This window comes from Impatiens glandulifera, chromosome 4 (genome assembly GCF_907164915.1).
Source record: "Impatiens glandulifera chromosome 4, dImpGla2.1, whole genome shotgun sequence".
Classification (NCBI taxonomy): Eukaryota; Viridiplantae; Streptophyta; class Magnoliopsida; order Ericales; family Balsaminaceae; genus Impatiens; species Impatiens glandulifera.
In genome coordinates this window covers 3,730,568-3,856,013 of record NC_061865.1, presented here as the reverse complement: position 1 = coordinate 3,856,013, position 125,446 = coordinate 3,730,568, and the positions used below count along the sequence as shown (strand labels likewise).

The 125,446-nt window shown below is 33.2% G+C and overlaps 8 protein-coding genes and 1 non-coding gene across 10 annotated transcripts; 3 read left to right on the top strand and 6 right to left on the bottom strand.

Annotated features, from left to right (window-relative positions):
- Positions 1 to 7,878: 7,878 nt before the first annotated feature.
- On the bottom strand, positions 7,879 to 8,528 carry LOC124934479 (U1 small nuclear ribonucleoprotein 70 kDa-like). Its single transcript, XM_047475017.1, has 3 exons — positions 8,522 to 8,528; positions 8,266 to 8,449; positions 7,879 to 8,014 (listed from the first exon to the last, which is right to left on the bottom strand). Exons 1-3 carry the CDS (start codon positions 8,526 to 8,528, stop codon positions 7,879 to 7,881), a joined length of 327 nt encoding a protein of 108 aa, XP_047330973.1.
- Positions 8,529 to 9,691: 1,163 nt separating this feature from the next.
- Positions 9,692 to 12,119, top strand: LOC124934478 (aspartic proteinase A3-like). The gene is made up of 12 exons (XM_047475016.1): positions 9,692 to 10,018; positions 10,119 to 10,200; positions 10,306 to 10,406; positions 10,496 to 10,599; positions 10,681 to 10,849; positions 10,926 to 10,965; positions 11,085 to 11,149; positions 11,229 to 11,348; positions 11,429 to 11,572; positions 11,653 to 11,775; positions 11,868 to 11,956; positions 12,035 to 12,119. The coding sequence occupies exons 1-12, from the start codon at positions 9,692 to 9,694 to the stop codon at positions 12,117 to 12,119; spliced, it is 1,449 nt and encodes a 482-aa protein (XP_047330972.1).
- Positions 12,120 to 17,351: 5,232 nt separating this feature from the next.
- Positions 17,352 to 37,769, bottom strand: LOC124936126 (ABC transporter C family member 12-like). 2 transcript variants are annotated; one of them, XM_047476588.1, is made up of 28 exons: positions 37,754 to 37,769; positions 36,843 to 37,325; positions 36,206 to 36,384; positions 36,019 to 36,058; positions 34,420 to 34,576; positions 33,801 to 33,915; positions 33,635 to 33,715; positions 33,500 to 33,524; positions 33,319 to 33,375; positions 32,248 to 32,313; positions 31,233 to 31,307; positions 30,582 to 30,689; positions 30,032 to 30,166; positions 29,792 to 29,898; positions 29,604 to 29,697; positions 25,189 to 25,356; positions 23,587 to 23,727; positions 22,615 to 22,815; positions 22,412 to 22,510; positions 22,136 to 22,288; positions 21,576 to 21,961; positions 21,274 to 21,454; positions 20,780 to 21,103; positions 19,480 to 20,236; positions 19,072 to 19,193; positions 18,199 to 18,444; positions 17,736 to 18,123; positions 17,352 to 17,585 (listed from the first exon to the last, which is right to left on the bottom strand). In XM_047476588.1, the coding sequence occupies exons 2-28, from the start codon at positions 37,176 to 37,178 to the stop codon at positions 17,467 to 17,469; spliced, it is 4,860 nt and encodes a 1,619-aa protein (XP_047332544.1). In that variant the 5' UTR covers positions 37,179 to 37,325; positions 37,754 to 37,769; the 3' UTR covers positions 17,352 to 17,466. The 2 variants fall into 2 exon arrangements, with proteins under 2 accessions (XP_047332544.1, XP_047332545.1); XM_047476589.1 differs by having other exon boundaries at positions 22,615 to 22,812.
- TRNAC-GCA lies at positions 23,231 to 23,302 on the top strand. Its single transcript has one exon. It is a non-coding gene; the product is annotated as a tRNA-Cys (tRNA).
- A 7,866-nt stretch (positions 37,770 to 45,635) lies between the features above and the next one.
- On the bottom strand, positions 45,636 to 62,021 carry LOC124936129 (ABC transporter C family member 12-like). The gene is made up of 27 exons (XM_047476592.1): positions 61,882 to 62,021; positions 60,990 to 61,472; positions 59,049 to 59,227; positions 57,904 to 57,943; positions 57,076 to 57,232; positions 56,400 to 56,514; positions 56,226 to 56,306; positions 56,082 to 56,106; positions 55,225 to 55,281; positions 54,773 to 54,838; positions 53,818 to 53,892; positions 53,068 to 53,175; positions 52,715 to 52,849; positions 52,469 to 52,575; positions 52,270 to 52,363; positions 51,904 to 52,071; positions 51,177 to 51,317; positions 50,294 to 50,494; positions 50,103 to 50,201; positions 49,834 to 49,986; positions 49,273 to 49,658; positions 48,580 to 48,760; positions 47,994 to 48,317; positions 46,668 to 47,424; positions 46,275 to 46,396; positions 45,880 to 46,125; positions 45,636 to 45,809 (listed from the first exon to the last, which is right to left on the bottom strand). Exons 2-27 carry the CDS (start codon positions 61,323 to 61,325, stop codon positions 45,651 to 45,653), a joined length of 4,512 nt encoding a protein of 1,503 aa, XP_047332548.1. The 5' UTR covers positions 61,326 to 61,472; positions 61,882 to 62,021; the 3' UTR covers positions 45,636 to 45,650.
- Positions 62,022 to 90,385: 28,364 nt separating this feature from the next.
- On the top strand, positions 90,386 to 91,388 carry LOC124934477. The gene is made up of 3 exons (XM_047475015.1): positions 90,386 to 90,480; positions 90,586 to 90,712; positions 90,843 to 91,388. The coding sequence occupies exons 1-3, from the start codon at positions 90,386 to 90,388 to the stop codon at positions 91,386 to 91,388; spliced, it is 768 nt and encodes a 255-aa protein (XP_047330971.1).
- Positions 91,389 to 97,551: 6,163 nt separating this feature from the next.
- Positions 97,552 to 115,516, bottom strand: LOC124934805 (ABC transporter C family member 12-like). Its single transcript, XM_047475307.1, has 29 exons — positions 115,263 to 115,516; positions 114,511 to 114,901; positions 112,870 to 113,048; positions 111,709 to 111,748; positions 110,984 to 111,140; positions 110,345 to 110,459; positions 110,171 to 110,251; positions 110,027 to 110,051; positions 109,349 to 109,405; positions 108,888 to 108,953; positions 107,973 to 108,047; positions 107,155 to 107,262; positions 106,784 to 106,918; positions 106,539 to 106,645; positions 106,341 to 106,434; positions 105,988 to 106,155; positions 105,293 to 105,433; positions 104,365 to 104,565; positions 104,174 to 104,272; positions 103,922 to 104,074; positions 103,346 to 103,731; positions 102,625 to 102,805; positions 101,978 to 102,301; positions 100,663 to 101,419; positions 99,219 to 99,340; positions 98,813 to 99,058; positions 98,177 to 98,564; positions 97,946 to 98,084; positions 97,552 to 97,756 (listed from the first exon to the last, which is right to left on the bottom strand). Exons 2-28 carry the CDS (start codon positions 114,844 to 114,846, stop codon positions 97,972 to 97,974), a joined length of 4,854 nt encoding a protein of 1,617 aa, XP_047331263.1. The 5' UTR covers positions 114,847 to 114,901; positions 115,263 to 115,516; the 3' UTR covers positions 97,552 to 97,756; positions 97,946 to 97,971.
- Positions 115,517 to 117,334: 1,818 nt separating this feature from the next.
- LOC124934476 (two-component response regulator ARR22-like) lies at positions 117,335 to 117,880 on the bottom strand. The gene is made up of 2 exons (XM_047475014.1): positions 117,695 to 117,880; positions 117,335 to 117,514 (listed from the first exon to the last, which is right to left on the bottom strand). The coding sequence occupies exons 1-2, from the start codon at positions 117,878 to 117,880 to the stop codon at positions 117,335 to 117,337; spliced, it is 366 nt and encodes a 121-aa protein (XP_047330970.1).
- A 1,945-nt stretch (positions 117,881 to 119,825) lies between these two features.
- Positions 119,826 to 124,543, bottom strand: LOC124934360 (hydroxyproline O-galactosyltransferase GALT2-like). The gene is made up of 7 exons (XM_047474884.1): positions 123,161 to 124,543; positions 121,937 to 122,169; positions 121,254 to 121,544; positions 120,985 to 121,113; positions 120,721 to 120,894; positions 120,304 to 120,411; positions 119,826 to 120,196 (listed from the first exon to the last, which is right to left on the bottom strand). The coding sequence occupies exons 1-7, from the start codon at positions 124,041 to 124,043 to the stop codon at positions 119,987 to 119,989; spliced, it is 2,028 nt and encodes a 675-aa protein (XP_047330840.1). The 5' UTR covers positions 124,044 to 124,543; the 3' UTR covers positions 119,826 to 119,986.
- Between the last annotated feature and the right edge of the window lie 903 nt (positions 124,544 to 125,446).

Below are 125,446 nucleotides of genomic sequence, written 5' to 3'. Positions count from 1 at the left end.
GGTTCATTTTTATTAAGTGGTAAGCGTGCCCTGACCCTCCCACATCCAAAACCACCTGCTCGAAATTCTAACATGCTAACTCTGACAATGTGGTGTCATCCCAGAAAGAGTTGATTGTAAATTTTTTTTGATAAGGATGTCGTACACCATTTACATAAACACCATCTAGGTATCATAACTGAAAGAAAAAAGGGAAACATGTTAGTGAATATTTAATATCTATAAAACATATACTAGAGAGTACTTATAAGTGAATATAATATTTACCAATAAAAAAGTTAGAGGTCCATCAAAATATGATTGTTTATCTTTTGCTTCATTTGTTTTCCATTTTTAGGCACTTTCAACCAATCCTTGTAGTGTGAATTTGCACCAGTTAAAGTTCTTTATGTTCTCAACATCCATTAAGGATTTGAGAATTTTGAACCTGAAATAATATAATACATGTGTAAGTATTCACAAATACAAATGGATATATAATAGATTTGAAAAAATGTTTACCTGGATCGTAAATTTTGAAATACACATAAAAAAATTTAAGACAACGAAGTCAATTTTGAAATCGTTGTCTGCACTTGTGTTATTTAATATCTTAGGTATCATAAAATTTGTTTTAGGAGCTGAAACTGATTCATTTACGCTCCATCTGACCCTCCAAGCCCTCAAGAATGAATAATAATCAGGGTCATATATGTCCATCTCAATGGACTCAACTAGGTTCATTGGCCATCTAAGGAGGTTCAACACAGACTGGACAATGTCTTCATCGATAAGGATGTGATCACTGTTGGCCAATACTAGAGAACTCTTATTGGGGTCGAAAATGCTCACTACGTGTTTCAAAAAATGAACAGGGCACTTGGAGACACCCAATGTAAGAAGAGAACCAAACCCGATTTCCTTCCTAGCTTCCTTTTGTTCTTCACTTAGTTTTTGAATCATGTTGAAAAGGCCACTCGGGGATGTTATTGTTTTAAATACTACTTTCCTTTTTTTAGTTTGGGGGATTTGGTAATTCTTGATCGAGAGGTGTAGCTGTAGCAGTAATAGTAGCGGTAGAAACAAGAATAAACAATGATTCATCAGTTTTTGATGACTTCGTCTTCGTCTTCCTTTCATATTGATTCCTTATAACCCCACAACACAAAATGTTCAATAAAAAAAGAAAAATTAGTAATTTACAAATTAAATGAAATAAATTGGTGTAATAGTAATGAAAATACTATAAACACAATATTAATCAAAATAAACTACCACTCCGATTTATCATCAGCGTTGTTGTTAGATACAAGGACGATTTCGTTAATGCTGTTATATACTGCCCAAACGATTTCTCGGGCGTTGGATACTTCCACTAACATGTTGTTGTCGTCGTTTTATGACATTTTTGCAAAAAATCTTTGTAGCGTAGAAAAATAGTACTAGGGTTTTAAATTTTAAAGTTGATCGCGGAGAGAGAAAGTGAATAGTGGGAGGAGAAAGTGAATAGTGGGATTGCAGCGGGAAAATTTTGTTTTTATTAATTAATTGAGTAATTTAGCTTCACTTAAATTAACTCCTATTAGCGCATAAATGAAACAAACATCACTAGGTAGCGTTTGTTTCACGACTCTTTTAAGTGCAATAAATAAAAATGAAAAAAGCTTCACTAAGTAGCGTTTGTAAACAGAAATGAAGAAAACTTCACTAGGTAACGCTTGATAAGCTGAAAATACATAGTGAATCAATGTTCACTGGTTAGCGCGTTTGTTTCTCTACTCTTATTAGCGCAATAATAAAAATGAAAAAATCTTTACTAGGTAGCACTTGTAAACAGAAATGAAGAAAACTTCACTAAGTAGCGCTTGATAAAATGAAAATACATAGTAAAACAATGTTCACTGGTTAGCGCGTTTGTTTCAGTATTTTTAATACTCTAGTAGGGTCTACATGAAGGAATAAATGTTTTTACTCAAACGCTTAAAGGTCTTTACATTAACGTGTTAGAGGTTTTCCATGAAATTTCTTAAAGGCATATAAACTGAGTGAAGCAAGGAAACTTCACTCAATAACGCCTCTCTTCATTCTGTTTTACATGACGAGTGAAGCGAAGAAAACTTCACTCAATAACGCCTCTCTTCATTCTGTTTTACATGGCGAGTGAAGCGAAGGAAGCTTCACTCAATAACGTCTCTCTTCATTCTGTTTTACATGGCGAGTGAAGAGAAGGAAGCTTCACTCAATAGCGCCTTTTCTGATGAACCCGAAATGAAATTCGGGTTCCGATCCTATAATACACATTATGTTTCCCCTTTACTTGAGCAATTTTCATCCAACAGTTTCATGATCCAGCCTAATTCTTCTGAATTTTTGAATAGGATTTAAGGAAATTATATTATCTTTCCATTCATTTCAAAAATATCATTTATAAAATTAAATAAATATTAATTTCTTATAATTTTCTTTTGTAAGTTACAAATAAAGAAGAAAAAAAGGCAAGAAAATAAAAAGAATAAGATAAAAGAAATTTATCTTGTACAAGTTCCTTTTTTTCGTATTGAGGCAAAAGAGTGTAATTTATAAAAAAACTATCAAAATTGTAATTTATATAAAAAAAACTATTAAAACCGCTATGAATGTTAATAGTAGCGTCTAAGAGACCAAATATCACAGATTAAATTCTCACTAATAACTTTTTAAGTTAAAAGAGATTGTGTTAACTTCTTGTATTAAAAGAAACTAACGTAATCCCTTCACATACTTGAAATAGATAGACCCATAATAAATTGGCTAGAATAAAGGAAATCATATAGCAAAGAGTATACCAATATCCAAAATACAAATGAGATAGATTTTTGTTGTCCATAGTGAAATTAAAGCACATTTACTCAGCTGAAGCAGTGTGAAAGTATAAAATAGTAGACTTTGAATATGATCTTTCATGAAGAGGCATTTTTTGTTTTCCTTTGGAGTAGATGTATAATTCCCTTAATAAACCTAAGAACTGTTTATGAACAATTTTTTTTTTGGGAAAAACGACTTAGCGTCATTTCATTAAAAATTCCCAAAAACGGGAAAAAAAACCACGAGTTTAAGAGATCATTCTAGACAGGCCTAAAATGATTTTGAAGTCGTAACATTCTGAATAAAAGCTAAAGAGCTAAAAACGTAAATGAATTATTTGTTTACAATGCTTTCAATTCTAGTGAGTTTAAAAAACGGTAAATTCCAGTTCCTGCAGATATTTTAGTTCTGCTCCGTGCTTGGAATTCTTCTTCACGTTCCCGCGAGGGCGCTGCAATCCGATACAATATCTTTCCATAACTCGTCAATGCTCCTGCAGGTTCTGTCATATACCCTTGCATTCCGTTCTTGCCAAATGTTATACACCACTGCTCCAAAGCCACACTTGAACACGCTTGTTGCAAATCTATTTCCCTTGGCTTTGAGTAGTGCTGCTTCTTTGATTTCATTCCATTCGCTCGAGAAACTGGTCAGCTCCAGGATTTTATAGAATCTGTCCCAAAGCTCCGAAGCAATACAATAGCTCCCGAATAGGTGATCTATGATTTCTTCATTTCCTATGCATAGAAGACAAACCCTTCTGTTCTTATTTGGTTTATATTGTTTCATATTTATTATTTGGTTCGTTCATATCATATTGGTTCATATTTCTGGTTCATATTTCTGTTTCAGGGAAGTTTCGCTAAGTGCTTAGCGTTTCGCTAAGTGCTTAGCGTTTCGTACGGATGGTGGTTCACATCGCTAAATAGTATCAGAATCATGGTCTCAAGAAGCTAAAATATTATTCCAGCACTCTAGAACGATCCGCTTTCCAGTAAAATATTATTCCTTTCAAGAAGCTAAAGAAAAATGGGAGCAGCCAAGGACCTGATGCCTATGCTAACTTGGTCATATAGGAAAGGATTTTAGACTAATTGGAGAGGCTATTTTTTACTTATTCTAATCTCTTCAAAAGTTTGTTTTTTAATTGGTAATAGATTTTGTATATATGAGAACATATAATATGTAGTTCACAGTTGTAATTGTAATTTTTTAGTTCATGTGGTAAAAAAGAATAATATGTTTGATAAGACTATTTGTTCTTGGTACAATTTCATTTATGCAGAGCTCTTTTATTCATTGATAGAAGTGAAGTTCTAGTTCTTTATACTATTAAGATAAAAACAAGATCTAAAGAGGCATTTCAAGATTCAAATTTATGTAAGTGAACCCCATATTTGAAGTAATGTTCTTATAAAAACTATTCAAAAAAGGTGTGATATGCACTTAGCGAAACGCTAGGCACTTAGCGAAACGCTAGGCACTTAGCGAAACGCTAGGCACTTAGCGAAACTTCCCTGAAACAGAAATATGAACCAGAAATATGAACCAATATGATATGAACGAACCAAATAATAAATATGAAACAATATAAACCAAATAAGAACAGAAGGGTTTGAGAATATCATGGAAACATCCTTAGAATCGACACCTTAGAATCATCCTTCACATGACCTGCATGCAAAATAGGTTTAGGGTTAGGGTTTGAAAGAAATAAAGATAGTGTAAATCGATTTAGGTTTAGGGTTTGAAAGAAATGAAGATCGTGCAAATCGATTTAGGTTAGACCGCCGCGTCTGCCTCCGTCGCCTCCGTCGCCGCTGCCGTGAAAGAGAGAACAAGAGAAGAGAGAGAAAGAAAATGAAAAAAATGAAAAAATTAGAGTATTTATACTAAACCTAATTCACTTAGTACAAGGATAATTTCGTCAAAAAAAAAAATACCACGAACGCAATTTAATTAGTAAATCATCACCAGATCAAATAACCTCATCTTTGAGGTTATTTAATCAAATTTAAAAAAAAAATCAATAAAACAAATGTACATGAGAGATATATGCGGACCTTACAAGAAAAAAAATTCACTTTAGTCTTTAACTCTGTAATAATAAAATATCATTTAAATATAAGTATTATAAAAAATTGATTTATTTAGCTCTTAATTTTTATTTTTAAATTTATATATTTATTAATTAATATATTTTTTTTTCTTTCTTTTACATTAATTAAATAATTTAAACAAATTTTTTTATTATTTTTATATTATTTTATTATTATTATTTTTTTATTTTATCTTTATTTTTTTTATCAGTTTTTATTTCTCATAAATCTTAAATTCTCATTTTTTTTAAACTTTAGCAACTTATTTATAAATTTTATGTTTTACTGTAATATTTTTTAATTTTTTTTTCTTATTTAATTTAATATGAACAAAGTTGAAATTAATAATTTTTTATTTAAATTTTATTCATTACTTATAGTAATAGTAAGTAACATTGTTTTGTCTAATATTTGATTTTTACGTTTTTGGTATTTGATGAATGAGTTGCTATTATTATCTAAATATTAATTAATTTATTTTTGTATTAAAAAATTTTTATTGTTGAAATTATAAGTCATTGTTATATTCAATCATTGGTCTAACCAATTTTAAAATAATTAATAATCAATGTGTTAATATAAGAAAAAAAAAACATAAAAAAGAAGAAAAAATATATAAAGTTAAAATAACTAACGTCCAATTCTTATATATATATATATATATAATTAAAATAATCAATAGTAAATAATTAATAAATATATAAATTTAAAAATAAAAATTAACCATGATTTATTAAAATAGGCTTAATGAGCCAATTTTTTATAATACATATGTTTAAATAACATTTTATTAGTATATAGGTCTAAGTAAGTTTTTTTTCTTATTTAAAATACACTACATTGCTTCCGATTTTTTGTCATTAGATCTCTACTTTTTATATCAATATAACTTAGTCAAATTATATTATTTATATTAAATTATATTATTTATATTATAGATATGTCATTTCAATCTCTAATATTTTAATTTTTTTTATCATAAATCTAATAAAAATTAAAAATTATATTAAGTTTACAAAGATTATTATATATTTTGAAATATTTTATGGACTAGTTAATATTGTTACATATTGAATATGTTTTTGATAAAATGTATAATTATTATATTTATTTTATTTTTTGTAGCGTCACTAAATTTGAATTTTCATTGGCCTCCCAACTTCGAGGCCGTTTTTGGGCGCAGTATTGGTCGAAGTCAAAGCGGGGCGAGTAAAACATGGGTTAAACAGACGCGAAACAATCAAAACTCGGTCTTATCGATCAAGTTTTGGCCGAGTTATCTTCGTCTTTTAACTTTCTATCAAACCAAAACTGAAAGTTTTGATATAAAACTAGAAGGCTCAATCGAATCCAAACAAATGGGACTTAGTCTCCCCATTTAGAACAAGTTTGCTATATCTCAAGTCAAATTTTAAAAAATAAAATATACATTTGATTTGATTTCACTTGTTTAATAAGCTTTATAATATTATTACTTTTATTTTTATAATATAATCTCACTGTAATATATTTTATTTTAATTAGATAGATAAAGTTAATGAAAAATAATGTGTGTAATTTGAAAGGGAAATTGGACGAAATGACCCTAAAAATTGGGTTATTTGTTTCCGTGGTCACCCAATAATAAATTTGATCTGGTGACCACTTTATTTTTTTTAGACGAAATTACCCTTTTCGCGTAACGCGAAAGGACTTCGCGAAACGCGAAGTGAAACAGTGTGAATATATATACTAAATTTTTTTCATTTTCTTCATTTCGTTTCTCTCTCTTCTCTCTCTGTTCTTGTTCGTCGGCGGCGGCGAAACGGCGGCGGCGGCGGCGAAACTTCGGCGACAGCAACTTCGGCTATGCCTTGAATCTACAAAGATAAGAAACCTTAACCTTGAATCGATGTTTATAATACAGATTTATGCTCTTATTTCCATATCTTAATTTCAAACCCTAACCCTAACCCAAATCGATTTATGTTCATGTTTCTAATATCTTCATCTGAAAACCCTAAATCAATTTATGTTCTTATTGTCTATTATCTTCATTTCAAACGATTTATGTTATTTTTAATGAAACCCTAACCCTAAATCAATTAAATCTGTTCATATTGGTTCATATTTGTTCATATTTGTTCATATTTGTTAATATTGGTTCATATTGGTTCATTTTTTGTTCATCTTATTGTTCTTATGTCGATAATGATATTTGCAGATCATATGGGTTCCGTTTCACGAAGGGCTTCTCGTTACGCGAAGGGCTTCTCGTTACGCGAAGGGCTTCTCGTTACGCGAAGGGCTTCTCGTTACGCGAAGGGCTTCTCGTTACGCGAAGGGCTTCTCGTTTCGCGAAGGGCTTCACGAATCTAATCTTGGGCGAAGATATTGAAAGAAATGGGTCGGAATTCAGTGAAGAAGTACTTACAGCAAGACGAAAATCGGCTAAGTGTTATGGATGAAGGGTTTTCTCAATAGTCAATACAATTGAGTTGTTTTCATTTAGGTGTTCTATAATTATATGTTAAAGAGTTTGTTTGTAGAATTGCATTTTGATAGGGGGGAGACATAGAGAAATTGAGATTGGACTTGGATAAACTTCCCTTCATATTAAGGGACTTTAATCCAATTTGTATTATTAAACCTAATCCTAATGGAAATTATAATAAGTTTCATTTCCTTAGATACTCTAATTAAAAGGAAGCTTCATTTCTTTTGTCTGTTTTATTTTTATAATCAGATATATATGAAACTTTTCTAATTATTAATGTAATATTGTACTTTCATCTCACCTAAAGAAATTAAATGATAAACATATTTTTGTTATTTACAATTTAAGATAGAAATTTAAGATAAAACTCACCAAAATGGAATGTTTTTATCATTCATACTCACCAAGAAGTTTCAAACTAGACTAGAGAGTTATCATATATATATCTATAAAAAACAAAAAATGGAGGAAATGGTATCGTTAACGACATTCATGTTCATACAATCCCTCCACTTCATCCTCCGGTTCATCACGATCCGTTGACTTCTCATAAGATCGCTCACGAGATTTCTCCCTATCACCCTCTCTATCTCTTCCCTTTTCACGGGATTTTTCCCTACACATGATGGGAAATGAAAGTGAAGAAAATTATAAAAATTATGCAGATTAAAAGATCTCATATTGTCTACTTGTTATAGGTAGTGGATGCAAGTTCTATTAGATATACAACCATCATTGCATTCTTTCCTCTTCAAAATTTAACTCAAGTTGTTCAGCAAATACATTGAGAAGGTAACATATAAAGAAAAAATTCACATAGAGTTTCTAAAAAGGCTTGTGAAAGTAAAAGACATCCTAATCAATTACCTCCCCAATTGTTTTTTATTTACATCTTCACCTCCAATCCTGGTTGTTCCTAGACCCCTACGAAGTCGACGAGGTTTCCAGTTTGGAACTGTTCTACCTCGTTCAACATCGACAAGCACTCTTTTATTATCAATCTTTATTCCATCAGCTTGTTTATATGCAGCTATAGGAAACACATGTAGGGCTAGGAATCAGGAAAAGAAATAAACACACACATATAAAATATAACATCGATCTATACAAATTACAGACAAACCTTTCATGCCTCTTGTATGCACATACTCTATGAATGCATAAAGGGAAGCCCTTCGCGAAACGAGAAGCCCTTCGCGTAACGAGAAGCCCTTCGCGTAACGAGAAGCCCTTCGCGTAACGAGAAGCCCTTCGTGAAACAGAACCCATATGATCTGCAAATATCATCATCGACATAAGAACAATAAGATGAACAAAAAATGAACCAATATGAACCAATATGAACCAATATTAACCAATATTAACAAATATGAACAAATATGAACCAATATGAACAGATTTAATTGATTTAGGGTTAGGGTTTCATTAAAAAAAACATAAATCGTTTGAAATGAAGATAATAGACAATAAGAACATAAATTGATTTAGGGTTTTCAGATGGAGATATTAGAAACATGAACATAAATCGATTTGGATTAGGGTTAGGGTTTGAAATTAAGATATGGAAATAAGAGCATAAATCTGTATTATAAACATCGATTCAGGGTTAAGGTTTCTTATCTTTGTAGATTCAAGGCATAGCCGAAGTTTCGCCGCCGTTGCCGTTCCGCCGCCGCCGCCGTTTCGCCGCCGACGACGAACAAGAACAGAGAGAGAAGAGAGAGAAACGAAATGAAGAAAATGAAAAAATTTTAGTATATATATTCACACTGTTTCACTTCGCGTTTCGCGAAGTCCTTTCGCGTTACGCGAAAAGGGTAATTTCGTCTAAAAAAAATAAAGTGGTCACCAGATCAAATTTATTATTGGGTGACCACGGAGGCAAATAACCCAATTTTTAGGGTCATTTCGTCCAATTTCCCATTTGAAAAGGTCGGTATAAATGGACGGATTTAGGAAATATAACATCTTGATTCATTTGCTTTATTGATGCTTTCCCCATCGTCACTAACACGATCATACAGTGAACGCAACCTTTTCATTAGCAAAAACTACTTTGGGAGAACAATTTCATATCTATAAATGTCGCCATCCATCACTATATATAAAATGCCGTCAACATCCAAATCATCGTTCTACTTCTCATTCGTTTTGCTAGCTACGTACACGGCGCCGTCTGTCTGTCGGTGAGTAATCTTATTATATACATTGTGTTAATTATCAGTCGTTTTCTGCATTATCATTCTTATATACATTGTTGCTACTTCTCATCTTGTTTTGCAGGTGATCCAGCATGGGAACAAAGTTTAGTGCAGCAGCAGTTATCATTATTTTTCTTTCATCCCTCCTTCTTCAGCTGGTGTATTATACATCCTACGGATTCGTTAGAATTGGACTGAAAAAGTTTAAGTTAGATGAAAAAAACCGGATTGCAGCTCGACTTACCACGCAAATACTGGATTCTCAAACTGATCATCGCATCGACACTTTGCTAAAGAATTACATCAACGTGCAGTACTATGGTGAGATTTCAATCGGTACACCACCACAGAAATTCACTGTGGCGTTTGATACAGGAAGCAGTGATATGTGGATATCTTCTTCAACGTGTTCCTTATCTGTAAGTTTGATCATCATATTTATACAATGTATATATATCTTTCATACAAATTTTAATAGGGGAGAAAATTGTGTTGAATTTGCCTATGTTTCTACTGCAGCGTTTTTTCTATGCCCGTTGTTCAAGAACATCTAAAAGGAACAAATACTATGCCCGTCGTTCAAGAACGTATAAAAAGAACGGTTGGTGTATGTTGCAACTTTTATAGAATTAAATTCATGCAAAAGACTAAGCATGAAGGTGATATTGATTTGAAACATAATATATAATGTTGTTGTTTTGCACAGAAACATTTGCTAAGATGATACACTACTATGGTTTAGGTTTAATTGGTGGCCACTTTAGCCAAGACAATGTTTTAGTTGGTGGTTTAACAATCAAGAATCAGGTTATATATACAACACTAGGTTTTCATAGATTTTCCAAATCATAATTTCTTTAATACTAATACTATACTTAAGTTTACTACAACCATAGGACTTTACTGAAGCAACAATACTGTCCGGTTTTGAATTTTCCAAATTTGATGGCATTCTTGGCCTTGGATTTCGGGTGCTAGCAGATGATGTTGTTCCAGTATGGTATGCACTATCTTATTTCAAAATAAAAATTGTTGTGATATTTCTCTTCGGACAAGGAGCAGTAACCTCTCATATTTGCAGGTACAACATGATGAAGCAGGGTATGATTCGAAATCCGGTGTTCTCATTTTGGCTTAATCGAAACACAAAAGAAGAGGAAGGAGGTGAACTTGTGTTTGGTGGGATTGATTCAAGGAATTACAAGGGGAACCATACTTATGTCCCTATGACCCACAAGGGTTCTTGGCAGGTTGGAAAATTTATATACATATTTTAATTTGTATGGTTGTTTCTTTTATAACCTTATAATGTGTTTGCTCTTGTAGTTTGATATGAGTGATGTTTCAATCAATGGTCAATCAATAGGTAAGCTGTTTCATTAATCATTCATAAAAGAAGAGATAATATTTAATGGGAGGTCATGTTGGTGGCATGAAAAAAAGAAGAGTACATGTCATTTATTGATTATAGAGTACATATTTAAGGTGTTTGTAGATTTGGTTGTTCTGCAATTGCGAATCTTGGAACTTCATTGTTATCAGGTCCAACGGTATGTGAAACTAAAAAAGGGTTTTATTTTATTGTTAATACAATGGCCGGTAAATAATAAATTATTTTAATAAGTGTAGGATGTGATTAACATGATAAACCATGAAATTGGAGTCACCGGAGTAGTAATTAATCATGAATGCAAGTCAATCGTTGAAAAGTATGGAGAAACCATTCTGAACAAGATCATAAAAAAAAAGGTTATTTTTGTTGTTAAAATATGAATTTCCTTAAAATACACAAATTATAATGTTTATAATGTTGTCTTAACTTTTAATAGGATAAGAAAATTTGTTTCCAAATTGGATTATGTCCACATATAGATATAGATATGTGCAGTACTTGTGAAATGATAGTTGCGTGGATGGAGAGTCAGGAAGTGACTATGGAAGCAAAAAATAAGATTTTAAACTATGTTAATAAGGTAAATATTTATTATTCTCACTTCAAATAATTTAAATTAACAATAGAATCAAATAAATTATAAAAAAATGTTTACACCAGCTCTGTGATTCACTGCCAAGACCATCTCAACCAACCTCAGCTGTGGATTGTTCGCGAATTTCCTCAATGCCTATAGTTTCGTTTTTAATTGGTTATAGAAATTTTACTCTCACGTCTAAAGAGGTAAACAAATGTACTCTTATTTTACCTTAATTGTTACATATTTTGTGTTCTTATTGAACTTGTTGGTAAATATTTAATTTGTCTTGAATTAGTATATATTGAAGATTGGAGAAGGTGACGCGGAAGAATGCAGAAGTGGCTTTATTTCCATAAATGTTTTTCCTCTCAAGGGACCCTTCTGGTTTGAAACAATCTTTTTGTCTTTTCTTGCTAAAAATGAAAAATGTATTATGAATTTATGATTAATGTGTTTATGAAGGGTTTTGGGCGACATATTCATGGCTCGTTACCACACTGTATTTGACTATGGAAGATCCAGAATTGGATTTGCAGTTGCAGCTTAATAATAATAATAATAATAATAATAATAATAATAATAATAATAAATGCATATTTGTTAACTTCATTTATGTTTACAAGAATATATGGGTCAAATTTATTCCATTTTACAATATTTATTTTGTCTGTATTATCAATTAAAATATTCTTTAAAATTAAATATACATTAATTAAATCTCTTTTATTTCTTTTTAAGATAATTAGTATATTTTAAATTAGAATAGTCCCTCCTTGTAAAAAAACTATGATGGAGAATTGTAGGTCAAATTTATTATAAATTTATTAAAATAAATATATTACACAAATATTAAAATAAAATATATTAAATAAAACATATTTATAAATAACTAAATAAAAGAATAATTTTACTAATTTAACTATCAAATTTTAACTAAGTGATAATTTTAATTAACGAATTTTAGAGAATTGATAGTGAAAACTCTCAATTTAAGAAATTGAGTAGTTAAATTAGTTAAATATTTTATTTTTATTTTTATTTATAATTAATAAATTAACGACGTTTGAAATCGTTAAAACAAAACACCGCTATATATAACTTTAGCAATAATAAATCCTCGATTATGAGGTTTAAAATAATAGTTTTAAAATTTTTATTGCCCCAATAAAGGTCTCAAACAATTAAGTCAAAAATATATATATATATATATATATATATATATATATATATATATATATATATATATATATATATATATATATATATATATATATATTTTACCAACATTAAAATAAAATACATTATAAAATAAATTTAACAAATTTTATTAATATATATATATATATAATAATGCTTAATTTTAAAGTGTGAATTGTCGAGTCGAAAGCTTGTGAGAATATGTATGCTTGTGAGAATATGTATGTAGAGTAATGGATACTCGGGTCGGGTCGTTAGTTGACACGTCCATAAACTTGAAATGATTAAATTTAAAAAATTAAATAAAAAATGTGATAGAAAAGTCTCAAACATGCGATTTAACTATATAAGTTTAACATTTTAATCAATTAAACTAATAATAATACTTTATATTTTAAATTCAACACATTAAAAATATAATTTCAATATTTTAACCAATAAAGCATAATATTTTAAATATATATATATATATATATATATATATATATATAATATTCCATATATATAATGAGAAATGATAAGGATGAGAAAGTTAGAATCGAGAATGAGAAATATATGATGTGGCACAATTTGATTGACTGAAAACAAAAATCTCTCTTTTCACATTTTTTTTCCCAACCAATAACCATGACATTCATTCTCTCATCACTTTCCTCAATTTTCCTTCCTCTATCGCTTCTCATGAACTTTTACAAATTATATAATATATATTTTTTAATTAAGGAGAACTATCGTGACATCCCTGTTTCAACTTAAAACGTTTAAGTTGAAATCAAATCAAATCCGTGATATTTTGATCACTTAAGCCAACTCTTATAGCGTAGTTAATGGGTACAAGTATAAGTTATATCAAAGTTTATTTTTAAATTATTTTCTCTACTTTAATAATATATATATATATATATATATATATATATATATATATAAAATAATGAATGTGTATTAATTAAGAATGACAAAAATATTTTCTTTTAATTTTACTTTATATTGTTTTAAATAAATAATTATATATATAGATAAATAATTTTATTTTTATTAATTATTTTATATTTATATAATTATATATTAAATATATATATAACACCTTATTTAAAAAATTATTTATTTTATATCTATATAATTATATATTAAATATATATATATATAACAATTTATTTAAAAGTTAATTCATAATATATTTATATAAAAATGTATTAATTTGTTTCTCTTTATATTCAAATAATAAAGAGTGATAGTGAGAAGGACTGAGTATTGAGAAAATTTTATTTTATTTTTAATATAAATTGAATAATTTATTTTTAATTAATGTATAAAATTATAAAAATAAATTAATAATTTTTAGTGATATAATGATTAAGTGTTCATAATTCATAATAATTAGTAATAGTTGGAGCTCGTTATAATATGATGAGATAACTGTGGTGTGGTGCATAGTTCGATTGGGAAATAAAAAAAATGTTAGTTAGCCAAGATGAAATGTCACTAATAATAAAATAGTTCGGTTATGAGTATATATTGACTTATATTATAATATAATTTTATTTGAATGTCTTGTATAATTTATTTTATTTTCATACATATTATTTAAGTTAATCTTTATATTATTTAGATATAGAAAAGTTAATAATTGAATGAAAAAGATGGTAATTTGTATATGTTTCACAACGGAAGAAAAGAGTAGGTTTTGTCTTGGCTACTCCTCATATTCCAATCTTGTGCACTAATGATACTTTAAAACCAGTGGCTATTCTGGATGAAAGAGTGGTGTGGAAAGAAGGAATAAGTATGGATCAATTCTTGATTAGATGGTCTAATTCCTCCGATGATGATGCAACATGGGAGGAAGAATCTTGGCTGATGGATCATTATCCCGATTTTGTGCTGTCAGTGGGGAAAACTGCATCTGATTCTCAGCTTGTTCGTGGTTGAACAAGATGATATGTAGAGGCTAATTTTACGAAAATAATTGAGAATTAGGGCTGTAAGCCCTAGAATAAGCTGGCGGGTATAATTGTCAGCATTTATTTTACAAATAAGTTGTTTTATCAGTAAATATTTTATATTTTAGTAGTTGGACAACTATAATTGATTTTGAAGGGAAAAGAAGTTGGGTTGGACATCTGTAATTGGTTTTGGAGGGAAATGAAGTTGGGTTGGACAACTGTAATTGGTTTTGGCGGGAAAACTTGGAGGGAAAAGAAGTTACAGCATTTGAATGATTAAGAAGGCAACAATCTGAGAAGGCAATTCATTCAATTAATATTTCAATCTAAGGTTAGTAATAACTCTCTCTCCTCAATTCCTATTCTCCTTTACAATTCTAATCTCATCTATCTGATTGCAGAATCTGTAATCACAATTCTCTCATTATCTCTTCTCATCCTATCCAATCTCAATCTCTTGCTAATGTATTGTTCTGTCCTAGATCTAAACATTACTGAATCCTAATTCATATTTTATCAAATTGGTTACGTGGACTCATACTATGCAGGAGATAAAGACTCAAGGAAATCAACTTACGGTTTTCTATTTTTTGGTGAACAGTAACTGTATCATTTGGAAGAGTCAATTGCAATTTGTAGTGTCTTATCAACAACAAAAGTCGAATATATCGCAGCAACTGAAGCTGTAAAAGAAGCAATGTGAATTCAGGGTCTGCTGCAAGAACTGAAGGTGTTCGAAGGACCTGCAACAGTGTTCACAGATAGCCAAAGTGCACTACACTTGTGCAAGAATCTCGTGTTCCATGACAGAACAAAACACGTGAATATCAAGCACCATTTCATTCGAGAGAAGATAGCACAAGTGGTGGTTTCAATCAACAAGGTTGAAACAGAAGATAACCTGGCTAATGTTAGAACCAAGGTACTACCTTCAGACATTATTTGGTTTTGCTTAGAGTTCAAGAGATGTAGTGCAATGAAGGCTTCGAGCAATGAAGTGATGAACATATTCGATTTCACTAGAACAAAAAACGACCCTTCAACCCAAGGTGGAGATTGTTGATATTGAGTTGATGGGTCAGACCCAATTAAATAGGCTCAATTAAATAAAGTGTCAAAGGCTTAAGTTTGTTAAGTTAGTTAGGACAAGTTGTTTATATATAAACGAGTAATTCACACAAGATGGTTAGAGATTTCATATGTATGAGTGATATATATAAAGAACGAGGTGTAACTGAAACGTTTTGATTGTGATAGCAAAATTGAGTTCCTAACAGAGCTCGACGGAGACCGTAAACCATAGACCATTTTTTGGGTCAAACTCCGATATCAAATTTTGTGTTGTTTTTCTGATTTCTTACAGTTAGATTTTCCAGTTATTTGATTGATTGATTAGGAGAGAAATTCCATACATCCAGTACTCTGGACCATCTTAGAGAAACCACTGCCTTCATCTAACAATAGATTTGCCAAAGAAGTTAAAGAAAATCTAATGCAAAGTCATTTTTTTTTATCAAACAATGGAGCAAAGAATCATTACCTATCCAGCTTCTAATACCAAAATCAAGTCACTATCCATGATGGTATTTAGGCGGTGAGCAATGATGAGCATTGTGCAAGACCTAAACTCTTCTCTAATGGTACTCTGTATAAGAGAGTCTGTTCCAACATCAACAGCGGCCGTGGCCTCATCAAGAACAAGAATCTTTGATCTGCTCGATAATTCCCTAGCAAGACTAAGCAATTGCCTTTGCCCAACACTAAAATTCTCCCCTCCCTCTAAGACCTTCAGTCAAATAAACATAACTTACATGGCACTAATCCACACGTTGAAAGGTATTCCAAATACGTTTCAAAACTGGCTCCTGTGCAAGCAATGAGGGGTGGAAATCATGAAGAATCATGTGAGATGATAGAAGAAAGAAGACAAGTTTTTGTTTGATTGGTGGTTCAAAAGAATGATGTTCTTATTATTGTTGTTTGTTTGAAAACGACTTGTGTTCCCAATTCCTTTACTTTGTCCTGTAAAGACTCTTGGGATAATTTTATTTTTTAATAAAATGGTTCGTCATTTTCCCAACAGAAAAAATAGCAACTAAGCATAATAAAAATGTTCATATTCAGATTAACTTATAAAGGTATTAGCAACTTTTTTATTCAAGGGTATTAGCAACTTTTTTATTAAATTAATATATATAGAGAGAGAAATGATACCTATCACGAACTCTGAAATCGCGACTCGTACAAACTTCGTTGTTATACAAAATGGACCTGGATGCTATACAAAAGGGACTTCGCTGACCAGGGTCTCCTTTATATAACAATAGACCAGGGTCCCCTTTATATAACAACAAAATCCCTTTTGTATAAAAATCAGATTCCCTTTTGTATAACAGCGAGATCCCTTCGTTGTGCGAGTCGCTATTTTCATAGTCGTGATATGTATCATTTTTCATATATATATATATATATATATTTAAATGGTATGGAAATAAAGAACCATGACTTTGCAGAGTGCAGACACATGTTATTGTGTTATAACACTAAGCTAATAATATATATTTTGCTTTAGAAAAAAAAAAATCATCTCCTTTTAGAAAAACAAAAATTTGTTGCTAATTATTTACCAATGTTGTTTAGAGAATATAGCAACACTTTTACTGTTAAATTGACTTGACAAATAACACTTAGTAGTCTTATTACATGCCAGATTATTATATTATAATACAAGTTTGTTTAAATTCAAAATAAACATCAGATTATCATCTCCCTATCAACATGTTCCAAATCTTGTGGTTTGTCCTCCAAAAGATTTCTGTAAGCTTCATCTATTATTAACCCATTTTGAGCCAATCTGCTTATTATATCAAATCCTGAAAATGAAATCCATAAGATACCAACCAATCTCAAAACTAACAAGAAAACCCATTTATAAACACTATTTAAAGCTGATTTTGGACGAGAAAACATTGATAAATTATCTGACCGAGAGGTTGATTTAGAAGAAATAATATTAGCCGTACCTCGAATTACTTTATACAGAGATGACCACCAACCATCTGTAGGCAGTTGGTGATCTTCCAAAGTTGTATTAATAACTTCATTATGATTGCCCTCAAGAACCTCCTGTATTGTTGTGACAGCATCCTTTGTCCTCTTGAAGATGTTGTTTTCATCGTTTACTAAAAAGGGCTGAAGGCTATTATGTGAAGAAGTCAGGTTTGAAATAAGGGCGAATTTCGCTGCAGCAGCCCATCTCGAAGAGGCTACAGAGTTTATGATGTCTTTACTACTTCTGAGGGCTAAAGTTCGCAAATATTCTGCATTTGCATCTCCAGTACTCTGGACCATCTTTGAGAAACCACTGCCTTCATTTGACAATAGATTTGCTGGAGTATCATACTCTAATACCTAAAAAGACATTTAATGAATTCCTCAGGCAAAGTAATAAAAAAAAGAATCAACAATGGAGAAAAGAATCATTACCTGTCCAGCTTCTAATACCAAAATCAAGTCACTATCCATGATGGTATTTAGGCGGTGAGCAATGATGAGCATTGTGCAAGACCTAAACTCTTCTCTAATGGTACTCTGTATAAGAGAGTCTGTTCCAACATCAACAGCAGCCGTGGCCTCGTCAAGAACAAGAATCTTTGATCTGCGTAACAATGCCCGGGCAAGACTAAGCAATTGCCTTTGCCCAACACTAAAATTCTCCCCTCCCTCTAAGACCTTTAACCACAGTCAAAGAAACATAATAAATCATTTCTTGCACAAAAATAAAAATCAAAGCAGATAAGTAGACAACATCATCATTTTCAGTCTATGAAGTTTTCAAATACAATGAACTTGATAAATATAAGATTGATCAAAAGAACTAGCTTTGATTAGATAGTTTTCTTTGCCAGGGAAGTATTTGTAGATAAGGCTCTATACAACTTCTACAAGTTTTAGTGCTCCATTGATTCAGCTGTGATTGTCAATGAATAAGTATATTGAATAAGCTGAATCAAACAGGCTTAGCAATATTTTTTTCTCTCTATATCACCAGAACGATTTGCGAATAAGCTTAAACATACATACGTGATTAGTTTAAGCTGAATCAAACTAACACTTATATGCATTTTAGATAATCTCCATTCTGAAAGAGTTTCTTACAATAAATTGAAGTCATGCAAAATGAAAATCTGAAAGTATTGCAAAATATAAAGACCTTATACTAGACCTTTTAATGCATCATAAGTATATGCAAAGCACAATAGTTAGTATGATAGCTAGTCAGTAAATTTGATGTATAACCTTCCAATCAGGATGGAAGTATTATCAGAGAAAATTGAAGACTTTAAATTAATCTAGTACCTCAGTATCCAGACCAAAAACATTCCTTCTAACGACATCCTTTAGACGTGCTCTCTCCAATGCCTCCCAGATATCAGCATCATTGTGTTCACAGAAAGGATCCAGATTAAATCTAATAGTCCCTGGAGAAACAAAAACAAAGGTGTGATTGAAGAAATCCATTTAAGTACAAATTGATGTTCATTGGGAAAAACAGAGCACACTTTCAACAAATGTAATGCATGATTATTACACATCATTCTTAGTCCTTTCAGAAATATTGAGTTGCTATTAAACAATATGTCTTTTATCCCATCTGGGAAGTTAAAAGGCAAGATTTAGTTTCAGAGAGACCATTATTTCTAGATATATTAGAATAATTAGCTTACATATTTTAAGAATTCTACTATCTTATCATAAATCACGCACCTGAGAAAAGGACAGGAGTTTGTGGTATAATACTCAAAACGGAGCGCAAGTCAGTCAGCCCAATCTCTGATATATCACAATCATCAATAATGATTCTTCCTCTTTCAATTTCTACAATCCGGAATAAAGCATTAAGCATGCTAGACTTTCCAGCACCAGTTCTTCCAACAATCCCAACTTTTTTGCTTGACTTGATATGGAAAGTGAGCCCATGTAAAACAGGTGGAAGACTAGGCCGATAACGAAGTACAACATCTTCAAATGTGATGCAACCTTGAGAAGGCCACCCAGGTGAAGGGCGGTTATTTTCAATGATGGTTGGAGCTTCTGATGGCAAATCTATATATGTGCCAACACGCTCAACAGAATTTAGACTATTCTCAGCCTGGCTTGCTTGTCTTAGAACATTACTCAGGAGATTTGTGATGTCAAGTGTATAACTGAGAAGCAAACCCATTGAAGAAGCAAATGCTAATGGGTTGTCTGTACTTCCATTCTGCATTACAGCAAAGGTAGCTATTAACCATATCATAAGACCTCCCAAGCTTTCCAGCCTTATGTTAAGCCAACGGTTTGAACTTGAATTGACAAGGGTAAATCTAATATTATTATCCATAGATCTCCCATTAGTTTTGGCCATTCGATCATACGCTTTATAGGCACCAATAGTTGACAAACCATTCAGTGCTTCTCCAAATTGAGCATAAACAGGAGATCTGCTGATGGAATCCAAACGTTTTATTTCTCTACTTGTGGCCTGCAGAACAATTTCGCTTGAAATCTCGGAAGTAGGCGTTAATTTTTTTTATAGGAAACAAAAAGATGAAGAGATCAGAGGAGTCGCAAATGACAACATTATAGGAACATGGGATGCGTGAAATAAACATGCAACATGACAAAACATTTAACTCCATGGAATCCCATTCATATCATAAGTATCTTGTTAAGTTACCTTTTGTTTTCTGAGGATCTGAAAGCATAATTGACACAATGAGGAGGTACTCGTTTTACTTTTTTTCTAATTGTTTAGTCTTTTAAAAGAAGTGAACAAAAGAGAGTATCAAACAAAGTACATCCTTACAAATTTATGTCCTAGAAACTTTATTGGCTTTATGTGACTTGCAGATTCCCCCCTTAACCCATGCAGAACATGCCAAAATATCAAAAATATTCATAACTCTTTTTTACACGCTTAACAATTTTACAAAGTAAAGGTCGCTGATTCGTCCCCAACTTCTCAATTCAATACACAATTTTACAGTGTAAAACAGAAAACAAGATTTTGCAAAGGAAGACTAACCTGGTAATATAAATATGCTGCATGGAAAAGAATCAGAAGTGGCATGATAGCCCAAAGTGAAATGGTGCTGACAACACCAATTAGCACAAAAGTTGATAGGAGCTGCCACACTTCACCCATAAACATATGAATCAACATGGCAACATCACGGTCTATATCACCTGTGTCCTTTGCGAATCTATTAATTACTCGCCCAATAGGATTTGTATGGAAGAATACCATGGGAGCCCTTAAGATGGAGTGCAACATGGAGTCATGCAATCTTCTAGCTGCATGAAAACTTGATGTTACCAACCAAAGTGAGTTTGCCAGTATCACAAGTACCTGGTTGCATCATAAGGAGTTAATAACATGAAAATACTGAAGTACCATTCCAACTTGTTAAGAGTGTTCAATTAGATTAGATGATAGAAAGATAGTATGTTGCTCTGAACAGGACTATAGAAGTCATTCAATGTTCATATATCAAGAAAGAAACTTGATAGGAATAATACCTGCCCAATGGATAGAACAGCATAAATCAGGATGTAGAAACCTGGCCCCTTACTGCTTGATGAGCCTTGCTTTGTCCAAACACTTAACCATATGCTACTTAGAATCCGGAGAATTTCTATCACTATGTATAAGATAAAGAGTATCATGACAATCCATGAACCTCCTAATGCATCTTTAAACCTGAAATTAGAGAATTTCAGGCATATTAATAATTTTTTCATGAATACACAATGTTTGAGGCTCTCACAAACTAATTGTAAGATGATTGTGGAAAAATAATATTACTGGAAATGTATATCACCTTGTCAAAACTTTAAAGCTGACAACACCAGTCTCTCTTTCTTCCTGCTTAATTAGAACAGATTTACCTTCTTTCCTTTTATTCGTAGATGTCATGCTTTGTGGAAAACCATTCTCTATTTCATTAACAATGGATGTAACAGGCTTATGTTCCAGACTTATATAATCCTCCGCACTATTTACATGTTCTTCCATTTTTCCCGCATTTGCCATAAGTTTTTTAAACAGTTTGCCAGTTCGAGATAACTCCTCATAAGTTCCCTCTTCTTTGATCATTCCATCAGATACCAAAATTATTTTATCTACTCGAGGAAGAAAATGTAGCTGGTTTGTGACAAGAACCCTGGTTTTTCCTTGCAATCCTTCACTAATGCATTTGTTGAAAACCTGGAGGAAAGTTTGAAATTAGATCAAGATGAAAGGAAAAAAAACAAAAAAAGAAAATATTGGCAATTTAAAGTAAATAGAACAGTTTAGGATCAATATACATTATATAGTGCCTTAAAATTACTGTTTAAGTCAGTTAAAGAATAGGTAATTATTTAGTCCTCGAACATTCACCTGCTGACCAACATGAGCATCAAGAGCACTTAAGGGATCATCGAATACGTAAATATCTGCATTTGAATACACAGCCCTAGCCATAGAAACTCTTTGCTTTTGACCCCCACTAATGTTGACCCCTCTTTCACCAATCTCAGTCAGATCATGACCCTGTGAGGATGTTAATTTTGGTAAAACAAACAGATGCAGCAATCAAAACAACTTTTATAATCAAATAAACATTCTCTTATTTCCCAATAGAACCAAATAAATTAAATTTTCGCAACACTTAACTGGTAGCAGATCAAGATCATGCTGCAGTGCTGTTACATCTATTGCCTTCCAGTATCTTGAAGTATCAAAATCTGATCCAAATAATATGTTCTCACGTACCTGTACAGGTAAGATACATTTTGTTGGAAAGACATGCATGTTAGCACAAGAAATCGTAACTTAACTTAGAAACCTTGAAGAATATAAGAAGTGACTAGACTCACAGTAGCATTGAAAATCCAGGATATCTGAGGAACATAGGCAATAGTTCCCCTGATGACCACACTTGCATCTGTTACAGCAGGAATCTCCCCGAGCATTGCAGATATAACCGATGTTTTTCCTTCACCAGTACCACCAACAATTGCAACGAGACTCCCAACTGGTATGTCCAAATTGATATTTGATAATGTGGGATTCACCTTCTAAAGATAAATAATTAAAGAGAAAAAGACCTAGTGTTATTAAATGTAATGTAGACAGTAGTATAGCACTCCAAGATCTTAACACACATAAAGACATAGAACACATTATCATTTTCCATGTACGAGCAAACACTATTCTGTCAAGTCATAAACACTTGTGAATCTTTAAACATAGGAATACCTGTAAAAATAAACTCCTATTCTGTTTATTTATTTATTTATTTTTGAAAAATGTCAATATTTTGTTAAAAAGAATGCAAGATGCATTCAAACGTTACAAAGAGATAGGAAAAACAGAAAAAAAAAAAAAAAAGGAAGAATTTTAAATGTTAAATCGGAAAATTAACTCTTCACATTTCCGGAGTTCTGCTTATTCCTTATAATAATGATGATGCGTAGAAATTAACTTATATAAGGGTCCATAGCTCAGTGGTAGAGCATTTGACTGCAGATCAAGAGGTCACCGGTTCGAACCCGGTTGGGCCCTTTTTATTCAGTTTTTTTAACAATTATTTTTTTATTTCTTCAAAAATGATAATGCATACTTAAGGAAAAGGATCTGAACATTTTAACTATAATAATCTAGCCTTACAATAGAAACCAAGATGTCCACAATTGTTTAAGGTTAAAATGAAGACTTCATAGTGGAACAACTATTAAGATATTCAGAAAACAGTATTTCTACTGAACTAACTATTATTTTGTGGATGTTGAAACAAACTTCGATAAAACTAGAACACGTAGAAGAATTTAGGGATGTGAAAAAAGTACCTTAGAATCCCATGAGAAGTATCCATTCTTGATTGAGATGGCAGGAAATTCAGGATCAAGAGGTAGATTAGGCAAGAGAGCTTTCTCTTCAGAAAAAAGTAGTTCTTCCAAACGTTGCAAAGATACGTATGAATTAACAATCTGCAGCAATTACAATATCCACATCTTAAGAGGCATTAGTGAGTAAGAAAACCTTCTCTTTTGCATTCAGCTTGAAGAACTTATAATATCATGATAGCACAATAAACTTAAATTGAATTTAAGAAGTATAAGCAGAAAAAGGTTAATGCCTCAGTATAGTACACAAGTGAACATTCATATAAATAAATTAATCAACACAATCCTTTTTAGGGTAACTGTTCAAATTATCTTTAAATTTCCTATTGAAGCTAAGGATCCCATGATAAAATTGAAAATAAAATCTCCATGGATAAAATATCTCTGCCGTTTCTCAAGTTTCCGAAATACAGAAAATCTGATGCATATAGATAAACCTATTATATTGATAATGACAAAAAAAGATTACTATTCCTTTGTTCTGTGAATAAGCAACTTGAAACATAAACTACACGATTAAGAAAAAAAAGGAAGAAAGAAACAACCAAAAGACCTTTTTTTTATGAAAAGCCCAGATATATTTACAAGTGAGTTGAAAAGGAATTCTAGTAGGCTATTCTAGAAGACATCTAATCGTCTAAACTTCCTCGGAATAAAAGAAAATAAGAGACATAGAGAGCAAATAATGTTTCTTTTTATGAGGAAGTAAACATCATGTAAGGTAAGAACATCCTTCAAGTTTTCATCTATTAACTAACAAAAGACACTAAAAAGCTAATAAATAATGTTCGATAAATTAATAACCATTTTGTTCTATAAATGTTAAAAGCTTTGGTTTAAACTGTTTATTTATATTGAATCAATATTTGGTAAAGATTAGCCTTCAATTAAATCATCATTAGACTATAGCAACCATCTTGAAATATACTTCTAATTGAAAATTTTACAAAAAGAACCTATAAGAATCCAGCAATTTGGTTACTTAAAAAGAAAAGCACTGTAATAGTTTTTTTTTTTAAAAAAATGTCAACTTTTATTAAAAAGAGCGCAAGATACGTTCAAACATTACAAAAGAGAAAGGAGAAAAAAAACGCAAAATTTTAAATGTCAATAAGATAAAAAAAATTATCATCCCGTAAAAGCACTGTGATAAGTTTTGTTTAATCTGGTTAACAAGTTTGTTTCATTGCATGATAAGTTTCTAAAACAATTTGTACAATTGATTGGCATAATGGAAAGTGGAGATATTTGTCGATTCAAAAGACAGCGCCCCTGATAATTGCACCTCTAGAACTATCACATATCTACTCTTAAGAATGGTCTTGAATTAGTACTTCATTACTAACATTTCCTTCTTAAGTACTACTACCAACTTGTCATTAAAATCCAACGGATTGGGGTAATAAGCTACCAGTTCAAATAGATGGCTAAGAAGCTAAACACACAGGGCATATATACATACAATCACAGATTTCTGTCTTAGTTGAAGAATATAAAATGTTTACATAAGCGAGGAATTATCAATAAATTCTTAAAAAAACAGACCTTTGTTATGAAACTGGGAAGCATGCCTAGAGGAGACCCAAGAAGTTGAAATAAAGAAAGCGATGTGAAAGCCTTTGAAGGTGTTAAATCTCCACCAAGCACCATGAACGTTCCAAATGATACCACAGTAACAAAAACTGGAATGATACTAAATAAGAAGAAGTTGAACTGTAAAACACAAAGAAAATTAGTAAGTTACAGGTAAACGAGACTAAACTACCACTAACAAAATAATCAACTAATTGGACCCACAAAGTCCGATGGAAGAAACTAATACATCCAATAATAATTTTATAATTCTCATTAGTTACCAAGTTCCAATGTAAAAAAGAAAAATACACTACATCCTTTAGACTCAAGAAAGATGATTTCCATCGTAAAGCCTAAGGGGAGAACTTGTGAGTTGAAAGAATGCAAGAAAAACATCACTTCAGATGATCATATCATGGCTCTATCTCTCATTTAGAAAAAGAAAATTGCATTTTATACCAATGTGTCTCCTTCCATAGAAAAAGAGATAGACTCCAAAAATGTTTGAATAGGCTGGAAGAATGGAAGCAGGTCAATCAGATGCATCACTATCATAAGCACAAGGATCGGGATGGGATTGCTTTTGACTTGATAGGAATCTAATTATTGTATTTGGTTTTTTGTTTTCCTGTCTCTTCTTCCCTCATTCTTGTAAGAATTGACCGCTCCATCATATTAGTTTTTAATACAAGTTGACCCGTTTTTAAAATAAAAATAATAAGCACAGGGCCTAGGTTGCACCAGCAGTAAGCAGTATTAGACAAATAAACATATAGTTCATTCTAATAGGTATCCTATGGTTCTGATTTCACAAGACTATCTACCCCACCCCCAAAAATACCTAAATATCTTATCAACAGTCACCTTGTAGCTAGTTAATCTTGAGTCCGATCCAGAGGATTACACTAGCAGCTAACGGAAAAGGAAAATTGTTGAAGTTTGCTTTAAACTACTGTTATTTCCCCTTATTTTTAACATTTTAGTTTTAGTTTATAGTGTAGTGGGTGGTTTCTAGGAAAATTTCTAGCAGATCATGTTCATGTATTTCCCTATTTTTTAGCTCGATTATCTAGTCATTTGGTTATATTTAAATGATTTCAGCTTAAGGAAAATCAGTATGTTATCCCACCAAGGTAGCCCAGTGCTAAGAGTCGGCTTAAGAGACTAAAAGGTCACGGGTTCAATTCCATCTGGAAGCGCTTTGAGTTTAAGTGGGGAACCATGGATGTGGGTTGTCATGTTATTCTCTTTTAATTCCCAAAAAAAAACCCATTATGTTTTCCCTTTGTTGAAATTGAGTTGATGGGTCAGGCCCAATTAAATAGGCCCAATTAAATAAAGTGTCAAAGGCTTAAGTTTGTTAAGTTAGTTAGGACAAGTTGTTTATATATATATGAGTAATTCACACAAGAGGGTTAGAGATTTTAGAGGTGTGAGTGATATATATAAAGAACGAGGTGTAACTGAAACGTTTAATTGTGATAGTGGAATCGAGTTCGTAACAGATCTCGACGGAGACGTAGACCATCTTTTTTGGGTCGAACTCCGATATCAAATCTTGTGTTATTTTATTGGTTTCTTGTTGTTATATTTCTTAGTTCTTTGATTGATTAGGAGGGAAATTTCCTACACCCTTTCATCTCTTTTTCTACTTTAAAAAGTCATTCTTAGTTTGAAATAACCAACAAATTGGTAAAAGAATTCAGAACTGTCTTCTTGAGGGTCCTATGAGGTGTAACTGAAACGTTTAATTGTGATAGTGGAATCGAGTTCGTAACAGATCTCGACGGAGACGTAGACCATCTTTTTTGGGTCGAACTCCGATATCAAATCTTGTGTTGTTTTATTGGTTTCTTGCTGTTATATTTCTTAGTTCTTTGATTGATTAGGAGGGAAATTCCTTACACCCTTTCATCTCTTTTTCTACTTTAAAAAATCATTCTTAGTTTGAAATAACCAACAAATTGGTAAAAGAATTCAGAACTGTCTTCTTGAGGGTCCTATGAGTGAGAGAAATCCACCACAACATTTATCTTTTTCCATGAATTCAGATATATTATTTACATCATTAATACCACCTGTGTTCAATGGTAACAATTACCATGTCTGGGCTACTCGAATGGAGGCTCATCTGGATCCAAATGATCTTTGGGAAGTTGTTGAGAAGGAGTATGTAGCGGCAGAATTACAAGCTAACCCAACACTGGCACATATAAAGAATCATGAGGAGAATAGACAAGGAAGTCGAAAGAAAGAGCTACTCTGTTTGTTGTTGTGCAACTGAGATTTTCATCAGGATAATGAATAAAGTCAACATTTAAGGTCTGAAATTTTCTAAAAAATAGTATGAAGGAAATGAAAAGATTAAGGGGATGCATGTCCTTAATTTAATTAAGAAATTCGAGATTGTGAAGATGAAGGATTCAGAAACCATCAAGGAGTACTCTAACAGATTAATCACAATTGTCAACAAGGTAAGATTGCTTGGCACTGAATTTATTGATTCTAGATTGGTTCAAAATGTGTTGGTAACTGTTTCTTAAAGACTTGAGGCTACCATTTCCTCATTAGAGAATATTAAGGACTTGTCAAAAGTCAGTTTTGCAGAAATCTTGAGTGCCTTGTAGGCACAAGAACAAACAAGATTGATGAGGATTGAGGGGTTTGTAGAAGGAGTATTGTTAGAAAAAGTGCAATCAAGCCAAAGTGAAAAGGGAAGAAGAACTGAAAAAGCAAGAAGGAAAGTGCAAGTTCAAATTTTCAAACACAAGTAGAGGTTCTAAACCAAAATTTTCTCCTTATAAGTTATGTGAAAGAAATGTCATGCACTTTTTAGATGTTGGAGAAAGCCTTGCAAAAGTAATCTGCAACAGAAGAATGTGGCTCAAGTGAACCTTCAGCAAAGAAATGTGGCTCAAATTGCAGATCAGGAGGAGCAGCTCTTTGTGCCAACTTGTTTTTGCAACAAACAGCTCAAGTAATAACTGGCTTGTGGACAGTGGCTGCGCCAACCACATCATATTTGATCAAGGTCTCTTCAAGGAACTTGACACATCATTCAACTCCAAACTGAAAATTGGCAATGGGGAGTACCTTGCAGTCAAAGGAAATGGACTGTGGCGGTAGACAGTTCCTCAAGTACTGTGTTATTTGTGCCCGACACCAATCAAAATTTATTAAGTGTTGGTCAGCTACTCGAAAGAGGTTTAAAGATGATCTTTGAGGGAAAAGAATGCCTAATCAAATATGCAGATGTGGTGAATGTGTTTAAAGTCAGCATGAATGTATTTAAAGGATATGGCCTATTTCCTTGGGATGGAAATCATTCAGAAAATTGATGAGATCTTCATTTACCAGAAAAAGTATGTCAATGAGATCTTAAAGAAGTTCAAAATGGAGGATTACAAAAGTATGGCTATTCCTATGTGTCAGAAGGAGAAGTTGAGCAAGCGTGATGAAACTAATAAAGTTGATGAGGTTCTCTATAGAAGGTTGGTTGTCTTATATACTTGACAACAACCAGACCTGATATACTGCATGATGTAAGTCTTTTGTTAAGATTTACTAATTGTGCAACTGAAACTCATCTTAGAGCAGCTAAGAGGGTCCTTAGATATGTTAGGGGAACACCGGACTTAGAAATTAAGTTCAGTATTCAGATAGTGATGAAGCTGAATCTATTGATGATATGAGAAGTACTTCGGGTTATTGTTCAGGAGTGTTATCAATTATCATGGTACTGTAAGAAGCAGATTGCACAATCCACAACAGAAGCAGAATTCACTGTTGTTACTGTTGCTGCAAATCAAGCTTTATGACTGAGGAAAGTGCTAATTGATCTGAGCTTGGGACAAGAAGATTGTACAGAGGTGTTTGTTGACAACCAAGCTGTAATTTCTATATCGAACAATCCTGTTTTTCATGGGAAAACCAAACATTTCAACATTAAGTTGTTCTTTTTTTAGAGAAGTGCAAAAAGAGGGGTCTATTAAGCTGAAGTACTGCAAGACTGAACTTCAGTTAGCAAACATGTTCACCAAGGTCTTACCGAAGAACAAGTTCGAGTTCCAAAGGGAGAAACTTGGCATCTACATCAACTCAAGCAATGAGAAGTGTTGAAGTTTGCTTGAAACTGCTGTTATTTCCCCTTGTTTTTTTAAACATTTCAGTTTTAGTTTGTGGTGTAGTGGGTGGTTTCTAAGAGAGTTTTTAGTAGATCATGTTCATGTATTTCCCTATTTTTTAGCTCCACTATCTAGTCATTTGATTGTATTTAAATTTTTCAGCTTAATGAAAATCATTATGTTTTCCTTCCACCTTTTATTCTACTTTAAAAAGCATTCTTATTACTTAGATTGAAATAACCAACAAAAATGCTACTTTACCGATCTAAGAAACTGTGCTTTCTGTAACCATGATAATTCATCTCCTCGCAGACACATAATTTTTGACTGGAAACTATTCTCCCAAGCATAACACCTGAAAATTAGATAGCACATGTTAAAAATCATCACTGTTCTCAGCAGGATTATATAAGCTTAAAAGGTAAAACCCAAGTCAGGTATACGCATACTTGACAGTGTCCATTGCAGCCAAAATTTCATTCATCAAGTTGACTCTCTTGTCAGTTCGTTGCAGTCCTTCTTTTGTCAATTTTTGTATTTTGTTTATGAAAAATGTCTGTTGAGATAAGCCACATTTCAAGTGAAAGAGCAAAAAATGCAACTAGATGAGTATTTTAGTAGATAAAGCATGGGAGCAATTACTCAAAGCAAAAACTCTAGATATTAAGTGGAAGGTGAAAGTTCATTACCTGTAATGGGAACACCAGAACCAGAATTAAACAGCCAAACAGTGAAGCAGCACCTAGCTGCTGATATAGAAGAAGCAAAGCCATGGTGATACGAAATGGAAATGACCACATATTATGAAGTTGTTGACATACTTGCTGCAGAAAGTAGACGTAACTTTAGTTAAATTCAAACATCTGAAGAGGGAGAGTACTTTCATAGGTCTCATTATATAGGATTTTCTGCCCAATTAAACACAGGAAGCACCATCTTACATTAGTTTCTATTCCCATATTTTTGTTTTCATCCTTTACTTACATGTTTCTATTCCCATATTTTTGTTTTCATCCTTTACTTACATGATTGATTTTCCAGCTCTAATTTGTTTCTCAAGTTTCCTATAAATTCTTAGACCTAGGTAAGTTTTTAGTTATTTGGTGATTTAGTTTATCTATTCCCTTTTTGTACTTCAGACACTACATTTTGAAATCATAACGACTATAAGGTTTGAGAGATGGAAAGGTGTAAATTTGTTTAATTTAACATAAGCAAAGAATCTAGGGAATATAATACCTGAAGAGCATTAGCATCTGTGGTCATCAGATTCATTGTTTTCCCCGTTGAGAATTTCTTGCGGCTTTCATGTGTTAGTCTCAATGTTTTGCGGAAAATAGCAGCCACCTAGAGGCCAAAAGCGTAATGTTTAAGATAATCCAATACAGTTGCTAGCAAAATAAGGAGTTTAAACATGAATTAGAAAGCAAATTTATGTTAATCCCTTTCGGTTGTAACAATTCAGAAGCATAAACATGAATTCATATCTTGCAAAAGCAAATAAACTAGAGAATAGCATACATGAAGATGAGTTTTTGTTCGATTAATGGTTCAGAAGAACGATTGCTGTTTGTTTGAATGTTTGGAAATGAGTTGTGTTTCCAATTTCTTTACATTGTCTTGTAAATACTCGGGGGTTTAAGTTTTTTTAATAAAATGGTTTGCCATTTTCCCAAAAAAAAAATGTCAGCTATTGAAACTGAAAATTATTTTTAGTTCAGAAAAGAAGTTCTACACAACTTGTGCAACTGTAAACCATTTACATAAAGGTTACAAATTATAATCTATATCCTTTTGAATGCTGGGAGAAGTACCACAATGGCCCAAAATGGAAACAGGAATGAGCAAGACACATAAAAGGAAGCCAAAGAAATCAATGATGAAAATTACCAGTGTGGATCTTAACCTGAAGCCAACACGCGAGACATTCTGAGTATATTGACCTTCACACAGCACTCCAAATAACTGAATCAATTTGAGTCATTAGATCAACTTAAGTATAGGAGATTGACATGCCACTTCTAATATATTAAAGAAGATGATCAACAACAAGTTTAACTGTACAGTGTTCCCAGTAAACATGAATAATAAATGTTTTTTTGAAGGATAAAAAGGAAATACTCATGCCAAATATGATGTAAAAAGAGTATTTTCTGCCAAGCACCAGACATAAAGACTCTTATGTCACCTCCATTTGTCCAGTGGTAGTCCCTATCGGTTCTGGTTGTTAGTTATTAATAAGTAATTCCCATTCTAGCCCATGAGGTCATTGGTGTTAACTTTTAAACCTGTCACCGCCATGCTCTGTTATTCTGCTACATAATTTTTTGCACTATGTACACATGCATGGATTCATAGGGGTTGCAAATCAGTGATGTAAGTCCGATAACATTTTTCTGGCCCATCTCCAAATAACTTAATTTTCAAGTAAATTTTAAACTTAACATGATAAAAAGTTTTGGACAAATCATAGTCATTTCTCTTTGGTGATGGGAAAGGAGAAATGATTGGCAGCTTCAAATATAGTAATGGCTTAGAGAGCTATCTCGATATGTACAATGGTAAAATGTATATCTATAAAATCCTCTTAAGGTAATATTTTCAGAAAGACAAACATTTATATCAATCGTTGCTGCAATTTATTTTATTCCGATTTTGTATGTTATGATATACAATAGGTAAACACAAAAAGACACATATATTTAGACCTAATAAATGCTTCTTTTATACACATGATAGAGTTGCGAGGTACAATACTTTATGAGCAAGTTACATATTCCGGAAGCTACAAAAAGAAATGACATTGATGTATGAACTCATTTTTCAAAACAGGAAGTAACTGTAAGAAATAACATTATATTGTTAAGAACCAGAACAGATAAATATGATGAGATGGAAATCATACCACACTAATAAATATTGAGAAGGCATAAGCGTAACCAACCAATGTTGGATCACCTTTCTCCATTGACTGTAAACAGTAAGAAGTTAGTCTTAAATGATTAGGGAGCCTAGTATAAAGATAGCTTGAAATACCACACAAAAGGTACAAAAAGGCAGGAGAACATCATAGGCTAGAAACTTATAATTATTGGGATCCAGTAAAAAGATTTTGATATTGCTGATTGTAAAATTGGTCGAAGATTCTTCTTTGAAAACAAATTAAGAAAATTTGATAGATTTGATTTATTAGCAAATTTTCCTTAAATATTGGATTGTATAATAGAGGATACTAGTTTTAATTCTTTCAGAAGTAATACAACTACTCTTTTCACAAGATTTTTTTAATCTCACACTGACTACTATTAAAATTGATATAGAAAACCAAACAATCCATCCAACACTTTTAGTTGTTACTTTGTACCTATTATATCAAGATAATGACCTAAGCATAGATTTATATTAATATATCTATAGAAGACCAGTGATTTAAACTTTGAAAGTCAGGAGGACAAAGATCTAGAGATAAACAATGGTATCATTACGGGTTTATGTAAAACACATGCATTCCAGCATATAATGATGCACCAATGTCAATAATGTAGGGAATTTCCCTCCTAATCAATCAAAGAACTAAGAAATATAACAGCAAGAAATCAATAAAACAACACAAGATTTGATATCGGAGTTCGACCCAAAAAAGATGGTCTACGTCTCCGTCGAGCTCTGTTACGAACTCGATTCCACTATCACAATTGAACGTTTCAGTTACACCTCGTTCTTTATATATATCACTCACACATATGAAATCTTCAAATCTCTAACCCTCTTGTGTGAATTACTCATCTATATATATAAACAACTTGTCCTAACTAACTTAACAAACTTAAGCCTTGGACACTTTATTTAATTGGGCCTGACCCATCAACTCAACTTCAACAAATAACATTCTAGTTTCAAATGGGAGAGATACTTGAAGAATTGTTCTTAATAACATAAGGAAGAATCGTGGATTGCATATGAGAACGGTGCTAACCTGTAAAAGATGGTTCAATAAAACTGGACCCATCAACTGAGCCAGGTCACCACCAATCTGCACGACATTTAAGAAAGATTAATTAGGCATACTTAGGGATTGAAATGACCTGGGAATTGATTTGGCTCGTCCAGATTTCTATTTCCTTAATGCCTTCTATAAACACAGAAATTGGTCTTACTTTAAAGAGGCCTCCAAGCCAAAACCTGCAGGAAAAGTTGGGAACATGCAAGATATCACATGTTACAAAAATAGAAAGATCCTTAACATTGCAGAGAAGCAATATAACTCTGGAAGAGGAGAAGTCAATTAATACCTTCCACCAAGACTATAGTTTAAAGCTAGCAAAAGCCTAGGTTTGGGTTTCTTTAATTCTTCACTCCAGCAATAATGGAACCTAAAACGTCCCCAAGGAAGATCAAAAAAATATGGCCAACCTAGTGCTTATACGTACAATGAGAACATTTATATAGATATCAAACCTTGTAAACAATGTTTCAGTTTGATCCCATGCATCTAGCTTCCAAACATCATTCTCTCTGAGAGGCCTTTTATACCCTTGTTTCATGAGAGGAGTCATCCAACTAAAAAAGATGCCTATCAAAAAAATCCCAATTTTCTATTGTTAATCTTAGTAGCCAGAGATTTGTGATCACCTCACTTGTGATCATAAAGTAACGTCATTCTTTAAATTATTTGATATTTAAGGATTTAAGAAAGGGATGCCCTATAAGGCATGACCTATGTGCATTAGAGTTATACTTTTCTTCCTTGAAGTATTGTCCTATTGCTCTTAAGACGTGCTTAAATTAATAAAGAATGAGAACCAAAGAAGGGTAGAAACATCATAAAAAGATACAACAACATTGTGCCAGATTTAACCCATCTGACGGTGCTGCATAAGACATCAGCATAAAAGAAGTAAATGAATCATACACATTGCACAACAAGCATTGAATTTCAGTAATCAATGCAAACTACCCCAAGACCTTCATGCTGCTTATAGATGCTTTATTCAAGAAAACAGCAAAAGTATTTCATAATTTGCAAAAATGGTATAAAAAAACTATAGTAATGCTCAGTTGTGTTGTGTTTGCTTACTCGAAAATATGTTGGCATGCCTTTCTGGACAAATATGGTCTTCCCCGTGTAATATTTCATATTTGGCATCATCAGGGTACTCGGTCGATAATGGGACATATTCAGGATAAGGGTTCAAATGAGGAACATAGGAAAGAAGAAATGCACCGAAAAAAACCTACATGGAAACAATAGGTATCAATACAGCTTGAAATTTTTTTTGATCGTTATCACAACAATATATATAAAATGGCCCTTCTTCGAATAAAAGGTATCAATACAAGTCCATTTTTCTCTCAAAATGTAGAGAACAAAAATGAAAATATGTTTGGAAAGAAAAAAGAGACCCGTGGTAGATGAAGCTAATGGACTTGTATCAATCCAAAGAAGGGGAATTTGTACAGGATGAAAAAATGATCAATCTATTTGAAATTCATGATAATAATATATAATGTTGCTATACTTCCCTTTTACTTAGCTTATTATCAAATTTAGATGGTTTTGCAAGCAGCTTACATTTATGTGTCCAAAATTCTCTTTGTTTTAAGAGTAGATTTCTTATTGCAGTGTTGTGTTCAATTCTCCTTTCGCTTGTGAAGTTCCATAGATGATGAATTCAAAAGGTTTTTAGCTAAAAGTTTGTGCATTTTCTAGTGGTTAGTAACCAGAAAATTTGGGCTATTTTCCATTTAATGCCTTTGTTGATGTTAGCGTTCTTTCCTTGTTGTGGATGTTGTCACTGACTAGCGATTTTGTTGATGTTTCAAAAAATCCAAATTATAAATTGGATTTGAAAGGAGTTATGAGATTGAAAGAATTCTATCATATATTATAATAATATTTTTAAAGCTTGTATAAAAAAGTCAGTTCATAATACAGCATAGGTACTTCAATATATAAATTGATACCTCAAGACATTAATAGTAGATTTCACAACATGATTACCTAATTAGTTAGGTTTTAAGTTGATTTATCTCGAAAATTAAGTTTATTGAATTTATCATTATCTTTGCAAGCCTGTGAAACATATCTCATTCTCTAAATCAAATATGCATAAAATCAATCTTTTTCTTAATGGCTTGATTTGAACCCATGTCATTCTGTACCAAGATAAAATCTTCAATCACTAAAACGATCTGGGGGTCATAAATAAAATATATATTTGTAACCTGAACCAAAACAAAATATAAAATATGAAAGAGCAGAACATGGAAATAGCTGAATTCCACACAGAAGACGTCTCAAAAATTTGAAGCAGATATGCAAATAAAAATAGCGAAAAATAGTAAATGTACCCAATTATGTTCGTCACGTTTACTGCATTTTATAATCATGATCTTGGTATCAGACTTGACATTTTTTTTAAAACTATATACTCCCCAAAGAGAGAATTGAACTTAACATGCAGTTATCGTAATAAAGTCAGTTTCTACCTAATCAATGAAATGTCTAGACAACTTGTATGCAGTTCACTAGAAGAGTTGAAAATTTAACAGCCGGCGATATTGAGCAATGTATTCTACAACTTAATCTGATTGAGAACCTTCTTAACCACTGTCTTTAATAGCCATACAAAATTAATGAACTATAAAATCATTAAAAGATAGTAAATGTACAAACCTGGACACATAGTTTGGCAACATACAAGTAGAAGTTGGATCTGTACAAATAAAAAAGACAGTGAGTATTTATTGCCATCAAACACCTAGTTAGTTATCTGTGCACGAAACGAAATACATCAAGTTAAATCAGAACACAAAAATGCTAAGTACGTCATTAGTTGTCTCAATTATAAATAAAAACTAACCTCGGAAAGAAATCTGTCACTTGAAGAATGAGGCTTAACATGACAGCATCACCAACCAAAACATAAACAACTCCAAATCGGACATACCAGCGAAATTCCTTAATGTATACTTTAGTCTCTGTAGCAAGCATCACTAACATGGTGCACCAGGCTATAGTTTCAGTGATCAAAGAAACTACCTGAAAGAAAAAATTAAGTGATTATACAAATAGAATTGTATACAAGCCACCCTTATGACGTGGGCTCTTGTTATCGTGGCTGGTGTTTGGAATTATGATATTCACTATTTTGTGATAAACAACAAGAAACTATTACTTTTGCACATACTGTGATTTATTTTGTGCATGAATTAGGACTTTAAATTGACTTAAGGAACTCTTGGCATTGTAGTTATAAGAAAATTTTGGTTTTGTAATTAGAATCCACTACCCATAGATTGTCTAAGTTGCAAATTTAATGTAGATTCTTCTCACATGTCATTCCCAACGTTTGGAGTGTACAAAAAAAAATATTATTGCACAAGAGATGCACAATCTAATTGACTCAATTTAGAAGTGGAATTCTTATTTTAATTTGATAAAACCTATCACAGTATGCCAAAACATCTAAGAGACATGAAATGTTAATGAACACATACCTCAAAAGGTGCAAAATCAGTTTGTTCCTCCAAATTAAACATTGAAATTCTCATGAGCAATTTGAACAATGGCTCAACAGTACAGTATCCTGCCAATAGACCTAACACATAGTTGCAGATCTTTGATCTTAGGCAATACCTCTGCACTTTAATGCTCGTCATAGTCAGCCAAATACGATACGAACATAAGCCCAAAAGAACTAAATGAGTGACAATGATTGCAAGGGAATCGATCCCGCACGGTGCATATGCACCAAAAGTGCTATTTGTCTCATGTGCCCAAATACCACCATATTCCACTGGGCGACAAAACCAAACAAAAGGATGAAAGCCCATTTCTAGTTTTATACAATAATACTCCTCAACAGAAGCACATAACTTGATATTGCTTCATCTTGATAGTTTAGTAATTTTCCAGATTTGTTGCAGCGACCACTTAGGCTCCAGTGACAGAAATTCCTTGTCTGGGTGCTGTTTATATTCCTGTTGAGGAAGGAAAAGGCATTCTCATCATTAGCAATACGAGATTGTTACATAAATTCACATCACACAGATCATATGCCACTTTCCACTTATATAGGATGGGCATTAGTAAAATGAACAACCCAATTGCTCCAACAACTGTCTTTTTAACATCGCATGCATGAAAGTAGAAAAATGTTCAAATTGATAATTTGCATTTGAGCTCTTTCTAGTTGTTTAACTTAGTTTGAATCAGAAGTATCGTTGATTCTCTAACTACAATACTTCTAAAAATAGACATACATTCAAATTATCAGTTCTTTTGACTACAAAGCTGATTCGATTCCTTTAACAATGCAACAAGAAACGCGGAAGCAAGAGAAATAGGTAGAAATACGAGACGAGACGAGACGAGACTAATGAATAATGAAACAGTAGAATCGAATCACCTCTGCAACTGAGTTCTATGATAGAGAGTGATTCATAGTTGGTGAAGAAGTTGAATATTTTATTCAACTGAGGAAGAACGCCAATGGAGACCGACTTTTAGCGGGATCGTCGTCTCCGATTATAAAGAATGAAAGATACCAACATTTATTTTGGATTCATTCAAACACATTTATTTTTATTTTTTTATAAGAGAAGAATATTCATCAATAAAAAAAATTATTAGCCACTTCCTGGTTCTTACCTCATCTTTAATTTATTGAATAGTCAATTTTAAAGAAAGAAACAAAAGAGTATTTAATTAAAAAAGTATGGTTACGTTCGTCTCAAAAGATTAACATTACACATTTATTTTAATCCGAAAAATTATCTTGTACTGGTGAAAGTTTTTCGATTTTATTGGTATTTAAAATTTTTACGTTGTTTTTTTATTTTTTTTATTTTGTTTTCTCCTTTTACCTTTGATCGCATATTACGTTATTTTTAATAAAAGTTGAGATTTTTTAAAAATAATATTATTATCTACTTAAATACAAAATTGGGTTTCTTTATTGGTTAATTTATATAACCTCACAATTCCATATTATTATTATTAAAATTATACCATATGAGGTTTTATATTAACGGGTTTTAATGTCATTAACATATTATTTACGTGACATTTATAAATAAATAAAATGTCAGTATTACTAATTTAATTATTGAATTTTAAAAATAAGTATTCAAAATTTTTTAATAGTTAAATTAGTGACATAAATATTTATTTATAAAATTAAGACAAAATTTAGATTCCAAGATTCAAATTGTAAAATGTGAAAGAAGAAATTTAACCTTTCAATTGATCCCAATAAAGAACTCTTAACAATTCAGTTTCTAAAATTTAAAACTAAACTTATACCATAAAGCATGTCAAACAATAATTTTAAATACCTTATTTCATGCAAATTAAGTAACATTTTATTTTCATCTTGCTTAAAAATATCTAATCAAATCACTTTCTTTTGAATTTTACTGTCAAGTTAACTATTTGAAAGAGGTAGTAATAATTTATCCTCATAATCATTAATTAAATTTGTCAGTAAAATTTAAATAATGTCTCTATATATTTTTTATAACAATAAACTTAGCAGTTTATATTAATAAATTGACTAATTTAATGTTGTTACAAATTATTGAACATGTGATCCAAGGAATAGTTTATTTAATACGTATAAGAAAAAAAAAAAAAGCTGAGAAGGACAGATAATACTTAAAAAAATGGTAGAGAATATTTTAATAGAAAAATAAAAAATGGTGGAGAATGCAGTATAGAAAGAACCAATCAGAAGGAAACACGTGTAATAATAAAGAAAAATAAAACAACTTTCACTAGTTAAACCCATGAACACAACACCAGGACAAAATTCAAGCAAGTAGAGAATATAAATCTAACCCTCATACTTGTTTCTCTTGTTTAATTTGGACATCCAAGATTATTAGAATTAATCCAAGATGTTCTTTTACTTTTTTAGTTGGAGGGGCAATTCATATTGTTGAAAATCCATATTTTACTTCATTATTATGGCTTCTGGGTTGACCTTATGTTAAGTTCAACAAGCACATGAGATAAAACAGGGTAGACCAATCCTAGGCTTGGACAATCTAAAAGTTATTGGTCAAATATATATATATCTATTAAGTGAAAACAATTTGTTCGATGAGATACTTGTTAAATTAAATAAAAAATAATAATATGTATAGGGTTGCCCAATAGTCAGATTCGTCACTTGGGAGGTTTGAATTTGTGTATGTAAGGTGTTTTGAATGGACACGAAATGATTCTTGATCTTTTAACAACAAAGTCGGATCCATTTTGTTGATATTGAGTTAATGGGTCAGGTCTAATTAAATGAATTGTCCAAATCTTAAGTTTTTTTTTTAATAAAGTTAGTTATGACAAGCTGTTCATATATATAGATAAATAATTCACACAAAAAAAATTAAGAATTTATATATGTGTGAGTGATATATATATAAAGAATAAGGGTGTAATAGAATTTTTTGATTGTGATAATGGAATCGAGTTCCAAACAGAGCTCGACGGAGACGTATACCATTTTGGGTCGAACTCCTATATCAAATCGTGTGTTGTTATATTCTTTGTGGTTTCTTGCTGTTAAAATTTCTCAATTCTTTGATTGATTATGAGGGAATTTCCCAAAAGTGGTATTAGAGCTCGGTTTAGACAAGATTAAGATCAATCTTGAAGAATCTTGAAGAATCTTGAGGAATCTTGAAAAGTTTTTAACGTTGGCTAGTGAGTCCGGCTTCTCCACGTAGGTGGAGACAAAGTTCAACAATATACAAGAAACAGATTAACAAAGAAATTTGACAATTCAGTAGCAGCCAATCTCAAGCATGGAGACTGAAATTGACAAGTTCGATGACAATGGAGATTTTAGCATTTGACAGTGAAAAATCAAGGCTCTCTTGGCACAACAACATTTTCTATGAACCCTAGAAGAACCAATCTCGTGGCCACCAGAGATTAGTAAAGATCAAAAGAGCGAGATGACAAAGACAACGATTGGAACGATCATTTTCATCTATCAAATTCTGCGATTCTGTTGATAAACAATGAGAAGACTTCGACGTCGATGTGGAGGCACTTAGACGAGCTGTTCTAATCTAAGTCTCTAATCAACAAGATTTACTTGAAAGAGAGGTTGTTCAGTTACAAGATGATGCCAAGAAAGATTTTACTCAGAATTTTGATGAGTTCTTGAAACTCAATATCGAGTTGGCAAATTCAGGCGAGAACGAAACAATGAGCAATGAAAAGCAGATAATAATCATTCTCAACTCTCTTCCCGAATCCTACAAAGAAGTCTGTAATGCAATCAAGTGTAAATGAACAAGTACTCTCAAAAAAGTGATTTCGGCATTGAAGTCGAGAGAGTTGGATTTAAGGACAGACAAGAAAACGAGCTTGAATGACGAGAATTACATGTCCAAATGGAAAAACTTCTACAAAAGGCAACCTCACACCAACAACAACTCAAAAGAGAATAAAAGCAAAACATCACAATCAGAATCCACATAAACAAGAAAGTGTTATCATTGTAGTAAATGTTGGTCATTTTCGAAACTACTGCTATATTTGGTTGAGAGATAACAATAAGAAGCAAGTAAAGACTAAGGAATCTATGAACTATGGTGATGACTATGATAGTGGAGATGTTTTAATGACGTCAATGGAAGATGCTAGGAGGGACTAGGTTCTTGATTCTGGTTGTATTTTTCACATGACGTACATAAAAGATTGGATTTCTAATTTTCAGAATTTGAGTGGTTGCAAAGTACTAATGGGAAATAACAATGCATGTTAAGTGAAAAGAATTGAAGATGTCAGCATAAAAATGTTCGATGATGTTGTGAGGGTCCTGAAACAAATCAGGTTCGTGCCTCAGTTGTCACGAAACCTCATCTCTCTTGGGGTTTTTGATGATTTGGGGTACACAAATCAGATAGTGTCTGGGAAGATAAAGATTATGAAGAAAAAAAAATTAGTGATTTAAAGCACCAAGCAACAGATTTGTATCATGTTCTCGCTGGTAACTCAATTCGATCTTGAGTTAGAACAGATGAATGTTAAAACTGTAATTCTTAATGAAAATTTAGAGGAAACTATTTTCATGGAACAACCAAAAGGGTTCAAAGTTCAACAAGAGAAGGACATTGTGTGTTTGTTTAGGAAGTCGTTGTATGGACTCAAACAATCACCAAGACAGTGGTACATATGGTTTGATGCGTTTATTACACAACAAGGCTTTATGAGGAGCAACTATGATACTTTTTTATATTTCAGAGGGAAGAGTATATTTGAAACTGATTATCTTCTACTATATGTAGATAATATGATACTAATCAACAAAGAAATTTTCTATTGTGAAGAAGTTGAAGACTGTTTTAAGTTTCGAGTTCGATATGAAGGACTTAGGCAAAGTTGCTAAGATTTTTGTTATAAGGACTTGGCAAAACTGCTAAGATTCTCGGGATAAGGATATTGAGTTTATGAGTCAGGTCTAATTAAATGAAGTGTACAATCATTAAGTTTTTTTTTAAGATAGTCAGGACAAGTTGCTTATATATATAAATAAGTAATTCCCACAAGATAGATTGAGATTTTTTGTATGTGTGTGATATATATATATATATATATATATATATATATATATATATATATATATATATATATATATATATATATATATATATATATATATATATATATATATATATATAAACAAGGGTGTAATTGAAATTTTTTATTGTGACAGTGGAATCGAGTTCTTAACAGTGCTTGATGGAGACGTAGACTATTTTTGGGTCAAACTCTGATATCAAATCTTGTGTTGTTATATTCTTTGTGATTTCTTACTGTTAAAATTTCTCAGTTCTTTGATTGATTAGGAGGGAATTTCTCTCCACATTGTTGACTATTTGAGGAGCTACATGTTCACTAAGTTTGTTTTTGTTGTTCAATTTGGTTTTTCTTTTGTTCATATTTTTGCTCTTTATGCAATCATTTTGTAAGAAAAAAATATAAAATATATATGGTTGAAAATGGTTATTACCAACAAATGATGCAATAATTTTATTCAAAAAAAAAGTAGACATAGATATGGTTAGAAAGGTTTATTGCCATTAAATTATCATCTAAATCAAACTCATTTTTTTATCTTACAAAGTATTGAGAATTCTACAAGATCCTTTATTTTTTTGACTGATGGTCAAAACTACATTTGGTTTGAATTTTATTAAAATGTTCACCGAAATCAGAAATGAGAATAGGTCGCGCCTAAAATCAAAGCGGGGAGGTTCTCTTAGAAGTATCGAGCAAGGTAGAGGAGAATGGAGGCTACACTTTTCTAATCGAGATAAAGCTACATGTAGAATTATCCTGGAAGAAAAATAATTCCAAAATGGAATGTTGAGAAAATCAGTCAATCAATTAGACTACATTTGCAGAAAAGGAAATAATTAAATAGTAAAATCATGTAATTGATAATCAACGGCCAATTAGCAAATCAAATAGTCTAATTGATTGATTTATAAATCAATTAGTCTAATTGATTGATTTGTTACTGATTTTCTCAATATTCCATTCTTGGAATTATTTTTCTTCTAGAATAATTCTACACCCCCCCTCAAGTTGGGTAGTAGATGTTGAGACTGCCCAATTTGCCACATACTTTCTCGAGTCGGCTTGGTGAGTATGTCAGCCACTTGATTGCGAGATGTAACGTAGAGGAGTGTAATAGAGTCTTGGCAGAGATTGAAGAGGGTGTTGCCGATGAATTTTTGATGACATTCTTTCAATTTGACTAATTCAAAAATCATGATTCACTTAGTTAGAGGAGTGACTCTTGGCTTTTGCCTCTTGGCACTTGGCTCTTGGCACTTGGCACTTGGCACTTAGCTCTTGGCACTTGGCTCTTGGCTCTTGGCTCTTGGCTCTTGGCTCTTGGCTCTTGGCTCTTGGCTCAGCTCTTGAAGTGAAAAGTGATAATTTTTTAACATATAAAATGTTGGAAGAAATCTGTCGAGACATGAAGACGATGCTTGCCAAAAAAAATGAGAAAAATTAAATTTGTCGAGACACGAAGACGATGCTCGATACAGATTCGACTAAACTATAAAAAAACGCACTGAGATTTTTGATAAATAATTTTAGAGAAATATGAGATTATAGAATTATTTGAGTTCTTCTCCAATGGCTATTTCCACCATTGGAGGAGGCAGCGGAAAATTGTGAGTCGGTTTCTTCAAGATGAAAAAACCCGCTCTGATACCATGTAGAAAATTTAAGAAAATAGAGAAATTTTATTGCTAGTTTTTTGTTGTGATTTTTACATAAGACGTTTAGTGCTTAAATAATAAAATTATATTTACAGAAAAGGAAATAATTAAATAGTAAAATCATGTAATTGATAATCAACGACTAATTAGCAAATCAATTAGTCTAATTGATTGATTTACAAATCAATTAGTTTAATTGATTGGCTGACTTTCTCAACATTCCATTTTTGAAATTATTTTTCTTCCAGGATAATTCTACACTACATTATTAAGAAATTCAATTTTTTTTCGCTCTATCTAGAATATACATTCACTTGAAAGTTATATTTCCACTTTACCTGAGCAATTTCCATCTAACAGTTTCAATGACCCAGCCTAATTCTTCTAAAATTTTAGTAGGATTTAAGAAAACTTGTATAATTATACAATTATTTGCACTTAACATGTTGTTTTATTGACATTCAACATATTTGCTTTTGTCAATCTTTGCTTTTATTATGCTTAATGTTCTTTATATATCTCTAATGTAAATACAACTCACTATCTAATTAATATTTTACACTTTTCTTAAATTCTCACATGGTATTAGAGCGGGTTTTTCATCTTAAAGAAACCGATTCACAATTTTTCCGATGTATCCCCTAATGGTGGAAATAGCCATTGAAGGAGAACTCAAATGATTATATTATCTCATATTTCCTAAGTATTTTTATCTCTATTTTATCACCCACTATGTTAAACAAGTGAGACATCGATATCATTTAAAAAATGCACTTTATATCTCGGTCGAATCTGTACATCTTCGTGTCTCGATAGTTTTTTTTCCCAACATTTCATCCATCCAAAATTATCACTTTTCACTTCAAGAGTTGCACGAGCTAGAATAAGTGTCAAGAACCAAGAACCAAGTGCCAAGTGGCAAGAGCCATGAGCCAAAAGTCAAGAGCTAAGAGCCAAGAGACAAGTGTCAAGAGCTAAGAGCCAAGATCCACTCCTTCTGACGAAGTGAAGCATAGATTAAAATCAGTCAAAGTGAAAGAAATGTCATCAACATTTCCATCCCCTCGGCAACATCCTCTTCATTCTCATAGTTGCCCAAGGCTTTTCCTATTAGGTGTCTGACATTCTCGCCAAAATTTTTCCCGAAGAAATGTAGCAAGTTGATTACTCTCAATATTTTTTTACCCAATTTGAAGAGGTGAGAATTATGCAATTGTTTACACTTAATATATTGTTTTGTTTAGACACAACATGTTGCTTGTTGTCAAATTTTACTTTTATTACCATCAATTTTTTTTTATATATCTCTAATGTAAACACAATTCACTGTCTAATTAATATTTTCCACATCTCCTAAATTTCTACAAAACTATATTATCTTTCCATTCATTTTAAAAATATCATTTACAAAATTAAAATAAAAATTAATTTCTTATAATTTTCTTTTAAGTTATTTTTATTGAAAAAGAAGACAGAAACATTCAAACAAAGAAGAAAATAAAAAAAACACAAGATAGCAGTTTTTCATCCCGTATAAGCTCTTTTTTTCGTATTGAAAAAGCGTGTAATTTATAATTTTTATTAAAACCGCTATGTGTGTTAAAATAGCGTCTAAAAAAACAAATGTCACATATTAAATTCTCATTAAGAACTTTTTATGTTAAAGGAATAAACTATGACGGTGGAGATCGTGTTAACTTCCTATATTTAAAAAAATATACTATAATCCTTCACATACTTGAAATAGATAGACCCCTAATAAATTGGCTAAGACAGGATGGAATAATGGAAATCATATAGCAAAGAGAATACCAATATACAAAATACAAATGAGATAGATTTTTGTTGTCGAGTAAAATTAAAGCACATTTACTCGAATATGGTCCTTCATGTAGATGCATTTTTTGTTTTCCTCTGAAGTAGATGTATAATTCCCTTCATAAACCTAAGAACTGTTTATGAACAATTTTATTTAAAACACAGAAGTCAGAAGAGAATCACACTATCTTGAGTGTGGAAGTGGATCATTTTAATCATTAGATTACTTGCGATTGTTGATCAATTAACCAATTTTCCGCCAGAGTTGATGTCTTTACTACTTCCGAGGCCTAAACTATGCAAATATTCTGCATTTGCATCTCCAGTACTCTGGACCATCTTAGAGAAACCACTGCCTTCATTTAACAATAGATTTGCTGGAGTATCGTACTCTAATACCTGAAAGAAGTAAAAGAAAATCTAAGGCAAAGTCAATTTTTTTATCAACAATGGAGCAAAGAATCATTACCTGTCCAGCTTCTAATACCAAAATCAAGTCACTATCCATGATGGTATTTAGGCGGTGAGCAATGATGAGCATTGTGCAAGACCTAAACTCTTCTCTAATGGTACTCTGTATAAGAGAGTCTGTTCCAACATCAACAGCAGCCGTGGCCTCGTCAAGAACAAGAATCTTTGATCTGCGCAACAATGCCCGGGCAAGACTAAGCAATTGCCTTTGCCCAACACTAAAATTCTCCCCTCCCTCTAAGACCTTCAGTCAAAGAAACATAACTTCATTAGTGAAATCATATATGTGTCTGTTCTTGCAGGAATACAAAATTTCAGTGGATAAAATTTTGTGCAGACAACATCACTTACAGTTTACCTACTAAAATAACAAACACTAAACTAATCCAGTACCTCAGTATCCAGACCAAGAACATTATTTCTAATGACATCCTTCAGATGAGCCCTCTCCAATGCCTCCCAGAGATCGATATCATTGTGCTCACAGAAAGGATCCAGATTAAATCTAACAGTCCCTAGAAAAACAAAACAAAAAAGCAAAGAATACATTGTCCAAAACTGACAGACATTGGGAAAAACAATTAATTAGAACTGGGACACTTTGGAATGCATAGCTAAGTGCTTTAAGACATAGTATTGAAGAATGGGAATTTATGGGAGAGATTCAGAGGGACCGTCATCTTGGGAAAGTTGGGAATTAATAAGATGACAATGTTCATATGAAAACATAAGGAAAAATTGATGCTGTGAAAATGAAGTATCTACTACATATCATAAATCACACACCTGAGAAAAGGACTGGTGTTTGTGGTATAATACTCAGAACTGAGCGCAAGTCTGTCAGCCCAATCTTTGATATATCACAACCATCAATCACAATTTTCCCTCTTTCCATTTCTACAATCCGGAATAAAGCATTAAGCATGCTAGATTTTCCAGCACCAGTTCTTCCAACAATCCCAACTTTTTTGTTCGGCTTGATATGGAAAGTGAGCCCATGTAGCACAGGTGGAAGACTTGGCCGATAACGGAGATGAACATCTTCAAATGTGATGCTTCCTTGAGAAGGCCACCCAAGTGGTGGACGATAAGTTTCAATAATGGCTGGAGCTTCTGATGGCAAATCTATGTATGTGCCAGCACGTTCAACAGCATTAAGACTATTTTCAGCCCTGCTTGCTTGTCTTAGAACATTACTCAGGAGATTTGTGATATTAAGTGTGTACGTGAGAAGCAAACCCATTGTTGATGCAAATGCTAACTGGTTGTCTGTACTTCCATTCTGCATTACAGCAAAGGTTGCTATTAACCATATCATAACACCTCCCAGGCTTTCCAGCCTTATGGTAAGCCAGCGGTTTGAACTTGTATTGGCAAGAGTGAATCTAATATTATTATCCATAGATATCCTATTAATTCTGGTCATTCGGTCATACGCTTTATAGGCACGAATAGTTGATAAACCATTCAATGCTTCTCCAAATTGAGCATAAACAGGAGACCTTGTGATGGCATCCAAGCGTTTTACTTCTCTGCTTGTGGTCTGCAGAACAATTAGTTTAGCTTGCAATCTGGAACTAGGTGTTTTACCTTTTTATAGGATACAAAAAGAAGAAGAAAAAATATTCTAAAAGTAGAAATCAGAATTTTCTTTCTTTAATCTGTATAATAAAACACCAAATGACAGGAACTTCTTCCAAAAAAAACACCAAATGACAAGTAAGTGAAGTCGGCAATTGAGGAGCATGGTAAGCAACATGTCAAAACATTTTAACTCCAAGAATTCCATTTGCGTTACCTAACTGTTTTCTGAGGATCTGAATTTCATAACAGGGAGGTCCTCCATTTATTTCTTCCTAGTTGTTTAGTCTTAAAAGACAGAACAAAAGAAAATATCAAACTAAGTGAATCCTTATGAATTTATGTTCTAATTTTTTTATGGTCTTTCACTGACTTATATAACTTCCACCTTGATCCATGTCATTGATATGCCAAATTATCAAAGGTATTGATTCAAACAACCTTGTGAAAAACATGGAATGTGAATGTCTTTTACAATGTTAACAATTATACAGTATAAAACAGAAACTGTTTTTGCAAAGGAAGACTAACCTGATAATATAAATATGCCGAATGAAAAAGAATCAGAAGTGGCATGATAGCCCAAAGTGAAATGGTGCTGACAATTCCAATTAGCACAAAAGTTGATAGGAGCGAACAAACTTGGACCATAAACATATTAATAGAATTGGCAACCTCACGGTCTATATCACCTGTGTCCTTTGCAAATCTATTAAATAATCGTCCAATGGGATTTGTATGAAAAAATACCATGGGAGCCCTTAAGATGGACTCCAACATGGAGTCGTGCAATCTGCTAGCTGCATGAAGACTTGATTTTATCAACCAAAACGAATTTGCTAGTGTCACGAGTACCTGTTTGCAGCATAAATATAGTTGTGTTTTAAAATATGCAAATCCCTCAAGTCTTTGAACGAAGGGTGAAACAACACATGTTGTTTCAACTTATATCTAAAATTATTCAGATTTAACTAATCAATCGTGTTAAGATTTTTCAATTAAATTCTATATTAGAAAGATGTAAGCTTCTCTGAACAGAATTATAGTTCAATCAAAGTTCATATATCAGGAAAGAAGGGGAATACGCAGATTATTTAGATCTAATTTAGCAAAATACCTGCCCAAAGGATAGAATAGCATAAATCAGGAGGTAGAAACCAGGCCCTTTACTGCTCGATGAGCTTTGCTTTGTCCAAACACTTAACCATGTGCTACTAAGAATCCTAAGAACTTCTGTCATTATGTAGCAGATAAAGAGTATCATGACAGGCCATGAACCTCCTAATGCATTTTTATACCTGAAAGAAGCAAAGTCCAAGAATATAAATACTTTTTTCTTGAATACACAATGTTTATGTATTCTTGAAAGGAATACACTGATCTTCAGGTCTTTGTTTTTGGTGTCAATAAGTTTTTCTTTTCCTTTATTCCCCTCATGTCATGCTTTGGTTGTTCAGCTTAAACGGCACTTATTGCTCATTCTATGAATGGACTTTTTAAATAAAATAAAAATAAACAAGCAATACATTAAGTGCAAGCAGTGTTTCGACGGAGGAGATAGAGGGAATATGCCTAATTTGATAATTCAACAGTAACCCTAACATAAATAACGGTCTTCACTTCCCACTTCACTTAATTAAATGGAAAACTGGTCATTTCTTATCAATACACTAGATAAGAAGCAAACTGTCTCAGTTAGAATTAAGTTCATTACGGCACATAAAATCTGTAGCACTCAAGCTAATTACCAAATTTATTCTCACATCCATCATTATTGAGACAAAACAATAGTACCAGAAATGTATATTACCTCGTCAAAACTTTAAAGCTGACAACACCAGTCTCTCTTTCCTCCTGCTTAATTAGAACAGATTTAACTTCTTTCCTTCTATTCGGAGATGCCATGCTTTGTGGAAAACCATTCTCCATTCCATTAGCAACGGATGTAATAGGATTGTGTTCAAGACTGATATAATCTTCCCCACTATTCACATGTTCTTCCGTTTTACCCGCATTAGCCATAAGCTTTTTAAAAAGTGTGCCAGTTCGAGATAACTCCTCAAAAGTTCCCTCTTCTTTGATCATTCCTTCAGATACCAAAATTATTTTATCTACCCTAGGAAGAAAATGTAGCTGGTTTGTAACAAGCACCCTGGTTTTTCCTTGCAACCGCTCTTTAATGCATTTGATGAAAACCTGGAGGAGATTTGGAAATAAGATCAAGGTAAAAGGGAAGATAAATAAATAATTATAACTTAAGCTAAAGTCAACAAATGAAAACAGTTTAGGATCAATATACATCATATGGTGCCTTAGACTTGGGTTTTAAGTCAGTTAAAGAGCAGGTAATTGTTTAGTCATAAACATGCACCTGCTGACCAACATGAGCATCAAGAGCACTTAAGGGATCATCAAATATGTAAACATCTGCATTCGAATAGACAGCCCTAGCCATCGAAACTCTTTGTTTTTGACCCCCACTAATGTTGACCCCTCTTTCACCAATCTCAGTTAGATCACGGCCCTGGGAGAATGTTAATTTTGGTAAGCAGACGGAACAATCAAACAACTTTTATAACCAAATCAACATTCTATTATTTACCAAAAGAACCAAATAAATTTAATTCTGCAACACTTAACCGGTAGCAGATCAAGATCATATTCCAGTGCCGTTACATCTATTGTCTTCCAGTATCTTGAAGTATCAAAATCTGATCCAAATAAAATGTTATCACGTACCTGTACAAATGAGATACATTTTGTCGGCACACGCAATGCTAACTTAACTCAAAGACTTCACTTTGACAATGTTAAGAAGTGACCAGACTCACAGTAGCATTGAAAATCCAGGAGATCTGTGGAACATAGGCCACACTCCCCCTAATGACCACACTTGCATCTGCTACAGAAGGAATCTCTCCAAGTATTGCAGAAATAAGCGATGATTTTCCTTCACCGGTACCACCAACAATCGCCACAAGACTCCCAACAGGTATGTCCAAATTGATATCTGATAATGTGGGGTTCACCTTCTGATAATATTTGTCATGAAATACAGACAAATCCATTAACACTCCAAGCTATACTTCTTTCAATCTATAAAGACATAGGTAGTACACATGTTATCATTTTCCATGTAAGAGCAAACATAATTCTGCCAAGCTATAAACACCAGAGAAACTTTCAAACATTGGAATACCTATGAAGAAAGGTTTATATTCTGAGTTTAATTTCCTAATGAAAAATGACAATGCATAGAGCACATATTATAGGTGTACATGATTTAGAAATAGACCATAGGCAACGTTTGCCATCTACTAAGGAAAATGAAGAAATCTCAGAACTAGATCTTAGAGAAGTAATGATTTTCCTGCTCTATAAAGTGCAACTACACAATTAGTTATCTGAAAAAGGAACATTTCATAATAACGGTTTTGAGAACCCAAGATATCCACAAAGTGGAGCAACCTAGGGGAAGAAAAAGATTTGGAACATGTGCCATCAGATATTCAGAGAACAATGTACATTAGCCAAACAGTATTTCCAATTAACATTTTATATTATATTGTAAGTAATGTTTTCCCAGTAGCATATAGATTACAAGGATTACTCTGACACTAGATCCACTTGATTAAGTATTACTTTGTGGATGCTGAAACAGACTATGATAAAACTAGAACATGTTAAAAAATTTAGGGAGGTGGAAGAATGAACCTTAGAATCCCAAGAGAAGTATCCATTCTTGATTGAGATAGCAGGAAAATCAGGTTCAGGAGGGGGATTAGGCAAAAGAACTCTTTCTTCAGATAAAAGTAGTTCCTCCAAACGTTGCAACGATACATGCGAATTAACAATCTGCCATAAATAACAGTATTCACACCTCAGATGTAGTTGTGAGCATGCACACCATCTCCTTTGCGTGCATTTTGAAGATGAAACTTATAACCTCGTGATAGCTCATTCAACCTTTCTAATTCAAATTTTATAAAAAATAATCTGTAATAACCCAGCGTTTTGGTTTACGAACCACTATGACTACCTTCATTTAATATCTTATGTTGATGCTTCCCCAATTTCAAGTATTTCAATAGAATAAACTAAAATTTAACTTGGTAATGCATTAGTAATTCACATATATACTCTTAAGAAAGGCTATATTTTGTTGTGTTGCATGATAAGTTTCTAGAACAATCACATATATACTCTTAAGAATGGCATAGAATTTTGTACTTAATTACAATCAACCTGTCATTCTAATAGACATAGAAGATGTTTAGAACAAACAAGTAAAATTCATGGGATTGGGTAATAACTAATAAGTCACAGTTCAAGTATATGGAGAAACATATACCATCAAAGATCACTGACTGTCTTAGTTGAAAAATATAAAATGTTTACATAAGCAAGGAAATCAATAAGTTCTTTTAGGAAAAAAACAGACCTGTGTTATTAAATTGGGGAGCATGTTTAGGGGAAATCGAAGAACTTGAAATAGAGAAAGCGATGTGAAAGCCTTTGAAGGTGTTAAATTTCCACCAAGCACTGTGAACATTCCAAATGATACCACAGTAACAAAAACTGGGATGCTGTTTAATATAAAGTTGTTGCACTGTAAATCACAAAGAGAATTAATAAGTGTTAGTAAGAAACCTAGACAAACAATCACTAACAAAATAATTAACTCATCCGATCCTCAAAGTCTGATTAGAGAAACTAAAATGTCCATAAATAATTTTATAAAGCCTACTAATGCCATGTAACAAATGTAAAAAAAAAAAGGAAAACAAAAATAACTGAAAATATTTACAGCTGAAAGAATTTTTGCTTTCTGGAACCATGATAATTCGTCATCTCGCAAGCATCTAACTTTTGACTGGAAACTTTTCTCCCATGCATAACATCTGAAAATTAGACAGCACAAGCTCAAAATTATCACGTTCACAGAAGAATTTATGCTTAAGCAAAAGAAAGAAAGAAAAGTAAACCAAAGCTAGATATACTCATACTTGACAGTGTCCATTGCGGCCAAAATTTCACTCATCAAGTTGACTCTCTTGTCAGTTCGTTGAAGTCCTTCTTTTGTCAGTTTTCGCGTTTTGCTTATAATAATTGTCTGTCGATAAATGTGATATTTCAAGTGAAAGAGGACATAATGCAACTAGAAGAATATTTAGTTGTAGATAAAGAATGAAATAAGGGGAGAATTGCTTAAGAAAAGCATTCTAAATTTTAAGTGGAGTGTGAAAGGTTACCTGTAACGGGAACATCATAACCAAAATTAGACAGCCAAACAGTGAAGCAACACCTAACTGCTGATATAGAAGAATCATAGCCATGGTAATACGAAATGGAGATGACCATATGTTGTGAAGTTGTTGACATACTAGCTGCAGTAAGCAGACGTAATTTTTTAGTTAGACATAAACAACCAATGAGGAAACATAATGACTGTAGGACTTGAATTAAACATAATGGCTGTAGGACTTGAATTTATCTCATAATCTTGTACTTCTAACAACTTTCATTTCAAATCATAATGACTATAAGGTTGGAGAATTGGGAATTAGGAAATCTGTTTAATTATCATAAGCACAGAATAGCATACCTGAAGAGCAGTAGCATCTGTGGTCATCAGATTCATTGTTTTCCCCGTTGAGAAGTTCTTGCGGCTTTCATGGGTTAGTCTCAATGTTTTGCGGAATACAGCAGCAACCTAGAGTCGAAAACAGTGAATTTTAAGCTAACCCATTCCATTTTCTAGCAACATAAGGAGGTTAAACATGAATTATAAAGTAAAATTATGTTAATCCTTTTCGATTTAAAAAAATTCAGGATCTAAATCATGAATACATATCTTGCATTAGCTAATTGTCAGCCAATGAAACATACAAAATTGTTTTAAGAATCAGAAAAAAAGTTATATATCCATTCTCCTTGACATTTACCTAAATGACCTAATTCTTGGGTAAATCTGAAGCTTTAAGTCCTCCAGTTTGCTAGAAGGAGATTGAAATCTCAGACAAATCTAATTTTCCACCCTGTCCCTCGTTATGCTAGAAAAATCCAATAGCCATAAATATAAATCTACTTCTTTTTTTTTAAATGGTCATGAAAGCTCGAACACATGACCTTGTAGACTGAGCTTCACACTCTAGCATATGACTAGAATCTGTTCTTTTTGTTAATCTTCTCCATTCAATTTGTAATCTTTGAACGATTAGTACAAAACACTTACTGACGTTATAATTATATATCCTTTTGAATGTTAGCAAAAGTACTAACAATGGCCCCAAATGGAAGCAGCAATAAACAAGATACATAAGAAGAAGCAAAATAATTTGATAATGAAAATTACCAGTATAGATCTTATCCTGAAGCCAACACGCCAGACATTCTGAAAATATTGACCTTCACACAGCACTCCAAATGACTGAATCAAATAGAGACATAAGATCAGCTTAAGTAGAGGAGAATGATATATCACTTCTATCAAAGTTAATGAAGATTATCTAGAATGTATTCAATGTGCAATGACCCCAATAAAAGATGAGCTAGAAAGAGTATCTTCTGCCAAGCACCAGACAGAAAGCCTCTGATACACTTTTGTTTGTTCAGTGTCAGATCCTGTCATTGTTGTTTGTCAGTTATTTATAAGTATTTTGCTGCATTCCATCCCATGAGGTCCTTAGTTTTCTGGTCACCCTATGCTCTATTATTCTGCTACATTATTCTATGTACGCATAGCATTGCATGATCAGGCAATGCTAGTCTGATACCATTTTCTGACCCATCTCCAAACAACTTAAACTAACAAGTAAACTTAAACCTTAACATGGGTAAGAAGTTTTGGACAAACCATAGTCATTTCTCTTTGGTGATAGGACATGAAGAAATAATAATTTCACATTTCAGAAGCTATTATCAAATATCAACAGCTTCATCATCCAGCAATGTCTTATAGAGTTATCTCCATATGTACAACGGAAACATATATATCAATAAAATCCCCAAATGTAATATTTTCAGAAAGACAAACACTTAATATCTACTGTGGAGTTAAGTGTTACAATTTTTTTCTAGTTATAAATATGTCTCTGATCAGACCAGAGGAATGTACATTTCATACACATGGTAGAGTTATGAGGTACAATATTTCAGAACCAGAAATTTGTGTTACATATTCTAGAAGCAACAAAAGGAAAGTATATAGCTGTATGAACTCAAGTTTCAAAAGAGAATGTAACTGTAAGAAATAACATTATATTGTTTAAGAACCAGAACAGATAAATATGATGAGATGGAGATCATACCACATTAATAAACATTGTGAAGGCGTAAGCATAACCAACCCATGTTGGATCACCTTTCTCCATTGACTGTAAACAGTAAGAATTTATTCATACAAGGTATTTACATTCCTTCAAGATCTTTAAATACCAACAAAGAGTACAGAAAAAGTCGGAGAACAACATTGGCTAGCATCTTAGAATGACTAGTGAGCCTAATATAAAGAATTTGATACGATTAAAATTCAAAGGAGAGAAAGTGGGAAACAAGATATCAAGAACTTAAAGTGGGAAACAAGAGATCGATACTAATATAGCTAGCAGATACAATTATTTGAACTTTGAAAGATGGGAGGACATAGAGCTAGAAATCACAATGTCTTCAATATTCTAGTTCACAATGAGAGAGATCCTAGAATAATTTTTCATAATAACATAAGGAAGAGTTATAGATTGCATAAGAGAATGGTGCTAACCTTTAAAAGCCGGTTCAATAAAACTGGACCCATCAATTGGGCCAGGTCATTACCAATCTGCAAGACAATTAAGAAGGATGAATTAGGTATTGGCTATTGATTGATTGAGCCAGTCTAGATCCAGCTTGATCCAAGTGGTAGCTTCCGAGACCCGATGGGCCTCAACAAGACCAGACAACAAGCTTATTGTGAGCCCCAAGATCATCCAAACCAAATCCATGTTTATGGTTGCAACAAGCTCATGACATTAAGTGTACTTTTAATTTTGATAATTACAATTTAAAAAAAAAAGAAAAAAAGAAGGGGATGTGCACCGGATTGGGACTATCTTGAGCTTATCGAAATCTAACTTTATTGTATTTTTAGTTTTTCTCTTTCTAAACCCTTTTTTTTCTGCAAACTGTTTAGAAACGTTTCTTGCATTCCACCCTCGATTTCAATAAAAAGTTGACATTTTTTCAAAAAAAAAAAAAAAAAAAAAAAAAATGAACTTGGGTTCACAAACATCCCAATTGAATGTCATGTTACATGCTATGATTTTCAATATTAATAAATATATTGACCCTTTTCCAAATAAACAATTAAAAGCAATGACATACAGGAAGCTAACCATTGCAAAAACTGATAATAAATATACATACATAACTAGCTTCAAACATTTTCTTGAAATAAACTAAGTTTTCAAGGAAAATCTTACACGCAATAATGAAGAACAAAGTGCATCATGAGTACAACTATTTCATTTAGGTAAGGAAACTTGCACGGAAAACTAAACCACAGTATATGAAACTACCTAAATAAGGAAATGAAGTCAGAAAATGTTTCCTTGAAAGAAAGCTATAGAAAATTTATCTTACTTTGAAAAGGCCTCCAAGCCAAAACCTGTAGAAAAATTGTGAACAGGCAAGATATCATCTACACATGTTGCACAAAAAGAAGAAGATCCTTAAAACTACAGAGAAGCAACAGTATAACTCTCCAATAAGAGAATCAATTAATACCTTCCTCCAAGACTACAGTATAAAGCTCTCAAAAGCCAAGGTTTGGGTTTCTTTAATTCTTCACACCAGAAATGATGGAACCTAAAATGTCGCAAGGAAGATAAAAACAATATGGTCAAATATAATCCTTAGTGCATCATACATACAATGAGGACATTTATATAGATTCCAAACCTTGTGAACAATGTTTCAGTTTGATCCCATACATCTAGCTTCCAAACATCATTCTCTCGGAGAGGCTTTTTATACCCTTGTTTCATGAGAGTAGTCATCCAACCAAAGAATATTCCTATCACAAAAATCACACAACTATAGATCAGATTTTCTTCTCCATTGTTTGTTGTTGTTAATCTTTGTAACTAGAGATTTTCATTCACCTCATTTGTGATAATAAAGTAATATCACTCTTTTAATTATTTGTCCCTCCCCCATTTGTAACCATTGAACGATTCTTCCGCTCTTTTTTTTTATGAAAGTTGACCTTAAAAAAAATCATTTGATATTTAAGGATTTAAACTGGGGATGCCAATAAATTCTCCTAATCCTTGAATTAATTCTTTTCCTACAGATCTTAAGGACATGCTTAAATTAATAAAGAATGAGAACCAAAGAAGAGAAGAAAGGTAATAAAAAGAGACACAGAATTGTGCCAGATTTAGCTATATATCTGACAGTGTTGCACTTAAGGCACAAGTAAATAAGAAGTAGACATGTCATACGCAATAACTGAATTTCTGTAATCACTGCAACTACCCCCAAGACATTCTGATTAAATAAACAAAAGAGTTTCATGATTTGTAAAGAAGGTAAAAGAAACTAATAGTAATGCTCAGTTGTGTTGTTTGCTTACTCGAAAAGATGTTGACATGCCTTTCTGGACAAATATAGTCTTCACCGCGTAATATTTCATATTTGCCATTATCAGAGGACTCCGTCCATAATGGAACATATTCAGGATAAGGGTTCAAATGAGGAACATAGAAAAGAAGAAATGCACCGAAAGAAACCTACATGTGGAAACAACAGGTATCAATACCAGGCCCATTTTGTCTTAAATGTAAGATAATAATATTGAAAGTATGTTGACTAATTTTCGATCTTATTGGCATTTAAAATTATTACGTTGTTTTCTTATTTATTGTTTCGTTTTCTTTTCCTTCCCTTTTGTAACGTTTAAACGCATCTTGCGATCTTTTTAATAAAAGTTTACCTTATAAAAAAAAAAGTATGTTGACTAATGAAAATGTTACATCCCCTTCAAAAAAAAATTTATACTATTCATGTCGTATGCTTATGTAACAAGTGTCATTGCGATAAAAAAAAAATCAAATCTATTTGATATTCATGATACAAATGCTTTTGTAAGCCCAAGTTATCCTAGTTACACCAGCTACAGACTCGTTTTCAGTTAATACAAGTTCTTTAATGCTATCAAAAGTTGTGATATAGCTATATAATAAGGTTGCACGTTATACTTTTTTAAAAATAGAAACTTTTTTTCATTAATCCCCGGAACCGCACACACCTGGAGAAGAAAACTTATTTTGAAGATAAGCAATGTATTCTAGAACTTAAGCAATAAATGTGCAACCTTATTATATTAAAACATGCCTATATTAACCCATGAATGAATGAAATGGACCATAAAATCATAGAAAGAGGCGGTAAATCTACAAACCTGGACACATAGTTTTCCAATATACATGTAGAAGATAGATCTGCACAATAAAAAGAACTGAGTATTTATTGCTGGGAAACACCTAATATTAGTTATTTGTGCATGAACTTTTTTTCTTCAGATTGCATCCTCATTGTTGAAGGAGCTTTCAGGAAATTTAACATAAAAGTTTCAAGTAATGTCACCAAGCAAGTTTGCAACTGGAGGAATAATTCCCAGTTCTGGTTTTTGAAGTTTGATTGTATTCAAAATTTTCTACATATATAACTTCATTTTCAGAACAAATTCATTGATTATTTATTTGAGGATATCTACAACAAAATTGGTACTCCACTACTCTATGTAAGTTCAGATAAATTAGAGATTTGTTAATAAAAGTTTATTCAAACTCACCTCTCACTTCAGGTATTGAAAGAGTTAGTTGTTCAATTTTGTAGAATATGGTCGGAAGAATGAGGGCAAAAGGAATTCATCAGCTTTACCAAGTAACATGGTGGAGGTTTCCCATCCAGTCTCTAAACATCTTGCCCAATTAGATTCCAATTCATGAAAATATTTTAAGTGCTAAACATCATTCTTTAGTACTTTGAACAGATTTTCTGTTATGCTTCTAATACTTCTTTCTGGTAGTTAATTTAGAATTGCACAAAAGTCTGAAATTCATAAAAACCTGGTGCGACAGAAAGAATAAAGCAATATATGGGCATCATGGTTCTATCTTGAGACAATTTAGTATAATAATTGTCCAGGGGATAGAGTTCGATGTATTTTACTAACGGCCACTGTGACATGAAAAAAAATCCATGCATACAAGATTTGTTAGTATTCCCTGGTTAGTCATTTCAATTATATCAAAAGAAAACAAAATACATCAAGATAAATGAGAACTCCAAAATGTTTCTCTTTTTTAAAATATGCAACCACTTCATGGATCCACATTTTTCAGAAGACCCCAAACGTGTGGTGAAACCAATCAATAGAAAAATGTAACGTTACAAAAGTTGAAATTAGTTATGAATCCAACAAGAAGCAAAACTCAAAAGACATCAAACACAGAATGAAAAAGCTCAAAAAGAATGATTTCTATGACTAGAGATCAAATGAATAACATATGCACATTATTGGTTATCTCAATTTAAACTAACCTCGAAAAGAAATCTACCACTTGAAGAATGAGGCTTAACATGACAGCATCACCAACCAAAACATAAATAACTCCAAATCGGACATACCAACGAAATTCTTTAATGTATACTTTAGTGTCTGTAGCAATCATAACTAACATGGCACACCAGGCCATGGCTTCAATGATCAAAGATACCACCTGAAACAGAAATTAAGTGATTTTAATAGAACTGGATACATCATCCAGAATATTAAAATTGGCAATCCACACCTACAAGGCTAAGGGTCTTGTTATCATGTTAGGAATAGTGATATTTTACACCATTTTGTGATAAATAAGATGTATTTATTATGTGCATGAATTCAGACTTAAATTTGACTTTCAAGAATCCTGGTCATTTTCATTTGGTAATTCAAATTCATTACCCTATTTGTCTAAGTTGCAAATGTAAATGTAGATCTTTCTCAAATGTTACTTCCTACCATACAGAATGTACAAAACTAGAGATGTATAAGGGGTGAAAAGAAGTGACAAGGTTTGAAGCAAACCTCCAAGAACCTAGCATATACACCAAAAGAGCACATCAAAGATTAGGCCTTGTTTGACATGGGGTTATTTAATCCAAATAACGTCATTCCCGTCATCAATCACTTTATCAATCAAATCATAAAATACCAAATTACCCCTCCTTTCTTTTATAAAATTTTAATATTAAATACAAAAAATATTTTTTGGTTAATTAACCCAAATAATCCACTTTTTCATCGAACCAGATTTTCAAACTATAACCCGATTTTCTGAGAAAAATCCTAGATCAAACAAGATCATAGTCCAAGATTTTCAAGCCAATAACATCAAATTAATTTCTTTGTGTGAACAATGACAGCAAATTGATTCCTCCATTGGACATAGTTCATAGGTAAATTTCAAACATGGAAAAGTGATGCTCATACTTCATCTACTTGATAAAAATATTAGAAATATAGAAAACCAAACAATCCACATATAATAATAAAATGATTCATTATGCTAATAAGATAGATTGTAGAGCAATTGTTTTTTGAAAAAGATTGTAGAGCATTTCAAGTAGTCTAAAAGCTGATGTGGGTTAGAAGTGACAGAGGGGTGATAAGGGATAAGGGTGGAAAGTTAGTTGATCTTCTGGAGGAAAGATGAGAAAGATAAGGGAAGAAAAGAATAGATGGGAGACAGGGGAGATCAGGGGATTTGAAGTGGAATGGAAGGGTCAGTGGAAGCCATGAATAAGGAGTCCTGGTATTTGAGTTTTAAATTGTTTATCCTGTTTTGTTTGTATTATTTTATTGGTTTGTGTCTTTTTGCAGATTTGAACTGTTTTTAGATGTATTTTGACTGTTGGGACCGAGTAGGAATCTTGTATGTTTGTTTGATGATTTTGTTGGGCCATGCTTTCTAATACTAATATTAGGGACTTTTGGGAGCAATGGATCTCGAGATGTTCGAGAGGGGTTATAAGCAATGAATGGAAGTGCATCCCACTTATTATGTGGTGGATATTATGGAAGAACGAAATAGGAGAAATTTTTAAGGAAAGAGTTTTGGGGCCGGTAGGATTAAAAGTTTTATTTTTCAAACTTTCGCATCAATCAAGAAGAAGGGGATGTGCACCGGATGAGACTATCTCGAGCTTATCAGAATCTAACTTTGTTGTATTTTTGGTTTTTCGCTTTTCTGCAAACTGTTTTGGAACGTTTTTGCGTTACACTCTCGATTTCAATAAAAAGTTGACCTTTTATAAGAAAAAAAAGTAAATGCATTTGAATAATTCGGTTTTTATCACACAAAAAAAGGGGACAATGGATGGCTGTATTTAGAAGGGAATTCTTATTTTACTTTTACAAAAGCTCTCACAGTATGCATAGTAGTTCCAAATAAACTGAATAGGAACTCAAGGGACAGGAGAAATTAATGAACACTTTACCTCAAAAGGCGCGAGAACAGTCTGTTCACCCAAATTATACATTGAAATACCCATGAGCAATTTGAGCAATGGCTCAACAGTACAGTAACCAGCCAATAGACCTAGCACATAGTTGCGGATCTTTGATCCTAGGCAATACCTTTGCACTTTAATGCTCTTGAGTGTTAGCCAAATACGATATAAACATAATCCCAAAAGAACTAAATGAGTGACAGTGATTGCAAGGGTATCAATCCCACATGGTGCATATGCACCAAAAGTGCTATCTGTCTCCTGTGCCCAAATACCACCATATTCCTCTGGCCGGCAATACCAAACAAAAGGATGAAAGCCCATTTCAAGTTCTACACAACAATACTCCTCAACAGAAGCACATAACTTGTTATTTCTTCGTCATGATAGTTTAGGCATAGCAATTCCAGATTTGCTTCACCAACATCTTAGCCTCCAGAGACAGAAATGACTGTCTGAAGGTTTATATTCCTGTAGAGGACACAAAAGTCATTCTCATCATTAGCAATACTCCACATCACACGGATAGTTGCTCGGAATAACTGAAGTGAGTAATCCATCCACTTACTCCAACAATCATCTTGTATTGCATAAATGGAAAAGTAAAATGTTCAAATTGATATTTTACACTGAAATTGTTCAATAAGATAGAAGAAACTCGTTTAACCTTGTTAGTGCAGATTCAATGCCAGGCTCAAAAACTAACTAGAACGCAATACAAAATCAAAGGATGATGCTGTCATGCTGGTCATAGTATCGTTTATTCTCCAAGTACAATACTTCTAACTTATTCAATTCTTTGACTAAAAACCTTGTTTCAGTCGTTTAACAATGGAAATAATACTGAAATAATGAATAATCGGACAGAAAAACAATTCACCTCTACTACCGTTGACCAATATCACTTGTAAGTGATGGAAAATGCTTGCGCCTGTGGAGTTCACACGATTGTGTATATATACAAAAAGGAAAACAGAGAATGAGAAAACAAATTGCAGAAATTGAGAGAGAAGAATTGCACAAGAGGATAATGTGAGAATGGCGAGCATCATGGCTGGCTGACGACGAACTTATAGTTTTCTTAATCATCTTTGAGTGCTGACGAAGAACTTTGTTCAGGCGGGGAATTTGATGAAATGGCCTTGATAAATCGTCTAATTTAAAAAAAAAAAAAATCCGCATAATAAACTTTGCAAAAAGAGTTTTTATGTTCGTCTTGTCTTTTACCGCTCAAAGGTTTTTTTTAGATTATGGGGCAAAATAAGTATATATACGAAGAAAGATGGGACAAATCATTCTCGCGTTTTCATCTAAAAAGCGTTTATGAACTAACACGTTTTAGATGAATGCGAGAGTGATATATCACGTCTTTCCATTGATGCGAAATATCACTCACGCGTTTATTCTAAAACGCGTGAATTCATAAACGCATTTTATATGAAAATACGAGAGTGATATGTCACATTTTTGAGCAGTAAATAGACGCGAGAAGGGCAAGACAGATATTTTAAAAGGCGAAAATCTTTTTTTGAAATTAAACCCTTTAAGGTCATTTCATCAAATTTCTTGTTCAGGCAAGACTCATGTTGCCTAATAGAATATACTTTTAAAAGTCTGAAAAAGATAAATTATTTTTTAAATTATTTTATTTTTTAAACGTTAAGTTCCGTTTCTCCTCTGGAATAAAAGGCGCAAACACATTTAACTATTTAACCATGTGTAGAACTTGTCGTCTGTCGGGCTCGAACTCATGACCTCAATTAGGTTAGGAATAACCACGATGGTCATACTAGTCTCTTACATTTATAAAATTAAAAAAAATATATATTTCATTTATTTTTATATGTTTGATTTTGTTCTACGTTTTCCCCTAGAAAAAAAATTTAAGTGACATATTTTTTAATTTCTTAATCTTTTTAATTTAATTCATTATTTGTTTCTCTAAATCATACAAAAAAAAATATATATATGATAAAATCTACTATTATTAACTCGTTTTATTCATTCTAATTTTTTTTATTGTTTTTTTTTTCAAATAGGGGCATTATAATCTAGGTCATATTTCATTTTCTTGTAATTATCTTTGGATATTGTGTAAATTATTCCATTTAAAAATTAGGCATACAATTTAAGGAAAGTTTGTTAAATGGTATGTATTGGATTTATTTAAACAATTTTATTATTTGGGGGAAAAGATTAAAAGTGTATTAATATTTAATGATTTTTTTTTAAATAAATAAAAGATTTTTTCATTAATAAATTAATTACTTTAATTGATAAAAAAAAATTAAAATTTATTTAAATAACTATTACCATAAGAAGAATTCTTTCAAATTTTGTCATAAATCTTTAATAATATATAAATAAGAAAGTAGGTTGAGATAGATGTGTGAATTGGAATAATAAATTTGTAATGAACCAAGTAGAAATACAGAATGAGGCATGCGTGGTTGCAACTTTAATTTATGCATGAAAATTAATTAAATATTATTATTTTTTTAAAAGTCAACTTTTTATATTTATTAAAGGAGCAATCATTGTCCCAAAGTCCGTAATGATAATAATATGGGATAAAAACACTTAAATATACTATGTTTAGGAAATAGACCATTTATTCAAAATTGTCATTTATTACGCAGTTCAGATCTTCTGCTACCGATTGCCGTGTTCCCCTGTGGCGGACCAATCAGATTGCAGCATTATTATTTTAATAATAAATCAATCTGGGTAGGAGACGGATGGAGGGAGAATCCGGAATCCGGGTTTAGGCCCGGGTTCACACCAGACGCCGTTAACGGAAGCGCCTGTTAACGCCAGGAAATAATATAATATTCATATGATAAACAGATAAAATATCTTCGCTCAGGGACCGTGTCAGAGGGAAGGGTGAGATGCGATGGGAGCGAAGATCTACACGCCCGTTGCAATGACCCTCATGTAAACCCCCCATACCCACCCATGAGAAGACTGCTTGCCTTCCATGAAAATACACTTACACGTCTATGTAAAGACCAAAATGACTGGGATATTATATTTACGTTTATTAAATATTAATTTAATTTATTAAAAAACACATGCAGCGATATAATATTCGCTTCAATTAATTCAATCTTTTTTTTTTCAAGGAATTTTTATTTAATTTTTGTATTTAATTTTTTTTGCCTCGAGACTCTCTGGAGCGAAGATATATTTGCTTCAATTAATTTTAATTAAAACCTCATGTAAACCCCCCAACCCACCCATGAGAAGACCGCCTGCCTGCCATGGAAAGACACTAACCCGTTTATGTGAAGACCAAAATGACATGGATTTTATATTTCCATTTATTAAATATTAATTCAATTAATTGAAGATGACATGCAGCAACCGAACAAATCTTCGCCTCAATTACTTGGCTATTTTTTTCCTTTTTTTTTTATTTCATTTTTTTTTGGCTGGAGACCCTCATGAGCGAAGATATATTTGCTTAAATTAATTCTAATAAAAACCTCATGTAAAACTCCCATACCCACCCATGAGAAGACCGCTTGCCTACCATGTAAAGACACTTACCCGTCTATGTAAAGACCAAAATGACATGGATTTTATATTTCCGTTTATTAAATATTAATTCAATTAATTGAAGATGACATGCAGCAACCGAACAAATCTTCGCCTCAATTACCGGCTAGTTATTTATTTTATTTTTTTTTCCGTTTATTAATAAATCTTAATTTAATTAATTTAAAATGACATGCAGCGATATAATATTCGCTTCAATTAATTCATTAATATTTTTTTTTATTTAAATTTTTTTGCTGGAAGAGAATATTTGTTCGCCTAGACAATGTTCAATGTAAAATGGATTGAATAGTCGCTTCTCGAGAGAACACTTATTCGCCCCTAGTCCCTGTGTCATGTGACATGGAATGAATAGTCGCTTTTCGAAAGAAGACATGTTCGCCCCGGTTACATGAATATATATACCCCCTAATATGATTATTTTATAATCATTTCCGCCCGATTCATCTCTCTCTCTTCCTGCCTCCTTTTCACGGCGATTCGTAACCGGCTCCCCGTCGACCGAACCTGAATCCACATCTTCACGACTCCACAATGGTACGTATTCCTGAATAGTAACTTTTCATATTTAGGATTATGGAACTACTACACTAGATTCTGTTATGTGATGTTGTTGTCTCTTTAATCTTTAGGAAATCCTACTCTCAAAATGTCACCTTGACTGTAAATCAATGTTATTTAGGAAAAATTACCTAGTGTTGGGTTTTGGGATATTATTTCCCTGAAACCCTAGTACATACTAACAAAGACCGTTTTTTTTTTCATGCACGTGCAGGCAACCGCCTCAGCATCCGTCCAAAACTTTGGCAAAGACTGGATTTTATGCCCAAATCAATTAACAAGTGAAGAGATAGTACTCTTCGTGACATTTCTCCCTTTTTGTTCCATATTGTTTAAGTTTTCATCCTGTTTAACTGAAATATTTATGATTGTTCTTGAACAGCACTTGATGCAACAATATGCTAACACATGTGGTGCCACGGTGACAATGAGGTGGCGAGACGATGTGACCCACGTCATAGCATCCACCGATTCTAATGGTGGATGCGGTCGCACTATCAAAGTATTGAAGGGCATATTGAACGGGAGTTGGGTCCTTACCATTGATTGTGAGACTCTGTTATTCTTAACCCTTTACTGTTAACTCAATATTCATTTTCACATATATGAAACTAAAAACACCTATTGCTTTTATACAGGGATAAAATCATCAATCAGATTTAACTGTTACGTGGACGAGGAACCATACGAGGTGCAGCGAGATAATCATGGGACTGTGGGCGGTCCAAGAGCTGGCAGAATGCGGTATTTGAACAATGTAAGTTTTGTCTTATTCCTACTCCTCCATATGATATTCAATTGTCCATGATTACTAATAATGTATTGTATTTTCTTTCAGCTGCCAAAACTCTTCGACAGTTACACCTTCATATTTGTAGGGGAATTCATCCCGGCTTACAAACTGGATCTTATGGGGTTTGTAATTGCTGGAGGAGGTACAACTAAAGAAATGGAGAATCCATTTGTCGAGCCCGAGGACGACAAAACTATAGTTGTATACGACAAGTCTCGGCACGATGTTAATGAACTTGTTTGGGTATTTGAGGCAGAGAATCCACTGAAGACATATTTGGATGTGTTTGGTGTTCCTCACACAAGCTTGCTAGAATCCATTGCTGCTTGTGATTTGCAGCCTTTGTTTTTGTAATAGACATGTGTTGGTTGATACTGAATATTTGAATATTTTGCATTCTTGAAAATTCAATGTCATATTTGATTTCAGTTTTATCTTTTTTGTTCTTCGAATTGTTTTTTTTTAAAACATCAGCCTTATATTTAACTAAATCTTGAAACATTAAGAAATAATGTATAACTTGAAGTATAAATTTGATAAATAATTAATATTTTTTAAAACTACTGTGAAAATAATATTTCTAAAACAATTGTCAAAATAATAATGTGAAGAAATCTTCGCTTACTGATTGATTGATTGATTTATTAATTTTATTTCATAATAATTTTTGTCATTTAATTATTAAAATGAAATAATTTTTTTAACAAGTCACCTCACCGCCACCTAACACCTGCCACCTTTTCATTAAATGCTGCATGCAGCAAGCCATGCTGCTAAGCTAGACAAAGTTTGTACTCTTCTCTCTCTCACCTGTACGACCATTTCTTCGCCGGAGTTATACTACATTGTCTACCATCGACCTCTCCTTCGCCGGAGACTTCATTATAATATCAATCCATCTTCCTAAATTATAAAATGGTATGTTTTTGAATGTCACCTATACCTTCTTTACTTTTCGTCCCAACCTTTTCTATGTTTTTTGAATACTCGACATGAAATGTTCTGTTCTGTTTGATTATCAGGAAGGAACACGTATCAGCGAGAATGATATGGACGAGAATAATATTAATGATTTAAGGTAACATTGTTTAACTTCTCCAATTTTTTTAGTGCACATGTAAGCGAAGATCTCTTCACTAATATATTTTTAGATAATATCTTCTAAAGCGAAACTATATTCGCCTAATATTACAATCTTCATAATGTTGAAGTGAAGCTTTCTTCGCTTATATTGTTTTCATTTTCCAATAATCTACAAGTTCTGGTTAGTTGAACCTTTATTTTCCACGTGTTCAAATTGAACAGCGAATCTGCTACTTGTCGTCGTCAATTGAATTTCGATGGAAATGGCCAACCTTTGGAGGACATCGAAGCCAACTTAATTCCACTTTTAGGTAGAGAATTTGAGAGTGAAGAAGAAGGCTACGTATTCTACTTAGCATACGCTAAACTAATAGGATTTGGTATAAGGCGCAGTTCAAAACATGTAGACAACGAGGGTAAAATACTGGATAGAGTTTTTTGTTGTAGTGCACAGGGTGAACGGGGAAAGGACAAACGTGATGTCTATGTGAAACGTAGACGTTCTGTGACTCGGTTCTGTTGTGAAGCGAAATTGAGGATAAAGAGGGCAGACAATGGAAAGTTCCAAGTGGTAAATTTTATTAGTGATCATAGTCATCCTCTTGCAAGTCCAAAGAAAACTCACCTGTATAGATGCCATAGGAATATTTCTGCAGTTGCAGGCTTACATATCGAGATGGCCACTAATGCGGGAATTCCTCCTAAGTCATCACATGCTCTAATGTTTAAACAAATCGGTGGAAGGGAGAATCTAGGTTTTCTTCCTGAGGATTACAAAAATTACCTGCGCACGAAAAGAACCAGAGAGTGTAATTTTGGGGAAACAGGGGGTGTATTAGAGTATTTGCAGAAAAAACAATCCAATGATCCTGGTTTTTATAATGCTTTTCAACTTGATGCGGACGATTTGATAACGAATATTTTTTGGTGTGATTCCAACATGCGGTCCGATTATTCATACTTCGGAGACGTGGTCAGTTTTGACACCACATACAAGAAGAATAATGAAGGTCGTCCAGTTGCGCTTTTTGTAGGTGTCAATCATCACAAACAATCAATTATTTTTGGAGCAGCTCTATTATACGATGAAACTGCGATGACTTTTGATTGGTTGTTTGAGACTTTCACCAAAGCTATGCATGGGAAAAAACCAAAAACCATTCTTACAGATCAAGACGCGGCCATGGCTAAGGCCTTGGCGTCTACATGGCCCGAAACAAATCATCGTCTCTGTATTTGGCACATATTTCAAAATGCAGCCATACATCTTAGCTCGGTGTTCCATAATTTCAGAGATTTTTCTAAGGATTTTTCTTCGTGTATATATGATTTTGAAGAAGAGATAGAGTTTGTTGAAGCTTGGAATCAAATGTTGACAAACTACGGGCTTGAAAACAACGATTGGTTGAAACGCATGTTTAGCATCAGGCGAAAGTGGGCATTAGTGTATGGACGACAAATGTTTTGTGCTGATATGACGACAACACAGAGAAGTGAGAGTATGAACAATATGTTGAAAAGGTACTGCTCCTACAAACACAAGTATTTAGAATTTTTCAAACACTTTGAAAGACTACTCGATGAAAGAAGATATGATGTGTTGAAGGCTGATTTCAAATCAATTACCAGCCAACCAAGTCTTAACTATCCAGTTTTGATCTTAAAGGATTCCTGCAAAGTTTACACCCCAGAGGTCTTTAAGTGCTTTGAACAACAATGGTTTATGTCGCATGATTGTGGTGTAGAAATGTTAGAGGATGTCGACACACACAGAAAATACAAGGTAACACCCCACACTAGGAGATGCTCTCATACAGTTACAGTTCATAAGAATGACGATAAGAATATCGAGTGTAGCTGCTGTAAATTTGAATTTGGAGGGATTTTGTGTGCTCACATCCTAAAGATTTTCACAACGATTGACGTGTTGAAGATTCCTCCGGCGTTGATATTGAAGAGGTGGACAAGAACAGCCAAAGATGGAATATTTGGAACTGATCCAATCGTGGACAGTACTAATGTTGATCCGAGTGAGCTTCATAACATAAGATACAGAGATTTGTGTGGTTGTCCATGCATTTATTTACCAAGGCAGCCGAAAGAGATGACACTTACAATCATGTCAAAGAAATCATGCTGAGCCAGTGCACGTTTGTGGATAAAAAATTGCAGGAGAGTATAAATATGCAAACTCCACCAACCGGTGTATCACGTTCTGCCGAGGGTGCCCCTGTTCAAGCAAAAGGAATGAAAACTAAGAAGCCAATAAAGTCTGGTAAGAGAAGGAAAGGTGGACTGGAGAAGAACTCAAGAAAACGAAAATCAACAAGAATAACTAGTGAATCACATATTCCGGTATGAAATTGCTGACTTACCTTCTTTACTAATAATTGTGTTATTAATATTCATATAATAACATACTTTTAAATAAATTTGATATTCCTTTCCAGCCATCAAGTGAAATGCCAACGACAACTCTTCAGTTCTCAACTCCTCAACAATGGGACGAAAGTTTCAGCATGGACGCCAATACTCCGTTCACTGTTCTTTTGTCATCTCAACTATCGAATTCCAGTTTCATGTGAAATCTGATATGTATATAGTATTGTATGTATGTTGGATTTGAAACCAAGAATAAGGTCGAATGTATGCATGCGAAGTTTTATGAAATACCAAATGAATGACCACACTAATTCATTTTTAAAAAATTAAAAACAACTAAATCAATCGAATATTTATTCGCCCCCAGTCAACTAATATTAAGTATCCTTTTAGTTACAAATTGAGAAAATGAAACATAAAACTGAGGCGAATATGTGTTCGCTTGAACCTCACCATGTATCTCGGGCGAATATTTATTCTCCTCATATTTGTCTAATGAAATTGATATTTATGTTGAAACTGGTATTTACATGTCGGGGTAAGTGCAGTGACATGACAAGTCATCCCGCTTCTCATGGATGAGATTGTGGCTTTACATGATCAATAATTTGAGGCGAATATTTATTCTCTTCATATTTCTTTCATGAAATTCGAGGCTTCGCATATATATTTTATGAAGAGAAGGTCTTTGAAGCGAATATTTATGCGGCTCATGTTTCTTTCACTTAATTTATTCATTTAACACATAATTGAACAAGTATTTGAAAATCAAATTTCATAAAAAACACACTTCATGTATACATGTTCATTAGTGTGAGGATGTGAAGTAACAATTTTTGAGAATTGAAATTACACAACATATTCTTTATTGTAACAATAAATCATTACAATTATAGGAATAGTTTAATTACCCCATCTGTCTATGAGTACATTATTGTACTCATGTGAACTAAAATTCTTTGTAAAATTTAATTACACAATATGTATACAGTTCCTAATTCATTGACTTATCCATTTACGGCAGGAATTGTAGACCTTGCTCCTGGCCTTGTTGAGCTCCGAGCCAATGACACGCCAACAGTATTCCATCCTCAATGTCTTTATTTGGTTCCTTACATTTCTTTTAACGCCAAAGCCAGTTTTCCACCCCTTCACCTCACCTTCATACGTCTCCATGTGTCTCATGCAAAAAATGCCGCAGTCAGTGTAATTCTTTGAATCCTGCCATGGCAATTTCAGACATATCTTTTCCAAACCGCCATACTTTTTAGCAAGAACGGGGTCTACGTCGTTCATATATTGTTGAATGTAGTCATCCTAATACATCATTACAAACAACATTATGTAATGTATTTTAATGCTACTAGAATTCCAAAATTGAACTATTTTAAATTTTAATTGTAGTGTCATACCAAGATTTGTGCATTCTTATATCTTCTTTCGAAGGGCGATTGCATAGGTGACTGCCGGTTATCAATTACTTGAAATTGCCTTTGTATGAAGTTATAGTAAACCAGGTAGAAATGTCTGTCATCAATGATTGGGAAAAACAACTGTGGATAGAATTAAAAAAGATTAGATTTGAACTGAGTGGTAAATGATATTATAAGGTATGACAGCCAGAGATGTACTTACGAGGTCCACTTCCCAGAGGTCCATTTTTGAAATTTGGAAAGCCCGACCTTCTAGACAGAACCTGTCATTGAATTTTTCTCGCGTAGTTATCCCACCTTCACGAAAAATCTGTTTACAGCAGCCTTTAGTCTCACAAGAATAACATAATTGATAAATAACAGTGCTAGTACAACTTACGGTGAGCACGGTTGTGTAGAAAATCTTCTTGTAACGACGTTTGACATTTTTCCTAGAAAGGTCGTGCAAAATGTATGACCAAACGTCAATAATCATACTGTCTACCCAGGTTTGATCAGCCATTGTAAGCATGTCCCCGCGCGTCACGTTTAGACATAGGTTATCCGCAATAAATAACATTTCACTACATGAAAACAGCAAAACATGTTTCAAAATGGTGTACAAATCCTATTTTTTAGGAATAATTAAGCATTTGCAGGAAACATTACCTTGGATCAAGTCCTCCAGCAAATACGAAACCCACAAAAATCTTCTGAAAGTTTGTTAGTTTTTTTTCATCCCTAAACATTTTATTGAAATATGGGGTTTTCAAAGCTTGAGGCAATTCCAATGCTTTAAGCCATTCTTTGGTTTGCATGTTTGGACGAGAAGAGCCCGTTTGAAGTGGCGGTAGTAGACTGGAGATGCCTTCTTCCGGTTCATTCTTTACTATCTCCAAAGAAGAGGCCGTTTGAAGTGGCGGTGGTAGACTGGAGATGCATTCTTTAGGTTCCTTTTTAACTATCGCCAAAGAAGGGGAGTTTTTGTTGGTTTCGGTTTTGATGACATCGGTTAACCAATTAGTTTTCAAATTTCGGGGGGCTTTTCTTTGGACATTTAAGGCCTTTGAAGGTCCTGCTTCCTCTTTATTTGGGATAATTTGGGTAGGAGGCAAGGCTGGGGTGGTTGGAGCGCTGGTGTTCGTGTTGGTTTCTGTTTTGGGAGTAATTGTGTTGGCTTTCGGTTTGGCTTGTGCCATTGGAGGGGCTGGTGTTTTGAGTGGAGGAATGGGGTTGGCTTTGGCTTGTGCCATTGGAGGGGCTTGTGTTTTGATTGGAGGAATGGGGTTGGCTTTGGCTTGTGCCATTGTAGGGGTTGAGGCTGGTGTTTTGAGTGGAGGAATGGGGTTGGCTTTGGCTTGTGCCATTGGAGGGGCTGGTGTTTTGATTGGAGGAATGGGGTTGGCTTTGGCTTGTGCCATTGTAGGGGTTGGGGCTGGTGTTTTGAGTGGAGGAATGGGGTTGGCTTTGGCTTGTGCCATTGTAGGGGGTGTGGTTTTGAATGGAGGAAGGGGGTTGGCTTTGGCTTGTGCCATTGGAGGGGTTGGGGCTGGGGTTTTGGTTTCTGTTTTGAGTGGAATGGGGTTCTTGTGGGATTGGGGTGTTGGTGTGAGGGTGGTTTGTGTGTGGTCTAGGGTGTTTAGAGGAAGGGTGTTGGATTTGGCTTGGTTGTCGGCGTTGATATTTTTTTGGATGTTGGGAGAAAGGGTGCTCTTGTTGGATGGGGCCGTTGGTGGGTGGTTGGCTTTTGTCTTTGTTTCGGTGGTGGGGGTGAATGTGTTCTTGTTGGATGGGGCCGTTGGATTGGTGTTGGCAGGGTTGTTGGTAGGAAGGGTGTTGCCTTTCGCTTGGGTGGTGGCTTCTGTGTTGGGGTTAATGCCACTTCCTCTGGGCTGCTGCTTTTTTTTTTGGTCCAGGCTCCGCTGTAAGCCTTCCCTCAGGATTGCATTGGAGTTTAGTACCGTGGCCAATGGCTCAAATGCAGACTGTACAAGTTCCATGGCGTTTATCTGGTGCATCTCATTCAGATATTTAGCCCCTTGTGCCAATTCTTCTGCAGCGGCCGCAACCTTCCTCAAACATGATGCCAGGTTTTGTGTAATTGGAGCATGCTCAGCTGGATGGTCATCTCCAGATTGTGGTGGTGTTGGCTGCACATTTTGTTGTATCGGTGGTTGCTCATTCGGAATGGCTATGCGAGCAACCACCCTACCATGTCCAAACCCCCCCTGTGCAGCCTCATACTCAACCCTTTCGTACATCTTCTTCTCGTCTCAGCATCCTAAAATAGGAAAACTCCTTGAGATCTGACTGTTTACCTTGAACTCAACCACACGGTCCAAGTAGCACAACTGATACATTAGCATGAAGAAATATATGTTACGTTCAAACTCATCAAAAAATTATGAATGTACAACCTCCAGCAAATAGATTTCTACACTCACCAAAAGAAAGGTTAATGGTCCATGGAAATAGGATGTCTTCTTTGCTTTCCACTTATAAACACTGTCGACTAGCCCGTCTAACGTGAACTTGCACCAGTTGTAGTCTTTGATTTTAGATACATCCTGGAGGGATTTCAGTACTTTGAATCTGTACATAAAACAGGAGTGAATGAAGCCATTGAAAATGATATTGAAGTTCTAAATGAAATCACAGAATTAATGCTAGGTTTTTTGGGTATACCTGCACTGTGGATTTTGGGATGTCCACAAAAAACTGGATACAACAAACACCACGAAGTCCATCTTGAAGTTACTGTCTCCTTCGGTGTTCTGTAGAATTTTCTCAGGCATTTGGTAGGTTGAAGGACCTCCACTGTTCTCGTATCCCCATCTCCTTCTCCACGCCGTGAGATGGTCCTTGTACACCTTGTCGGCCATGTGATTTCCTAAACACTCTGCCACTACTAATTCCCCTCTGGGTATGTTCAATACACATTGAACATCCTCTTCATCAATCTGCATCTCCTCTCCACTGTGTAGGACGATGCTCCTCCTTCTGTGATTGAATAGACTCACAATGCACCGTGAGAATTGAAGTGGGCATTTTGATATGCCAAGTGACAGAAGGGAACCAAATCCTATGTCCCTCACAGCCTGCTTCTGTTCTTCAGATAACCTGTTAATCAGGTGATGAAGGCCCGATGGAGAGGTTCTGCTCTTGAAATCGACATCAGGGTCACGAGTCCTTCTTCTTTTCTTCTGAACCTGGTTCTCACTAAGTGCTTCATTCGCCGCATTGGCCAGAATATCCAGTGGTGTCGTGGGCGTGCCTGATGCATCGGGTTTTCTTTTCCTTTGTTGAACACTACATTATCATTAGCAAATTGGATTACTTCCCTAATCCAAATATAGTCAAATTTGTACAATTGTAACATTCGCGTAATTACCTTAGTGTGTTCACTTCCGTCGTGGATTCAGTATATGGAACTATTTGCATATCGGAATCCTGATTCTGAGATGTTATAGTCACATTTAGATTCGAAGGACCTAAACTAAGAAAACGAAATAGACACAAGCATGCAACCGTAAACACTTCTTACCATTTTCGCTGGAGCAGAAGATACTAACCGGAAGAGAAATGGATTCGTAGTCGAAATGCCGGAGACGACAGCGCTAGGTCAGATGGTAGAATAACCTGGGTGTATGACGGCCGGATTCGGGCTTCAGATGTTTTACTTTGCAAAGTGCACTGTTAGTGTGAATGTATTTTCATGAGGCCGTATCGGTTTTCACAAACATGAATAAGGAGTTTCTCATGAACTTCGTACGAGTCGAAGCGATATTCGCTCTTGTAGTGTGAAAATTAATTATGCATTATGAAAAGTAACATACTACAATAGTCGAGGATGTATTCGTGCAGAACTCCGCAATGTACGAATATATCTTCGCTTAGTACATGTCTTTCTTGTTTCACATTATTTTAAAAAAAATTCCCACAAAATGAACAACTATTTGCTTCTCAATGCTGAAGAAGCGAACAAATCTTCGATCTGCCAATCTAACAGATCGTATCCAATCTAAAGGAATGACATTTGATTCGATGGTAGCGATTGACTGGCCGTCGTCACAAAGCCTGAGACTTTGTGACAGTTGACTTGACAGGTGGAAAATTTTTTGGCGCTTCATTGTATTAATTTCATTTTTAATTGAGCTGTGAATTAAATTTAATTAATTTTTTTTCAAATATAAATAACAAAATATATATTTTACTTTGACACTGATGTAATAAATATAATGTTTGTTATGTATGAATAATTTAATATTTCATATAATGTTAATTATAGTAAATGTAATTTTTTTATTTATGACCGTAGTATTCAGCATTTATTAATATAAATTTTTGGTTTCGATAATAAGTGTAACAAGATAAGATGAAACATCACCTAAACTTTTTAATTAACAATGTATAAATTATGAATGATGTTTCCTGTCTAAAATAATGAAGACTGGTCCGATTCGATGTGTAATGATTACTTTAAGATATGATATACCGTACAAAAATATTTCAGTAATGAATTATAAATAAAAATTAAATGTGATCCACGGGATAGAAATTGAAAAATGGTTTGAAGCGAAGATTTATTCGCGGCGTGTATTTTCCACCCACATTCATTCATAATTTTGGTCTTCACATACAGGCGTTGGTGTACTTACATCAGGTGTACAGGGTCTTCTCATGTAAGGGTTGTGTGTTTCACATGTACGTCAACTTAGAATTCATTCAAGCGAAGATTTATTCGCTTCATATTAGTTTCTCATAATTTGCAATTTTCACTGAACACGGATATATGTTCGCTTCTTTTCATCTATAATTAGATGAATTCATGTGTTTAAAAATTGAAAAAAAAATTAATGTTAATATGTTTACGAAGATTTATTCACTGCATGTCATTTACAAGTCTTTGATTAAATTATATGAATTTCTTTAATTCATGATATTTTAAATGTAAATTATATTCGATATGATTTTGCTCATATAGAAATAATAGTATATCTAATAAAATTTTATACTTATTTCTTAACATAATCTTATCTATATAGAAATAATATTTAATAAAATAAAATGGTAACATTACACTATTGTAACAATACTTTATCAATATTGAAATATTTAATATAATATAAATACTTTATTAAAATATAATATTTATTACTTTTTGTGATGTGACAACAATACTGCACACTGTTCCGATTTGACATGTGATGACGGGCTTAATACTTTTACTGAATCCATAGATATGAAATGATTTCTTTATAGGGTTTTATACAAAAACACACTTCTTTTTCAATGATGAAATATAATTTCTGCATGATGTGACAAAACAAAGGACTGCCTACTGATCCGCCAAGTCATTTGAGCGAATATTTGTTCGCTTCATGTCAGTTATAATAATTTCATATAATATGAAATAAAGGGAAATTTAAAATACATTTAATTTTGGTCTACACATACACGGTTTAGTGTCTTCCCATGACAGACAAGCGGGCTTCTCATTGTTGTGTATGGGGGGTGTACACGGGGGACAGGTCGAAAACAATTGGGGCGAAGATTTCTTCGCTTATGGAGTTAGTTTAGCTCAGATCTCTTCGCTGTTCGAATTATTTTTTTATATGATACACGGAACTTCAAAATTCATGTTAATTTTGGTAAATTGTGGGATATTGAAATGTTATCAGGCTTTAATGTTTTCAATAAAATATATTTTCATTCTTATTTATATTGAACATAATTTCATTCATATAGCAATAATATTATATTGAATATAATTTTATAATTATTTATGAAAATATTTTTATTAATGTAGAAATAATTTATTATCTAATATAATGTGAATGACAATATTGAATTATTTCTTTTATTTAATATTATTAAGTGTTATTACTTTTTCGTGAATGAAATTACTTTTTAATGATGTGACAAAGTGACTGCACACTGTTCCGATTTGATATTTCATCACGGGAAATTTACTTTTTCTGAATCAATAGATCTAAATATTTTATGAAGAGAACATATTTTCTGTTTGCTATAAATGTAGGGATTACATGAACAATCTTCGTCGGCAGCATGAAATATTTCTTGAGCGTTGTTGTTGAGAGTGTGTGTTTTTTTCATATAGTTTGTTGGGATGTATCATTTGGGAGATTCCGTGTGATGGAAAACTTGTACAATGAAGATCAACTGGTGGAAAACATCTTCAGTTACCACGAATGCTTGGTAACTCAAGTAGAAACTACCGATCAAATGAAGATCATTCGTGTACACTGCTGGTGGGAAGAGCCAGCTTTGGGAGATTCCCTGGGATGGAAAACATCTCAAGAGATAACTCAACAGGTGTATGACCCCAGTTATGCGTGAGAGATCCGCTGTGGTTGCTTCAATGGAGATGCCTTGAAGTTGGAGATGCAGATGAATATTGTTAAAATGTACAAATGTTTATGAAACGTAGAAATGTTTATGAAACTTGTAATGAAAATTTGGTAATTATAAGGGGTTTACACTGATGTAATGTTTGTTATGTATGAATAATTTAATATTTCATATAATGTTAATTATATTAAATGTAAGTTTTTTATTTATGACCGTAGTATTCAGCATTTATTTCTATAAATTTTTGGTTTCGATATTATAGTGTACCAAGATCAAACAGCACCTAAACTTTTTAATTAAAAATATATAAATTATGAATGATGTTTCCTGTCTAAAGTACTGAAGACTGGTCCGATTCGATGTGTAATGATTATTTGAAGATATGATATACCGTACGAAAATATTTCAGTAATCAATTATAAATAAAAATTAAATGTGATTAACGGATAGAAATTGAACAATGGTTTGTAGCGAAGATTTATTCGCGGCGTGTATTTTCCTCCCACATTCATTCATAATTTTGGTCTTCACATACAGGCGTTGGTGTACTTACATCAGGTGTACATGGTCTTCTCATGTAAGGGTTGTGTGTTTCACATGTACGTCAACTTAGAATTCATTCAAGCGAAGATTTATTCGCTTCATATTAGTTGCTCATAATTGGCAATTTTCACTGAACACGAATATATGTTCGCTTCTTTTCATCTATAATTAGATGAATTCATGTGTTTAAAAATTGAAAAAAAAAACATAATTTGCAACTTTATTAAAATATAATATTTATTACTTTTTGTGATGTGACAACAATACTGCACACTGTTCCGATTTGACATGTCATGACAGGCTTAATACAGTAATCCATAGATATGAAATGATTTCTTTATAGGGTTTTATACGAAAACACACTTCTTTTTTCAATGATGAAATATAATTTCAATCATTCAACCATTCCTTGGATTTAATATACAAGCGAATACATTTTCGTTCAATGTGGTCGACCTCAAATATGAATATCAAGCGAATAGTATTTCGTTTCGTAACAATGTTGTGTTTAATATAGAAACTTACAGGCGAATGATTCTTCGTTTTCAAATTCATTAGAGTATGACATGAAAGTGTCACAAATACAATAATATGTAACTTCAAAGATTGGATGCGACATCATCTTCGTTTTCAAGGGTTGTACAGGCGAAGAAATGTCCGTTCGATTTAATGATTAGATACTGTGTAAGGAAGCGAACAACCAATCGATGGATCAATCTAAGGGGTTTACATGAACACACCAGTTGTTTTACATTATACTTTGAATTGATCATGACATCCAAATTGCAATCAAAGAATCAAACATAACGACAATGATTCGATTTATATCACTCCAGAATAAACTAACTGCATAATGTAAAATATAACTTCAGACTATAATCAAACATAACTTCATAATATTGTTGAATACACAAAAACATTTCATAATCCGTTTACATAAGTACTACACAGATTAACCAACAATATAGCTGTTCAACAATACAAATGAAGTTCTAGTCTGATTCATGAGAGGATGACTCGTCTGTCGGTCCTGTCAGCGACACGACCTCATGTTCGATGACGGGTGGAATGTATAGCTGAATGACTTCGTTCACAGCATTGATCCATCGGTTGGGGATGAAAACCGTCAAAGAATTTTCAATTATTGATGCGTACTCTAAGTAAAGATGGTGAGGAGTAAGCATGAAGTCCTCCGGAGGATTGTGTCCATTTGAAGGTAGGGGATTCCGTAGGCCAAATTGTCTGTATATGACAGTTGTGCAGTAGGAGGTAGTTCCCTCAAGGCCCAACAAAATGATGAATGGAGAACCCCTCATCTCGTACATCATTTCAGTAAACAGATACCACGGAACAATGAACCTAATTGGGTGAATATCCGAAATAAAATTCGGAGGCACGAGTCCATTGACCCTTTGCACTTGTAGATTGGAAAAGGAAGTGTAGGGAATTGAAGGACGGGGCAACCAATGCAACTTGTCTAACAACCAGAGGTATAGAACCAAAGGTGATCCACGGCGAGAATAGTTGTTTTCCTCGGGAACAAATTCGTTAAGACCAAGTAATGTCTCAGCAAGTACCAGGCTAACCAGGTTTGGGGCGTTTCCCATCAGTGCAGGAACTACCTGCAGGATCCTTTCCGAAGGCCGTCGTCCTGCAGCCGGACATAAAAAAAATGAGCCAGAACCACAAGCATGATCAGTTTGCTTTGTGTGTGGTTGATGGTCCTCTCAGCTCCCTGGACACGCCAAATGTACTCGTCTATGTTTGTCATATTCAGAAATCCATGTTGGAGGGTAAACAAAAGAGCATCAAACATTGTACATCCATAGAAGCTGTCGCAAATGTGGACGGCCATATGAGGATCTTGATGGACAGGCAAGATCATGAGTGCAAGACTACCACACCTAAGGATTGAAGCAAAGTCCTCTATCGTCGGGCATATGTGCATTTCCCCAATAACAAAAGAACGAGAGTCCGTATTCCATCTGCTTTGCATGTGGGCCATCAGTCTGTCGTTAACGTTTATTCGTAATAGAGGAAGAATCTCATCTACATGATAGACACTAAAAGGGACAGGGTCATCGTTGATCAGACTTAAGTATCGCTCCAGCTGTTGCTGCGATAAAACCAGCATGTCTGGGTCCATCTCTACATCCATCTTATGAGTTTTACACTAAATGACTGAAGGAAAGACAACGGTAGATAGAGATTTGGAAAGGAAAGAGTCAAAACAGAGAGAGAGGTGAGAGTGAGAGTGCAGTGTGAGAGTGAGAGTGAGAGTGAGGGTATGAGAGTGATGATCTTGATACAGCAGTAGTTGAAGTAATAAATGAGTTTTCATTCTTGAATTGACATCAATACATACCACAGGTAGGGGCATTACATGTTGCGAGGATATCTTCGTTTATGATTTGGCAAACATACAGTGAAGAAGATATCTTCGTCTCGGATTTTAAAAATATGGATTGCACCAAAAAAGAACATAAGAAGATATCTTCGTTTAGGATTTTGAAAATTTATAGTTGCGAGGATATCTTCGTTTATGAATTTGAAAACATATAGTGAAAAACATATCTTCGCCTCGGATTTTAAAAATATGGAATGCACCAAAAAATAACATAAGAAGATATCTTCGTTTAGGATTTTGAAAATTTATAGTTGCGAGGATATCTTCGTTTATGAATTTGAAAACATATAGTGAAGAACATATCTTCGCCTCGGATTTTAAAAATATGGATTGCACCAAAAATGAACATAAGAAGATATCTTCGTTTAGGAATTTCAAATTTTTCAGTTAAGAAGATATTACGGTTGCAAGTTTTTCAGTTTCATGATGTTGACAATATATCTTCGTTTAAGAATATTAAAACACACAGTTAAGAAAATATCCTCGTTTATGATTTTAAAAAAATCGGTACAAGAAGACACATCAAACATCAATACATTATAACTCCATACATTAACATCTGAATTGCAGTCCGTACATTAAGATCTGAATTGCATTATAAGTTATAATTCACTATCAAACATCCATACATTAAAAAAATGTGAATTGACCTGTGTAAACATAAGAATTACTGTACAAGTATAATTCCGTATAAGACATACAAATCCCTAATATCTTGATCTAATTGCAGTCTTTAACTTGAACCTATTGACATTGTGCTCAGACATAAGAATTCTGTATAAATATTTTATCCTCAACGTACTCAAAGCTTCTTCGGCCTTCAAAAGAACAAGAGAAAGTATAAGAACATCTAAAATTGTTCAATGTCATCTACTAAAATATGGTATAACACTTACATTATTTTCGTTGATGTCAATAGACCAATTCTTCGCCGTTCCTCTATATGTTTCCATATGTCTCATCAAATATACACCACAGTCTGTCTTGTTTGTTTTGTCTTGCCAGTCCAGCTTTGGGGCCGTTATCCTGTATTTTTTAACCTTGGCAGCCATTCTTTCCATGCCTTGACTTAACAAGAATTTCACAAAACAATCGAGTTGTTTACTCAAAGTGACATACTTGTCCATAATTTTCATTCCATGAGGACGGTCGGAGTTGTCTAGTACAACGATTTTGGAGTCCTTAATATTCACACAAACAAGGAAGAAATGTCGGGAAAAGACAACGGGTAGGAATATCTGCAAAAAGAACACAAACATTTATTACTTTATTGCATATTCTTTACTTGGAATTGAGGGATATGTACAAACCACGTCAACGAAGATGAGGTCTTCTTTTGTGACTTGGTAGTTTCTCATGTCTTCTTCAATGGATTGGGAAAATAAGGTGGCATCATGCTGCATATTAACCTGCAAAATAAGGGCAGAGCATCAAAGTCATGAACATTGAAGGATACATAGCAAAAAAAAAGAGATGCACTTACATGTGAACATGATGAGAAACAAATTATTCTTGGTTCATGCCTTGGCAACCTACGGCATTTGAAGTGCACAATTATGGACCAAGCGTCAATCACTTCGCTCGAAATTTCGTGACCCATTTTCATTGAACGAAGTAATTGACGGGTGATATTACCAGGTGCACCTTCGTACAGAACGTCACTGCAAAATACATTCATTTAGAAGACCATAACTAACTAATTTCATTTTTCAAATTTCTAAAAGCATGCGAAGTAACTTACAATGGAGGCAGGTCTTCATCAAACACAAAATCGGCTAATCTCTGTTCCTTGTTGGTTATTTTGTGGTCCAACATATCCGCAACCTGTTGCATGTAAGGGGATCGAAGGTGCACAGGAATTTTTGAGATCTTCCTCTTAGGATATTCTTTAATGTTGATGCGTCCCCCCCCCCATCACCTTCATCTTCATCTTCAGAAGATTCAACGGCCTTAGAAGCCTCAACCTGTTGCTTGCCTTCACCCTGATCACTTGGTGCAACAGACTGAGCTTGGGGAACCTCAACATTTTCCTTCACTGCACCATGATCATTTGGTTCAAAATCCAGAGATTTGGGTTCCTCAACCTGTTGCTTGCCTTCACCCTGATCACTTGGTGCAACAGACTGAGCTTGGGGTTCCTCAACATTTTCCTTCCCTGCACCCTGATCATTGGGTTCAACATGCGGAGATTTTGGTACATCAACCTGTTCCTTCCCTTCACCCTGATCATCGTCTTCAACAGTGGTTGTCTGCACTTTGTGTGCCCCATCCGGTTCCTTCCCTTCACCCTCATGATCAGTTGGTTCAACCATGGGTGAGTCATCTTTGTTGGGCAGAAATGAATCCTCATGTTCGTCCTGATGAGGAGGGGGTGACTTGGCTTGACTGTGCTGAAATACAACCTCTACATCTTCCTGTTCAAGGAGTGATTCATCTTCAATGTCCTCACCTACATCCTCAACAGATTTCGGTTGAACAGGGGGTGACGGAGCTTCATTGGGCAGAACGGCAACATCGAGATCATTCTGTTCAACGTGATCTGATGGATTTTCTTGTTTTGACATCACTGCATCCTCAAAATCATTCAGTTCAGCCAGTGCTGGTGGACTGACTGCATGGTCCTCCAATGCAGTCTGACATGTGTAATCAACCCGGGGACTATTGACTTTCAAGCCCGCACACTGTAAAGTGTCCCCAAGTGCCTCCCTTGTAGGATCTTCCACACCTACATGAACCGGACCATCGATCACCACCTTCAAGTGTTTCATGAACCCTTCAGACTCTCTGAGGTTCAGGAAACCGGCCTCAAAAAAGGGCTTCGGATCGATGTTGCATTTCTCCAACTCCCCTGATAGGTAATTCAGCTGTTGGGCTGTATCTTTAAAAGTTTGCAGGATTTTGGATGTCAACATCTGTACATTATGAAAAACAGATTTCATTAATCTTGAAAACAGGATAATAAAGAACAATGGGAGTCAATTTATTGTTTCCACATACCTCATTATCGTCTTCTTTTACTTCAACCGAGTCAACTGGATTCTCGGGTTGTTTAACTGCTAGGCGCGCCCTTGCCCTGCCCAGCCCAAAACCACCGGCTCGAACTTCTAAGTTGGTAAACTCTAACACGGTGACGTCATCCCAACAGGAGATAATTGGAAATTTTCTTTCGTAGGGGATACGTTCACCTTCCACAAAAACACCATCTAGGTAGCAAATCTGGAGTAAAGGAGTGGGAAACATGTTAGAAAATATTACATATCTATAAATCATATATAAGAGAGGCAACAATACTTACCGATAAAAGGGTTATAGGTCCATCGAAATATGGATTTTTATCTTTACTTGCTTTTTCTTTCCAACTTCTTACACTGTCAACCAATCGTTGTAGTGTAAAGTGGCACCAGTTCAGTTCCTTTATGTTATCAACCTCCATTAAGGATTTGAGAATTTTGAACCTGAAATGAAAAAAATACATTTGTCAGTATTCACAAATACAATTAGATATATAATAGGTTTGAATACATGTTTACCTGGCTCGTGAATTTTGAACAGGACATAAAAAACTTGAGACAACAAAGACAACGAAGTCTATTTTGAAATCGTTGTCTGCACTTGTGTTACTTAATATCTTGGGGATCATAGAAAGTGTTTCGGGAGCTTTTGAGTCTTCCCCGGTCCATCTGGTCTTCCAATCCCTCAAGAAATTAAAATAATCAGGGTCCTTAGTCTTGTCCAACCCAACGGATTCGACTACGTTCATTGCCCCTCTAGGGAGGTTCATCACGAGCTGTACGAGATCTTCATCGATACGGATCTCATCACCGTTGGACAATACCAGAGAACTCTTATCCGGGTCAAAACATTGGATTACGTGTCTGGAAAAATGAGCCAGGCACTTGGAGACGCCCATTGTAAGAAGAGAACCAAACCCGATTTCCTTCACGGCTTCCCTCTGTTCTACGCTCAATTTAGGAATGAGTTGAGCGAGGCCATGAGGTGATGATCTGGTTAGAAATGTCAGTTTACGTTTCTTGATGGTTTTGGTTTTTTGGGGAGATGGGGGAAACTCTTCATCGAATGGGATAGTAGACGGAGAAATATTAGTGGTTTCTGGGGGTGGTTCTGGTAACTCTTCATCGACTGTTGGAGTGGAGGTAGGAATAACATTGGTTTTTTTTTAGGGGGAAAAGGTGGTGGTAAAATCTCATCAGTACCTGCAGCAACATCAGTAGCTTCGACAGCAACTGTGGAAACGGATTCAGCAGTCGATGACGACTTAGTATTCGTCTTCGGATTTCTCTTCCTCTTCCTTTCATATGTAAAGGTATTAAACCTCGAAGTCATTAATTTTGGTGGGATAGCATAAATCAGTATTATACGAAATAAATTGAATAAACATGTGTAAATTTGTATAAACACAATAAGATTAACATACCTCTCTGGTTTATTGCTGGGATTGACGTTGGATGCCGGAGTGGGGGCAGTTTCGTTTTCGTTTATGCTCCTACAAACTTGCAAGACGACCTCTCGGGAGTCGATGGGATGATCCACTTCCATGTTGTTGCCTTGGTTACCCGACATGTTCAGAAGAAATCCTTGTAGTATAAACGAAATATCTAGGGTTTCGACGTTCAGTGTTTGGATTATCGCCGGGAGATAGAGAGAGAAGAATATGAACAGTTGCTTATGAAAATGAAATTGAGGGAGAGTCGGCTTGTAGCGGGAAATTGAAATTATATCAACTAGTCATGGAAGCGAATAAATATTCGTTCGATATCGTAACTTCTTAAAAAAATAATAAAAATAAATTGAAAATAAAAAACTATTCATCGAAGCGAAGATTTATTCGCGGAATGTAAATGCACGGGTAAGTGAATTTACATGACAGGCAAGTTGGCTTCTCATTGGAGGGGAGGTGGTTTTACATGAACGTCATGCTAAAAATATTTGAAAAGAAGAAATCTTCGCTTTCAATCGTCTACTCGAAAAACAAAATTAAAGCGAATATTTGGTCGTTTACTGATTGTCATTTCAAATTAATTGAATTAACATTTATTAATAAACGGAAATATAAAATTAATAAAAATAAAATAGCCAAGTAATTGAGGCGAAGATTTGTTCGGTTGCTGCATGTCATCTTCAATTAATTGAATTAATATTTAATAAATGGAAATATAAAATCCATGTCATTTTGGTCTTCACATAAACGGGTTAGTGTCTTACCATGGCAGGCAGGCGGTCTTCTCATGGGTGGGTTGGGGGGTTTACATGAGGTTTTAATTAAAATTAATTGAAGCAAATATATCTTCGCTCCAGAGAGTCTCGAGGCAAAAAAAATTAAATACAAAAATTAAATAAAAATTCCTTGAAAAAAAAAGATTGAATTAATTGAAGCGAATATTATATCGCTGCATGTGTTTTTTAATAAATTTAATTAATATTTAATAAATGGAAATATAAAATCCATGTCATTTTGGTCTTCACATAAACGGGTTAGTGTCTTTCCATGGCAGGCAGGCGGTCTTCTCATGGGTGGGTTGGGGGGTTTACATGAGGTTTTAATTAAAATTAATTGAAGCAAATATATCTTCGCTCCAGAGAGTCTCGAGGCAAAAAAAATTAAATACAAAAATTAAATAAAAATTCCTTGAAAAAAAAAGATTGAATTAATTGAAGCGAATATTATATCGTTGCATGTGTTTTTTAATAAATTAAATTAATATTTAATAAACGTAAATATAATATCCCGGTCATTTTGGTCTTTACATAGACGTGTAAGTGTATTTTCATGGAAGGCAAGCGATCTTCTCATGGGTGGGTATGGGGGGTTTACATGAGGGTCATTGCAACGGGCGTGTAGATCTTCGCTCCCATCGCATCTCACCCTTCCCTCTGACACGGTGCCCTGAGCGAAGATATCTTATCTGTTTATCATATGGATATTATATAATTTCCTGGCGTTAACAGGCGCTTCCGTTAACGGCGTCTGGTGTGAACCCGGGCCGAAACCCGGATTCCGGATTCTCCCTCCCTCCGTCTCCTACCCAGATTGATTTATTATTAAAATAATAATGCTGCAATCTGATTGGTCCGCCACAGGGGAACACGGCAATCGGTAGCAGAAGATCTGAACTGTTTATTACGTGTTTAAAAAATATTTGTATTTTTCTAGGTCAAAATTTTTGGTGTCTGATGTAGATGTGATAACATGGGTTCTGGTTTATTGATTCTTGTGGAGAATTCACGAATAAAAAACTCGTTAAAAAAAAAATTCAGATTAATAATTAGTGATCTAAGCATAAATTTTCACGGAATATAAGAAATGTCAAATGATATCGTAAGTACCAAACTCCATGGTTCTTCTATTATTTAGGATTTTAGAAAAAAATACATTATTGTAAAGAAACATATAAGAAACCAACTTATTATTAATCTATTGACAAACTTACTCATAAAAGTATAGAAAGAAGCTAAATTCATAACCTCTCAAAGGTCTGGGTTAATATTAATTTTATATTTGATTATATATATATAATAATTGTAATAATTGTTAATGATATGAACTACATGGCATTTAAAAAAAATCATTAAAGTTATCAATGAATGAAAAGTAATACAAACTTACGAATAAGAAATAGTTTCTTGTTTTTTGAGAAGAGATGGGAAACATGCTTAATATCATTTGATTGAATAGTTGACCTAGCCCCTTGTTGTTTGAAGAAACCCTCCACTTCAATTGATATTTTTTTCATGAAAAACATACCTAAGATAACAAATCCAGTGTTTCACTAAGAGCAACTCCAATAGTATTGGAAACTCATACCCAAAATGGGTTTTCTCCTCCAACCGGACTGCAAAATCAAACCCAAAATGAGATTTCTTATTTTCCCTATTAAAAAACGCAAATATGCGTTGCTACTGTTCACAATCGCATATATTTTTATTTTTATTTTGCATTTTAACCCTTTAACTTTTAAGTTAATTAATTTTATATATTAAACTTACTTATATAATTTATTTATATAATTTATTTATATTTTAATTTGTTTATATATTTTATTTATTTATATGTTTTATTTGTTAATATTTTTATTTTTATTCTATATTTTACATTGAGCTTATTTATATAATTATTAAATTAATTTATATAATATTTTTTATATAACATAAATTTATAATAATATTTAAAAAATTATAATAATATTAAAAAAATTACTTTAATATATATATATATATATATTATTAAATATAATTATAAAAATTACCAAATACATTACAATAATACAATACATTACAATATTTTTATTCTCCTTTTTATTTGTACGAATAATTTTTTATTTCAATCTCATATGTATTTTTTTGTGTTCGTGTATTGTAATTTTTGAATTTTTAATAAATTTTTATAATTAATTTATATTTAAGTTTAAAATATTTGGATGATATTATAATATTGTGGTGTAATTTATAAGTTTGTAAAAAATATGGGTGATATTAAAAAGTTATAAAAGTTGATGTAAGAAAGAATATTATAAGAATATTTTTTTGAGTTTGAGAATGAGTTTTTCGGTTGGAGTAGAATTACTATTTGATGTGACATTTACACCAAAATGAGTTTGAAAATGGGTTTTTCGGTTAGAGATGGTCTAAGCTTTTAAAAAATCATCAAAGTTCTTGGGGTAGTGTTTACAAAATCACATGGATCACTGTTGACTCAAAGTTGTCACGTCAACGTCGGTCACCAAAAATTTGACTGGAGGTAAATAAATGTATTTTTTTGGATATTTTATAAGAAAAGTGATAGAGGGCGGTAAAAATATGGATAAGAAAGTGTAGGGAATAATGTGTCACATTGTGAGTGAATTAAAAATCTGAAAATTCTCTTTCCTATTAAATTTATAATCCACTTACCAGGTGACTCACTATCCCCTACATTTTTTTGTCCATATTTTTGCTTTCTATCATTATTTATTTTTTAAATTGGGTAAAATATATATTTTATAAAACACAAGATACTTTAATATTTTTATCCCTAATACTATTTGGTATTGACTCATGGATAATTAATAACTTTATAAAGAAGGGCCCAAATATAGGAGGCAATGGGTAAGGGCAAATCTACCCATAAGACTATCTGGGTTATAGCCCGGGTGACACAAAATATTTTTTTTTTATAAAAGAGGAAAATAATTATGGGAAATATTGTTGTTATTGCTCGTTTCTCCTCGCTAAAGGAAACAACCACAATAAACTAGATAGAGTTTGTTTATTTGCTTAATATTATTAACATTATAGCGGGGTAAATTTTGTGAAAATGTTTTAGCTTTTGTAGATACCAAATCTTAGTTGCGTCCTTGGCATGGAACAGTGAAGAAGAATATGATTGGTCGTTTCTTCGGCTTGAAGATAGAGACGACATCTTTTAGCCAGAGAATTTTTTTCCTTTTATATTTAAGAGTAAGAATACACTAATGAATAACCTTCAAAACATAAGAAAAAAAGAATTTTTTTAGAGGGAATCTTTGACTTCTAAAACTCATTCCAAGGATAGTGCTCATCAACTTCCTTCAGTACAAAAATGTCCCTAGACTCCGTAAAGATTGTGGTATCTATAAAGAGCAAAATAAGTAGGTTTAAAAATAAACGTCGACAACTTTGCAACCTCAATAGTGGCGAGTTTGTGGTCGAAAGTAGGTGACCAAACGATCTTCCCACCGATGAACGGTAAACCTCGACAATTGTGTTCCCCTTTTGTTAGAAGTTTCATAAAGATTGGGAAGAATAACATATAGGGTGCCGCTAGGATGCCACGGGTCAGTTTAGATCGTTTCCGATAAAAATGAAGTAGGGATGAAGCGATCCCCACAGTTTTGTGATGTGACCGAAAAAGAATAATTCATATTTGTCTTTGTTGATACGGAGTCCCGAGCAAACTTCAAAAAGAATGAGAATCTTTTTAGACAAATGATATTAACTTTTGTGGGGTTTACTAAATAAAGAGTATCATCGGAAAAAAAGGAGATGAGTGGTATTGCAAAGCCTCCTTAAGTCTCAACATTTATGCCCAAATAAAGACCGAGCATGGAGGCTCATTCGAAAAGTCTTCCATGACGATTATGAACAATAGGAGGAGAGATTGTCACCTTGATGATAACCCCTTGAGCTCTTGAAGAAGTTAGTAGTTTAGTTCATTAAAGAGTTTTAATTATTACAAATCTGTTGTAATTATATATAATTTAATGAGTAATGATAAGGGAACTAAAGTTTTACAGCGAAGGTATAGCTGATGTGGAAGGGTGACTATACAAGATGACTAAGTACTCCCTCTGTCCCTTTCTTAGCTACTCAGGTACCCAAATGGAACAAGAATTAAGAAAACTGAACATAAGCTAATAAATGAACACTGCAGTACAGACTTAAATTGATTTGATGGCATCTAGTAGAGCAAACAGTTCGCTACAGTACATAATTTAGCAACTAACATCAGTTTTAATTAACATTTTAGTCTGAAACTACAAATTTCCCTCCAAATGTCCAAAATATTTCCCTCCAAATGTCCAAAACATTTCCCTCCAAATGTCCAAAACATTTCCCTCCAATACATAAATTACAGATCATTGAAATTTCCCACCTAAATTACATTTATATAAACAGATGCCTACATTCAGCATTCATTACAAAAGGCAAAAACACATTTTGGAGTTTCAGATTACATATTACAGCATTCAATTCTCTTCACTATCTTTCTTTGCATTCAATTTCTCATCATTAACTCCAAGTTCCTGCACAAATATGACAAACAAAAAACCAAATTTAAGTGATTGTGTAAGAACAATATTGTTCAGTTTATTTTAAGCCACTACAAGAAGGCTCTTTGAAGTTGGGTACACTTACAAAGGCAGCAACACAATTTGGAGTTCATAGAAGAATCATCACCACAATTTGGACTCAAGCTAAAGAACAAATGGAGATGGGGTTGCCAGTTTACCTCACTAATCAAAAGCAAGGTTTAGTAAGGCAAAAACACAAACTGTTTGACCCTGAGTTGTTCAAAACAATCATGTTGAAAAGAAGATCAACCATTAGAAGGGCTGCACAAGCCCTAGGTGTTGGGAAATCAATATTTTGGAGGTGGAAACAGGCAAAACAGATCAGAACACACAGTAATACAATTAAAATCTCACTTACCAGTGCACAGAAGTTATTGAGACTACAATTCTGCCTGCAGTCTATAGCAGTTGACACAACAATCAATAAGTTCAGATTTAAATCCATGGCACACATTGTCCACATAGATGAGAAGTGGTTTTATCTTACAAAGACTGCCCAGAATTTCTACTTATCACCTGATGAACCAGACCCTTACAGGTCATGTCAAAACAAGAATTATATCATAAAGATGATGTTTTTATGTGCTGTGTGTAAGTCAATCTATGATTCACAAGGTTTATGTATTTTTGATGGAAAAATAAGGATGTATCCCTTCATTGAACAAGTTCCAGCCCAGAGGTCAAGTGTTAATAGGGCAGCAGGAACATTGGAGACTAAAGCAATTACCTCTATTACAAGAGAAGTTATGAAGGACTATATGATCAATAGGGTAACTCTCAGAATAAAAGTATTGATTTAATTCATCATTGAGTTATGTTTTGCAATCTGGTTCACTAGAAATGTTATTGAATTATAACACTTGGTGAATAATTAAATGAATGGATGTCTTTGAAAAACAGGTTGTTCCAGATTTGAAAGCTTTGTGGCCATTGACAGAGGGAACAAATATTGTGATTCAGCAGGATAATGCCAGACCACATTTCAATGATGATGACATTCAGTGGAAAGCAGTTGCTTCATCAGATGGATTTAATATCCATCTGATGCAACAACCTGCTCTTTCACCAGAGTTGAATGTGAATGACCTAGGTTGGTTCAGGGCATTGCAATCAATACAAGAGGAGGAGGCACCTATGAATGTTGATGAATTAGTGTTAGCTGTTCTTACTTCATTTCAAAAACTTGAGCCAATGAAATTAAATTTTGTGTTTTTAAGTCTTCAGAGTTGTATGGTTGAGATTATGATGCAAAGAGGACATAACAACTATAGACTGCCACATATGAAGAAACAAACTCTTTTAAGGGAAAGAGTACTACCAGAAGATTTGGAGGTAGACAACAATTTGATGTCATTATGTGTTGATTACTGTGTTGATGAATGCCTTAATGAGGCCATGTTACCAGTTATCTTAGAGTTGATGAAGTTGGAGGCAGAACAAGTTTAAAGCTACTGAATTAGTAAGGTTACCAGTTTATCTTCTGGTTGTATTTTGGTTAGGGTAGTGAAAACATGTTAGGGTTTATTTTGGTTTGGGTAATGAAAATATGTTAGGGTTTATTTTGGTTTGGGTAATGAAAATATGTTAGGGTTTATTTTGTTGGTTATGTCTTGAATGATTATGAATCAAACAAACCATGTGAACTGAAAGACTGGCACAAGATGAATGTATATTGATAATGTAAACCACTATGATGTTAAGGAATGTTTAATAGTGGAGTTTAGATGTGGATTCATGTTTATTTTTGTTTAACAGTTCATAATAAACACGGATCTAGGAATAGAAAAATGAAAACACAACATGAAATTACTTACACGACGTAATACATGTGGATCGGGCGATTGAGGAAGGCAACTGCGTTGGAGAAAGATTCTAGGCGTGCTTGTCACTGTTCTTTCTCTTCCTGAGTTTCTAATGGCTTACGCTTCCTCACGTAGTTCCTCGAAAGCCTCCTCCTTTTGGGATTCCCAACGTTCATGGAGTAATCCTCGTCTTCGTCAAGTGGTGGTGACTGGATAAGTTTTCCGTCGCCTATTTGGACTTTTTTCCGTCCAATTCACCACTGACACACATATCGAGTGGTGGAGGAAGCAACGACGTTGTTTTGGTGTATAATTTAAGTGGAGGAGATGGCGGATCGGTCGTCATTTTAGAGAAACAGTAAAGGGGGCGAGTTTGAGAGAGAGAGAGAGACGGAGTATTGTTTTGGAGGCTGATGAATGAAGATAGTTTAGGAATGTTCGAGATTAGGTTAAAACGTTAGGGATTTTTTTCACATTTTGTTTGTTTTTTTTTTATGTTTGGATTTTGGGTTTGTAAAGTTTTGGGTTGGGTTTAGTTAATTAGGTTTGGGTTTGGTTAGTGTTTTGGGTTTAGTTTTGGGTTGGGTTTTTATTGGGTTGGTTTTGGGTTGGTTTTTTTTAATTAATTTGTTAATTTTGTTAATTAATTTGGTAATTTTGTTAATTAATTTGTTAATTTTCTTAATATTGTGTTAAAGTTTAAAATTTTGAAGTGTAAAGTTAGTAATGATTGGAAAGTTAAAAATGTGTAAGAAAAGTAGAATAAAGTGAAAGGTAATGATTGAGTGAGTAGCTTGTAACGGGACTAAAATTGGAGTGAGTTGAGTAGCTTTGAGTGGGAAGGAGGGAGTATAATTTTAAATGTTTATTTATCTCTCTCATATTAATTAATAATTTATTTCTCTTCACTTTAATAATAATTTATTTTTTATCTCTTCAATCTTTATTAATAATTTATTTATATTATTAATTTGTAAATATATGTTTATATATTTTATTATTTAATTTATTTATTTAAAATAAATTTAGAATAATAATAGGGAAATAATAAATTAAATAAGTAAATAACAAAATATATATTTAAGAGAATAATAAAATAAATATGAAAATTCTTAATTTTTTAATTAATTATTTCTCTCCTCTATTAATATATATATTAATATATATATATATATATATGTATATATATATATATATATATATAATTAAAAATTAAAAATCAGGATTTAAGGTTTAAGGTTAATAAATTATTAATAAAGATTGAAAAGATAAAAAATAAATTATTATTGAAGTGAAAAGAGAGAAATTATTAATTAATATGAATGAGATAAGTAAATATTTAAAATTATACTTAGTCATCCTGTTTAGTCATCCTTCCATTTCAGTTGTTTGCTACACATTCGCTAAAAAACTTTCGCTCTCTGTCGTTACTCTAATTTAATTATTATGAAATCTATAAAATTTTGGATTGAATTTTGATATTAAATTATTTTAAATCAAAATATATTTTCAAATAAGAGGAAAAGAATATATAATAAACAAATAAAAAAATACCAATAATGTTTAAAACACATTTGTTGCCCTAAGCAAACCAATAAACTCAAACCCTAGAGCTTGAATTGCTAAGCAATTGGTAATGTAATCTTAAAAGAATATTTATTTTATATTATCTATAAGAAGAACATTGTGGGATCTAATTTGAATGAAATATAATAAGGGAATAATGATAAATTTAAGACGGTGGTTGAAGCGATTTTTCAAATTTAAGACTCTCCTAATATTTTATCATTTATAGAACTCTTCTTTCCTTATTTAATTATATTTGAAACGGTCACTAACGTTGTTAACTATTTAATATTAATTTGATTTTTAATTTTTTTTTATTATTATATAACCTAAATATTTTATTTCTTTCTTTTCTTCATAAGACGCGTCCCAAATCAGCCTCTGTCAGAGGGAATGAGACCTCGAGTGATCGATGAAGTTGTGGGACAAGATCATCTTCTCTCCGAAAAATCATTTATTCGATCATCTGTAGACTGCAATCGTCTACCTTCTATCATCCTCTGGGGTCCTCCCGGTACTGGTAAGACCTCCATCGCCAGAGCCATAGTTAATTCATGCTCCTCATCCTACAGATTCGTTTCTTTATCTGCCGTAACCGCTGGAGTTAAGGACATTAGGGACGTTGTAGAAGAAGCCAGAAAATTGAGAAAGATGAAGATAACCAAAAGAACTGTTATGTTCATAGACGAAGTCCACAGGTTTAACAAATCTCAACAAGATTCCTTCTTACCAGTAATCGAAGATGGAACTATAGTTTTCATGGGAGCAACAACCGAAAACCCTTCCTTCCACTTGCTAACTCCATTGTTATCTCGATGTAGGGTCCTCACGCTTAATCAGGGGCGGAGCCACCCATGGGCTAGGGTGGGCTCCAGCCCCACCTAAATTAAAATCCTAAAAGAAATTTTTTTATATATGTGTTTGACATGTGAGTCCCCAGTTGGCTATGTTATTGAAATGTGAATATATAAAAATTAAAATAATAATAATAGTGTTTTATATTTCTTAATTTTAAACTATTTCAAAAATTTATAAGAAAATATAAATTAATATTAATAAACAAGTTCAAATAAAGAATTTGATATCCCTACTCGAGAACTTAACAAATCTCCTAGAATTGATGTTGATGTAAGTTCTCTTAAACTTGATCCAACATTACGTATTCCGATATGGAAATATCCTTTTAATCAAAGGGATTAAATTAGACGAGCTTATATCAAGATGGGGTCATATCAACCTATTAAGGATGAGTACCCGCCGACCAAATTTGGAAATCAAAATCGACGGTTCCAAAGTCATTGGTTTAAGAAATTTACTTGGTTAGAATACTCTCCTTTGAAAGATGCTGCTTTTTGTTTCCCATTTTATTGTTTTAACATAAGCAACCCCAAAAACCTACATTTACAATAGATGGATTCAAATATTGAAAGCGAGTTAATGATGAGGATAGATGCTCTTTTGTTATGCATATAGGATATAATATTTCACCACATAATAGGGCAATTGAATATCTTGATAATCTAATGAATATCCTTGTCATATTAACAAAATACTAAATGCACAGTTCAGATGAAAAAATAAAATAACAGATTACGGCTTACAGCAACTGTTGAAATCACTCGATGGCTCACTTTGCAAGCGTGTGCATTGAGAGGGCATGACGAGTTTCTATCTTTTAATAATCGTGGAAGTTTATTGAAAAAAAAGCGGAACATAGAAAGTTAAATCTGAGATACAAGTTGGAGTCAGCCCCAGGTAATTTTTCATCCTAGCTCCGCCCCTGCGCTTAATCCGTTGAAACCTAATTACATCTCATCGCTCATAAAGCGAGCTATAGCTGACAAAGATAAAGGCTTTCTCATCGGCCTAGTCAAAAGATTAACATCAATTGGCCTAGTCAAAAGATTAACATCAATTGAAGTAGATGAAGACGCAATAGAGTTTCTGTCATTAAACTGCGACGGAGATGCCAGAGTCGCACTGAATGCCTTGGAGATTTCAACAACAATGGCATCTTCTCGTGCTACCGAATGCAGTTCCATATGCAGAATCGTTGTTGAAGATGCAAAAGAAGCGATGCAGAGTAAGCATCTAGCTTACGACAAATCTGGCGAAGAACACTACAATCTGATAATTTTCCTTTTTGTAGACTGCATAACTCTTAATTTTTCATGGATGATAAAATAAAGAAATAAAATATTTAGGTTATATAATAATAAAAAAAAAAAATAAATAAACAAATTAATGTTAAATAGTTAACGAGTTAGTGGCAGTTTCAAATATAATTAAATAAGGAAATGAGAGTTCTATAAATGATAAAATATTAGGAGAGTCCTATATTTGAAAAAATTGCTCCAACCACAGTCTTAAATTTATCATTATTCCCAATATAATATTATATTATTTCGCACAAATCATCTAATTGTCTTTATTGTGTTTTTATTTTGAGATTTCGAAGTTCGATTTCTTTGTTTCAATTTTTTCCTTAAAAACTCCACCATTCTATTTTTGTATACTCATTGTATCCATCAATTTAAAAACTTTACAATCTTAAGTCAAAACAAAAGCCTAGCAATAGTTAAAAGGTTATTTGAAATTTCAATTGTCGGCAACACGTGATCATCAAATGCGCTTTAGCCCATTCCGTTCTTCCGGGCATGATATTGAGCTTGATCGCTTTCGAAATCTAGGGTTCCTTGTGTTAGTAGTTGTTAAGTTTCCCTCGTGGGTAGATCAATTTATACTAATAAAGATGGGGATGCAACAAAAAAAAAACTCAATTAGAAGTTGTTGGTAAGGTGTTGCGGTTAAGTCCGATTTTGCCATTTATTTTACAAATTGGTTAATCGATTGGTATTGATATCGATTTTATCGGTTTGAGTCTTAAGCATGTTTAACCGATAATTTCACATTACTTTGATTCTAAATGTATTTTGAACACATATTTTTAAGGAATTTTATCATAATTATAATTTATAATTCCAGGTCACTACAATATATTATTAGAAATAATTTCATATATTTTAATGAAACTATTTTAATTGTTTTTTAATTTACATTTTAAAAACAATTACTATATAAATTATAATTTTAAATTTTAAAATAATTAATATATATAAATTATTAATTATATAATATATCTAATATATCTAATATTTATAAAATAACTAATATAAATTATAAAATATAAATATAATTAAATTATTACCGGTTAAATTGATTAAAAAATATTTCAACCGAAAACTAACATATTAACCGGCACTGCTGATTAACAAATAAAATGAAACCGGTAATTTTTTTTTTTTTTCACAGCACTAGTTGTTGGTTATGGTATGAGATCCAAACATATCAATGTTGGCATTTATCTTGTCGTGGTCTAAACATATAACAATTTACAAAAACTCATAAGCTTTGATTTTTTAACTATTCTTCCTTTTACACCATCAATCAATTCCCACATGAGATGAATAAAATATAAAATAGTCTTTCAAGTAAGAGACAAAATATAAAATAGTCTTTCAAGTAAGAGACAATTCCACTATGTTTGAAATGGAGTAGGATCCTCTGCTATCAAATAAGCATGCTCCTCCGTCTCCTTTCACAATGGGAGGGGCAATATGGTAAATAAATGAAACAGTTTTACCATATTGCCCCTCCCCTTGTGAGAGAGGACGAAAGAGCATACTTATTTGGTAGCAGATGATCTCAAATGGTTTGGAATTGTTTCAACTAAGTATTCAAAATCAAGAATTTATAAACTCATAAAATTAAGAGATAATTTGAAATTGTAATAATTATTTAAAAAATAATAATATTATAAATTTAAATAATAATGATAAGTAAATAATAATATAAGGAAGTTATATTAATTCATTTTTTTAATTTATAAATATAAATATTTGTTTTTATATAATCCATAAAATCAAAATTATTTATAAAATCACATAATATTCTCGTAGTAAACGTAGAGTAGTAAAAATTTGACTAGTTTAAGAATGTATTTAAATTGGATTCTACCCTGTAACAATAGAATTACAGGAAACCACTCTCAACCTTTTCTCATGTTTAATTATGTAATCAATGTAAATTTATTAAATTCATCCATTCTTTTAGGTAACGGTAATAAGATGTGTTCAAGTCAGACGTCAAGTCTCACACTTGAAACGAAAATCAGTGTTCTAAATAAGAAAAGTCTATTAAACTCACCTTATTTAGCAATTTTTTTTTTAATATTGGCAACTCACAATACATTATTGATAATTGACCAACTTTATTAATCCTTTTACAATCAATCAATTATTCATATCCTTTACGAAAGTTCTTTAATACAAAAGGTTTACCTTTCAATGAGTTGTACATCGACCAGTTGCCAACTTTTAGGTTCAATGGACATTTTGCTGAATGTTGGGCGATGAGAGATGGGCTTCTTGCTCCACATCGAGGAATCTGCGCAAGATGTGATTATTTTTAGTTCATCGGATTCTACACTTCGGGCTTTTTTGATGTTCGGTTTTTTTTTTTACCAAAAATCATTCAATCATTTCTTCTTCTTTTTCAACCATCAAATCAAATTAGTTAAACTATCAAAATACCCTTACTTAATTTTTATAAAATTTACTACAAAATAAAAATTACCTTAAAAAACAAAAGTGAGAAGAACATCAAGCTATCTCCTTGTCAACATGTTCCCAATTTTGTGGTCTATCCTCCAAGACATTGTAAGACTCATCTATTATTACCCCATTTTGAGACAATCTGCTTATCATAGCAAGTCCTGAAAAGTGAAACCATAAGTCCCATATCAAAACTAAGAAGAAAAAAAACATGATTTTTTTATTAATAAGACTGTATATGTAGTAGTAGTACCTTCAATTACTTTATACACAGACGACCACCATCCATCTGTCGGCAGTTGGTGCTCTTCCAAAGTTGTATTAATAACTTCATTATGATTGCCCTCAAGAACCTCTTTTAATGTTACTACAGCATCCTTTGTCCTCTTGAAGATGTTATTTTCATCATTTACTAAAAAGGGCTGAAGGCTATTATGTGAAGAAGTCAGGTTCGAAATAAGTGCGAATTTAGCTGCAGCAGCCCATCTCGAAGAGGCTACAGAGTTTATGATGTCTTTACTACTTCCGATGGCTAAACTTCGCAAATATTCTGCATTTGCATCTCCAGTACTCTGGACCATCTTTGAGAAACCACTGCCTTCATTTGACAATAGATTTTTTGGAGTATCATACTCTAATACCTGAAAAGACATTTAAAGAATTTCTCAGGCCAAGATGAAAATAAATTCAATCAACAATTTTAAGAGGAGGTTTTCACTGTGAGATTTAAATTTAAGTTTGTAAGGCCTGGATTTTCATAAAAGAATTTCTGTGTATGAATATCATAATTGCATATAAGAGGATTTAATCAGAAAAGAGAAGGATTTATTTAGCCCTTAAATAAAAATAGGAAAAATTAATAATAATCTTAGGCAGGAGAATCTAATACCTTTCCCGATTCTAACACCAGAATCCAGTCACTATCGATGATGGTATTTAAGCGGTGAGCGATGATGAGCATTGTGCAAGATTTAAACTCTTCTCTAATGGTACTTTGTATAAGAGAGTCTGTTCCAACATCAACAGCAGCCGTTGCTTCGTCAAGAACAAGAATCTTTGATCTGCGCAACAATGCCCGAGCAAGACTAAGCAATTGCCTTTGCCCAACACTAAAATTCTCCCCTCCCTCTAAGACCTTCAGTCAAAAAAACATAAATTCATTAGTGAAATCATCAATGTGCCTCTGTTCTTGCACTTTTCTCTAATATAGATCACTGGTTTACCATAAGAATGATGTAGTTACCTTGACCAACTAAAATAACGCAGGAAAGACAAACATTAAACTAATCCAGTACCTCAGTATCCAGACCAAACGCATTCTTTGTAATGACATCCTTCAGATGAGCTCTCTCCAATGCCTCCCAGAGATCGACATCATTGTGCTCACAGAAAGGATCCAGATTAAATCTAACAGTCCCTAGAAAAACAAAACAAAGGTGTGAATGAAGAAATACATTTAAGTCCAAAACTGAGACATTTTTTAATGCACTTGTTGAATTGCAATGGATTTAAGACATAATATTGATCTGCACGGCAATTCAAGAGTTTCATCAATTTGTGAAAAGGTGCTTGAAATTTTTAAGTTGCTAGAGGAAGAAAAAGTACTTGTCCAAGAACTGTCTTGGAAATTTGTTTGGCCTTATCGGCATCTAGCTCCTAGTTTTATCTTTCGCTTGTTTTGTTTTCTGATTTTTTTTTCCCTCCCCCATTTTTAACCATTGAACGCTTTTTGCGCTATTTTTTCTATGAAAGTTGACATTTAAAAAAAAAAAAAAGAATGGAAAATTTCGAGGGGCTTTCTTTTCATGGAGGAAAGAAATAAGATGAATTGACTAAGAGAAGAAACAAGTCGGTACTTCCCCAATATAGTTGAATAGTACTTCAAACTCAACCCACAGATCATCTGAGCAAAAAGGGATATTTGATATGAAATATTGCTTAAGGAGCTTGTCCAGTAATGCTTAGTCCAGAAAAAATCTCAAATTTGTTAGCCAGGTTGGGGAATAAGATGGAAAAGAGCTTCTATAATATAGGTGGTCCAGACAGCTTTCTTTGTCCCAACTTGACATAATGTGGAACTCAGTGAGAAGAATGAACAAACTACTATATGAGAGACCAAAAGGGGAGGGGAAATAGTTCATAAATTGCGAATATGCAACACATGCATCTTCAAGACCTAACAAGGGCTAGCAGAGCATAGTCGAAATTGGTTACACAATTGTGTAGAAAAGAATTGAGGGAAGTCAAAATTTCTAATTTAGAGTGCACCATTATTAGACCAAGTTAAAGCACTGCCTTAAATCCTAATGCTGAATCGTTGTGTTCAAAACTGTGGCATTTTAAACTTATTGATGCACCATTTCCTAAACATGAAAGTCATGTGACATAGGAGTTGGTAGCAGAAATGCTTTTAGAAGGACAAATTCCCAGAATTATCTAGAAAGGAAAATATTGAAGCAACCAACAACAATTTTATCCCCTTCAAGAGGGACATGAGAATGCAACAATTTATGCCACTTCCTGCAACAATTGGAGTATTGAGAAAAGAAGATCTAGCATAAATTTTCTGATGAGCAACTCAGTCATAGTAGGAAGCATTTTTCAGAGTTCAGAAATATTGAGTTGCTACTGAAGAATATGTCTTTTTCCCCCATCTGGGAAGTTGTGGGCTCCTTACCTTGGGAAAATGGGAATTAATAAGCTGCCAATGCTCATATGAAAAGGACATAAATTACACACCTGAGAAAAGGACTGGTGTTTGTGGTATAATACTCAGAACTGAACGCAAGTCTGTCAACCCAATCTTTGATATATCACAACCATCAATCACAATTTTCCCTCTTTCCATTTCTACAATCCGGAATAAAGCATTAAGCATGCTAGATTTTCCAGCACCAGTTCTTCCAACAATTCCAACTTTTTTGTTTGGCTTGATATGGAAAGTGAGCCCATGTAGCACAGGTGGAAGACTTGGCCGATAACGGAGATGAACATCTTCAAATGTGATGCTTCCTTGAGAAGGCCACCCAAGTGGTGGACGATTAGTTTCAATAATGGCTGGAGCTTCTGGTCGCAAATCTATGTATGTGCCAGCACGTTCAACAGCATTAAGACTATTTTCAGCCCTGCTTGCTTGTCTTAGAACATTACTCAGGAGATTTGTGATATTAAGTGTGTAAGTGAGAAGCAAACCCATTGTTGATGCAAATGCTAACTGGTTGTCTGTACTTCCATTCTGCATTACAGCAAAGGTTGCTATTAACCATATCATAACACCTCCCAGGCTTTCCAGCCTTGTGTTAAGCCAGCGGTTTGAACTTGTATTGGCAAGAGTGAATCTAATATTATTATCCATAGATATCCCACTAATTCTGGCCATTCGATCATACGCTTTATAGGCACGAATAGTTGACAAACCATTCAATGCTTCTCCAAATTGAGCATAAACAGGAGATCTAGTGATGGCATCCAAGCGTTTTACTTCTCTGCTTGTGGTCTGCAGAACAATTAGTTTAGCTTGCAATCTGGAAACTAGGTGTTTTACCTTTGTATAGGATACAAAAAGAAGAAGAAAAAATATACTAAAAGTAGAAATCAGCATTTTTTTTAAATCTGTATAATAAAACACCAAATGACAGGTAAGTGAAGTCGACAATTGAGGAACATGGCATGCGACATGTCAAAACATTTTAACTCCAAGAATTCCATTTGCATACTCACAAGTATCTTGTTAGGTTACCTAACTGTTTTCTGAGGATCTGAATTTCATAACAGAGAGGTTCTCCTTTTATTTCTTCCTAGTTGTTTAGTCTTAAAAGGCAGAACAAAAGAAAATATCAAACAAAGTGAATCCTTATGAATTTATGTTCTAATTTTTGTATGGTCTTTTTCTGACTTATAGAAGTTCCCCCTTGATCCATGTCATTGATATGCCAAATTATGAAGGTATTGATTCAAACACCCTTGTGAGAAAACATGGAATGTGAATGTCTTCTACAATGTTAACAATTATACAGATACAAAACAGAAAATGTTTTTGCAAAGGAAGACTAACCTGATAATATAAATATGCTGCATGAAAAAGAATCAGAAGCGGCATGATAGCCCAAAGCGAAATGGTGCTGACAATTGCAATTAGCACAAATGTCGATAGGAGCTGACAAAATTTGTCCATGAACGAACTAATGAAACTGGCAACATCCCGGTCGATATCACCCGTGTCTCGTGCAAATCTATTGATTACTCGTCCAATGGGATTTGTATGAAAAAACACCATGGGAGCCCTTAAGATGGACTCCAACATGGAGTCGTGTAATCTTCTAGCCGCATGAAGACTTGATTTTATCAACCAAAACGAATTTGCTAGTGTCACGAGTACCTGGTTGCAGCATAAATATAGTTGTGTTTTAAAAGATGCAAATCCCTCATGTTTTTGAAGAATTTGGATAGGGAGGACAAAGAACGAAGAGTGAAACTACACATTTGTTTCAACTTATATCTAAAAATATTCAGATTTACCTAATCAATCGTGTTAATGATGGAAAACAGTTAAGTGCCATCCCAACTTGTTAAGATTTTTCAGTTAGATTCTATATTAGAAATATATAAGCTGCTCTGAACAGGATTAGAGTTCATTCAAAGTTCATATATCAGGAAAGAAGGGGAATAAGCAGATTATTTAGATCTAATTTAGAAAAATACCTGCCCAAAGGAAAGAATAGCATAAATCAGGATATAGAAACCAGGCCCTTTACTGCTCGATGAGCTTTGCTTTGTCCAAACACTTAACCATGTGCTACTAAGAATCCGAAGAACTTCTGTCATTATGTAGCAGATAAGGAGTATCATGACAGGCCATGAACCTCCTAATGCACCTTTATACCTGAAAGAAGCAAAGTCCAAGATAAATATATTTTTCCTGAATACAAAATGTTTTATGTATTCTTGAAAGGAATACACTGATCATTAGGTCTTTGTTTTTGGTGTCTATAAGTTTTTATTTTCCTTTATTCCCCCTCATGTCATGCTTTGGTCGTTGGGCTTAAACGGCCATTTTTGCTCATTCTATGTATGGAATTTTTAAATAAAATAAAAACAAACAGGCATATATTAAGTGTAAACAAAGTACTACATTAAGTGCAAGCAATGTATATCAATTCGAAGGAGGAGATAGAGGAAATATGCCTAGTTTGATAATTCAACAGTAACCCTAACATAAAGAATGGTCTTCAGTTCCCACTTCACTTAATTAAATGGAAAAATAGTCATTTCTTATCAATACACTTGCTAAGCGGCAAACTGTCTCAGTTTGAATTAAGTTCATTACGGCACATGAAATCTGTAGCACTCAAGTTAATTACCAAATTTATTCTCACATCCATCATTATTGAGACAAAACAATAGTACCAAAAATGTATATTACCTCGTCAAAACTTTAAAGCTGACAACACCAGTCTCTCTTTCCTCCTGCTTAATTAGAACAGATTTAGCTTCTTTCCTTCTATTCGTAGATGCCATGCTTTGTGGAAAACCATTCTCCATTCCATTAGCAATGGATGTAACAGGCTTATGTTCAAGACTGAGATAATCTTCCCCACTATTCACATGTTCTTCCATTTTACCCGCATTAGCCATAAGCTTTTTAAAAAGTGTGCCAGTTCGAGATAACTCCTCAAAAGTTCCCTCTTCTTTGATCATTCCTTCAGATACCAAAATTATTTTATCTACCCTAGGAAGAAAATGTAGCTGGTTTGTGACAAGCACCCTGGTTTTTCCTTGCAACCCTTCTTGAATGCATTTAATGAAAACCTGGAGGAGATTTGGAAATAAGATCAAGGTGAAAGGGAAATTAAATAAAATTAAAACTTAAAAGGTTGATACTTACAAGCTAAAGTCAACAAAAGAAAACAGTTTATGATCAATATACATCATATGGTACCCTAGACTTGGTTTTTAAGTCAGTTAAAGAACAGGTAATTATTTAATCATAAACATGCACCTGCTGACCAACATGAGCATCAAGAGCACTTAAGGGATCATCAAATATGTAAACATCTGCATTCGAATACACAGCCCTAGCCATCGAAACTCTTTGTTTTTGACCCCCACTAATGTTGACCCCTCTTTCACCAATCTCAGTTAGATCACGGCCCTGGGAGAATGTTAATTTTGGTAAACAGATGGAGCAATCAAAACAAATTTTATAACCAAATAAACATTCTATTATTTACCAAAAGAACCAACACTTAACTGGCAGCAGATCAAGATCATGTTGCAGTGCTGTTACATCTATTGTCTTCCAGTATCTTGAAGTATCAAAATCTGATCCAAATAATATGTTATCACGTACCTGTACAAATGAGATAGATTTTGTCGGCACAAGCAATGCTAACTTAACTCAAAGACTTTACTTTGACAGTGTTAAGAAGTGACCAGACTCACAGTAGCATTGAAAATCCAGGAGATCTGTGGAACATAGGCCACACTCCCCCTAATGACCACATTTGCATCTTCTACTGAAGGAATCTCTCCAAGTATTGCAGATATAAGCGATGATTTTCCTTCACCAGTACCACCAACAATTGCCACAAGACTCCCAACGGGTATGTCCAAATTGATATCTGATAATGTGGGGTTCACCTTCTATAGATAATGAATTTAAGAGAAAAGATCTATGCATCATGAAATATAGACAAATCCATTAACACTCCAAACTATATTTCTGTCAAGCTATAAAGACTTAGATAGTACACATGTTATCATTTTCCATGTAAGAGCAAACATAATTCTGCCAAGCTATAAGCACCAGAGAATCTTTCAAACATTGGAATACCTATGAAGAAAGGTTTGTATTCTGAGTTTAATTTCCGTATGAAAAATGACAATGCATAGAGCACATATTATAGGTGTACATGATTTAGAAATAAACCATAGGAAATGTTTTACATCTACTAAGGAAAATGAAGAAAATCCATGAACTAGATCTTAGAGAAATGAGATACTGACAACTTAAGTCATGATTTTGTTTCTCTGTAAAATGCAACTACACCATTAGTTATCTGGAAAAAGGAACGTTTAATTATAACGGTTTTGAGGACCCAAGAAATCCACATAGTGGAGCAACTTAGGGTAAGAAAAAGATTTGGAACATGTCCCATCAAATATTCAGAGAACAATGCACATTAGCCAAACAGTATTTCCAATTAACATTTTATAAAATATTGTATGTAATGTTTTCCCAGTAGAATATAGATTACAAGGATTACTCCGACACTAGATCCGCTTGATTAAGTATTACTTTGTGGATGCTGAAACAGACTTTGATAAAACTAGAACATGTTAATAAATTTAGGGAGGTGAAAGAATGAACCTTAGAATCCCAAGAGAAGTATCCATTCTTGATTGAGATGGCAGGAAAATCAGGTTCAGGAGGGGGATTACGCAAAAGAACTCTTTCTTCAGATAAAAGTAGTTCCTCCAAACGTTGCAACGATACTTGTGAATTAACAATCTGCCAGAAATAACAGTATTCACACCTCAGCTGTAGTTGTGAGCATGCACACCTTCTCTTTTGCATTCATTTTGAAGATGAACTTATAACCTTGTGATAGCTCATTCAACCTTTCTAATTCAAATTTTATAAAAAAAGAATCTGTAATAACCCAGCGTTTTGATTTACGAACCACTATGACTACCTTCATTTAATATCTTATGTTGATGCTTCCCCAATTTCAAGCATTTTGATAGAATACACTAAAATTTAACTTGGGAACGCATTAGGAATTCTAAGGCTATGTTTTGTTGCATTGCATGATAAGTTTCTAGAACAATCACATATATATTCTTAAGAATGGCCTTGTTCCTTCTTACTATCAACCTGTCATTCTAATAGACCTAGAAGATGTTTAGAACAAACAAGTAAAATTCATTGGATTGGGTAATAAACCACAGTTGAAGTATTTGGAGAAACATATACCATCAAAGATCACTGACTGTCTTAGTTGAAAAATATAAATGTTTACATAAGCAAGGAAATCAATAAGTTCTTGTTAGGAAAAAACAGACCTGTGTTATTAAATTGGGGAGCATGTTTAGAGGAAATCGAAGAACTTGAAATAGAGAAAGCGATGTGAAAGCCTTTGAAGGTGTTAAATCTCCACCAAGCACAGTGAACATTCCAAATGATACCACAGTAACAAAAACTGGGATGCTGTTTAATATAAAGTTGTTGCACTGTAAAACACAAAGAGAATTAATAAGTGTTAGTAGGAAACCTAGACAAACTATCACTAACAAAATAATCAACTCATCCGACCCTCAAAGTCTGATTAGAGAAACTAAAATGTCCATTAATAATTTTATAAAGCCTACTAATGCCATGTAACAAATGGAAAACAAAACTAACTGAAAATACTTACAGCTGCAAGAATTTGTGCTTTCTGGAACCATGATAATTCATCGTCTCGCAAGCATCTAACTTTTGACTGGAAACTTTTCTCCCATGCATAACATCTGAAAATTAGATAGCACAAGTTCAAAATTATCACGTTCACAGAAGAATTTATGCTTAAGCAAAGAAAGAAAAAAAAGTAAGCCAAAGCTAGATTTACTCATACTTGACAGTGTCCATTGAGGCCAAAATTTCACTCATCAAGTTGACTCTCTTGTCAGTTCGTTGAAGTCCTTCTTTTGTCAGTTTTCGCGTTTTGCTTATAATAAATGTCTGTCAATAAATGTCATATTTCAAGTGAAAGAGGACATAATGCAATTAGACGAATATTTAGCTGTAGATAAAGCATGAAATAAGGGGAAATTGCTTAAGGAAAGCATTCTAAATATTAAGTGGGGTGTGAAAAGTTACCTGTAACGGGAACATCATAACCAAAATTAGACAGCCAAATAGTGAAGCAGCACCTAACTGCTGATATAGAAGAATCATAGCCATGGTAATACGAAATGGAGATGACCATATGTTGTGAAGTTGTTGACATACTTGCTGCAGTAAGTAGACGTAATATTTTAGTTAAACATAAACAACCGATGAGGAAACAGTACTTTCATAGGCCTCATTAGATTTATTTTTCTGCCCAATTAAACATAATGACTAGGACTTGAATTTATCTTATAATCTTGTACTTATAACAACTGCCATTTCAAATCATAATGACTATAAGATTGGAGAATTGGGAATTTGGAAATCTGTTTAATTACCATAAGAACAGAATAGCATACCTGAAGAGCATTAGCATCTGTGGTCATCAGATTCATTGTTTTCCCCGTTGAGAAGTTCTTGCGGCTTTCATGGGTTAGTCTCAATGTTTTGCGGAATATAGCAGCCACCTAGAGTCGAAAACTGTGAATTTTAAGATAATCCATTTCATTTTCTAGCAACATAGGGAGGTTAAACATGAATTATAAAGTAAAATTATGTTAATCCTTTTCGATTTAAAAAACAATCAGGAGCTAAATCATGTCTTGCATTAGATAATTGCCATCCAATGAAACATACAAATTTGTTTTAAGAATCAGAAAATAAGTTATATATCTATTCTCCTTGACATTTCTAGGCCTAATGATCATTTACCTACATGACCTAATTCTTGTGTAAATCTGAAGCTTTAAGTCCTCCAGTTTGCTAGAAGGAGAGTGAAATCTCAGACAAATCTAATTTCCCACCTTGGCCCTCGTTATGCTAGAAGAATCCAATAGCCACAAATATAAATCTACTTCTTTTTTTTAAATGGTCAGAAGGCTCGAACATATGACCTTGTAGTCGTGAGCTTTGCACTCTAGCATAAGACTAGAATCTGTTCTTTTTTTTTATTTATCTTCTCCCTTCAATTTGTAATCTTTGAACGATTCTTGCGTTTCCTTTTCTCTAATGAAAATTTGACTTTTTTAAAAAAGAAAAAGGAGGGGAGGGCATTTACAGACATTATAATTATATATCCTTTTGAATGTTAGCAGAAGTACTAACAACGGACCCAAATGGAAGCAGCAATGAACAAGATACGTAAGAAGAAGCAAAGTAATTTGATAATGAAAATTACCAGTATAGATCTTATCCTGAAGCCAACACGCCAGACATTCTGAAAATATTGACCTTCACACAGCACTCCAAATGACTGAATCAATTAGAGACATAAGATCAGCTTAAGTAGAGGAGAATGATATACCACTTCTATCAAATTTAATGAAGATTATCAACAACGGATTCAATGTGCAATGACCCCAATAAAAGATGAGGCAGAAAGAGTATCTTCTGCCATGCACCAGACAGAAAGCCTCTGATACACTTTTGTTTGTTCGGTGTCAGGTCCTGTCATTGTTGTTGGTCAGTTATTTATAAGTATTTTGCTGCATTCATGCCCATGAGGTCCTTAGATTTCCTGTCACCCTATGCTCTACTATTCTGCTAATTGTTCTATGTACGCATAGCATTGCATGATCAGACAATGCTAGTCTGATACCATTTTCTGACCCATCTCCAAACAACTTAAACTAACAAGTAAACTTAAACCTTAACATGGGTAAGAAGTTTTGGACAAACCATAGTCATTTCTCTTTGGTGATAGGACATGAAGAAATAATAATTTCACATTTCAGAAGCTATTATCAAATATCAACAGCTTCATCATCTAGCAATGTCTTAGAGAGTTATCTCCATATGTACAATGGTAACATGTATATTAATAAAATCCCCAACCATAATATTTTCAGAAATACAAACACTTAATATCTATTGTTGAGTTAAGTGTTAAAAAAAAAATCGTTGTAAATATGTCTCTGATCAGACCAGAGGAATGTACATTTCTTACACATGATAGAGTTATGAGGTACACTATTTTAGAACCAGAAATCTGTGTTGCATATTCTAGAAGCAACAAAAGGAAAGTAACTGTAAGCAATAACATTATATTGTTTAAGAACCAGAACAGATAAATATGATGAGATGGAGATCATACCACATTAATAAACATTGTGAAGGCGTAAGCATAACCAACCCATGTTGGATCACCTTTTTCCATTGACTGTAAACAGTAAGAAGTTAGTCTTATGCTCCGTAGACTAAATATAACTGAAAAAGGTATTTACATTCCTTCAAGATCTTTAAATACCAACAAAGAGTACAGAAAAAGTCAGAGAACAACATTGGTTAGCATCTTAGAATGACTAGTGAGCCTAATATAAAGAATTTGATACGGTTAACATTCAAAGGAAAGAAAGTGGGAAACAAGAGATCAAGAGCTTAAAATGGGATACTAATATAGCTTGCAGAGACAATTATTTGAACTTTGAAAGACGGGAGGACATAGTGCTAGAGATAACAATGTCTTCAATATTCTAGTTCACAATGAGAGAGATCCTAGAATAAATTTTCATAATAACATAAGAGTTATAGATTGCATAAGAGAATGGTGCTAACCTTTAAAAGATGGTTCAATAAAACTGGACCCATCAATTGGGCCAGGTCACTACCAATCTGCAAGACAATTAAGAAAGATGAATTAGGTATTGGCTGTCGATTGATTGAGCCTGTCAAGATCCAGCCTGATAAAGTGGTAGCTTTCGAGACCCGATGGGCCTCAACAAGACCAGACAACAAGCTTATTGTGAACCCCAAGATCATCCAATCCAAATCCATGCTTATGGTGGCAACAAGCTCATGACATTAGATGTACTTTCACTTTTGGTAATTACAATTTAAAATAAAAATGAACTTGGGGTTCACAAAGATCCCAATTGAATGTCATGTTGCATGCTATCACTTGCAATATTAATAAATGTTGACCCTTTATCAAATATACAATTAAAAGCAATAACATACAGGAAGCTAACCATTGCAAAAACTGATAATAATAATATACATACATAACTAGCTTCAAACATTTTCTTGAACTAAATTTAGTTTTCAAGGAAAATCTTACACGCAATAATGAAGAACAAAGTGCATCATGAGTACAACTATTCCATGAAATCCATCTCATTTAGGTAAGTAAACTTTTATGGAAAACTAAACCACAGTATATGAAACTACCTAAATAAGGAAATGAAGTCAGAAAAATATATTCTTGAAAGAAAGCTATGGAAAAATTAATCTTACTTTGAAAAGGCCTCCAAGCCAAAACCTGTAGAAAAATTGTGAACAGGCAAGATATCATCTACACATGTTGCACAAAAGGAAGAAGATCCTTAAAACTACAGAGAAGCAACAGTATAACTCTCCAATAAGAGAATCAATTAATACCTTCCTCCAAGACTACAGTGTAAAGCTCTCAAAAGCCGAGGTTTGGGTTTCTTTAATTCTTCACACCAGCAATGATGGAACCTAAAATGTCCCAAGAAAGATAAAAACAATATGGTCAAATATAATCCCTAGTGCATCATACATACAATGAGGACATATATATAGATTGCAAACCTAGCGAACAATGTTTCAGTTTGATCCCATACATCTAGCTTCCAAACATCATTCTCTCGGAGAGGCTTTTTATACCCTTGTTTCATGAGAGTAGTCATCCAACCAAAGAATATTCCTATCACAAAAATTACACAACTCAAGATCAGATTTTCTTCTCCATTGTTTTCTGTTGTTAATCTTAGTAGCTAGAGATTTTTCATTCACCTCATTTGTGATAATAAAGTAATATCACTCTTTTAATTATTTGATAAAGTTGACCTTAAAAAAATCATTTGATATTTAAGGATTTAAACTAGGGATGTCAATAAGTTCTCCTAATACTTGAATTAATTCTTGTCCTACACCTCTTAAGGACATGCTTAAACTAATAAAGAATGAGAACCAAATAAGAGAAGAAAGGTCATAAAAAGAGACAACAGAATTGCGCCAGATTTAGCTCATCTGACGTTGTTGCACTTAAGGCACCAGTATATAAGAAGTAGACATGTCATTAGCAATAACTGAATTTCTGTAATCACTGCAACTATCCAAAGACCTTCTTATTGATGTTTTATTTGATAAAATAAACAAAAGAGTTTCATGATTTGTAAAGAAGGTAAAAGAAACTAATAGTAATGCTCAGTTGTGTTGTTTGCTTACTCGAAAAGATGTTGACATGCCTTTCTGGACAAATATAGTCTTCATCGCGTAATATTTCATATTTGCCATTATCAGAGGACTCCGTCCATAATGGGACATAATCAGGATAAGGGTTCAAATGAGGAACATAGAAAAGAAGAAATGCACCAAAAGAAGCCTACATGAGGAAACAACATGTATCAAATACCAGGCCCATTTTTTCTTAAATGTAAGACAACAATATTGAGAGTGTTGACTAATGAAATTGTTACATCCCTTTAAAAATATTTTTTTTTGACCATTCATGTCGTATGCTTATGTAACAAGTGTCGTTGCGATAAAAAAAATAAAATCTGTTTGATATTCATAACAATGCTTTTGTAAGCCCTAGTTATCCTAGTTACACCAACTACAGACTCGTTTTCAGTTAATATAAGTTCTTTAATGCTATCAAAAGTTGTGATATAGCTATATAATAAGGTTGCACATTATACTTTTTTAAAAAGAGAAACGTTTTTTCATTAATTCCTGGAACCGCACACACCTGGAGAAGAAAATTTATTTTGAAGATAAGCAATGTATTCTAGAACTTAAGCAATAAATGTGCAATCTTATTATATTAAGGACACATAATGCTTAATCTGTTGGAAACCTTAGTTAGATGATAATTAACCCATGCCTATATAAACCCATGAATGAATCAAATGGACCATAAAATCATAGAAAGAGGCAGTAAATCTGCAAACCTGGACACATAGTTTTCCAATATACAGGTAGAAGATAGATCTGCAAAATAAAAAGAACTGTGAAATTTATTGCTAGGAAACACCTATAATTAATCTGTGCATGAATATTTTCTTCAGATTGCATCCTCATTGTTGAAGGAACTTTCAGGAAATTTAACAGCAAAGTTTCAAGTAATGTCACCAAGCAAGTTTGCAACTGGAGGAATAAATCCCAGTTCTGGTTTTTGAAGTTTGCTTGTATTCAACATTCTCAACATATATATCTTCATTTTCAGAATAACATTCCTCGGTTATTTATTTGAGGATATCTACAACAAAATTGATACTCCACTACTCTATGTAAGTTAAGAGAAATTAGAGTTCTGTTAATAAAAGATTATCCAAACTCACCACTCACTTCAGATATTAAAGAGTTAGTTTTCAATTTGGTAGAATATGGTCGGAAGAATGAGGGCAAAAGGAATTCATCAGCTTTACCAAGTAACATGGTGAAGGTTGCCCTTCCGGTCTCTAAACATCTTATCCAATTATATTCCAATTCATGAAAATATTTGTAAGTGCTACCCATCATTCTTTAGTACTTTGAACATATATTTCTGTTATGCCTCTAATACTTCTTTCTGGTAGTTAATTTAGAATTGCAGAAGAGTCTGAAATTCATAAAAAAATGGTGCGACAAAAAGAATAAAGCAATATAATATATATGGGCATCATGGTTCTATCTTGAGACAGTTTAGTATAATAATTGTCCAGGGGATAGAATTTGATGTATTTTACTAATGGCCACTGTGACTTGAAAAGAATTCATGCATACGAGATTTGTTAGTATTCCCTGGTAAGTCATTTCAATTATATCAAAAGAAAACAAAATACTATGCAACCACTTCATAGATCTCGTATGCATGATTATTTTATTTTAACTATGCAACCACTTCATAGATCCACATTTTTGCGAAGACCCCAAACGTGTGGTGAAATCAACCAAGAGAAAAATGTAACGTCACAAAAGTTGATATTAGTTATGAATCCAACAAGAAGCAAAGCTCAGAAGACATCAAACACAGAATTAAAAAGCTCAAAAAGAATGATTTCAATGACTAGAGATCAAAATGAATAACATATGCACATTATTGGTTATCTCACTTATAAATTGAAACTAACCTCGAAAAGAAATCTACCACTTGAAGAATGAGGCTTAACATGACAGCATCACCAACCAAAACATAAATAACTCCAAATCGGACATACCAACGAAATTCTTTAATGTATACTTTAGTCTCAATAGCAAGCATAACTAACATGGCACACCAGGCCATGGCTTCAATGATGAAAGAAACCACCTGAAACAGAAATTAAGTGATTTTGCAAATAGAATTGGATACATCATCCAGAATTAAAATTGGCAATCCACTCCTACGAGGCTAAGGCGTGGAATGGGGTCTTGTTATCATGTTAGGAATAGTGATATTTTTACCATTTTGTGATAAATAATAATGGGAAATTATCGCTTTTACAGCTAAAGTGCATAATGTTATTTATTATGTGCATGAATTAGGACTTGGAATTGACTTTAAGAATCCTGGTCAATTTGATTTGGTAATTCAAATTCATTACCTTATTTGTCTAAGTTGCAAATGTAAATGTAGATCCTTCTCAAATGTCACTTCCTACCATACAGAATGTACAAAACTAGAGATGCAAAATCTAATTGAATATAAGGGGTGAAAAGAAGTGACAAGGTTTGAAGCAAACCTCCAAGAACCTAACATATACTCCAAAAGAGCACATCAGAGATTAGGCCTTGTTTGATATGGGGTTATTTAATCCAAATAATGTAATTCCCATCATCAATCACTTTATCAATCAAATCATAAAATACCAATACTTTTTTTTATAAAATTTTAATATTAAATACAAATTTAAGATATTTTGGTAAATTAACACAAATAATCCACTTTTTCATCAAACAAGATTTTCAAACTATAACCCAATTTTCTGAGAAAAATCCTAGATCAAACAATGTCTTAGTCCAAGATTTTCGAGCCAATAAATCAAATTAATTTCTTTGTGTGAACAATGACTGTAAATCGATTCCTCCATTGGACATAGTTCATAGGTAAATTTCAAACATCAAGATAACTAACTTCCAATGCGGCTAGCAATGGAAAAGTGATGGTCAGACTTCATCTACTTGATAAAAATATTAGAAATATAGAAAACCAAACAATCCACGTATAATAATACAATGATTCACTATGCTAATGAGATAGATTGTAGAGCAGTTTTTTTTTAAAGATTGTAGAGAATTTCAAGTAGTCTAAAAGCTGATGTGGGATAGAAGTGACAGAAGGGTGATAAGGGATAAGGGATAAGGGTGGAAAGTTAGTTGATCTTCTGGAGGAAATATGAGAAAGATAAGGGCAGAAAATAATAGATGGGAGACGGGATTTGAAGTGGAATGGAAGGATCAGTGGGAGCCATGAATAAGGAGTCCTGGTGTTTGAGTTTTAAATTGTTTATCCTGTTTTGTTTGTATTATTTTATTGGTTTCTTTTTTTTTTGTAGATTTGAACTGTATTTGGACTGTTGGGACCATGTAGGAATCTTGTATGTTTGTTTGATGATTTTGTAAATGCATTTGAATAATCCTGTTCTTACCACACAAAAAATAAGGGACAATGGATGGTTGTATTTAGAAGGGAATTCTTATTTTACTTTTACAAAAGCTCTCACGGTATGCATAATAGTTCCAAATAAGCTGATTAGGAACTCAAGGGACAAGAGAAATTAACGAACACTTACCTCAAAAGGGGCGAGAACAGTCTGTTCACCCAAATTATACATTGAAATTCCCATGAACAATTTGAGCAATGGCTCAACAGTACAATAACCAGCCAATAGACCTAACACATAGTTGCGGATCTTTGATCCTAGGCAATACCTCTGCACTTTAATGCTCTTCAGCGTTAGCCAAATACGATATAAACATAATCCCAGAAGAACTAAATGAGTGACAGTGATTGCAAGGGTATCAATCCCACATGGTGCATATGCACCAAAAGTGCTATCTGTCTCCTGTGCCCAAATACCACCATATTCCTCTGGCCAACAATACCAAACAAAAGGATGAAAACCCATTTCAAATTCTACACAACAATACTCCTCAAAAGAAGCACATAACTTGCTTATATTCCTGTAGAAGACACAAAAGGCATTCTCATTATTAGCAATACACCACATCAATAGTTACTCGGATTAACTGAAGTGGGTAATCCACTTTACTCCAACAATCATCTTGATTTGCATAAATGGAAAGAAAAATGTTCAAATTGATATTTACACTGAAATTGTTCAATAAGATAGAAGAAACTCATTTAACCTTGTTAGTGCAGATTCAATGCCAAGCTCAAAAATTAACTAGAACGCAATATCGTTTATTCTCCAATTACAACACTTCTAACTTATTCAAATTATCAATTCTTTGCTTGTTTCAGTCGTTTAACAATGGAAATAATAGTGAAATAATGAATAATCGGACAGAAAAAACAAATCACCTCTGCAAGTGAGCTCAGTAAACCTGCTAGTGATGGAAAATGCTTGTGCCTGTGGAGTTCACATGATTGATTGTGTATAAATACTGAAAGAAAAACAGAAAAAATCAGAAAAAAAATTGCAGAAATTGAGGGGAAAATGGAAGAAACTGATGATGTGAGAAATGGCGAGCGTCATGGATGACGATGAAGTTTTAGTTTTTTTAATCATTTCTGAGTGCTGACGAAGAACTTTGTTCAGGGCTTCAGGCAAAGACAAAACTTGAATGGAATATAATCGACTTGGCTCACTCATGCTGCTTAATATTATACTATATTCAAACTCTGAAAGAGATGGTTTTTCAAATAATTCAAAGATTTATTAGATAATGAACTATTGGTTCTAAGCTATCTGACGGTTAATCAATAATTTCAAGCGTTTTTCGTAGTTAAAATTGTCTTTAATCAAGATTCGGTAAACAATCATTAAAAAAAGTTTACGAGAAACTTATATTAATAGTGAAATGATACTTTTAAGATAGTTTCCATAACACTTTTTTGTTAAACCTATAAAAAGCATATTTGTATACTTCATTTCCTTCAGTGATAAGAATAAGACTTTTCGATAGAAGAATGATCACTAATACGATTCGAGAATACGAACATCAAATAATTCAAAAAGACTATGAGATTACGACAAATTCAAGCATGCTAAACGTCTCACTAAACAAAAACGGAAGATGAACTCAAATATTAATCTTATTAAAGGAATGAGACACTTTCCAATCCTACAAATTACATCAAAAGAGCAAAAGCTTAAAAAAATCTAACCCATACAAACATTTTTTTTCTTTCAAAATTGTCATAATTCTTTAATAATATATATAAGCCAGTAGGTTGAGATGGGTGATCTGTCAGATTAGGATAATAAATTTGTATTGAACCAAGCAGAATGAGACATGTGTGTTTAAGTTTATAAATGAAAATTAATTAATTAATAATATAAACATTGTTTTGTTTGGTTTTTTAAATAATCTTAATATAATAAATATCATCTCCCTTAATTTTATCATATACATCACTTAATTTATTAAATAAATAGTTTTTATTTAAAATATATATTTAATCGTTATATATTAATATATTTATAAATACTTTTATAAAAAAATAACTTTAAAAAAATACGGTTAATCATACCATTTTAAATAACTTACCAATTATTTAAATAACATGTAAATCGATCGATTTCGGGTTAAATATGATGCGAAAGAACGGTAAACAAGGTGAGATTTTTTTATCCAAACAAATATTTTGTATCACATTCTAATTTATTTAAAAACATATCATTATTCAATTTATCAAATATTCTAAAAACAAATTTGATTCATGTATTCTTACATCACTTTTTCATTAATTAAGCATGCTTAAATATCATTCAGTTTATATAGTCCAATTTATTTGAATTATTATGTTATACTAAAAAACAACAAATCTATTTAATTCAATTTATTCGCAATGAGAAAGCATATGTTGTTTTATTCGTCTCTCTCTTAGCTCAAATACTTATTTGATAAGTAGAGTTTAATCTCTTGAATGTCTTGATACAATAAAGAATGTGATTTTCTAAACACTTACATAGTCTTAGATTCAATCTATTTTGAAATTTGTCAATTGTAAAGAGGTAATTATTTCAACTTGTAAATTAATAAGCCTAAAAATTCATATAATTAAGCCATTGATGATGAAACCTCTTGTAAATTTGGTTTAGTGGTAGTCTTCATTTTGAGTAATGAATTTCGATCGCCAATACAAATCCTAAATTATCTGAAAACAACTCAAATCGTAAAATAATATAACTAACAAATAGAAAAACTTAAACCCATAAAAAACCATTGAATCCCAATTCCTATAATTGATTCTTCTCTTGAAACAACTTTAATAAAACATTAGCAACTTAATGTAGATTTAGCAAATACACTTGAATTTGAACATGATTACATGACCAATTGATCTAAAAAAATTAATCCATCTAAGGCAATACTAAATAACATATGGGGAAAAAATTATATCTAGATAAATAAATAAAAATAATTCACTTATTGGTTCTTGTTCGCAAGATCTTGTACAAGAGAAACGACGACATTAGTTGTCAATGGCTTGTTGTAGCAGTTGTCGAGACCTGCTTCCAAGAATGCTTGTCGCTCTTCATCTTTATCGCAAGAAGTTATTCCTACTATCATACTGTTTACTCCCATGGCTCTAAGCTCTCTTGTTGCCTATACAAAAGAACCAAACGAGTTAAGAAACAACATCAATTCAATTAGGGATGAATTGTACATTCTTTTGTTCTAATATTTGTGACGAGATTTTGTTAATATTTTTTTCATAGTTTATTACTCGTGCAAGATGATAAACGGTAGATTCTTGAATAAAAAGAAAAAGAAAGATAAAAGAACCTTGGGGCCATCCATAACAGGCATTTCCATGTCCATTAGAACCAAGTGAAACCGCGTGCCCGATCGATACAAGTTGACAGCCTCTTGTCCGTTTTCCACCGCCATTGTTTCAAATCCGTGTTTTTTGAAGAACATACTGTGAATTCTTCGCACAATCGCGTCGTCATCTACAACTAGGACAAGCATATTGTATTGGCGTCTTTAGACCGTTTGAATGTGAGTGAATGAGTGAATGAATAAGTAAGGGCTCCCCATTTTAAAGGTCCATAATTGTTTTAAATATCTTGAATGCTTTATGAAGGGGAGATCAATCATTAATTAATAATCATTTAATGTTAGACATCTGAATGTCACATATAAGAGATTTTATTCTTATTATTGGCTTTTTATTATTATTAGTTGTACATTTCCTACTAAACTAGGGTGAGAATTTTTTCTAAGCAAAAATATCCGAAATTCATTTTCAAAATTAATACCTTATTTTACTTCCCTTCACAATTAAATCAAAATTCTTTATAAAAAAATGTAATTTTAATAGAAAAACTATAGACTCAAAATGTTTATATTATAATATATATTGAATTAACTTTATTTAAAATTAGTTATTCATCTAGAGAATAATCACTCTAATGAATTTTTATATTTTATATGTATACTTTTTACAAATTTGAAATAAAGATATTGAGTCATTTTATATTTTATATAAATTTATAATATTAAATCTCTTAATTGTTTTACTAATTTTGTTATTTTTAAACGTTAATTAGCTGAGTTGGAGCTCATTATCAGTCATGCCAGCTAACTTTCTAAATTTAATATATATATATATATATATATAAACATTAGGTTAAAATGCATGTAGAATAATATAGTAAATTTATTAAATTAATACCACGTTACAGATTTTATCAGACCTATTGAAGATTTTGTTTTAGTCATGTGGATATAGATCTTCTTTTTTCCGATCTCTTGTTTTTTTAAGATCTTGTTATATTATTTTCTATTATGAAAATATTTAAAATTAAATGGTTTAAAATTTACCTTATCCATAAATGGAAAAAGAAAATTTTCTTTAAATTTTATAATTTGAATTTGAATTATCTTTTTTGCTTACACTATATCTATGGAAATTATTGATATTTTTCAATAATTATTTATTTGTTTTTTTTAACAAGAGCAATAAATCCGTTAAGATTGTCACTGAAATTTCTCAACTCAAGCATATATTATATATCATATGTATCTAGTTGTTATGAAATCTATAAAGTTTTGGATTGGATTTTGATATTATTTTATTTTAAATCAAAATATCTTTACAAATAAGAGGAAAAGAAAAATAAACAAATAAAAGAAGTATAATAATGTTTAAAAACACATTTGTTGCCCAAAGCAAACCAATAAATTCAAACCCTAGAGCTTGAAACCAATAAATTCAAACCCTAGAGCTTGAATTGATAATCTTAACCGAGTTTTATGAAAAATGAATGGGAGCACGACTTTGGGGGAACGATTCGTACAGCGAAAGTGACATCGAAGTTATACAAAAGGGATGAGGTATCTTTTGTATAACAGCGAGGTCACTTTCGCTGTACGAGTCGCTCCCCCAAAGTCGTGCTCCCTATCATTTCTCTTATTTTATATTATATATAAGAACGTTGTCGATTAAGCGAATTCGATGTTATAAACTTCATTCCATTTTTGTACACTCATTTTATCCATCGATACTAATACTTTAAATTCGTAAGTCAAAACCGAAAGCCTAGTAATAATTATTTAAAATTTCAATTATCCGCAACATGCAGTCATAAAATGCGCCTTAGCCCTTCCCGCTCTTCCGGGTATGATATTGAGCTTGATCGCTTTCGAAATCTAGGGCTCCTGGTGTTGATAGTTGTTAAGTTTCCCTTGTGGGTAGATCAATTTATACTAATAAAGATAGGGAATAAAAAAACTCAATCAGAAGCTATATTGTTTTCAAGGAATAAGAGTCCTTAGAAGACTTGCATCAATAATTTGAACATGGGATATGAGATATCCATTTTGGCGTTTATCTTGTCGTGGTCTAAACATATAACGATTTACAACAACTCATAAGCTTTGATTTCTTAACGATACTTCCCTTCACACAATCGATAAATTCCTCTTTCATTACCACCCTACTTCTAAAGCTAATCTTCACAAATGGCCTCCCAACTGCCGCCATTAACAATTGTAAAAGCAACAATGGAAACTAAATCCCTAACTAAAAGGAAGCCGAGAACATGTGTTTACAACATTAACGATTTTGAGTTGTCATCGTCTAAAGTTGCAGCATCGGGCCTGACCCTTTGAGAGGTTATCCCACAAACAAATCATCTGTTTCGGGGATTGATAATGTGCAGTATAGTAATCTTCCATGCATCCATATTGACAGAATTTCCAGTTATGCGAATATTGAACCAATGTTGTGCTGTTGAACTGTTCCACCCACGTTCCCATGCTCACATCCTCCATCTTGAATAACTGCAGAGGAGATGAGTTTTTATCGTGTCTTTAACTTGGTTAGTCGTTTTTGCGACAAACCTATTAATACAAACTTTTAAAAAAAAAATGGTGATCAAGAGACGAACCCTTAGTTGCCTGTTTGCGTGTTGAGTGATAATAAACTTGGCAATATCACTTGAGATTATATAACCAGGCCCATTTGCATAAGGAGGGTATACTTCTTCAGGCCACTCCTGTTCAAGTTAATAATGATAATATATTATTAGTTGCTAATCTTTCAAAATTTATTAAACCCAATTTGGAAATTCTTAAGCCTGATTCAAAATTTTGGTTGATAACTTGAATGATGTGATTATGAAATAATGGATGAAAGATAGTCAGAGATTATTCAAATAACCAAATCCGAACAACCTTCCAGTTAATGTTTCAGAAATTCATTTATGTTTACGTATCTGGAAACGAATCTATGTGCAAAACCAATAAGTGTTCCCAAATGGGGCAATATATATAAGAGTGGATAGAGTTTTGTTTCTTAAATGTACCTCGTATGTCACTGCCCATTTCCCACTCCGGAGCGGTCTATGTTGGAGGTTGAGATTTCCCATATAAAGGGGTCGATCTGGAGAAACCCCGTCAATTTCTTTCAAGACAGTATCCACCCTCACGAAAGTATCATCGTCGCATTTCATGATGTAGGAAGCAGTTACATTTTGAATCTAGAAGAAGAAGAAGCCGTTTTCATAAATGAAATGGGTAATAACGTGTGAAGAACTGATGAAGGAAGACAAGCAAGCATCGCCACTTACCCCATACTCGCAGATTGCAATAGTTTTAAGAACCACGAGTTCATACCGATCCATAAATGGCAATATCACAATGTCGCCAAAATAAGCAGCCTCTTTTTTCAGAACAGCATTAACCTCTTTCCTCGGATTCTGTAAAATCAATCACCACAAAATAAGCATTTTTGAAAACTCATATTTTTCTTCTTTTTTTAAACCAGGGCCTATTCCCTGGATGAGGCTAGCAGGAAAACTCAATTACATAACAGTAATTCAGACAGCAGAAATCTTACCAATGCAACAAAGAATCGAACTACTACATTTGAGGACTTGACAACCGGGGACTGCATCCAAGTTTTTCTAACAGTCATTCTTTCCGCAAAGTGATTTGTCGCAGATAGGATTCCAACAAAAAGTATAATGGGGCTCTTGGGCAAAGGATCAGCTTTCCATTGTTCAGACAATTCTAAAACCCTTTGGGGCGAGAAGCTAGGATGAGATGTTGGCAGAGAAGTGGCATGAACCGAATGAATATTCATATCACCTTTAATAGCTAATCCTGTTGCATCCTCAAGTGTAAACCCCTGGATAAATACAAGTTCCATTCAGTTCTCTGAAACTATACAGAAAGCTAACAATGCTAGATCTAAGCTCAATAAAGAGAAACAGACACTTTATAGTGGAATTCAGCTTCGAGTTAACCTCAGTTCATTTGAAGACCTTAATATGGAGCAGCATTTTTTAGGATCCATGAGCACAGATGATTTTGGCGATTTTTTATAGGTCTTATGCTGGTATTTTATTAATTTTTATTAACTTACGCCAACAGATAACATAACTTGTACAGCGTATGGTTTGGTTTTCCCACGCTTTCGCGTCGATTGTAAATCAATGAAAAGATTTTCATTTTTTCAAAATAAACTAAGCATGATGTCTTGCATTAAAGAGAAGGATTATGAGGTTATTATTTACATACCGTTCTATATGGGAATGAACTAACATGTCGACCCCCTACATTAATGTGGAAACCATCCACACCTGCTCGAATAGTGAGGACAAAAAGCCTTGCCTCTGCAAAGGGAAACGGCCAGGTCACTTCAGGCTTCTGTGCTCGGCCAATAAATCTTTTGAACCATGAAGTTGTCTTCGACTCTCTTGAATCAGCAATATCATTGACCATCCATTTTTCACATCTAGCGTGTCCATCAACTGTAAGTATACATGAATTATAAAAAACAATCTTAGCAAATGATATTTTTAATCATAAATCAAAAGCATGCCTTAATTTACTTGCTACCTACCAAATTTAACAACTAAACGTCTCATCATTTTAGTTCAAAGTTATACATGTGCTTTCCTCATCTCAGGTCCAGTTAGGTAGTTTGAAAGATTTTTTTAATCAGTTAGGGACAATCTTTTGTCATTCATCAATAAAATCGCTCTAATGGGTTTTCCTCTCAAAAAAACATGTGCTTTCCAAGTCTACATTTTCCTTCTTTGAAAAATTGTCAACTTTGTATTATAAAGATTAATGAGCATGAGGTACGATCATTTTATATGAACAAAACAAATGGAAGAGCAATATCAAATAAAGATGCTAGATTCCTATCAGATCAAATAGTATCATCTTGTGCAAATTCTTCATTTCTACATCGAAGTGAATGTATGGAGAAAGAAGCCCTAAATCCTTTCTTTCCCCACCCACTTTCCTCTAAATATCCTTTAGTTGCGTTCCTTCCAGATCAACAACCATAGAATGAAGGGGATAAGTTTCCACTCAGGGCTAATGGTCGACCCAAAGCACCAACCAATCTACTGAGCGCAAGAGTTTGCAACAGAACGAGACATAACCCACTGAAGTAATGACCAGATATCCAAGGCAATTGAACAGTGGAGCAAAATGTGGTTGGCCAACTCCTCCTTATTCTCGTATAAGGAAAATTCTTTCCTTTTGAGTTTGTCAAGACTAACGATTTCCCTATGGATGGCCTCCATAAGCGAAGAACAAGATCTTACAAGAGCTCTAAGGATTAGTACAGTCTATATCAACTTTTTGGATGGATTAGTTGCTTGATGGGACAAATACAAGAAATTTCAAATAGCATTTCAGCTTGAATATAAAATGGCACGACGAAAACAAAATATATATTTCCACGATGTTAAAAAGAATAAGAAGATTTGGAAAAAACGAAATAATTACCAAGCATGTCATCTTCGGTATTGGATGGTAAGCCATCGCACCTTTGAGCAGTGCCCCACTGCATCCTGTAGCAAGTATTGTGTTCGATGACAGGTTGATTGCTCCAATCACCTCTAAGTCGAGGATTCAGATGGAGAATCTTGGGTGGGTCCTCCCCAACCACTGCTTTCAGGCCTTGCAATTCAACTATAAATTGTGATATCAAAACCAAGCTATTACCTCTTGTAATTTTCAGCTGAGGCACATTCTCATGGTGAGCATTATGAGGTGTTCCCACAACTGTAATTGAAGAACCTGCACAAAGCCCACAAGGAAGGAACATGATATGTTCTCCTCTCTGCATTTGTTCAGAAGTCATGGATACCCACGACGGGCATGATTCAGGTTTCCCCTCGAGTACAGCAGTTTCGCTTATATCATTTTCATGGATTGTATCCACTTCTTCCCATGCCTTCAAACCCAAAATCCAAGCTTCATCTGCCATCTTATCAAGTACAGATAGATCACTTGTCCTGTTAATAATACTACCATAACTAAACTCAATAGGATTTATCAGCTGAGTTTCTGTTCTACTTTCCTCAATAGGTTTCTCTTGTGGAACCAAAGGTGAGTTTTGTAAATCATTACTTTCTAATCCCCCGTCTATCAGATCCTTGTAAACCGAAAGATACGGTTTGTTCAAATCATCGTCTTTGGAATTGTCACTAGATGTCCCCTCTTCAGGACCAGAATTTGCATCATCACCACTAAGCATTGTTGCAATCTCAAGAAAATGAGGGAACTTGAAAGATATAAAAATCAAGTAAAATGCAGCAATACCCAACAAAATATAAGGCAGTTTAAGCCTCCTTAAACCATAAGGTTCAGATTTGGGTCTCTTCATCTCCTGAGAACTCCCAAATGAATCAAGTTAAAAAAGAGTTCTTCCTAGTCTATTATTCCAGTTTCTTCAAAACAGTAAGCAAGCAACAAATAAACGAATCAATCATCAAAAACCCACCTCCCCCTAACAAACAGAGGAGATCGCGCATGAACAAATTCATATGACAACAAGTGTGAAGTTCGAATTCAGCAGATACCCAAAATATCTATAAGAAATGGGAAGTGGAGAGATGAAACCCTAGTTCTATATCCTGGGATCAAACTCGACAGGCGATGAAATGGAGAAAAAATGAAGAATGTGATGGATGATCTTCTTCTTCTTCTTCTGGGAAAAGAAGGGAGTTTTAATCAACCCTGGGATGGGTGGAAGAAGGTGAAAATGGAGGTTAATGTGAAGGAAGGAAGGAAGACGATTGATTATTAGGCCGTTAAAGAGGAATGAGAAGTTTTGATCATCGACCATCAATTTAGCAACAAATCTTCAAGAAGGAAAGTGCCATTATCATCATCTCTTTCTCCAAGACCTTCTTTAACAAAATTATATATATGTATTTCATTTTATTATCATATTTTTAAAATATTGAATACTAATAAAATATTTCAATAATCCATTCATCAAATAATTTATTTTTCTAAAACAAAATCAAAATAATTATAAATGTTTTATTAATATTCTGATGCATGATGCAGTATTGCAGAAATGAGCAAATGGTTAAATCTGATTCCTTATATGTTTTATTATAAAGTTAAAATTTCATTTATTCAATTTGTAATTCAATTCTTTACAATGAATAATAATTGAATGAATTAAGTAGGATTTGAATAATTTAATTTTAAAAAATATTATCTAATTGTATAATATGTTTAATTTTATTTTATTAATTTATTTAATAAATTGATTTTTTCTTTTAATTATGGAGAACTAGTTTGACATGACCCTCTTTTAACATTTAAAGTTGTTTCGGGTGAAAATCGAATATGTGATCTTTTATCTCTTAAGTCGATTTTTTTCACCAGATATAGTATAGGACTATGAAATACAATCTAGCTTACCAGTTTCATTTTACCGGTTATTATTTAATCGGTTCTAGCGATTTCGATTAATCGATTTTTTATTTTTTCTACCGGTTTAACCAGTAAATCAGTAATAATTTAATTATATATTTATATTTTATAATTTATAATTTATATATAATAACATAACATATGGAAAAAAAATAGAGAGGGAGTTTTTCTCTTTTTTTTTAATTTAATTTGATTAAAGTTTTTATTTAATATATTTTTTTCACTATTTACCAAAAAAAATGTCGATCTAATTAATGAAATTCATTTAATAAATTTAATACATTATTAAAAAATTGTACCGATTACCTGTTAATTATCAAAACCACTAAAATCGATAAA

Bases quoted from the DNA above. Each gene is read 5' to 3' on its own strand.
- LOC124934478 (XM_047475016.1), top strand. From the start codon at position 9,692: ATGGGAACAAAGTTTAGTGCAGCAGCAGTTATCATTATTTTTCTTTCA. The intron at 10,966-11,084 runs GTAAGCTGTTTC...TACATATTTAAG, and splicing joins AATCAATGGTCAATCAATAG to GTGTTTGTAGATTTGGTTGT. The intron at 11,776-11,867 runs GTAAACAAATGT...GTCTTGAATTAG, and splicing joins TTACTCTCACGTCTAAAGAG to TATATATTGAAGATTGGAGA.
- LOC124934360 (XM_047474884.1), bottom strand. From the start codon at position 124,043: ATGAAGAGACCCAAATCTGAACCTTATGGTTTAAGGAGGCTTAAACTG. The intron at 122,170-123,160 runs GTAATTATTTCG...GTATACTTACAG, and splicing joins TACCGAAGATGACATGCTTG to TTGATGGACACGCTAGATGT. The intron at 120,412-120,720 runs GTACATTTAAGA...TAACTTGAACAG, and splicing joins AATGGGCAGTGACATACGAG to GAGTGGCCTGAAGAAGTATA.
- LOC124936126 (XM_047476588.1), bottom strand. From the start codon at position 37,178: ATGGGCTTTCATCCTTTTGTTTGGTTTTGTCGCCCAGTGGAATATGGT. The intron at 25,357-29,603 runs GTAAAGTAGCAT...TGTGTTTTACAG, and splicing joins AAGCACAGTTTCTTAGATCG to TTCAACTTCTTCTTATTTAG. The intron at 17,586-17,735 runs GTACGGCTAATA...TTTCATTTTCAG, and splicing joins TCTGTATAAAGTAATTCGAG to GATTTGATATAATAAGCAGA.
- LOC124934476 (XM_047475014.1), bottom strand. From the start codon at position 117,880: ATGCTTGTCCTAGTTGTAGATGACGACGCGATTGTGCGAAGAATTCAC. The intron at 117,515-117,694 runs GTTCTTTTATCT...TCTTTTGTATAG, and splicing joins CTGTTATGGATGGCCCCAAG to GCAACAAGAGAGCTTAGAGC.
- LOC124936129 (XM_047476592.1), bottom strand. From the start codon at position 61,325: ATGGGCTTTCATCCTTTTGTTTGGTATTGCCGGCCAGAGGAATATGGT. The intron at 56,107-56,225 runs GTATTAATTGAT...ATTTTTCTACAG, and splicing joins TACTGTAGTCTTGGAGGAAG to GTTTTGGCTTGGAGGCCTTT. The intron at 53,176-53,817 runs GTAATTTTCATT...TTTCGACTCTAG, and splicing joins TCAGGATAAGATCTATACTG to GTTGCTGCTGTATTCCGCAA.
- LOC124934477 (XM_047475015.1), top strand. From the start codon at position 90,386: ATGGCACACATTGTCCACATAGATGAGAAGTGGTTTTATCTTACAAAG. The intron at 90,481-90,585 runs GTCATGTCAAAA...TGGAAAAATAAG, and splicing joins GATGAACCAGACCCTTACAG to GATGTATCCCTTCATTGAAC. The intron at 90,713-90,842 runs GTAACTCTCAGA...TTTGAAAAACAG, and splicing joins AGGACTATATGATCAATAGG to GTTGTTCCAGATTTGAAAGC.
- LOC124934479 (XM_047475017.1), bottom strand. The intron at 8,015-8,265 runs GTAATTGATTAG...CATCATGTGTAG, and splicing joins AATAAAAAACAATTGGGGAG to GGAAAAATCCCGTGAAAAGG.
- LOC124934805 (XM_047475307.1), bottom strand. From the start codon at position 114,846: ATGGGTTTTCATCCTTTTGTTTGGTATTGTTGGCCAGAGGAATATGGT. The intron at 106,156-106,340 runs GTAAGTATTTTC...TGTGTTTTACAG, and splicing joins AAGCACAAATTCTTGCAGCT to TGCAACAACTTTATATTAAA. The intron at 101,420-101,977 runs GTTAGTCTTCCT...ATTGTTCTGCAG, and splicing joins CAGCATATTTATATTATCAG to ACCACAAGCAGAGAAGTAAA.